Here is a 144,179-nt window from a genome sequence, read left to right on the forward strand (position 1 = left end):
CAGCTTTATGGCAAAGTTAGACAGACCTGTGGGAGTTGGGGGTCCATGAGCATTGGAGAGGGAGGGGCAAAGAAAGAAAAAAAGAAGAGGAGAAATCTGCGAGGTGAGGACATGCAAAGACAGACGTCAAAAAAGAAAAGGGCTTATAGAGAGACTTCCTCAACTCCCTGCAAGAGTTTCATGTCAGCCCCCCTCCTCTGAGCATGTGCTGACACACGGGCAGTCCCTCTCTTCCGCCGTGTCTGTCTCCTGAACAAAGTCTCTCCGAGGTAACCATAGCAACCACTGTCACACACCATGGCAACCAAGGTTAAAATTCGACAGTTTGTCTTGGGAATAGGTACAGTATCCTAATAGTCAAGACCTGGGATCGGATCTAATTAGTCCAACGTTCTCATAATATCCGCAACAACAGCAAATCATCGTTGGTGCTCGTTAACAATTTTGTGATCATATTTTGCTGTTAAGTCATATTAATTGGATCGCACCAAGGACCGGGGAGCATCCCGGAGCACGCACACACACACACACACACACACACACACACACACACACACACACACACACACACACACACACACACACACACACACACACACACACACACACACGTTCTCCTGCCTCCATACGAGCACAAACATGACACAAATCACACAAAAGAACACACACAGAGGTGCAATGCACTCACACCAAATAATTGAAGTGGGCCAATCAGACCAATCCACAGCCTTAATCACTTATCTGGCTCTTTTATCATACAACCCCAGGATTTCAACTAACAGCAGCATTACATTCGTGTAATTTGGGAGCCCCCCCCCACCCCACCCCACCCCACCCACACACACACACACACACACACACACACACACACACACACACACACACACACACACACACACACACACACACACACCTACCCACCTCAACGTTCCCTCTTTTCTTTTTATCTCTGGTGATATCTTTCTCACCATCTATTTGTTGGTAGTCTCCTTCTCTCTCTCTGAATTTCATCTGTAGTACGTCTTTGTTTTGTAACCCGACCACCCAGCAACCCCTCATACCCTTTCCCCCTCATTTAAACAACTAATTTGAACTAAAAATTTGCCAAACTGGTCTAGACTTGCGCTGGTGAAACCTTATTTGCCAACTGCTGCGGACAGCTAATTAGAGACGGTGATTATGGGATTTGAATCTCACTAATTAGGCCCGTTAACGAGGCGAAATGTCCGCGGTGACAAGAACTGGTCCACTCGCATTTGGAAGTGGACCTCAAATTTGCCATGACAGACAAAGGACTTTCCCTTTTTAAGGGAATGGCCACAGGGGACGACTCCTCTCCGAGTGCACGCTGTGGACGGCTGTTGAGTAACTTTAACTTCAACGTAGAACGAGTAGGGACTTCTGGCGGCGTGATGAGTGGGTAGACGAAAGATTTTAGAGCTCGCCAATCGTTCAACAATTCGATAAAACAACGGTGAGTTGTGGGGTTTTTTGTTTTTTTTCACTACATCTTTTTGAATACTAGGTACATTATAACTACGCATAATGCCTACTACACGTGTTTAGGACACCGACCAAGTTAACTCCACCGCCTCGGACAATGCTGTTCTCAGTGCTGTCGAATCACTTCGAGCTGATATAACATCTGAGCTAATGCCACTGAAAGAGGACATTTGTGTTTCCATGGACGCTAAAATAGACACTTTGGCAACGTCTCTGAGGTCCGAAACTGCATCGATATGGACCGAAATGCATGGCGACTGAAAAGGAAGCCAATCACTGGTCGGATGAGTACAACGGCGTATTAGGGCCATTAATACTACATCCCTGGAGCGCAAGCTACAAACACATTAGATGGGTGGCTTTCCTGTCCGATAAGCGTGAGCATTTGTAGGGGAGGTCACGCGGGAACAATTTGAGAATTTTCGGTCCACGTGAAGGCGTTGAGGGACCACGTCCAACTGACATCATTGCTGGCCTGCTCAAAGATGTTCTGCAACTAGAAGAAAGACCACAACCTGACAGAGTACACCGCTCCCTACTGCTGTGTCCCCAGTCTGGAGAGAGGTCATAACCTTTCATTGTTCATGTGCACTATTTTGGTGTCAATGAGGACATTAGCCCTATGCAACGCGCAAGACAAGTGGGCCCACTTCTCTACAATAGCCAAAGATTTCTACTATTCCCGGACTACACCGCTGCTGTTGCTAAGAAGAGAGTGGCATCCGAAAAGACCAAGAAACTGCTCCAAAGTTGCCGGGGAGTAAAATATGGCCTGATTTTCCTTGAAAGATTTAGGATTACACATAATGGCAACCAGTCCGTGTTCAATACACCTGAAGAAGCGATATCCTGGTCACCTGGCTCAAGTTGGTTCGATGTTCTTAACCACATACGATAAAGTACTATGGCAATATATTGATGTTAGCTTCCCGGGCTAACAACTAGCTATGCTAGCTGACTGACTACCCAGCAAACAAAAGAATGTCCCCAGCACAACCCCTAAAGGTCCTCGAACGTCCGGGAAAAGGCATTGTGTATGGTTTTAATTACGTCATTTTCACGTTGTTTTCACAATGTGTCATTAACGTCGGCTAATAGACTTTCCCCTAACGTCCCTGTAATGTCCTTGGGACGTTACAGGGACGTACAAACACGTCCCGCGATAACGTCCCCGGGACGGTGCCTTAACGTCTAGAGGACTTTCCCCTAACGTCCCTGTAATGTCCTCGAGACGTTCCCTGAACGTCACGCAATAACATCCCCGGGACATCACGGGGATGTCAAGAGGACTTTCCCCTAACGTCCCTGTGTCCTCGGGACGTGCCCTGAACATTAGATTTGAATTTAGATTTAATATTGAGATATAGATTAACATTTAGATTTAGATTTAACATTTAGATAGACTTGACATTTAGATTTAACGTTTAGATTTAACATTTAACATTTAAGTTCAACATTTAATATTTAGATTTATATTTTTTTACAAGAAAATTAAATGTGACAAGATTTACGAATATTGCTGTAAATATGGCAAAAAGGGACTGAAAAATTAACACTTTTTTGTGTGCGCCACTTCACAATCGGCACCACATACATTTAAATTGTGCATGATCTGTACACTATGATGCATGACACCATTTGATCTATCTGTCTGTCTGTCTATCCATCTATCTATCTATCTATCTATCTATCTATCTATCTATCTATCTATCTATCTATCTATCTATCTATCTATCTATCTATCTATCTATCTATCTATCTATCTATCTATCTATCTATCTATCTATCTATCTATCTATCTATCTATCTATCTATCTATCTATCTATCTATCTGTCTGTCTGTCTAGCTATCTAGCTATCTAGCTATCTATCTGTCTGTCTGTGTGGCTGTCTGTCTGTCTGTCTGTTTATCTGTCTCTCTGTCTGTCCTTCCATCCATCTAGCTAGCTAGCTAGCTGGCTATCTATCCATCCGTCATTCTGCTGCCAGAAAGTGAGAGCCTTTCTCACACACACACGTATACACACACACGTATACACACACACGTATACACACACACGTATACACACACACACACACACACACACACACACACACACACACACACACACACACACACACACACACACACACACACACCTCCCTCTTCACCCTGCTTCACTACAGTCAATGATGATTGATCACTTCCTCACAATCCCATAACAGCACTCATTATTTCTACCGCCATCATTTTCTGGCATGGGACAATATCAGGCGTGCCTTTTCACAAGTAAGCATGGGAGAGTTACAGGAATGAGTAATAATCATCTCATCAAGGACATAAACAGAGGATGTTTTGATCAGCACACTGTGGAAATGAATCTGGGTACCGTATAATATATCCCAAGTTAATTTGGGCATATGAGCTACTTGTCTTCTGCTGTAATGAAACTTATTTTAAAAAAAACCAAAAAAAAACAAAGTGTGTCAAAAGATGGTCAGTGGGACTTCAGACATGATAATGAGCTCCGAGTTGTCTTGGGGGTCACGAGGCTGCCGGCGAGGTGGAACGGATGGGACTATCATCATTATGATCTCTTCTTCCTCACCGTAAGGGGAGACCCTGGGATAGGCCCGTGACAGTTTCCTCTACTGTTTGTGATACCTAGGGGAGTTCTTAAGCAATCATTTGCCAGCCAGCGGTAAATTACGACTTGGGATCCCAAAGTGGCTCATCGTCTTAAATTAGAGGGGCTGAATTTAAAGAAAGCTGATCAGCGGCTCAGAAGAAACTGCTTTTGTTGCCTTACGTTCAGAGAGAGGAGTAGATGAGCATATGGGAGCATGCACACATCCTCTCTCACACACACAGCAAGAGACAGACGGAGTTACGCACATTCAGGCATGCACACACACACACACACACACACAAACACACACACACACACACACACACACACACCCATACACACACACACACACACACACTCAGAAAGTTCTCTGACACAAATCAGCAAAGTATTTCACACATTCCACTTTCTCTTGCTTTATCTTTCATCCTTTTCTCTCTCTCTCTCTCTCCCACATAAATATTCTCTTACTTACACTCTCATAACTACTACTATTACTTTCGGCTGCTGCCATTAGGGGTCGCCACAGCGGATCATCCGTTTCCATTTCTTCCTGTCCTCTGCCTCTTCCTCTGTCACACAAGCCACCTGCATGTCCTCTCTCACCACATCCATAAACCTCCTCTTTGACCTTCCCCTTTTCCTCTTCCCTGTTAGCTCCTTATTCAGCATCCTTCTCCCAATATACCCAGCATCTCTCCTCCACACATGTCCAAGCCATCTCAATCTTGCCTCTCTTGCTTTGTCTCCAAACTGTCCAACCTGAGCTTTCCCTCTACTGTACTCATTCGTAAAACCTGTCCTTCTTCATCACTCCCAAAAAAATCTTAGCATCTTCAACTCTGCCACCTCCAGCTCCACCTCCTGTCTTTTCGTCAGTGCTACTGTCTCCAAACCATATAACATAGCTGGTCTCACAACCATCTTGTAAACCTTCCCTTTAACCCTTGCTGGTACCCTTCTGTCGCAAATCACTCCTGACACTCTTCTCCACCCACTCCAAACTGCCTGCACTCTCTTCTTCACCTCTCTTCTGCACTCCCCGTTATTTTGGACAGTTGACCCCAAGTATTTACACCTTCGTCACCTCAACTCCTTGCATCCTCACCATTCCACTGTCCTCCCTCTCATACACGGAAAGGTATTCCGTCTTCCTCCTACTGACTTTAATTCCTCTTCTCTCCAGTGCATACCTCCACCTCTCCAGGCTCTCCTCAACCCGCATCCTACTCTCGCTACAGATCACAATGTCATCTGCAAACATCATAGTCCATGGAGACTCCTGCCTGATCTCGTCCGTCAAACTGTCCATCACCATTGCAAACAAGAAAGGGCTCAGAGCCGATCCTTGATATAATCCCACCTCCACCTTGAACCCATCTGTCATTCCAACCACACACATCACCATTGGCACACTTCCCTCATAGTGCTGCACCACTCCTACATACTTCTCTCTACAACTCCTGACTTCCTCATTCGATACCACACCTCCTCTCCCGACACCCTGCCATATGCTTTCTCTAAATCCAAATGCATATATACAACAATCAGCCAAAATATTAAAACCACTGACAGTTAAGTGAATAATATGGATTATCTTGTTACAATGGCACCTGTCAAGGGGTGGGATGTATTGGGCAGCAAGTGAACAGTCAGTTCTTGAAGTTGATGTGTTGGAAGCAGGAAAAATTGGCAAGCATAAGGATCCTAGCCACTTTGACAAGGGCCAAATTGTGATGGCTATACGTCTGGGTGAGAGCATCTCCAAAACTGCAGGTCTTGCGGGGTGTTGCCAGTATGCAGTGGTCAGTATATACCAAAAGTGGTCCAAGCAAGGACAACCAGTGAACTGGCGACAGGGTCATGGGCACCCAAGGCTCATTGATGTGTGTGGGGAGCAAAGGCTAGCCCATCTGGTCCAATCCCACAGAAGAGCTACTGTAGCTCAAATTGCTGAAAAAGTTAATGCTGGCTATGATAGACAGGTGTCAGAACACACAATGCATCGCAGCTTGCTGCGTATGGGGCCGCATAGCTGCAGACTTGTCAGAGTGCCTATGAGGACCCCTGTCCACTGCCAAAAGCGCCCACAATGGGCATGTAAGCATGAGAACTGGACCATGGAGCAATGGAAGAAGGTGGTCTGGTCTGATGAGTTGAGTTTTCTTTTACATCATGCGGATGGCCAGGTGTGTGTGTGTGTGTGTCATTTACCTTGGGAAGAGATGGCACCAGGATGCATTATTGGAAGAAGGCAAGCCGGCAGAGGCAGCGTGATGCTCTGGGCAATGTTCTGCTGGGAAACCTTGGGTCCTAGCATTCATGTGGATGTTACTTTGACACGTACCACCTAAATCTCATTACAGACCAGGTACACCACTTCATGGCAATGGTATTCCCTGATGACAGTGGCCTCTTTCAGCAGGATAAGGCTCCCTGCTACATTACAAAAAAATTGTTCAGGAATGGTTCGAGAAACATGACAAAGAGTTCAAGGTGCTGCCTTGGCATCCAAATTCCCCCAGATGTCAAGTCTGATCAAGCATCTGTGGGATGTGCTGAAAAACCAAGTTCGATCCATGGAGGCCCCACCTCGCAATTTACAAGACTTAAAGGATCTGCCGGTAACGTCTTGGTGCCAGGAACCAGAGGACACCTTCAGGGATCTTGTGGAGTCCATGCCTCCACTGGTCAGATCTGTTTTCGCAGCACGAGGGGAACCTACACAACATTAGGCAGGTGATCATAATGTTTTGGCTAATCGTTGTACGCATATGCATATCTTACACTTGAAAACACTACCACTGTTCCGCTGTGCTAAACCCGCACGCAGCTGTTGCAGGTCGTAGCATCAGAGAGCGTAACAGTAATTACCTGTCTGGTAGAGGTGGTAGTGTGTGCTTGAAAGCCAGAAAATGGCACCGTCGAGGAATAGTGCAGGCTGGAGTGCACACGGTAGACTCAGAGATGCTTTACATAACCCTGTGCTGCAACTGTGCAGCTAAATAAGTTGCACAGTTGCTTAATTGATCAGTGGCCAAAACTGTCTGTCACACACTGACCTAATGTTTACTTTCCAAAAAGGTGTAGCTGCATGGAGGCTGCACACCATTACTGTGACTATTAGCATTTCAGCGCTTTTCCACGGAGGAAATGGTGATCTTTGCCCCATAAACACTTTTCCCTCATGTGAGAGATGCAACAGCTACTTTTAAACAAATGATTAAAGAAACAATAGTAAATCAAAGCGCATTGGCTTGTAGGCGGTGGACAACTTAAGCTATTGGCGGACTATCAGAGTCTGTTGAGTCCTTTAAAACCACACTTAAAACTCATGTTTTTGCCTTAACCTAAAATTAGTTGCCTTTACTTCGCGACATGTGCTGCATGGCGGGTTGGTTTCTGTCTTAATGAACTTATCAAGCACTGTTCTGCGAGCGAGATTATAGAGGATAAATTATTAATTATTGCAACCTGCTCTCTTCTCTCACACGTTTTTTCTCTCTCTCTCTCTCTCTCTCTCTCTCTCTCTTGCTCTCTGAATGATGTCTTCTCCTTTCTCTTCTTCTGTGTATGTGAATGGTGTAATGTGAGTTTCCCCCATGTGCACGTGTAGTCTGTCCTCCTCCCAGGTCTCCATGGTGATGGTGGTCACCACCTGGACACTGCTTGGCACCCCCCATCACATTCTTTATAGATCTTATAAATCCAAATAATTTTGTTATCCTGTTTCAGTGTTGGATCCTTCTCTCACTCTGGTGTGTGACTAATGCCTTCTCCTTTCTCTTCGCCCGTGTATGTGAATGGTGGGATGTGAGTCTCCCCTGTGTGCATGTGTCGTCTGTCGTCCTGTCAGGTCTACATGGTGATGCTGGGTGCGTGGCTCAGGTCCTGGGCTGCTCCGGTGGCATCTGGACCCTGCCTGGCATCCTCCTCGTCATATTCTCCATATATCTTATAATTCCACTATAATTCTGTTATCCTCTTTCAGTGTTGTATTCTGTAAATTGTGTTTTATTCTGTACACACAACATCCATTATAATACTGTTCATCTTGGGAGAGCAACCCCTCCTCTGTTGCTCTCCCTGAGGTTCCTTCCTATTTTTTCCTCCCTGTTAAAGTTTTTTTTTAATTTTTTTTAGGGGGTTGTTCCTTATCCGATGTGAGGGTCTAAGGACAGGATGCTGTGTAAAGCCCCCTGAGGCAAATTAGTAATTTGAGGTGGGTGTCCGGGTTGCATAGCTGTCTATTCCGTTGCCTACCAACATAGGGATCGCTGGTTCGCATCCCCATGTTACCTCCGGCTTGTACGGGCGTCCCTACAGACACAATTGGCCGTGTCTGCGGGTGGGAAGCCGGATGTGGGTATGTGTCCTGCTCGCTGCACTAGCGCGTCCTCTGGTTAGTCGGGGTGCCTGTTCGGGGGGCGGGGGGGTGAGGGAATAGCGTGATCCTCCCACGCGCCATGTCCCACTGGTGAAACTCCTCACTGTCAGGTGAAAAGAAGCAGCTGGCGACTCCACATGTATCGGAGGAGGCATGTGGTAGTCTGCAGCCCTCCCCGCATCGGCAGAGGGGGTGGAGCAGCGACCGGGACGGCTTGGAAGAGGGGGGTAATTGGACAGATACAATTGGGGAGAAAATGGCGGGGGGGGTTGTAATTTGTGATATTGGGCTATGCAAATAAAATTAACTTAACTAAAAGCCAACACATTTACGGACTGCTGTATATTTCGAACAACCTAAACCGTGACCTTTCAGGTATTGTCCTATTATTATTTTCTGTCATTCTATTTCTGAAAGGATTTATTCTAAAGAAGACATTAGGAAAAGCGATAGCAGTGCACCTCCGGAATAACAAAATATACAGAGAAAAATGGTAGATGTGGAGGAGCACAGGTGACTAGATGAGTCTCCTGGATGTCACGCCGGCGTACCGGTGTACTGACAGCGTGCCACGGCGCTCAACACCCCGCTGTGGGACTGCAGCGTCACACGGCTGCAGAGGCACCTGGGACTCTTGTCATTTCGGTCACGGCCCCGGTGAAGAGGGCCACGCTGAACTTAACACAGCGATCCCAGAGACATTTGTTTGTGGGTGTCAGCCAACCGTTGTGCAAAGGACACAATCTCACACGTCAACGTCAGAGGTGACAATTTCAAAATGTCGTTCGATAGGCAGCGGTGGACCTAGCTTCAGGAGTGAGAAAGAGGACTCGCTGTGAATTGTAAAGTCATACAGGACCAAAAACGTGCCTACAGGGATATTTTTCAGTGGAACCTGACGTAAACCCCCCCCCCCCCAAAGCATCAACAGATTTCCGTTAGGCTGGGCCACAAGATGGGAGACTGTTTTATTTCCTTTGAGTCCAGTAGTTTAAAGAGGTTAACCCCTGACACAAGGCACCGATAAAAACCTAAAAGCTCCTCGTGATCATAAAGAACCAGCCCGAGGCCAACTCTAATTTCGCTTTCATTTGTCCATCCATCCATTCCTCTCGTCCGCTGTTTGCAGCACTTGTCCACCGAGGCCTTGGCTGACGTCAAACAGGATCATCTAGCAATCATCCCGGGCCTTTCCTTCCAGTCGTCGCCGGCCACGCCATCACACCCAATTTGTTTCGTCAAGCTCTGCTGCCTCCTGTCTGCCCCAACTTACGGTTGGAGCCTGCCATTATTTTTTTTCTGATACCTCTCAGCTACAAGGACGACGGCAGGCTGACGGGGCTGGGTACAGTATCATATAATCTCCCAGACGAGGCCGGACAACGCGCCTCTTCGCTGAATGTCTGCTTTGGCGATCCATCCGAGCACGCGGCACTGCTCGGCCTAGACAATATTTGTTTACGGGGCCTGATAGAAAGAGCTATTTCTATTGTTAGTATGGCAGTGCTGGGAGTCATTTATCAAGCAGGACAAGCAAACTGCAGTGTTCCGGGACGGGGGGGGGGGGGGCACCTGGACTACGCCTGTAGTACGCCATTATACTTACATTAAGGCGATTTAGTTGCTACGCTAACAGTGGCAGATATCTGGCTCAGTCCGAGGGAGAATTCAACAACCAACAACAGACTGTACACAAGGTTAAAATGGATTTCAGCAGCAAAGTTACAATTTAGGAGAAATGCTGTTTGTGGGTGCTTCAGCAAGTCACGGGGAAGCGATGGGAACGATAGGCCTAAGTGGGAAAATGTGGCCTGCTAAAGGCCACGGTGGCGTGGGCCAAAGAGCAAGGACAGGAGCATCACTTTACGGATTGGGTTTGGAAAGAGAAAAAAAGAGGAATAATTGGTAGGGATTGTAAAGAGTATTCATTGCACGAAGAGTTTGACCTTAGGACTCAACACCAGCAGAGTACTCGAAAAGTGGTTGTTATCCAAAGCAGAGGTGGGAAGGCAAAATAGTATTACATAAAGTTGAGTGCCTCTCTCTCTCTCTCTCTCTCTCTCTCTCTCTCGCTCTCGCTCTCTCTACCTCTTTCTTTCTACCTCGCTCTCTCTCTTGTCCTCTCCCTCTCTCTCTCCCTCCCTCTCCCTCTTTCTCTCTTTTGCTCCCTCTCCCTCCCTTCCTCCCTCTCCTTCCCTCTCCCTCTCTTCTTCTCTCTCTCGCCCTCTCATATATATATATATATATATATATATATGTATATATGTGTGTGTGTGTGTGTCTGTGTGTGTGTGTGTGTATATATATATATATATATATATATATATATATATATATATATATAAAATAGGAGTGTACATCTGGGTGGATGGAAGGATGTACATGTATCTATGTAGACATGAGTTTTCTGTGAAATTGTTGTGTGAGCCGTATTTAATATGTGTAAACCACAATGTAGCTACTCCCCTCGGTGACTCGTTGTTCCTCTGTTATTTATTAAATAAAATTATTTCTTAATTTTTATAAAAAATAAAGTTAAATAAAGAGACTGCGCTTGTAAAAAGATACTTTTGTGTTAATGCTGACGCTACACTGAATTATAAAAAAGGGGTCACAAATGTAGACTGTGTTTATAAGCTGATGATGGTTCACCTGGGTTTCCCCCCTTTCAGGGAGGTGATGGGGGCTGTGAAGCCAGCTGTGCAGACGAATGGCAGAAGAATTTTGGGAACTGATATAGATGTAGTGTTACTGAAAGTCAGCTGTGACACAAAGAAACCATGCACAAGTCTCTGAAACAGCTCATTAAAAACACAAAAAACAATCGCTGAGGACGGGCGAGGGAGCGCAGACAAAAGTTGTTGTTTTTAGAAGTGCCCGTGTGTGTGTGTGTGTGTGTGTGTGTGTGTGTGTGTGTGTGTGTGTGTGTGTGTGTGTGTGTGTGTCGGCTCAGGGAAGACCCGTTGTAACGCTACCAATTAAATTTGATAGATGCGACCAGGAGTAACATACGGGATACACGCGCGCGCGCGGGGGTCGCGCTGACATGATACGTGCACGTTGTGCACGACTCTCCAAACCCCGCATTTATTCAGGTTCAATCAACAACAAATGCATGTCAGGGTAAGTTGCTGCAGCTACAACTTGTGAACAACTTGTAAAGTGTTTAACTGTGCGTTGTGTTGCGTTGTGTTGTGTTGTGATGCGTTGCGTTGTGTTGTGTTGGAGGGGTGAGCCCGGCTGTCGCTGTCCGAGGTGCTGATAACTGTGTCAGGAAACCAGCAGACGTTTCAAACACACCACACAAAACAAATATTGTGTAGAGTGAGTATGTAGCTTTATGCAACATGCGAGTATATAGTTTTGTACAGAAAAAAAATAAAAATATGAAAATGCAACATGCACTAAATGTTGATGCCATATATAAAAACCATCCACATGTTTACAGTGGAAATCTAAAGCGCTCCTACACACAATTCACTGTTTGCATTGTGCGCGCTCATTACAGATGTGTTTTAGGGAGAAGATAAAGATGAAGCAGCCCCAAAAATATGTGATGCCCACGAGACCTATAACTAGTATGGCAAGGATCGGAAGGTTTTCAAAAGAGGGAAGAGAAAAAAAAGAAGAAGAAGAAAAAAAAACTTACGAGTGCCGTCAAAGCGCGTGGCTATGGTGTCTAGAAACGTGTTCTGCGGCGCTAATAATCCCTTCATCACAGGCATCTTCTCTGTTTGTTGTCCAAGTCCCCATCAAAGTTACGGGAGAGAGGCTGCGAGTCGTCCAAACGCGTGAGGCGCGCCCATTAATACTACCAAACCATAGAGTATATGAAAGAAGAAGAGAAAAAAAAGAGGGGGGTAGGGGGTGGGGGGGTCCGGTTAACTCGGCGCCGCCAGATCCCAATCCACAGAAGAGTGCGTGCAATGCGCGCACCCGTGCGTCTGGCGCCAATGTTGCGTGTGGCCGTAACAAGCTAAAGATGACGCCCGCAGGTGCAATTCAGGTAATAGCCGGGGACGAGCGTGAAAGAGTGAGACTCTCTGTCAACAAAGCCATTGTTGCGCCACTGGATTCAAAGATCATCTTTCCACATGTGTGCAGTGGCGGGAGACATCAATCTCCTCCATCAGCTGCCACCCGACAGCGCATGTGGTCTCACATGCGACGCTGGAGGTGCAGGCACACGTCGTTGGTACACACAAGCAGAACTGCCGTTCATTTATTTCTTTGTTTGACTGATTGTTTTGTGAAGGCTGTCTTTTCTAACTTGTCGTGGTGATCGTGTTTTCATTTCTCTACAAATTCCCAACACCACAGTCATGCTTTTATGCTTTTGCTGCAAAAAAAGAAGAAAAACAAAGAGGGAAACATCACAGCGTTATCTTTATGACATGGTTTGATACCCATGTATTGATCTCAGGGACACAGCGGCGCAACATAACGTCCAAGAAATGGCTTTATCGACGAGAATAGAAGCAAGAGGGTGTGCGTGAGAAATGGATTTGCTTTTGACGCTTTGGATTACACGGTGCCGTGGGCCATCAGCAAATATTAAACCGTGTAGGTAATTGGATATAAAACAGAAAGTGATTGCGTAATAGGCGGACAATGAAATTTAGGGAGCTTGAATTTCAATTTGCCAAAGCGTGATCCTCGCGGCGTGATCAATTGAAATACTTGAGAAGACAATACCTAATACAAGGCGTGGAAAGAGACGCGTGTGTGCGCGTGCGTGCGTGTGTGACAGACAGACAGACAAATAGACAAACAAGGAAAGACGGACAGAAAGACAGAGCAGTACGCTCTTAAATTGGCCTCATAAATAGGACATACTCAAAGTGAGCGAGGGCACGATACAATGAGGGAATATAGAAGAGCTACACATTTAGAGTTCACCCCAGATTATCTGATCAGGTCTTTTAGAGACACATGCATTGGACGGACTATCTACAGGCCGGTTATGTGTTGGTTTCAAGGCTCTCAAAGCCAGTACCTGTGAGAGGGTACCTTAGCAGGCAGGCGGAGATAGCGTTTGTTGTTACCGCCCCCTGCTGGTAGAAGTAAGGCACGGCTCCACGGAGGTTGTGCAAGTCGAGACAGGCTCAAGAACGAATGGTAATATTAATCAAATTTATCAGCTACACCACAGCGTCCTCATGTGGACAGCAAGGGGTGGAGTTTGACACACGTGCGCGCACACGCACACGCACGCACCTATATTTTTGGGGACCCCTCTTTGACTACATTCATTCCCTTAACCCTAACCTTAACCGGCATAACTACATGGCTAACCTTAACCTAATCCACATTCTAACTTTAACCTTAAACCCAAGTCCTAACTTAAATACCTAACATAAAAACCTAACATAGACCTTTTCCATCATGGAGACCCATAAAATGTCCCCACAGGTAGGTGGTTCCAGGTTTTTCTATCCTAACAAGGACATTGGTCCCCATTAGGGTAGAAACACCTGGAAACACACACACACACACACACACACACACACACACACACACACACACACACACACACACACACATTGCCACTGTATATACTGGAAATGTATAGGAATCCTCACAGCAATAATTTAATGAGCGCACACATTGGTTATGAACATGTGTTTGATGGGTAAACTGTTAAATTGATGAACTATGGAACGATGAACTACAGATGATGATGGATAGAATTTTGAAAATAAAGTCCTCCGTTGAAATTTGATGGTCAATCCTTTAATGATAAGCAATAATAAACCTGCCGAGCACTGTATGGACCACGTTCAACTCAGCAGTATATCGACCGGCGCTGCCCATAGACTATAATACCCATAACCCCCCTGCTCAACCTCACAGGTGAGCTCTACCACCATCTCACCTTATACTGTAATAGGTTGGTTGCATATGACGTCAAGAACTACAGATGGTGGGCAGGAAGTGATTTTCTACATGAGAAGCACTATCACAAACTTTCGAAATGCCTATGTTTGGCGTCATTAACTGAGAAACCACAAGGAGCTTTTATTGGGTACCAAAGGTTGTTATTCATGAGGGGGGGGGGGAATGCAAGAAATTGACCGAAAACGCCGGGGGGGAAATGGCTTGCGAACCGTCGTCTGCGGTCGGGAGGAGCGGAGTCGGATAACGCGCGTGTGTGCAGTGACCACTTCGTCAAAAAAATCACTCTTTATAACATAAGGATCCTGTCCAACATATCTTACTTTCTGTTTATACCTTTCTCTCATAATATCATCTAAACTAGCACAGTTCGGGCTAAACTAGCTCCATCTCGTCCGTTCTGCTTTTCACTTCACTGCCCTCTATCTGAATCTCGCGCGTAATCAAAATCACGTGACTGCGAACAAGCTATAGTATTGGTTACAGCAACGCTGTATCCGGTGACACAATTGCCCCTTAAAATGGCGGTGGAATTGAAATTCATTCTCTCTCACTGTGTGGAAGCGTGCGCCGCAACGCATTCAGAGATACCCTGTCCTGCCGGAGAACAAAGGACCACGTGATTTCACATTGCTGCGGGCCCCGGGGTTATTGGAAGATAATCTAGTCTTGTTCATCCGCTAACCGGCTGTGATGACCGGCTCACTTTTCCTGCAAGCGACGCAGTTTTACGTCGACACCATTGTAACATAGACTACTTCAGGATCATCCGACGACCGACGGAGCATCGAGAATCTTCCAGCTGACGAGCCGTGAAAGAAATCATCCGTGATCTAGATACACACCGTGAGTCACGTAGGAAGTGTTACACAGGCCGATTGTACGTTTCTAAATGTTTTCCTTTGATTTTTCTTTTGTTTGAATCTTCTCTTGTTACTTGGGTATTCCTTCGTTATTCAGTTGTGCACACTGATCCACATAGAGTTTGCTAGACAGAGCGTCGACTTCCATTTTGTTCATTGAATACTTTGAATTTTGTTTCCATCCATCCATCCATTATCCAACCCGCTTATCCAGCTCTCAGGGTAGCGGGGATGCTGGAACCTATCCCAGAAGTCATTGGGCGGGGGCGGGGACACCCTGGACAGGCCGCCAGGCCATCACAGGGCTTTGTTTGCTAAATTGTTTCAGGGAGATCGCGGCCACGCACCGCCCTCTTCTAGGGGTGTAAATCACACGTGTTATCACGATATTATAACGATTCTTTGGACAACGATACGATATTTGTCGCCACAATACGATATAGATTCAAGTCAACTCAGGGGCCTGCAATCAATATGAGACGATGTCATATCCCCACTGAACACAGTCAGTTACATTTACATCAACTCACAAAAAGCAACTAAAATACGATTTGACCGTTTTATTACTGAGCTCTTCCAAAGATTTGAATGAAAACAATTTATTCTTTTAAAAAAAATAGACCCCCTGTTGCTCACCATCAAGTGCCACGTTTCTCATGTTTATGTGCAAGTGTTTTTTTTTTATCAGTTAACTTAAAAAGCCCTTGATGACCTTTCAGTTATGGACATAAACCATGCACATCTATGCGTCATCACCGTGGGTTTACGAGGTTCTGTGTGCTCAGCGGTTTGGAGATACTGAGCTTTAAAATGTTCACGTATCTTGGCGATGATGATATGGATTGATGTTTTCACTTTGCATCAATGATATTGGATTCTTGATCGGTGAATTGATGCATCGATCCAGATTGATGGATCATTACACCCCTACTGCCCCCCCCTCTCTCGCTCGCTCTCTCTAACTCCTCTTTGTCTTAACCTTATCATACTCCCATCACTGCGTGCCATCTCGCCTGTGCAGTCGCACGCATCCTTTCTCTCACAAACACCTCCTCCTTTCGCGTGCTTGTGCACACACACACACACACACACACACACATACATACACACACACACATCTCTTGTCTTCAGTGCGTGGCAGCACCCAGGCGCACACCCCCCTCCACACACACACATACACATACATACATACACACACACATACAAACACATACACTCCCATGTGCACTTCTTTCAGTGCACACACACACGCATACATACACTCACTCACTCGCACACACACACACATACACAATATTTGCACAGCCTCGCTACCTCATTTCATCTTTTAGTGCCTTGCTCATCACATTGCTGCTCAATTATTGATTGTAACTGATAAATCGATTTCCTTTTTTTTAATTGATTGTTCTAATAAATTATTTTTATTGAAGTAAGCCTGCCTTACTTCCTGCCTGTTTTGTGACAGTACTCTCACTGAAACCATCCTCTGCCAACTTAAGCACCCAAATTGGTGCAGCATTGATTATTCCATCAACTTGAATGGTTCAATTATAACTACTGAACACCAAAATTGATGCTTAATGATTTTATGAGACTGAGTTTATGAAACTGAATTTATTATTCCATCAATTTTACTAGTTTAATTACAAAATATTAAACACCAAAATCAATGGTTAATAAATGTATGAGACTGATTTCATGAAGCTGATTTGATAACCCTGTTGCCATCAGAGAAGACAGGACAATGCAAGGTCAGCCCCATCACTACCCGAACCACCACTCCCCCGCTCCATCTAATGTTCAGACGCCCAACAGAAGTCAAGGTATAGCGGTTATGTCATTTTGACAAAGCGACATCCTCAAGTGCCCTGAGAATGACCACTATGACTCATACTTCACTGGCCACACACACACACACACACACAAACATGTTTAAACACAACCACACACTTCCACACTCACTCTTATTCACATGCACACTTATATACACAAATCCACCTCAGGTCAGCCACAGTGAAGTAGTGAGGTATGGAGAGATACTCCCATAAACATGGTGGCAAATGAAATCAAAACAGACAGCCGACGCACCGTGATGCCTCATCAGAGTAATTAAGTGCTTAAGGAATCACTTAAACTTGATCTCAGCTGCAAATGTGAAACTCCCTCCCAACCCCCGCCCCTCCTTTTTACTCCCCAACTGTATGCGACCAATTACCCACTCTTCCGAGGCTTCCCAGTCGCTGCTCCACCCCCTCTGCTGATCCGAGGAGGGCTGCAGACTACCACATGCTTCCTGCAATACATGTGGAGTCGTCAGCCGCTTCTTTTCACCTGACAGTGAGGAGTTTCGCCAGGGGGGTGTAGCGCGTGGGAGGATCACGCTATCCCCCCCCTCCCCAAACAGGCACCCCAACCGACCAGAGGAGGCGCTAGTGCAGCAACCAGGACACATACCCGCAGACACGGCCAATTGTGTCTATAGGGACGCCCGACTAAGCCGGATGCAACACGGGGATTCGAACTGGGATCCCCGTGTTGGTAGCCAACGGAATAGACTGCTATACTCGGACGCCTGCAAATGTGAAACGTTTGTGTTTGCTTATTCGTTTGTGTGTGTGTGTGTGTGTGTGTGTTTGCCAAAGTGGCATGTAAATCTGTAAAAATTAAGAAATACCTCTAACCTGAGGGAGAGGGAGGTTGTGCTGTACTTAAGTTTCGAGTAACGATGCCGATGAGCAGTAATGAGTCATTGTAGACCAAGGGGTTTTCCTCAGTAAAGCCACTTATCAAACCTGTACAAATAAAGTCACTTCAGGCAAAAGCTTTTTACCAACACCGGCCCCTGTCAGATTCAGGGACTCATCAATCAATTATTCAACACAGTCAACCAAAGACCATAGAAGCTTGAGCTGTACAGCCTCAAACAGTTGCAGAGTCATTGAGTTGAGGAGTCATTAATGACCTAATCTGAGCAACCCAGTCCAAGGTTACTGGAAAAACAGGCCCAAATTGGGTTCGATTGTAAACTATGAAAACAGGCAGAGGTTACAGAGAACTAGGGCTGAGAGACAGTAAAAGGAAAGAAGAGTTTAGGAGTAGCACAGGACACTGATTTAGGTTTTAAAACAGCAAAGAACCCTATCTAGACTTCTGAAGCAGTTGAAGACAATTACAAGGTAGAGAGAAGTAGGTCTTGGGGGCTGTTAGGACTCTCCTGCTATTAGGAGGAAGTGTAGCACACTAACTAGGGGTTTAAAGGTGACGTTAAAACCACCCCAGTTAGGATGTATAGGAAATAGCTAAATGCTTATGCGACTGAAACTCAATCTGAGATTTGCAAATTCACAGCCACCTCAAATATCAAACACATAAGGACCTCTTCCAAAACATCATGCATGGTCCAATTTACAGTTCACATGGTTTTAACCTCAACAAGGTCTCATTTGGTCCAGTTTGAATGCAGTACTTTTTATATACTTGAATGAAAAAATGACCACACCCCTGTATATCTGCAAGCTTTTACATTTACTCTTAACTGTTCTGGCTGAAATCTCAATGAATCTGGTTTATGCATCTAGATTTCAAGTCTCCATTACTAAATCGGAGAGGCAAGACTGTGCCAGCACCTGAACATAATGGTTTTGAAGACATCCTGTGGTGCACGGGAAGTGGCCATGACTCTCTGACCCATCGAGGCATGGACTCTACAAGTTAAGTCAACGTCAAGTCAATTTTATTTGTGTAGCCCAAATATCCCAAATTACACATTTGCCTCAAAGGGCTTCACAGCAACACAACATCCTGTCCTTAGACCCTCACACCGGTTAAGGAACAACTCCCAAAAAACCATTTAACAGGGAGGAAACAATACCTCTGAAGGTGTCCTCTGGTATCTGACACCAAGACGTTAGCAGCAGATCCTTTTAAGTCCGGTATGTTTTGAGGTGGGGCCTCCATGGATGGGACTTGTTTTTCCAGCACATCCCACAGATGCTCAATCAGATTGAGATCTAGGAAATTTGGAGGCCAAGGTAACACTTTAAACTCTTTGTCATGTTCCTCAAACCATTCCTGAACATTTTTGCAGTGTGGCAGATGCACTATCCTGCTGAAAGAGGCCACCGCCATCAGGGAATCAGGGAATACCGTTGCCATGAAGGGGTGTACCTGGTCTACAACAATATTTAGGTAGGTAGTACGTGTCACAGTAACATCCACATGAATGCCAAGACCCAAGGTTTCTCAGCAGAACATTGTTCAGAGCATCACACTGCCTCCACCAGCTTGCCTTCTTGCCATATGAATCATGGTGCCATCTCTTCCCCAGGTAAACAAACTATGTGCGCCTGGCCATCCACATGATGTAAAAGAACACGTGATTCATCAGACCAGACCACCTTCTTCCATTGCTCCGTGATCAAATTCTGACATTCACATGCCCATTGTTGGAACTTTGGTGGTGGAAAGGGGTCATCATAGGCACTCTGACCAGTCTGCGGCTATGCAGCCCCATACACAGCAACCTGTGATGCACTGTGTGTTCTGACACCTGTCTATCATAGCCAGCATTAACTTTTTCAGCAATTTGAGCTACAGTAGCTCTTCTGTGGGGTCGGACCAGACAGGCTAACCTTCACTCCCAATGCACATCAATGAGCCTTGGGCATCCATGACCCTGTCACCGGTTATCCTTCCTTGGTCCACTTTTTGTAGGTACTGACCACTGCATACTGGGAGCATCCCACAAGACCTGCCGTTTTGGAGTTGCTCTGACCCAGTCATCTAGCCATCACAATTTGGCCCTTGTCAAAGTCACTTGGATCCTTAACGCTTGCCAATTTTTCCTGCTTCCAACACATCAACTTCAAGAACCGACTGTTTACTTGTTGCCTAATATATCCCACCCCTTGACAGGTGCCACTGTAATGAGATAATCAGTGTTATTCACTTATCTGTCAGTGGTTTTAATGCTTTGGCTGAGCAGTGTACATATAATCACTTTGCTGACGAGTGCCACGTATGCACACGTGTGATGTACATACAAACACAAACACATTCACGCGTACATAGTACTTACTCATAGAACTGCACTTACCTCTGGATTTACAAGATGGCAGACAAATGACGCATAAGGCGTCATGACTGATGCTGCCTACTGATCATCTATATCTTGCCCTTTAGCTCACTCACGTCTTACTCATTCGTTCATTATTCAAACTGTTTCATCATCCACATCAAAGCTTTACACTCTGGACACTCCTTTTCCTTGTCCTCATAAACCAACCTCATCAGTATTTAATGGCAGTGGGTTAGCAGGACTTCTGATCCTGAGCACACTAAACAATCTCATCTAAAGTCTATCAAGGAGTGCAGATACCTATTATCCCATATGAATCCACGTTGACCTGGGGGTATGGTTGTCCCGGCCAATAGCTGATACCTGTGTACTATTACAAGGCCAAAGAGCCCATCCACACCCTAGATTAGAGGGAACCTGAGGAGAGCGAACTGTCTTTGAGCCCGGTTCTGGCACAATGTCAGTGATGAGCAATATAGATATGTAAAACTACGGCAGAGAGGGGTTTCTGGGTTGAGATCTTTCAGATTAGAGTCATGACAAGGAGGTGTGTGTTTGAGGGCGGACTGAGGGGGAGTGAATGAGTGTGTTAATGTGCGTGGTGTGTATGCATGTGTTTGTCAAAATGCATTCATTGTTTACATATGTTCATTTCTTTTCTTTTTTGGGGGGGATGTTTCCCCCTTTTTCTCCCCAATTGTATACGGCCAATTACCCTACTCTTCTGAGCCATCCCGGTCACTGCTCCACCTCCTCTGCCAATCCGGGGAGGACTGCAGACTACCACATGCCTCCTCCGATACATGTGGAGTCGCCAGGCGCTTCTTTTCACCTGACAGTGAGGAGTTTCGCCAGGGGGACATAGCGTGTGGGAGGATCACGCTATTCCCCCCAGTTCCCCCCTCCCTCCCATACAGGCACCCCGACCGACCAGAGGAGGCGCTATTGCAGCAATCAGGAGACATACCCACATCCGGCTTCCCACCCGCAGACACGGCCAATTGTGTCTGTAGAGACGCCCGACCAAGGCGGAGGTAACATGGGGATTCGATCTGGCGATCCCTGTGTTTATATATGTGCATTTCTGAGTGTCCTTGTGTTTTTGTGCATCCTTGTGTTTATCTGTGTATGTATGTGTTAACATGCAAGTGTATGCCCACAAAACAGTGTGTTTTTGGTGCATGTGTGTGTGTGTGTTTATGCAAATGCAATCTTTTGAATTGTATGTATTTATCTGCCAGAGAAACTGAGGTCTGGATGACAAGGCGGTGTACGCTGGACGTTCCTCTCTCCTTTTCAAATGCCAGCATGGCGCCTCCCTCCATTCCTCGGCTGCGGGCCCAGTAACCATATCACGACTTTATAATAACCACAGCATATCCATGGCGAATGAGGTGAAATGAAAATCTAACCTAATTTGGAGAGATACACGACTCTTGGAGTAGTAGGGAGTCCCCAGAGATAAGCCACTTATTGGGGGAGCTGTGTGTTGTGCCGGTAGTATGCTTCCTGAGCATGTAATGGTCTTAATTTTCATTTAGCATGCCAGCCTCATTGATGAGGTATCAAGCCAGTGAAAGAACAGGAAGGAGCTGGGAGTGTGTGTGTGTGTGCGCACGCGTGTGTGTGAATGGAGAGAGAGGGAGAGAGGGAGAGAGAGTGGGGGTTGCAAGTTAAGCACATACAGTAAAGTAATAAACGGAGCAAAAGGCCATATTTTTCAACTATACTTAAATAGCATAACTAAAAGAACAAATGCACTGTTGGCTTTAAGCATAGACATACATATACAAACACACTTATGCAAATATGCACACACACACATACACACACAACCTGCATGCTGACTGAAATCTCTTAGTCACTAGGAATTATCGGACTCGTTCTGGCTGGGAACAGAGTTCATTCACTTTGTCTAGTTAGCCAAAAGTAGTAAAGCATCCTCCCTCTCTCTCTCTCTCTCTCTCTCTCTCTCTCTCTCTCTCTTTGTCTGTCTGTCTGTCTGTCTGTCTGTCTGTCTCTCTCATCCTCAGCATCTATCTTGCACTTAATCCGCCCCTCTATGTCGTTCCCTCTTTCTGTATAAGTCTAAAAACATAGCGTGCCAACATGTCACCATCTAACATGCTATGAGGTAAGTCACTCCCCTTTCAGTCTTACAGTGCACCCTACTTAAGGGATATAATTATGTTCTGCTATGTTCCTCTCTGTCTCTCTACCTGTCTGTCCGTCCGTCTCTCTGTCATACACGCACATACCACACCCCCTGCCTTGTGATGTGTTCGGTAAGGAATGAGCATCCTGTGTGCGTTGTGTATTTCAGAGAGACTTCAGGCGCCAGCAGGGGCCAGCTCCAGAGGTGATCTGTGTCTTATCTCCGGTGGTGTGCAATGGTGCAAGTCTACTAACTGTGACTGGAATCTCTGGTTTTCACAGCTCTCACTCCTCCACCTTTTGACTGATCTGTTGATCTGTTGTCTTTGGAGAGTGAGCAAATCTCCCATATCCAAACTTCAAGGTAGAGTAGTTTTTTTATGCGTTTTCTTGTTGTGTCTCTATTGGACCCCCGGTGATTCTGTGACTTGTAGCCTGCAGCTATGGGGGCAACGACGTGATTCAAACTAAGCAGGGAGTCATTTGGGCATGCCTGAAAGTCAAGTGATTGTAGTGCGCACATCCACAAATGGTTAGAAAATATAACTCTATAGATCAAAATAGCAACCCCCCATCACAAGCATGTCTGCGATTATCCACGGTCTATTAAACGTGAACCAAGGATAGTCGCGGGGAGAGAAAAAAAATAAAATCAGTTTCTAAAACTTAACGACAGCCTGACAGGAAGGCATCGTCCCACTCCACTTTGTTCCCATGGAGAATGTGAATACCCCAAAGACAATAACAAGTGCCTGCACAGCATGCAGCAGAAAATAATAAATACATTTATGCGCAATTGTCACATTTAATACATTTACAGAGCGCGGCAGTGAATTCATTATTACACCATATGCTAATGCAGCTGAGTCCCGGTTTTTATGTCTCTCTCGCTCTCGCTCTCTCTCTCTCTCTCTCTCTCTCTCTCTCTCTCTCTCTCTCTCTCTCTCTCTCTCTCTCTCTCTCTCTCTCTCTCTCTCTCTCTCTCTCTCTCTCTCTCTCGCTCCCCCGTTCTCTGTCTGTGTTGAGAGGCTGCCTCCCGAGTCACCGATGGAATAAATGATAGGGAATACAGCAGCCACGGTGTGCAGAGGCTCCGCGTCGCGCATTGTTCTCAAAGTAGCGACATGTCACATTGCTCTGGATGGGAGGTCGCTCTGAACTTGCGGTCGGGCCAATATTTCCGCTCACACGGAGAGCATAGCGCGACCGGCGCCGGGCGGCCGGAGAGGATGTGGCAAACTACTAATGCTAGAAACGCGTGAGAACACCGATGAAAAAAACACGACAAATAGCGATAGCGAGAGGATCGAGTCTGTTTTTTACTGCCCCCCTCCCTCCCCTTTCGCTTTCTTTTTCTTGTGTTTTTTTCTTCTTCTTCTTCTTCTTCTTCCTATTATTCGATACTCACCCCGGGGAGATGAGAGGCTAAACTGCATTTGCGAGGCTGCATGTGGATGCAGCCGATAGCTATCTCCGGTCTCCTGGAAATGGGTTATTCGGACGTTGTCGGCTCTAACACCCACGTCGCGCGCAGGTAAATCGCGCTGGTTTTGCTCTTTTCAAACTTCAACCGAGCGGATATGGGACGAGATGCGCGCCCGAGTCCAGAGATAAGCTGCATTACTGTTGTCGCGTGACGGCGGACGGCGGCGTCTGTTGTGTGCGTGTGGTGGTGAGGGGGGAAACACGACTGCAGCACTCCGTCGACTTTGCCTGTCGGGAGGAGGGTAAGGCACCGCTTTCTGTGTGAAGGTCATCACAGACTCCTGACCCAGGTATCTGTCCAGGTGGGAGTTGTGTACACCGCAACCACCGAAGCAACGTCCGTGCGTGTCATGGATTTGTGTGGAACGTTTTCTTGCTGGGCGCATTTTTATCTCTCACGCATCTGTGTTAACACTTACGATTAATATTTCAGTCACTCCAAACTAATTTTGGAGGAATGGATTCTGAAGTGGGGGTTTTCCCCCCCAAAGCCCTCGTCTCTCTTTGATCCTTAGGTTCGTGTGTGTGTCTGTGTGTGTGTCTGTGTGTGTGTGGGGGGGATTTGAAGTTTTAGTGTGTGCAGCCCCAGATGGACCACCAGCGCAATGGAGCCAAGCCACCTGAAGGTAGTGAACCCGTGGCAGACCCCCGGCCCCCTCCTGCCAAGCTGGCCCGGCTGGAGCAAAACGTAGGTGGGGGCACCCCAGTCCAGGAGAGGAGCAGGCAGGGGAGCCCAGGGGCTCTTAAACCGACCACACAGAAGCCACAGGTCAAGAGCTGGCACAAGAAAGGTACACACCCAGAGAGTGGGCCATGGAGGAGAGAAAGTGTATTGTTGTTTCTGAAAGACTTTCATGCTCATGTGTGGCTGCACTGTTAGTGTAATTTGATAGTAGGGAGGAACTATAAATGACAGTGTTTGAGTTGGGTTGCTTCCTGTTAGCTTATTTGTAAACCAACCAGTTGTCCAGTTGTGACAGTACATTTTACACGGTTGTTATCATTTTATTATCCTATATTCATATTCCATATTTATATCCCATTCCAGTTCCATTTATAAAAAAAATTTGCCAAACACAATACTGCTAAACTGTACTTCAAAAAAAATATTTGGCTTGGACACCCTAAAGTACAGTGGAACAACAATGTGGTGAGAAAGAACTTCACTGTATCAATAATTAAATCAGTAAACTGACTAGACTATGAGATTACTGAATTTCTGCAGTCGTTGGGCGGCTCTTGGAGACCGCTAAGAAACAGCATAGTTTCCATGTTGTCGTACACTCCCTGCTCACGCATGTGGTGTCCGTCCCCACAGGGAGCCTGCTGCCCGTGTTCTGTGTGGTGGAGCACAGGGAGAGCCCGGCGGAGGGAGAGAGGAGGGAGGAGCACGCCGAGTTTGTGCTGGTCAGGAAAGACCTGCTGTTTAACCAGTTGATAGAGATGGCCCTGCTGTCACTGGGCTACTCACACAGCTCTGCTGCACAGGCTAAAGGTAATGCACCAACCAACCCATCCAACCACCGACGGTGCGTGCCTGCACACACACACACACACACACACACACACACACACACACACACACACAGACGCACATGCACACAAACAGCAGTCAAAGCATACATGTAAACATCTACAAATTGCATTATCACCTGCATTGGAGTGTAAGTTTGATATCTGTGAGTGTGTGTGTGTGTTCGTCCACCCACATGCATGCATCCATGTGTGTTGCTCAGGTCTGATCCAGGTGGGGAGGTGGAACCCTGTCCCATTGTCCTGTGTGACTGATGCTCCTGATGCCACAGTGGCTGACATGTTGCAGGACGTTCACCATGTCATCACCCTTAAAATACAGCTGCACAGGTAGGGGGCAGATCTTTTATGTCCGTATGTAAGAGCCATAACAGCCATTGGGTTCATGACCCAAATTTGTCCTTTTCTCAACCAAAACCAATATGATTTCCTACCTGGGCTATTGGATCACCCTGTGAATGATTTTGAAACAATGCACTTTTTCTGTCCATCCATCCATCCGTCCGTCCATCCATTATCTATACCCACTTATCCTAGTCAGAGTCCCAGCATGCATTAGGTGCAAGGCAGGATCATCTTCTGGACTGGTTGACACTGTGCTTTTTGCACTACACACTCTGCAAACTTCTTAATTACCTAATAAGATGTTTTCTGCATTCATAATTACTGTGATATTTTTCAGCAATCGGTGAATCACTGTTCCCTTGCACCTTTTATGGTCTCTGAGTCCATATTCTGTGTAATATTTTGGCCTTTGGGGTATTCCCATCAGGTAATGTGCCCTCATTGTGAGGGACCGGCTGTTGGGGGTCGGCAGATACTGAAAGATCGTAAAGCAAACAATCATTTGCTTGTGGATTAGACCCCGGCCCTGAGATTGGTTGCCAAATCAATCAGAACTGGGATGTTATGACCCCAGCTAAATGTGTTTTTTTTTTTACGAGTGTAACTTTAAAGCCATTTGCTCTGTGTTCAGCTGTCCCAAGCTGGAAGACCTGCCGGCTGAGCAGTGGAGTCACTCCACAGTGAGGAACGCTCTGAAGGAACTCCTGAGGGATATGAACCAGAGCTCTCTGGCCAAGGAGTGTCCTCTGTCTCAGGTACATCACACACACACACACACACACACACACATGCACAAAGAAGCAGGAATTACCCTATACAGATGACAGACAGACAAATTGGCCTTAAGTTGAGGATGCGAAGGTAAATGTGTTTGTCCTTGGTGCTCTAACGTCCTCTGTGTGTACGTGTGTTTATGCTTACCTTAGCGTGTGAGCGTGGATGAGCATGTGGTCCAATAACTAGATAGGAAGTCCAGATTGCAAAGAGAGATAAGGTGTGGGGGCAGAGAGCGAGAGAGGGAGAGAGAGATAAAGAGAGAGAGATGGTTATCTCTTAAAGAGCCCTACCCTGCTGCCTTGACTGCTGCTTATATCCGTCCCTGTTCTTGCCGTTACCAGTCTGTCTGTCTGTCTGTCTGCCTGTCAGACCTCCGTCTATCTGCCCACCTCTCCGCCTGTCAGCCTGTCTGTCTCTCTGTCAGCCTCCGTCTGTGTGACTCAGTCAGTCCAGCTGTCCGTCACTCCCACTCCTCAGCTTTGTTTTGTCTTTTTATTTAATCCTGGGTGATGAGGCAGAAATTCACAACCTACTTTGGTTTGAAGGCCACCTCAGTCTTCACGTGTTTTACGGACATATGCACACAAACACACACAAGCATTGATAGTAGGCACACATGCTCATGGGTGTGTGGCGATGCATGGCTGCACAATTGATCCCACAGTGTGTGTGTGTGTGTGTGTGTGTGTGGTGTATCTGATATTGCTGTGTTGGTGTTGTTCCCGTGACATCATAATTAATGTTGCCCCAGGACCATCATTGCAATGAACCAATCATGTTGTTGTGAGGTCATGCCTTTGTGACTCGGGGACAAAGACGGCTGTGGGTTAGCGTGTGTTAGCTATATCGGTTAAGGTTAGGGGTTAGGTTGAGGTTATGTTAGGCTAGCTTTCATGTTTTTCCAGTCTTTTTCTCCCCCGAGTCTCAAAGGCAGGACATCACAACAACGTGATGGCGTCTGTTTCAACAATGTCATGGGAACAACACCAACAAGGTGATATCAGATATCAGATTGTGTGTGTGTGTGTGTGTGTGTGTGTGTATTTTTTCTATTTATTTATTTATTTTTATACACAGTCTATATATTATGTAATACTGAGGTATATGATGATTGTGTCTGAACACCGATAATGCCCAAAATCTTTCTGCCTTTTTGTTCCCGGGGGTACATGGGACACATCCAGTTTAATAATGAAAAATTGCTTACTATCTCTCTCTTGTGGTTCCTTTCCTCTCTACTGTAGGATCCACCATTATATCTCTCCTCCCCCCACCTCTCTTTCTCTCTCCCTCTCTCCCTCTCTCTCTCTCCTCTTCTCCCTCCGTTTCCCTCTCTTGTTTGTGAGAAGATTAAAATAAATATGAGAAGATGAAAGGTGTAATCAGATGTAAAGATTGCACAGGATGGTCTTAGGGGAAAAACTGTGTGTGTGTGTGTGTGTGTGTGTGTGTGTGTGTGAGGGCGAGAGAAAGAGAGGGCGAGAGAGAGAGGGTGAGAGAGTGTTGGACATATTTCTCTGACTACTGACTAGACTTATGTTTGATTTCTCACACACAAGCACCCACAGCACCCTTTCTCACACTCTCTCTCTCTCTCACACACACACACATGCACGCACACAGACACACACACACACACACATACACACAAACACAAATACACCACACACATGCACTGATACACTCATCTGTCTTTATTATCCTATTTACCTGGGGGTCTTTTTAATAACACAGATCTGAGTTCATTAATATCACATGTGAGAACAGCTGAGACACCCAGGCAGCCAGTAGCAGCAGCCTCTTGGAGTATGTAATGGATTGCTATTGTCTTTTTATTCTCTGTTTCAGAGTATGATATCCTCTATTGTAAACAGCACTTACTATGCAAACGTCTCGGCTGGCAAGTGTCACGAATTCGGCCGATGGTACAAGCACTTCAAGAAGAACCAGTCGTTCAGGGGTGAGGGACGTCAATCATGCTTTTCAGCAACGGCTGAGCTGTGATACCTGCTGTGTTTTTACATCTCTGTATATGCCTCTTTCTTGTCCTTTTTTTCCCAACCCTTGCCCTCTCTCTTCACCATACCTCCACTTCAGAGATCGACGGTTTCTCTGACCAGCCGTCTCACGTCACCATCAGTCAGCAGCCCATCCCCGGTAGCACAGCCGAGCAGGGCTCCACCTTGATTTTCCCTCACAGGGGAGTGGGCAATGTTTGTGGGCGCGCAAACCTAAGCCTGCGTCCCCCCAGTCTGGTAGCTGCACCGCTCAGCCCACAGCTGGTCAGCCAGCAGTTGGTGATGGCCCAGTTTCTCAACCAGCAGTATGCCGTTAGCCGCATGCTAGCTGGCCAGGGTCTCTCCCCCTCCCCACAGCAGTATCTAAACCACCCCCCTGTCGGGAGGGCTCCCGCTGTCTTGCTTTCAAAGGGCCCTGATTCCCAGGCCCAACAGCAGGCCCAGTGTGTCCCAGGTGGAGGTCCGGGGCCCGGGGCCCAAACCCAGGCATTGGCTGGCTCCTCTGGAGGACCATCGGACGTGTCCAGTGATATCTACCAGAGTGTGAGGGAGGAGCTGAAGAGAGCAGGAATCTCACAGGCCGTGTTTGCTCGCGTGGCCTTCAACAGAACCCAGGTATGGAGGAGAGGTTGAAAAGTTGGTGGGGTTGGGGGTGGGGTTTGGAGAGATAGATGGATGGTGGCACAATGGAGGGGTGAGGTCTGAATTAGAGGCTTTCAGATTCAGATGACTGTAGGGTGGTGATTATCTTTTGGAATTGTTTTCTGTTATGATGACAGTAAATGTTTTTTTCCCTGTGCAGGTGCATGCTGGTAGGTTGGCTCATTGGCATGAACTTTGTCGCAGTGCCCCCTACCCATGTGCCTTTGTGGGCATGTGAGTGCTTGTGCGTGCATGGTCTGGGTCTTTCAGTCTACCCAGTGCAGTGTGTGTTTGCCAGCGGGCGTGTGTGTGTGTGTGTGTGTGTGTGTGTGTGTGTGTGTGTTTGTGCCAGATCTCTGCAGCATGGAGATGGTGCCAGCAATGAAGCAGCTGCTGGGCCAACTAATCACACCCCCTTAGAGAGATGCTGTCTCCCTTCCTACCTCTTCCTCCAGCTCGCTGGTCCTCCATCTTTCCACCTCTCCCTCTGGCAGCCTGTCCATCCATTTAAACTCCCCCTCTCATTGTCCATCCATCGTTTTTCTTTTTTAATCTCTCCCTTCCTCTGTCTGTTGTTCTTCTGTCATTTCCTTATTCAAATCTCCCTCTGCCCGTCACTGTTTACACTAAAATCCAAACCCGTTCTGTGTCTATCATCTAACGTACGCTGTCAAGCTCATAGAAACAGGGATAGTCTTGGCCCACTCATAGTATTTTTACTATTATCGTCATCTTTCTGACTAGAAGCAGTGCCAGTTATTATCCGCCCCCACGCCCCCCCCCTTGCCAAATCCAAGGTGTTGTGGTCCCAGTTGGGCATGATGCCAAGATGCCAGCTAGATGTGGAAAATGCATTTGTCATTTGGAGAGCCTTGTTAAGTCTCCATTGAATAGATGGAGAGGAGGGGGTTTGGGTCTGGATCCGTAGGATTGTTATGATCCAATTTCGAAGGCTTGAATTTTTCTCGTGCTCTCTCTCTCTGCCAGGAAATGCATAAAATCTGCAGATAATATTGGAAGACCTTACTGAAGAGACAGACACACCCAGAATGAATAGTTTTAGTCACACAGGTGACTAATGTGCCTTAATAGAGGACCTTTGGAAACTGTGTCCCTGTAGTGGCATGTCAAGGTGTACTTTAATAGGACAAAGCATTGTTTTAGAGGAACCTTCCCCTTATGCACAATGCTGATTTTGATACCAACACGGGGATCGCCGGTTCAAATCCCCATGTTACCTCTGGCTCGGTCAGGTGTCCCTACAGACAAAATCAAACCGTGTCTGTGGGTGGGAAGCCAGATGTGGGTATGTGTCCTGGTCGCTGCACTAGCTCCTCCTCTGGTCGGTTGGGGTGCCTGTCTAGGGGGGAGGGGGAACTGGGGGGAATAGCATGATCCTCCCACGTGCTACGTCCCCCTGGTGAAACTCCTCACTGTCAGGTGAAAAGAAGCAACTAGAGACTCCACATGTATCGGAGGAGGCATGTGGTAGTCTGCAGCCCTCCCCGGCTCAGCAGAGGGGGTGAAGCAGCAACCGGGATGGCTCGGAAGAGTGGGGTAATTGGCCAAGTACAATTGGGGAGAAAAATGGGGGGGGCCAAAAAAAGAAACAGTGGCTGAAGTGGGGTCGCCAGCCGCTGCATGCATCAATTGCGGATTGTACCTTTAAAATAATGTCTCTCCCTGTTGGCTCACTGGCATGTATTTTATAAGGAAACTTAATATCCGCATGGTAAGATATATGTTAACATCCTGTGGGTGAGGAGCCATGCTAACGTCAAGAAAGTTTAACCTATCATGTGATGATATCTGGAGCCAACATGTCTGAATGAACACAACATGATTGCACATGTGCACACTTATTCAATTGTGTGTATGTACTGTACTTGTGTGTGTGTGTGTTTGTACCAGGGTCTGCTATCAGAGATCCTACGCAAGGAGGAGGACCCCAAGCATGCCTCCCAGTCCCTGCTGGTCAATCTGCGTGCCATGCACAGCTTCCTCCAGCTCCCTGAGGCTGAGAGGGAGCGAATCTACCAGGAGGAGAAAGAGAGGAGCTTGTCTGGAATCACACCAAGCTGCAACAACACCCCGCCGAGACCCTCACAGGTCAGTGAGAGAGAGACACAGAGAGGGGGGGGGGGGGGTGAAAAAAAGGAAAATATGAAACAGAAACACCTCTCATATGTCTCAAGACGTGAAATTTTATTTTTAATCCTCCAGGCCAGGAAGGATGACATAAACTGTATCAAGGTGGAAGAAAGGTGCTGCCGGCTCCCCCTAGCCACCTCCTCAGTGAGTTCTTTAAATCTGAATCGCTTCCTCTCTCACTTAACCTTACCTTCCTGCGACACTCATCTGTTACTTTGTCTTTGATCAAACTTTAACCATCCATCCATCCATCCATTATCCAAACCACTTATCCTGCTCTCAGGGTCGCCGGGATGCTGGAACCTATCCCAGCAGTCATTGGGCGGCAGGCGGGGGTACACCCTGGACAGGCCGCCAGGCCATCACATCAAACTTTAACCTAATCTCCCTTTTCTCTCTGTGTATCTCTGTCTGTATCTCACTCTGTCCGCCTTACTGCGTCTGTCTGTCTGTCTGTCTGTCTGTCTGTCTGTCTGTCTGTCTGTCTGTCTGTCTGTCTGTCTGTCTGTCTGTCTGTCTGTCTGTCTCTCTTTCTCCTGTGTCTCTCTCTTGTGTCTTGTACAAGGCGAAGCTGTCTCCGGCGACAGGAGACAGGGGGCTGGGGGCAGACGGCTGTGTTCTCAACGTCTGCTCTTCAATCTACGAGGAGATTCAGCAGGAAATGAAGAGAGCCAAGGTGTCTCAGGCCATGTTCGCTAAGGTGGCTGCATCCAAGAGCCAGGTACACAACATTGCACTACTCATACACACACACACACACACATGCATGCATGCATACACTCACACACATAGACACACACTTAATGCAATTGTTTGCAGTGCTTTATTGTGGAAATCTTGTGTCCACGATGAATCCATTAATGCAGCTCCTCAGTGAAACAAGGGGCTGTAAGTGTGTGTGGAGGAAAGCCCAGATAATCAACCAGCAGCTGTACTCTACAGAGGACTATCGCCTGTGCATCAAACCGCTATTGTGTCCTAAATTACCAGTTTAATCGCCACATGCAAACACACACAAACACACACACAAACACACACACACACACACACACACACATACACACACACTTGCATGGATGGAATCATGCACACAGGCACACATGCGCCTACACGCTCAGAGATGATTTGAGTGTTTATTGTTCTCATTTTTATGGCAGCGCCATAAGCTTGTTATTGCCTTTTGTTTTGAGGATAATTTCCCTCCATAGAATGGAGGGATTTCAGCTGTCTCATTTTCTCCTCTCTCCTCTCTCTTCCTCTCATTTTTTCCCCAATTCCCTTTCTTTTTTTTCTTTCTTTCTTTCTTTCTTTCTTTCTTTCTTTCTTTCTTTCTTTCTTTCTTTCTTTCTTTCTTTCTTTCTTTCTTTCTTTCTTCCTTTCTTTCCTTCCTTTGTTCTCTTTTCCCCATATACACCCCCCCCCCACCATCAGGCTGTTTAGAGGTCATTCGGCGGTCATGCCTCTACAGACAGGTGGTCCAAAACCCCCAAGATTATTTTGCTATTGACCTCTCTTTACCTGCCTCTGTTTTTTTACATGACTGCATTCTCTCTCTCTCTCTCTCTCTCTCTCTCTCTCTCTCTCTCTCTCTCTCTCTCTCTCTCTCTGACACTTTTACCTCCCTTATGCCCCCCTCTCTGTATTACCCCCTCAGTAACTGTGCAGGGCTGTTTGGCAGGCAGAACCATGTTGGATCTCTCTGTTGTATCTGCACTGTGCATCTGGATGGCATTGTGTGCTAGAGCTGGGCTACAGCCAGGTGTGTGTGTGTGTGTGTGTGTGTGTGTGTGTGTGTGTGTGTGTGTGTGTGTGTGTGTGTGTGTGTGTGTGTGTGTGTGTGTGTGTATCTGCCTGCTCATTCACATGCTTATGCTCCAGTTCATAAATCCAAAACTAGCTTGGCTTTACTTTCCTCAATCTGCCACTCACAGGCCTCTCTCCTCTTGATGCAGAGTGAATTCAGCCTAGCGGGAGAATCTTACTATGATCTGCAGCTTGACCGTTTTCTTCTTCTTCTTCCTTGTCTCCTGCCTCCCTTTTTATGAGTTTTACTGAAGATGGACAGAGAATTGATGAGAAACCTGACATCTGATTTGAACAGATGCAGTAAAAGATTTTAAACAAACAAAAAAAAAAAATCATTATAAACCCAGTGATGGCCGACCGAACATGCATGCTCTTCAGAAACATGTACTTCATGCAGTTACACACATGCACATTGCTGGGTACGGTGCAGTGTATCGTTGTGATAATTATAGACCAGCACAGCAATTAATTTTCATTCATTAATTAACATATGAATATTAAGAGTATATATAAATACACAAAACGACGCAGTGAAATTGACATTCAAATGAGGCAATTAGTCAAACAATGAACGGACCTGGAATTCAGTGACTTAATTAAAATAATTTTCTCATAAATCCTTCTTCAGTCAATGAATAACTTCCAGAATTTATAAACTGAAGTAGTTTTGAAATAGAAATTTAGATTGTGCTCTATTTTTTTTTAATATACATTAACTGATACATTAACTGTTTTCAGTCAATTTACCATCTCACTTTTCATCTTTCTGATGCTTAATCCCCCACTGGGTGACACGTAGATTAGATTAGATTAGATTAGATTATGATTTTACCATAGGACAAACACCAACAGCACCACGTTAATAATACCAACAGGGAGTCGACCACAGGAGTTGTCGATGGCTGTCTGTCATCCTCCGGACTGTCCTCTGTGCCTGATATCATCTATTAAAAGGGCCCATATTGTACAAAACATTGCCCCCCTCCTTGCCCTTCACATGTACACATGTTGTGATTGCATCGAATAGCTGAGGAAATGTGAATTCTGCAAGTTCCCCTGTTGTGTGACTTGGTTCTCTAGTCAACAAAAACAACAACAACATGTGATTGATTGTACAAGTCATTTTTTTTTAGTCGTAGCCCTTTGGGACATCACACCAGGATAATGATTATGGGATAGTGAAATAATGAATGTTAATTTATCGCTGAAATAGTCAGTTATTATTGCAGCGGCTGACATCAGGCTGCATCCATTACCATGGAGGGCCAGGCCTGTCATTTTAGGAAATCAGTCAACAAATGAATAACTAAATACAAGCATGAGAAACAGCTGAGTAAATAAACTCCGATAAATAAATAAATCAGTAAGAAGTTTGAAAAGAAATTAGGGAATTAGTAAATCATTTGCCCTAAAGTAATCTAGGGAATTAGTAAATCATTTGCCCTAAAGTAATCAATTAATAAACGTACTTACAAAATTACTAAGGGTAAATAAAACGACATGCAAATGTCTAATGTTCTTTTTTCTTTTCTTTTTTTGGGAATACCCCCCCTTTTTTTCTTTCCCCCCAATTGTATCTGGCCAACTACCCCACTCTTCCGAGCTGTCCCGGTCGCTGCTCCACCCCCTCTGCTGAGCCGGGGAGGGCTGCAGACTACCACATGCCTCCTCCGATACATGTGGAGTCTCTAGTTGCTTCTTTTCACCTGACAGTGAGGAGTTTCACCAGGGGGACGTAGCGCGTGGGAGGATCACGCTATTCCCCCCAGTTACCCCTCCTCCCCCGAACAGGCGGCTCGACCAACCAGAGGAGGCACTAGTGCAGCGACCGGGACACATACCCACATACCCACATCCGGTTTATAAGTGTAGTACACTTATATTCCTTCTACTTTTGGTTCTTTTAACCGTTTTGAAATCTTACCTTTTAAAGTTGTTGTGACAACCCAATTTGCTGTGTAATCACTTATCGGCCCCCCAATTCATCTGTAGGTTTCTCAATGAATTCTCTGAAGTGTTTTCCGCTGTTGTTCTTCAATTTGATAGGGCCATTGTATTTGGTGATTTTAACGTTCATATTGATACTCCTTTTAACTCATTTTCCATTCAAACATTTCTAAATATTTTAGCCTTGTGCAGCATGTCACTGGCCCCACACATAATCATGGGCACACCCTTGATTTAGTTTTCACCCTGAACATGTCTCTTAATTCCCTCAATAAGATTGATTTTGTCTCTGACCATAAATGTATTACCTTTGACGCTTCTTTACCACCTACTACAATACATCAGAAACTTATAATTAACTCTCGCATCTTTAATAAGCAGTCAGCAGCCATGTTTTCTAGTCACTTTTCCAGTCTAGCCAGCTGCTCTCCTCATTTCGCCAACATTAATGACCAAGTTATAATAATAATAATATTAAAAGTGCTTTTCTAGACACCCAAAGCACTTCACATTGAAGGGGGAAGCTAACTTCAACCACCACCAATGTGTAGCACCCACCTAGGTGATACACGGCAGCCATTTTGCCCCGGAATGCTCACCGCACATCAGCTTGAGGTGGAGAGGGAGGAATCATTGAGCCAATTACATGGGGGGATGATTAGGTGACCAGATGGAGAGAGCCACGTTGGGAATTGTGCCAGGACACCAAGGAGCCCCCTACTCTTTACGATAAGTGCCATGGGATCTTTAATGACCACAGTGAGTCAGGACCTCAGTTTAACGTCTCATCCGAAGGACGTTATCTCCTACAGCACAGTGTCCCTGTCACTGCACTGGGGCATTGGGATTTGATATTTGTTGTTTTTATTAGGACCAGAGGGAAGACTGCCCCCTACTGGCCAACCAACACCACTTCCAGCAGCAACTCAGTTTTTCTCAGGAGGTATCCCATCCAAGTACTAGCCAAGGCCATACCTACTTAGCTTCTGTCATTTGGCAGAGCCAGGGTACATGTTGGTACGGCTGCTGGCAGGTTAGTTGCTTTAATGATTTGTGTACAGCTGCCCTTGATTTTTTGGCTCCATATACTTCCAGGGCTGTCCCAGTTATTAACACAACCCCTTGGATCAATGAAAACATCTGTCAAAAAAGAAGTGAATATAGGAAGGCTGAACGCAGATGGGGGAAAAAATCTACTCTTGAAGTTCACCAACTCCATATGAAGGCGTTATTATCAAATTTGAATCAAACTATTAAAGATTCAAGAGCTGCTCACTTCTCTGACTTGATTGATTGTAATAAACATAACCCTAGGTTTCTGTTTAGTACTACCAATCAGCTAGTGATTCCCTCTCTTCCTACCATTTCCACCTGTTCTGCTAATGACTGTGAAAATTTCTTGTTTTTGTTTGTTGACAAGATCAATCGTCTAAGGTTTAATTTTACCCCCACTGTCCCCCCCCCCCCCCCACACACCTTTCAGCCATCCAATTTTAATGTCGGAATTTGCTCCCATTTCTCTGCAGTTCCTTGTAAATACTGTAGCCCTTATGTGTCCCTCCTCCAGTCCCTGTGATATATTTCTGACAATTTTTTTAAAATCCATCCTCCCTGGCTTAGGTCCCAGCCTGCTTTCTATCATCACCTGCGCACTTACATCCGGGTCCGTACCTGACTATTTTATTCAGCCCCTCCTCAAAAAAAACCCTCTCTCAATCCGGCAAAGGTAGAGAATTATAGACCAATTTCCAAATTTTATTTTTTATCCAAAATCCTTGAAAAAAATTGTGGACTAAATCCTGTAGCTGACAGGGTCATAACATTTTCAATAAATTTCCATCTAGTTTTTGTCACAAGCATTGTTACTGAGACTGCATTACTAAGAGTGTCCAATGACATTCTTATGCATGCTGATTAAGGTGAAAATTCTTATTCTTCTAGATTTAACCGCTGCCTTTGGTACCATCGATCATGCCATCTTACTTGATAGGTTGAAGAACTGGGTTGGCATTTCTGGTACAGTGTTAAATTGGTTTCACTCTTATCTGACTAATAGATATGTTAATGTTTGTATTAACAATCTTGTATCCTCGTCAGCTCCCCTACAGTGTGGAGTCCCTCAGGGGGCTGTCCTTTGACCAATCCTCTTCTCTTTATACATGCTTACTCTGGGTCATTTGTTTAGGCACTTTCAAAACATGTCATACCACTGTTATGCCGATAATTCTTAGATCTATTTCTCTGCCAGACCCAATAACCTGAATCAACTGTCCTCCCTCTGTGATGTTCAGTATTAGGGGAATACACCTTTAAGGACACAGGGAGTTATGGGATAGTAAACAGAGCAGCCACGGGAGCGGGAAGGTAGATGAGAGTCAGTCGGATTATGTGCACGTTATGTTCCACGGCTGATTCAGAAACGGTGTTATCATCTGTGAGAGTGAAAAGTAGGTCATTACACCCTCCATGATTGTTTAGCTGTCACCAAAGACTAGATGTCCCTGAATTTCCTTCATCTAAACCCCTGACAAAACTGAAATTCTCTTAATTGGTCCTGAGAACTTTGCCACTGCAGTTAATCAGTTTATTGGTCCACTTCATTCAAACATCAAACCTACCGCTAAAAATCTTGGTATCATCTTTGACCAGAATATGTCTTTTGATCACCATGTTACTAAGCTTGTCCAATCCTGTTTTCTTCAGCTAAGAAATATTGCAAAAATAAAAAATAGTTTGTCTTTCAAATTTTCATTTTCTCCTGTCTAGATTACTGTAACTCCCTCTATGATTGCCTCAACCAAGCTCCTTTAAATCAGTTGGTTGGTTGGTTCAGCAGTTGGTTCAGAATGCAGCTGCTAGACTTCTAACTAGAACTAGCCGTAGGTCCCATATTACCCCTATTCCTCCATTGGCTTCCTTTAAAATTCAGAATAATCTATAAGATCTTATTGATTACATTTAAAGCACTGAATGACCTTGCCCCCAGTTACATTTCTGATCTTCTCATTCCTCATTTGATTTCACAACCACTCCGATCCTCAAACCTCAGTCTTTTATCCATCCCCCACTCTAACTGCAAAACAAAAGGTGACTGCACCTCTGCAGTTTTAGCCCCAAGCCTCTGGAATAATCTTCCCCAACCCATTACATTTGCTGAATCTTTGAACTATTTTAAGCTGCTTCTAAACCCCATCTTTTCAGGCAAGCCTTTTTATAGATCTCCATCCCTGCCTTCTGTTTTGGTTCGTTTTTAGCTTGGTCGGTTACTCCTTATCCCATGTTTTATATTCATTCAATCTATTTCCAAGTGGGTGCTACACATTGGTGGTGGTTGAAGTGCGTTACCCCCTTCACTGTGAAGTGCTTTAGGTGTCTAGAAAAGCGCTATATAAATAATAATAATAATTATTATTATTTTATGTATTAACACACATTTTCTGTATTGAGTGTAAAGCACTTTGTAAAACTGTGTGTTTTTAAGAGTGCTATATAAATACAATTTTACTTATTTACTTATTTATTTACGTAATTCCCCCTGAGCCCATTGAGGATTGACTGCTGGCAACATTGCAGGTTTATCTGGAGTTATTTTGACATTATTTGGGTGCCCCGGCATAATTTAAGAAGAGGTTGTTGAAGTGGAACACATTTTTCAGCTTTTGTTAATTTGCTAAACTGGTTAAAGAACAACTAAAGCTACCTTTGTGAGCTTGTGAAAAACCAAAGGTGAAAAACCATTTATAAGTGCTACGGTGATCTTGGGAACAAATGATGTAAACATTGCAGGATTTTCACAGATGAATCTAATAACATTAAAGATGGGTCCATAAAGCCAGATTTACTTTGTAGCTGTCTTCGTTGGCATAATACCATGGTACTGTTTTGCTATGATAGCATGTTGCTATCATTCCTTGGTCAGTGCCACAGTCTAATACTGTAAAATTGTATCATTGCCTTCAGTCGTATTGGCCAGACATGCCGAATGTTGAGCTATCAATTACTACCATGTGTGGTTGCTGAGATTTCCACCCACCAGCGCTCGAGATTTTCCATGTTGCCGCTACAAAACCACAGGCCCATTTTATAAGCCTCTGGACTTCCACTATTTTCACAACCATCCCATTCATTCATTCATTTCTCCACCAAATGTCATACAGTTGAGAGTGGTAGGAAATAAAAGGGGGAGAGAGAAAAGAGATGAGGCACTATAAATGTTATGCACTGGTTTTGAGTGTACAGTATTCACCCACAACACCGCAGGGATCGATGAATGATCATATTTCTTTAATACTTTATTGGTCCCAGTAGGGAATTTCACTTTTGACTTGAATGCCTCTGCACAAAAGACACAGAAATGGATCAGCTACAGAATAACTGCTGAGGCCGGAAGGGCTTTGGGACACTTGAGCAAGCAGGACGAGTGCTTGCCAATGTGTGGGTTTGACCCTGAGTCCAACTGCTGAAAGATGGACTTTCTAACCACCAGGCGACTCAGTCTCTCTTAACTCCTCCATGACTTTTGTTCCTGACGCGGATTTGTTGTGCAATTTGTAGGGATGGTTGTGTGAACTGCTGCGTTGGAAGGAAGATCCAAGCCCAGAGAACCGGACCCTGTGGGAGAACCTGAGTATGATTCGCCGTTTCCTCAGCCTTTCCCAGACTGAACGGGATGCCATCTACGAACAGGAGAGTAACACCATTACAGCACAGCAGCACTGCACTGACAGACTCACACTGCTCACCAATGACAACGCACTGGTGAGGCTCCATAAGAAACAGTTCACACACATACATACATACACACACACACACACACACACACACACACACACACACACACACACACACACAAACACTAACACATATACATTACCAACTTCCATCCATCCATCCATCTATTCATTTTCAGTTCAGGCTCACCGGTATGATAAGACTCCACTGGTAAACAAGAACACTTCTCAGATTTAAAAGTTGTTTCTATTAAAAACAACTCAAAGTTGGGCTTCCAGATGGCATGGCAGTCTACGTATCCCATTGCCTACCAACATAGGTATCGCTGGTTTGAATCCCCGTGTTACCTCTGGCTTGGTCGGGCATCCCTACAGACACAATTGGCCATGTCTGCAGGTGGGAAGCTGGTTGTGTGTATGTGTCCTGGTCACTGAACTAGCGCCTCCTCTGGTCAGTCGGGGTGCCTGTTCAGGGGGGAGGGGGAACTCAGAGGAATAGCGTGAAGTGCTTTGAGTGGCTATTGCAGCGAGAAAAGCGCTATATAAAATGCAACTTGATTGATTGATTGATCGATTGATCCTCCCACGCGCTACGTCCCCCTGGCGAAACTCCTCACTGTCAGGTGAAAAGAAGCGGCTGGCGACTCCACATGTATCGGAGGAGACATGTGGTAGTCTGCAGCCCTCCCCTGATCGGCAGAGGGGGTGGAGCAGTGACCGGGATGGCTCAGAAGAGTAGGGTAATTGGCCAAGTGTTACTGAATATCATCTGTGACATATCCTAGGAAGATTGATATGTCAAATTTCATGGTTTGGGCATTTTAATCATTGGAGTTTGCAGTATGTTTAACAGTTGTGAAAATGTTATCTGCTCCCACATCGCTTGGCTCACAAAGTTTGTGATTTAGTACGGAAGACTCCTCTGTGATGTCCTGATGGATATCTTTTATATACATCCCTTTCCATTTTGTCTTCACTGGCATCTTGTTTATAGTAAAATATGAGCAATGTTTCATTTCTGCAACTGTTATTTGGAAAATTCTAGTGGATAATGTCACCCCTATGTTGAGGATGGGAAAGACTGTGACATTATCATAAAGGAGGCACGCTGACGATATATTTCCAAGATTTCAGTTTTGAAAAAAATCGCGATCAAGGCGTCAGGATTAGGACAACAAGATTTACACGTCACAAATTAACTCCATCACATCCAATCAAGCTTTGTTGTTCTTGCTTCGGGTGTTGAGGTAGACTACAAGAAGCTTTGTTCATCACATTCATCATATCAACGCTGATAACATCAATTTTAAAAAACATTAGGGAGAATAACGGAAGAAATATGTTTCGTGATGCTTTCCATTTCATTATTCAATTGACCTGTTGAAGTTTACATCCCTGTCTCTTCCGTGAGGCCTGGTGGAAATGTTATCCACATGGCAGCTGAGAATCAAGCAGAGCCATCTCTGCACGACCACACTGCTGCCATGCTGCACCCCCCCCCCCCCCCCACACACACACACACACACACATCCCCAGGGCTTCTGCAGTGTTTGTCAAGTGCTAACCAGATCTGACAAAGACCTCGTCAGGTTGAGGCCGTGAAGACCAGCAGCAGCTCTTCGTTAATATGCTGGAGAAAGGTGTTAAGCAGCTGTTGTGCACAGCGAAAGGGAAAATGAGCAGTTTTCATACTATGAATACATATTAAATGGTACAGGTCAACCTTTTGCTTTTCGCCTCCTTGACAGCCTCGGAGAAGAGGCGCTAACTGTGACCAGACCTTCAGGGCCTGTGCCAATGCTGCTAGTCCCCCACTGCCATCCTCCCATCTTCTACCCAGTAGGGCGGGAGGGTCACAGCCTCCATGGTGAACACCCCATATAGGCCGTGAGGTGCAAAAGTATGAATATAGCTTGTTGAATGAGAAAGAGGAAGCCCTAGTTTAGGTTCCAGGGGTCAATATGTGCCCTGTGGATGTCGAATGTGACCTATACCCTGATGTCTCCTGATGGGTCAGCTGTAGTAGGGATAGATACCAAATAAAGGACAGGAATGCCACCTAATATTAGTATGTGGAGGATATTTGGTATGGATATGAATGTGGAAATGATAGGTGGCTAGTGGAAGCTTGGCTCCTCAAGGCCTGAGGAAAACATTGGAAACAGGGTTAAACTTAAAAAACGAATTAATTTAGTAAAGTCAGGTCTGGGTGGCGTAGTGGTCTATTCCGTTGCCTACCTACACGGGGATCAGCGGTTCGAATCCCCGTGTTACCTCCGGCTTGGTCAGGCGTCCCTACAGACTCAATTGGCCGCGTCTGCAGGTCGGAAGCCAGATGTGGGTATGTGTCCTGGTCGCTGCACTAGCGCCTCCTCTGGTCGGTTGGGGCGCCTGTTCGGGGGGGAGGGGGAACTGGGGGAATAGTGTGATCCCCCCACACGCAATGTCCCCCTGCGAAACTCCTCGCTGTCAGCTGAAAAAAGCGGCTGGCGACTCCACATGTATCAGAGGAAGCATGTGGTAATCTGCAGCCCTCCCCGGATCGGCAGAGGGGATGGAGCAGTGACCGGGACAGCTCAGAAGAGTGGGGTAATTGGCCAGATACACTTGGGGAGAAAAAGGTGGAAAAAATCCAAAAAAAAATTTTTTTTTTTCAATTAAGTCAGATGGTTTCACTAATGGATTCAGCTCAAGTCTAACATCCAGGTGATGCAATATTAATATTTTTTAAACTCCCAAACTTAGGGGGAATTTTTACTTCCCACGCTTGCTTTGCCATTTGGAAAATATTCAAGGCTTCACTTTCATTTATATGTCTATATGATTATATTCATTAAACAATACAGCAAATTCTTTTCTGTTTAACATTTTCACACAACATTTGCTATTTTACTATAGCATCCAAACATAATCAATTGATTTTCTTTGTAAAGGGCCCATAAATTACAATGGTACATTTTTTGATACCCTTTTAAATAGATAAACTCGTGGTTTGACTGACTTAAATGAACACAAAGTACTGTCACACATCTACTGTAGCACATCTAAGTATCACGTAAAGTACAATAAAAAGGTTAATACAAGTTAAATTGTAAATGCAACATGAAGTAAATGAATACAAAGTGCCGCAATTTGTTTAGATTTATTATAGCCCCTTTTTCCCCATCTCTCATGTTCTCTTTCAGTACCAACACCACTCTCCGCTGTTACAGCAGCACCACATGCAACTGCCGACCCCTCTGGCCTATCAGCCCCTGCAGCCGGAGGCAGGACCTCACCCATCCCCAAACCAGCCATCCACGGCTTCACCCGCTGAGTCAGAAGGAGGCTGGGGCCAACAAAGAGCGCGCTCGCGGAGCAGGGGTATGAATGGAGAGAGAGGAGACAGTAAGGACTGGAGTGAGGGGGACAAAGGAGACAGGGCGAGTTTGAGTGGGGTTTGGGCTTGTTGCGATACGACCAGGGAGAAGAGTCTGGAAAACAGTGAGCAGGAGAAGGATGAAGGCGTGGACATTAAAATCACTGATACGGTTAATGGAGATGGCAGAGACGGCTGGGATGGCAAGGGTGCTGTTAAGTTTGAGGATCAATGTATGGTTGGGGTCCACGTGGAGGGAGAGGACTCGATGGGGGACAGGGACGAGGTCAGCAGTGAGGGGCTGAGAGTGTCCCACGAGGCACTGGGGATCTTGCAGAGTTTCATCCAGGATGTGGGCCTCAACCCGGATGAGGAGGCGGTCCACACCCTGTCAGCGCAGTTGGGCCTGCCCAAACACACCATCCTCAGCTTCTTCCACAGCCAGGACCATGGAGAGAGTCAACATTTTAACCAGTGTCAACACCACAATCACAACCAACATCACAAGCAGAACAACAACTGCAGTCCAAACAACCAGAACAGTTGTCTGGGTCCAGGCCCGGACCTGACCCACGCAGACAGAACCACTGAGGAACAAGAGGACCTCGTTAACAAAGATGATTCACATCAAAATGTTGAGACAGAGGATGGGGAGAGGTTCATGGAAATGGAAACAGAAGGAAGAAGCGAGACAATTATTTTGAAAGAAATGAACATGGGAACTCAAACCCTCAGCACCATGAAGGAGGAGCAACAGAACTATATTTAACTGGTACCTATCCGATGAGTCATTCAGATGAGCCATATTCCCTATGAGCTAGTGAGATGCTTTGCTCCTATCATACAGTGCACCACGTCCTTGGTCCACATGCAACTTCGCCTCTGTTACATACCCGTATCAACACAACCTTCTCTCCTGCCATCCTGCTATGTTTTGTAAACGTGTGTTGCTCTTTCCTCACAAAAGGTCATGAAATTAATAAAAAGCTAATAGTTTACATATTTCTTTATACAATGGCCTGGACTGGAAAGGATGTGCATTAATTCACTGGCTACATTGTATTGGTTTGACAGTATGTAAGCATAGCCAAATAGATTCAAAGTAGACTAGCAAACTGTTCTGTGATTGAAGGATCCATAAATCCATCTGAAAAATAAATTACTATATAATTATATATATATAATTATATATATAATTATATATATATGAGACTGTGACATTATTGAAATGTCATAATTGCACTTGGTGTCCGTGAGGATATGTGACTGTATTCGCGGGGCCGAACTCAACGAGTATCAGATTACATGTCGTTGTGTACAGAGAGAAATTCTAGTGGGTCAAATCAGATTTTAGAAAAATGTTATGCCAGAAAATGCCTTGTAGAAGTGGCACTGCCAGTCTGCTTTCCTGCTCTCATCTTATTTCCCTTCTGGTTATTTTTACTGTGCTTCATGTCTGCTTGATGTCTTAAATTAGTTCTTGTTTTAATCGCAAGAAGACCAGATCATGAATTCCCTTCAGGAGTCTTACTACCATTGTTTCCATTGTCCTTGTTCGTGATTTTCACATTGCTGTACAAACTATACGTACATGTCATTTTTACATTTTGTGTTATGGATTGCATTTACTGAGACAAACAAAATGCTTTTTAGATTGAGATGTTGCATTTCAAAATAAAATGTGCACCATCTGCTCTTACAAAATAATGGGTCAAAATAAAGACCATTGTGGGTTATTCATACATTTCTGAGTCATGATAAGAGCTGTACACACAAAAGTTATGGCTCCAAAAACACAATTACCATTGCTTGCAAAATATCAATGGATAATTTTCAGGCCGTGACATTTCTCCAAAAAGGCCAAGTAATATTGTGGAATGGAATCCTTTATCTGCTATGTTGAACAACAACAACTGTTTTAACTCCAAAAGAGATCATTTACCAACCTCATAAACATAAGACAATCCAAAATGTGTCTATTTTAAATGGTCCTGTTTGTCAAGTCAAGTCAATAATATTTGTATAGCCCAATATTACAAATTACAAATTTGCCTCAGGGGGCTTTACAGCAACACAACATCCTGTCATTAGACCCTTGCATCAGATAAGGAACAACTCCCTTAAAAAAGAAAAAAAAAACCTTTAACGGAGAGAAAAAATAGGAAGAAACCTCACGGAGAGCAACAGAGGACAGATCTCTCTCCTAATACAGACAACGTCTAATGGATGTTGCGTTTACACAGTTTACAGAATACAACATTTGTGTGTGTGTGTGTGTGTGTTTTGTGATCCTTTGTTCGCTATTGGTTAATTCTTATCTAACAGAAATTGTTTGTTTGCAATCCCATAATTGTCCCTTTTTCCATGGATGCATGAATTTGTAAAGACTGTTGCACCAAATCTGTCTGAAAGGACGTCATGTGCTAAAGTGAGCTATTTATCTCATGGGTATGGGGTTTTACTGATGTTATGTCATGTAAAGCAATGATAGACGTGTGCAGGATAGATGATTGTACAATCATCTATCCTGCACATTTCTGCACATGGGCTTGCAACCTCCGAGCGATTATTAAATGTTTGACAACAGGACCAGGGTGATGCCTTCTAACTGTGTCACTAGACTTCATGATTTGCGATATCAAATGGACAGAGAAAATGATGAGCAGTCATTCCATTTTCCATTCAGTTGGCATAATGTGCATGGGCATGTTTCTGAAAACGTGCTTATGTTCAAAATGGAATAGCAACAGTGTTTCACTTAACAGACACCGTTTTATAGTATTTAGTATTTTTCCTGCAAGAAAACCGCATCTTAAATCGCATGTTACTTGGAGGTGATAGAATCTGTGTGAGCACACAGAGGTTTAGATAAATCTGAAGGATGCTGTGCATTTGCTGCTTCGTTAATGTTATCAATATGGTTATTTTCTTCCTTTCAACAGCTAAGCTTTGAAACTGGGTGCTGGGTGGCATGACATGACCAGATAAATATTTTTTTTTAATCAAGCTATTTAAGCAAAGTACAAAGTTTGACTAAGGGTGTCTGCAGGGTACATTAGAGTAAACAGGCTCAGAGACACCCATAAAGCACTGGGAGGGAAGATAGAGTTTACTTCTCAGACTTGTTTTAAGACAAACTAAAGCCTGTTTTGTCTTACAGCTTCATAAAAAGATATATATTTTTGACTGCTTTCTCTATTGGTGCTACAGTGCAAGTACTGATGATTTATTTCAATATGCTTAGCTCTATTTGTGTGAAATGTGGTTATTGTGTCAGTCGTGACAGTATTTCACTGTGCTGATCAATAGGCCTCTATATTAGTTACACGACTCTACAGTTACATGCCTCAATCCTTCTGTGTATTCTGTTTTCTTTTTGTATTCTTTCTTTGTTTGGTTCCCTCGTCCCTTCTTTTGTTTCCATTTGTGTTTCTCTCCCCCTATTACACTCTATTTCTCTCCTTTTTGCCTCTCTTCTACTTAGCATCTCTCTTCCCTGACTTTGCTCTTTGATGCTCTTCCAGTGATGCTCCGACATTCAAGCCCCATTTGGTCAGGATAGCTCTGTAGAGTGATTCAATAAAGCGGTTTTCTTTACTATCATCTGTTACCATGACGATAACTCAGTCGGGGCCAATGAGAGATCACGGAGGCCACATACTCAGTAATATTAGCTTTGATAATGATAATGATAATGGTGTTCTTGAAATGCCATGCTTGTGATGATGATGGCAATGATGATGATGATGGTGATTGCTGCTTTTTTGTCATGATGTGATGTGCTTGTTCTAACCCAGTTTTTCTTAAACTGTCCTTTTATACTCTGTGTGTGTGCGCGCGCGTGCGTGCGTGTTGTCACGGTGACAACTGTGCTTGTCTAGAATTCACTATAAATACATTCAACTTGAACTGTTTCAACAGCTGCTGTTATTAAAGCTTAAGATTTTCATAACGTTTGTTTTTGTATAGACGGATTCGATATCTTTTTTTTAGACCGCATTAACATCCTGTACTCCAGCGGCCACCCCGTTTGCTCTCTCAATGATCTGAACCTTGTTCCTTAGACTGTGATGCTTTCACTATGGTTGGTCGGTCGACGCAGCACTTCCCGCATCATACGGTTCAGGCAAATTATTCATTTTACCGTTTTAGGGAAGCGGGAAGTATCGCTACAAACGCTATAAAGGCTATAGGGGGGGTTGGGTGCTGGATTACCTGGACGCAGCGCCTGTTTCACCTCCCTGATCACATGACCGGTCAGCTGCGCTTCACAGCATCCGCCTGACTCGCGACTGTTTACAAACCAGCGGTCGGACCGAGCAGGCAGAATGGGGGAGCCCTGCGTTAACTGAACAGGTAGCTAAAACTACGCCGAAGCTGACATTTATAAATGAATTGTTTTGTGTGTCGCACGGGTGCAACGGTCCCAGTCTTAGCCTGTGCGGATTTGGTCACATTTACTTGTTGGACGGCAGCGACATGTCGGAAGTAGGCCTGCGCTGCAGCTCGTGTCCAAGTTGCTAACGCTAACCTAGCTTGCCACCTTCTTCATAATTCAGTATGGTCGAGCCGTGCCGTGTGAAATTCCGCCGGTTTGGCCGACTAAGACTTGCCGTTGCGCTTGTTCAGCAGTTGGTGTGTTTCATGTTGGCTGTCGGGCTGTCAAACGAAATTTAATGATAGTTGTTTGGCGTCGTTCCCGCCTGGCTGTGTCCAAGGAGACCTCGTTAATCCCGCGTTTGTCTCCACCCATTCTGCATGTAACATAACATTGTGTACAATGACTGAGTAAATATGCCTTCACTGCCATTTGTGATCAATTCTGATAAGACTCACGGTGTGAAAAGAACAACAAACAAATGGCTTCGTTGCCTGCCAGGATTGCCAAAGGCACAGTTCAGGCAGGCTGACTGACTGGTTAGATGCTGTTTTGGACAAGGTGAGATAACTAGACCACGTCCCACAAGGACTGTACTCTCAACCCTTTGAACTGGAACCCGAGTTGTCGTAAGAAATTAGATTCCGCTTGACCACACTGCACTATGCAATAACTGGCTCATACTTTACTACTCTGGCAGTGGGTTACCAACGTTATACCCAAATGCAGTGATTTAGACAGAAGTGAAATTTGGTTTTTGGTGCCTAACTTTCCTGTGGCGTTGAGCTAACTGTTTATCATATCCTATTCAATACCATACAGTAGTTTACACACATACTTGCTGTATAGTTACATAAGCCAGTGTGCTTTTGCCTTGCCTCCTAGAACTTTTTTTTTCCTTTGGTCATCTGTGTGAGTGTCCATGCTGAAATCTATCAAGTGTAGCCTATTCAGTGCATACCAAGCAGTCAGAATCCAGCCTGCATAGAATTAGCCTACTGTGAATCATGTGACTCTGAAGACTGTTACATAGTATTTTTAAGACTGAGCACATGAGTATTCATAGGAGTGATGTTTCTCTCTTTGATTCTGTCTTACACTTTGCTGTCACCTAGTTGCCAGAACCAGTTCCTCTTTTTCACATTTGATAACTAACATTTGACACCATGCAAGATTTGACACTCATGTTACATCAATAGTTCTTTTCTTCTGTTATGTAACTGACAGTGGACACAGTTGAGATGAAGGCTATGTGACCTTATCAGTTAATGATGTTTAATTATTTTTAAGCTTAGAGACTTCTTTGACCAAAGACATGCATTTTTAGAGTATTCCAATAATGCCAACCTCCGTTCAGAGTTGAGCCACTATAGATGCCATACAGTTCTCTCTGAATTGAACCCAGAGGTCTCATTAGCAAAACATTTAATACAATTTTACAGTTGGCTTTAGTTTCAGTGTAGGTTAGCATTTCCTGCTGCTAGGCTTATGAGCTTGAAGTTGAGGTATTGGAACAAATCCATTACCAAAGTCTGACCATTTTTTTTTTTGGTTTGTTTTGTTTTTTTAATGATAAGCCTAGTGTTGAGCTGCTAGCCTAATGTGTGTGATTGTTCTGTGCCTCACAGTCCTTAGGTTGTCTTGTTTGAAGTGATGGAAGAAGGAACTGTAATTGCCTCTAGTGCTCTCAGCTGATCTGCAGTTATTAAATACTCAGATGACATCAAAGAATCTTGGGCTGGCTGACACTGAAAGTCGAAAAAATCAAAGGATGGGAGTAAGGTTCTTGGTCGTAATCCAGTGACAATTTGCCATTTCTGGCCCTCTCAGTCTGGGTTTCTGTTGGAAACTGTTACGTTTTTGTAGGCCCCTCAGTAAGTTGCTTAAGAGGGATTTGAGTATGTTCATACACTTAAAAGGAACCATGTCAAGTCACACCCTGTCACATTCTGTAACTTTACCTTTATTTAGCAGGCTAGAATTATTGAGCCATATACATTTACAGTAAGGGGATGTGAGCAGTTTGGTCATGTTCATTATGGCTGTTTAAAGGAAGAAACTAGGGGCAAAATTAACTGACTTGAGTTTTTTTATGCTCTCAGTAAGCCATTTTACAATCCAAAAACACCAGTATTAGCCCTTTTTAGATACAGGTTGAGGTTTTATTAACACCAAAAAGTATCAACCGTGCAAATGGCCAGTGGTTGTACCTTATGCAACAACATAGTATTGGGACCAGATTCAAGCTACAAAGTTTAGATTTGTCTTTGTAGGCTTTCAGAGATAAATCCCTGGAACAGATTTTCCACCTCAACCTAACAGATGGATGCTCTCTGCAGCATTATTTGTCTATTGATTTATGTATGCCTTTCATTATGTATTGATTTGATTATTTCATGAAAGATGCATACACTGAATTATTGAGGTGTCTCCAGGTAATAGAAAGTAAATTATGCAATAGTTAATTTGTGTATGTTATTGTGTTGGAAAGTTCGGACCTTGCTTTGGCATACAAGAGGCTCCACTCTGGGATGGAACTAATGAAGGCAGCAGAAGGCTAAAGAGAAACTTGCTTCAGGCAAAATTGTGCTAATGCGGTGAGGCCTACAGCCTTTGATCCATAGCATCGATCAAAAACACACAAGCACTTGTAAAAACACATAGTCATGCATACACCAGACATTCTTCATCATAGCTTAACGAGTAGTGAGTGATCTGAGGAAGTAAAAGTCTCTACTGAAATGCTGAGATGGACTTTCTGTCAAGGACAGACGTGAGGGGCTAGGAATCCCCAAGATTTATAGCCAGAACTGGGAAACGTACGTACAATAGCTCTATTTGGAGGTTCTCCATGGTGCATGTTTTTGACTGGTCTTTAGTCTTAACTGATATAGACTGCTAGAGGATACTAGATGCTGTGTGTGAGATGACAATTATGTTTGTAGTCGCACAGGAACTTTAAACCCTCTTTCTTGAAAGCCTTTTTTCCCCCTGGAAAGCCAAGAAGAAAACATTCCAATAATAAGTCAACTCATTCACAACATCTCCCTCCTTTTCCCTATACAGTAGTCATAGATTAGTTATGATTATTTAATGGGATAATGTCCTTTTCATAGTGGGGGAGACCTCTTACTTAAGCCATGTATTAGTCTCTGAGAGGAACAGATGTAGCCTAAGAAAACAGCTGCATACATTATGCATGTAAAATTATTTCTATTTTGATGGCATGAGTAGGTGATTTATCGTGTGTTGCTCCATTTGTTTGGTTAATAGGTTTAAGAGATGCCTTTGTTGTGTTATTTCCATAATTAATAAAGGAGGGGGGGAAAAACAATGCTTGATGGAAGCGTGCTATCCTGTAGGCCTATGTATTAGGCTAACCATATTCAGCTCATGGAAAAATCCCAAGGCTGGATAAAAAAATGGAGGCGAGAGTTAGTTAACCTACATTGCTGGTGTATTCACAGGAGAACATTTCTCCAGCTCAAAATGTTGATTCCCAAGTGTAGAGGAGTCGGCCAAAGTTTACCTGATGAGGCGCTGATTATTTGGTAATTCCTAGCAATCCCCCACAATAGCATGCCACTGATGCAGGCCTATGCATGTTTTTAATAGATCATGCTTTGGGTACAGAGTTTCATCCTAAATTCAGGATTGTATTTGCACCTCCGGTTTTCCCTTTTTGTTCTGTCATGTAGCAGTTGGTCAAAAGTTACTCAGTGGAACCATGTGATACTGATTTATTTTAAGGAGCCTTTTATCTCCTGTGGTCAGCCATTATTAAAGTATTTTTTTTAATGTTTTTGTAGGTCTGTGTTGGCCCACAGGAAGACTGGTGTGTAGCTGAAGTTGGTGCAAAATCATGACATTATCTGTGTAGCATTTTCAAAAACAAAGTTAGGTACAACGTGCTTTACTCCAACCAAAATGGGATCAGGAAGAAAACAAGGAAGAAGCCTAGGGTGTCAGAAATATTAGTAGTAACTAAACCAATGGCAAATGTGGAAAAGAAAGTGGTTTAAAGGTAGAACGAGTAAGATTTTCCTAAAAATTAGTGTATTGACTCATACAAAAATAATCCCTCTCAATCATCACTTTTGACCCACTAGACATGTTTGTCGGTGTCTGTATCATCAGAGACTGTCCTCTGCCTTTATTTTCTTATTTTGCTGTGTACAGAATGTTTCTAAGCGTTAAGCCTTTGGGCAACAGGACTCTGTAAAGCTGTAGCGACCAGGTGCCAGATCGAGATCGTAAGCACGCATCCAAGAGGAAGCTACAACAGTCGCGGACACAGCACTGAAAAGACGCAAATACAGCAAGGTGAAACGCCAAGCAGACAAAGCTCGTTCCAAAACGAGAGTGAGTCTGGGGTTGGCTTTCACCCGCTGGCGAGCACTGAAGGAGAGGATGGGGATGAAGAGTGACGCAGAGTTGGCCTGTACACTGGGATGTGTTCTGGCTACTGCGGTCAGGGGGCGTGTCCTAGACCATGGGAGGAGGGGCAAACTTTGAACATTGTGTTTACAAACTATGACCAACGAATTCTACTTGTGCTACCTTTAAGTGAGCTTCAAAAAATTTTTTATATATATATATATATATATCAGTCAAATGCAAATTAATAACAAAAAGCTTATATCTACATGTGGACTATCCTTTTGTTTAAGTTGCTCTGATTGCAAATGTTCAATTACCTATAGACTTCAGTCTGGTCAATCAGGACAGTCAAAGGTTTTGCAGATTTTGCTTTTATCCAGGCAGTTAATAACTCTATGACATGAGGTAAGATCAGCCAATTAGGCCTGTTGCTTAAAATCAATTCTAAAACTGATTGGAAGCTGCCATAATGGCTAAAAAGTAGCTACCTTGTTTTGGTAAAAAAGTTTAGCTTCTTTATTCTGATCCAATACCAAAAAGACAAACTTTAATGATATAAGCAATAGTTTAGGGCAGTGTTCCAAAACTAGTTTCCCCAAGGCTCAAATCACATTGTGCATGCCAAGTCAAGGGCTAAAATGTCTGAGGGTGTTTTTCCATTGCGCCAGCAAAAAAATTTTTCTGTGCAGATGTTGTTGTTGCTGCTATTACAATTATTATTATTATCATCATTATTATTATTATTAGTAGTAGTTGTAGTAATACTAGTAATTTAGGCCTGCGGTTCTTAAATGCCCAAGTTGAGGGTAACACAAGAAAAAAAAATGCATCGTTGAAACAAAATTAGCCCAAAACCAACCATTTAATTATGGACAAATGGACAAAAATAAATGGACATTCTTTCACTAACCAGTGAGAGAAGTGAAAACGACGGGATGAGGCAAGTCTTCTGATGTCAGGCCTGTATTCTGTTGTGGCAAGCCTGAGGCATTGACCAAGATGTTTATTGGCGAGTCTGTTTCTTTCCTGGTTCTTGGTCAAGTTCATTGAAGAAAATGATGACTCACATATTTACTGGGAGGGGGAAATTATGAGTAGGAGCATTGCAGTAGCTCTCAAGTTTTTGAATTGAGTTTGGGGAACCACGTTAAAGCAAAAGTCACTCACCCCAACGTCCTTGTGTTGTGCTTTGAGCAAATCAGATGTTCCCATCTCCAAGACCTCCATCTGAAGATTTGCCTCATCTACGGACGATACCAGGCTTTTGGCCTCGGCAGTCCGCTGTCCATCAGCCAAAACGGAGAACGGTTGTCTCAGGAAGAGGAGGATGTCACCTGAGAGTTTAGGGGAGCTTTCAAATTGTTCCTTGACGTTTTCTGCCAGGCTCATCACAAAATCCTTCATCACTGGATCTTCCTGCATTTTGTTCTTCTCGCAATGCTCCCACAGATGTGGAAAGTACAACTTTCTCCTACAAATCCAAAAGGTTCAGCTTTGACCGGAAAGCTTCAACCGCCTCGTACAAGTCCTCAACAGTATGGTTCTTGGCTTGTAATTTCAGATTAAGGTGATTTAGATGAGACATGATGTCACACAAAAAAAATAACATTGCCATCACCTTATTGTCATTTAAAAACCTGGGCTTTTTGGCTCCGCAGTCTGGATAAAAATTACACAAGCTCATCATGCAGGTCGTACACCCTCTCCAACACATGGCCTTTGCTCAGCCAGCGAACATCATTATGCATCAAAAGATCTTTGTGTTCCGCTGACATTTTCTCCAGCAATGCTCTGTAAAGGCGATGTTGCAGACTAGAACTCTCTTTACCAGTCTTGTCCCAGTATCCATCACTTTCATTTCCCCACACAGTGTAGCGCACAACACTGATTTGTGAATAATGCAATGAAATACTAAGAGCGCTGGGTTGACAGTGTCAAGTCAGCTTACCAAGTCCTTGTGTAGTCCCACCATTGACGGAGCCCCATTGGTGACAACGGACACAATTTTGCTCACATCCAAGCCATTCTTCTCTTCTGAGTTAATTAAAGATGATTTCCCCAGTTGTGCACCCAGGCAGAGGAAGCCAACAAAGTAGCTCTTCCCGAAAGGTCTTCCCATCAAAAAAATCTTGTGAACACAGATACTTGTTCCATATTGGCTCGGTCACAGGACGAGTCTATGGCTAGTGATATCGGTGTGTAGACTGGAAAAACATTCCTACACTAAAAGTTCTACTCGTCTTGCTGCCGTGTTAGCCAACAATGGCACCTGTTTTAATAGCTCCACACCGTTTTCTTGTTTTTCTCATCATGACTTAAAACTTCGCCAGCCATATCAATTGCACACGTTTTAATCAACTCAGCATCAGTGAATGGCTTATTAGCTTTAGTAAGTTTCAGTGAAACATGCCTCAACAGTCTTGTGATGATGTTGATTTACAGATAGTAGAAACAGAGTGCTTGTGTGATGTCATATTTACTTTTTTTTGTGGTGATCTGTATTTTTTAGGGTAGTTGGCATTAAACTGTGCAGCATGCATAATGTTGAAGTGCCGCTTGAGATTATCTGCTTTGCAGACAACGACGGTCTGCATGCATATCAAGCATGTCGGTTTGGCAGTGGCATGGTCCGATAAAATAAAACAAAACTGATCAGTCCAGTCAGATTTGAACTTATGGATATCCTGGTTGACTTTCCGCTTTTTCACGCTATGTTCTTAGTTTAGTTGTCAGGAAGGGCATCCAACGTAAAATTTTGCCAAATCATTATGCAGATCGACAAGACCGCTGTCTGCTGTGCCCTCACAGGGTACTGATGGAAACTGTCAAATCCTCTGTGGCGACCCCTGGGAAATGGGGAACAAGCTGAAAGGACTGTAGAGAGCGCGGAGTATTTCTACGCACGCTCTACAGCATAGATCAAGTGTACGGTGTAGGGTGAGGTCAAAATAAAGTACAGCAGCATGCAGTTCATTTCACATGTTGGTGCACTTTATTTCATGTTATGACAGGTGTGTTGGTGCCAATGGATCGGCGCGGGCCAGGCATTTGGCTCTCGTGGGCCGCTTATTGGGGTTCAGGGTTTTAGGGAGTCAACAACAGCCAGTTCAAGAAAAATATACTTAAAAACTTATTTCAAGACAATAAATAATTTATTGTCAATTTTTCAATGGTTCAATAATTATTGAATGAACTTGAGATATATTTCCAAACTGATTTAGCAAAACAGAACGTTTTGGTTTTGTTTCTCAACACTCAGATTAAACAAAATACCCCATAATGCCCGGTAAATGTTTAGATGTTAGTTGGAAGGTTGCCACAAATGTTGTAATTTGAAAGTTGCAATTGGTGGGCCAAATATTCCTACCTCATTTTTGGCTGGACCGGACCAGCGGGCCAGCCCTATAAACGCGAATGTCCCTGTGTGATCATGTTTAGAGTGACTGACTGAGTGATCATGTCGGAGTCACTGAGGAACAAGTTACATGATTGGGCTGCTGAATCAGGTGACCAATGATGTCACTGAAGTTACACGATTGATTGGCTGGTCAATGATGTCGGTGGTAAACACAAGTGGGAGTTTCCCTATTGACCGTAACTCTTTCAAAATTAATCAGCGCAGCGGTTCCAGCACATTCCATCCCTATAGCGTGCTAACAAACGGAATATTTTGCTGCTCTTTCCGTATCTGGTTATGCACTGTAACAGTCCAGCATAGAGCAGAGTAGGAGAGAGAACAGCTCTCCATGCGCCGAGTGGCATGAGGGAGAGCGCACAGTGCCCCAAATGAAATCACTCTGACAAAACACTCCATACAAAGTGAGTCTTGATAAAAACAGGAGAAATCCGCAGATAAACGAGGTGTGTTAACAGATGATTAGAATAATTATAATTACAATTAAGCTCTTTTTCAAATAAACATCCGAAGATGAAAGTAGGAAGTATTGTTCTTTCAACTGCATTCATAGCCTTTTTTTATTTATTTTTTTACTCTAGCACTTAATCATGTCATGTGATATGCTACTTCAGTACATTTTAACAGCAAATTTTACTTGGACCATTACAGCAAATTACAGATGAACATTTAATATCCAGGAATGCACATTATAGACACTACCACTGACACCCCCACCCTGTAACAAATTGGCCACAATTTCAAACATTGACCATACATGGTCCAGGCATATGCTAGGTTTTGACCCAGTTTTGTTAATGTTATTAAGCTAAAGAGCATTATGAGATGTCCAGCATTTAGTGTATGAAAGGTTGTGGTTAAGAGAAACATTGTCTCTTGTATTCAGTTGCTGCTGGTGAGTTGGTTAAGCAGGGGAATCCAGATGTGAATAAAAATAAATAAATAAATAAATAAATAAAAAACAGTGATAAAAAAAGAAATGCTGGATCTACAGATTATATGACTTAAGTGGGCTTGTGTGAATGTAAAACCGTGTAAAACCCATCCTGAGCACTTTAGGGAACTCTTAGAATTTTAAAGCGTGGCTGTTGAGTCAAAGCAACATTTAACCGTTTATCTTTTCCAGCCAAAGACAGTGTCTGTAAATCCTACACAATCATCAACACAATCAGTCAAGGTCAGCTGTATCAGAAGCAACACTAAAATCAAATTGCACTAGAATTGGAAATTTTTCCGAATTTTCTGCTAAAATTAGGTCTTTTTTTTTTTAAGATTTTCTTGGCATTTTTGCCTTTATTGGATAGAGGCTAGTGAAGTGTCAGAGAGGAAACCAGGGGAGAGAGACAGGTACGACATGCAACAAAGGTCTCTGGCTGGAATCGAACTAGGGATGTTGAGGTTATGTAGCATGCGCTGTAACCATTCAGCTACGAGGTATTTTTTAGCCTGTAGGCAAACCTGTCTGTGCTGTGGGATTTGTCTAATGGGTCATTTCTGCTCATATTAGTTAGTTGAACCTCAACAACTTTCTTAGGCTATTTTAACAGAAATGGTGCTCAATAAATATGTAATTCGTTAGGACGCAAAGGTCCAGTGCAGAGTTTTTAAGAAAGGCTCTGGACAAGCGCATCTTTTAAATAAAATGGTAAATAGCCAGTGGCCAATGAGCTATTTATAACTAAAATAATATGAGGAAACATTAGCGTTGCACTCTTTTACCAGACTGGTGGGTTGAAACGTGACATTTATGAATACAGGGTTTATGAATTACAGGGTTTATGAATACAGTGTCATCCACACCACAGTAGCTGCCCAAATGGAGTCGTGTTGTGAGGGAAGGACACCGACTAAAGTCGGTACCTGAACATAATGCTATTCAACCAAAACATCGGGGAAATACAAGTGCCATTGAAACAAGAGAGGAAAAAAGAACAGGCACAGACAGTGTGTTCTAACATCCAAGTAGTCAGTACTAAATTGTTGAGTACATTTGCGACTAAGTTTGCTCCACACCTGGAAGCTAACACTCTTAAGTGAGTATGTGAAAGAGAAACCAGGTCAAGTAGTCACATGGCAGAAGATTGAATTGGCACGAAACAGATTAAGCTCATTTCATCTCATTGCTGAATATAATGAAGTAGCAGAAATGTATGACCTGCAGCTGTGGCCAGTCGGGACTTTTGTCCAGTGCTATTATGAGCCAAGACGGCCCAGAGACACTTCAGCCAGTGGATTGCATGGTTTAGAGGGAAACCTCAGCATTCAAAATGCCGTGTCTGTTGGCGATAAGCCACACATGAACCATTCATCTGACAGTGCAAACGTCACTAGTAAATAACCAAATAGAATGATCCGGGTTGTGTCATATAACGCACGTGGCCTGCATGTAGGGCATAGCCAGTGCTGGAGATAAAATAAGTCATTTGGTAGTCGATAAAAGTTTAGAGGAATATGATATCCTGTGCCTTCAAGAGACTTGGCTAGCTAAACAAGATCATGAATGGAAAGGCTGAATACGCTACATAAGGACTCTCATGGAGTTGGGGAGTCCACTACGGATCTCAGTGATACTCTGGAATAGCAAATGCGATCCACTGGTGAAGGTGGTAAGACTGGATGTTGACTGAACTATTGGAATAGAGATTAAGTTTAATGACAGGGAATTCACAATTATAAATATTAAATAAATATAAATATACCTTATGAGTCGTATCAAAATGAAGATGAATAGCGCAATTAGCGTTTATCAATGCATCTTTATGTAGTTGGGGATATGAATGCTGACATTTCGGACAATAACTCTATTTGCAAAATATTTCATGAAGTTCTGCAATGGTAATAATCTTATTTTTTCTAGTAAATGCTGTTGCCTGAGGGAAGCTATACATGTTAGTGAAGCATGGCATACAATGTCATGGTTTGATCAATGTATATGCACAGCAGATGCACATGACTCTGGATAGCATGGAGATTTGCTATGGATTGGCCGCTACAGATCAAATACTAATAGTTGTGCCCTTAAATGTTGAGAATGTACCAGATCTATCTACTGTTGGCAATAATTCATATACAGGGAAGTATGGTTGGTCTTGCTTAACTAAGAATGATATTAACAATTATACTGCTCAAATTGACAAACTGCTAGATACTATTGAATTACCAAGACATACAATGTTGTGTTGTGACATGAACTGTAAAAATGAACAACATGGTAAAGACCTATGCTCTATGTATGATACTAATGCTGAATCTCTCAATGTCGCTTGTAAGCCTTTTTATAAATCTAAGAATAAGCATAATATTAAACCTGGTTGGAATGAATATGTGGCTGAAATACATGCTGCAGCTAGAGAAGCCTTTAAAATATGGGCAGAGTCAGGAAGGATGAGACAGGGGCCTTTGTATGAACACCAAAAAAACGTACTAATGCTAGATTTAAATATGCTCTCTGGTTCATTAAAAGTAATGAGGGTACTATGAGGGCTGATTCACTTGCTAGGAAGCTGTGAAACTAATATGACTCCCTGGAAAGAGGTCAGAGTTACAAACAACTGTAAAGCTTCTTTATGGTCTAGTATTGATGGAGTATGTGGCTCAGGTAATATTGCTGAATTGTGGCGACTGTACTATTATGATCTATGCAACTGTGTTAAAAGTGATACGTTTGTGGTTGATAATTTGACTCCACTGACAACATGGTACTTAGGCCGGAGGAAGTACACCATGCTATCATTAAGGTAGGTGACAGTAAGGCATGTGGTATGGATTATATCACTGCAGAACACTTAAAACATGCCAGTCAAAAGCTTGTTCCCCTTCTTACTGTACGTCTTTTGCATTTTTCATTCATGGTATGTTACCAGTTTCCGTGCTAGCGGTGTTTTTTGGTGCTGGTTATCAAAGATAAAGCTGGTAAAATAATTAACAAGGATAACTATAGACCTATTGCTCTAGCAAGCATCCTTTCTAAAGTGTTGGAGGGAATTTTGCTGAACAGGCTAGGAATGTACATTCTTAACAATGATAATCAGTTTGGTTTTAACCGTAAACATGGGACAGATATGTGTATTTTTGCCCAAAAGGAAATGGTAGCTAAATACAAAACCCAAAACTCTACCATGTTTGTGTTTTATAGACACCTCTAAGGCATTTGATAGAATTAATCATGAGAAATTCCATCCATTCATTCATTATTCAAACAGCTTATCTTGCTCTCAGGGTCACAATGATGCTGGACCCTATCCCAGCAACCATTGGGCAGGACACCCTGGACAGGCCACTAGTCCATCACAAGAAATTACATAACAAAATGTGCCAAAGAGGTGTACCCAAAGTTACACTCGGAATTGTAGTTTTCTGATATGCTCATCAGACTATGTAGGTTAAATGGGGCAACGCTGTATCCAGGGCTCGAAATTAATGATGTCCCGATGTCCCGGGGACCATTAAAAAATCCTACTGGGATGCAAATATATTTTGTCTGGGACAATTCCGGGACAGTGAAAAAAAATGTAAAAGTAAACTTCGAAATAGGTGTTATTTGCAAAGTCATTAATTATGAGTATCTAGACCTTACTTTGTCGTTTGAATAATTTAATAAAAACGTGTGAACGGCGAAACTACAAAAGGCTTACGTTCTTGCAGCACCTCACGATAGGGCAGTCAATTGCCTGTTCGTGCAAATCATAGAATGCATTCTACGTCATCCACTCTGCCAGTGGCTGCTGTTTGACTCGCGCCGATGCAACATTCATAGAGCCAGAGCGATAGACCATCATCAACGACAGTTAAAAGAAGAAGAAGAAGAAAGAAATGCTGAGGTGGTCGAATAAACAGCCCCCTGATGCAAGCCCCAATACTGCCGACTCCCGAAACGACTGCCGACTCCTGAAACTCCCGAAACTAATATTCATATGTTTAATAAAAGAATAAGTATTTTAAACTTATATGGTGGACCAGAGTCCATGGTGTGATGATTAAGTGACAAAAAATGATCAAATTATATGTATTCTGCATAATTGGGGGGGCGACGACAAGAATTAAAATTTGGGACACTGTTGGTTATATCCAGGACAATACAAAGTAGAATTCGGGACAGTTGTGGGACACTGAGGAAAAAAGTTAATTTCGAGCCCTGGCTGTATCTGCTTTTTGTATGTTAGCAATGGGGTTAGACAGGTGAGATTTTATCTCCTTTCCTGTTCAATGTGTACATGGATGACTTGTTGAAGCAGCTGAATGGGGTATAAAACTGACTGAGTTATCAGAAACACTGTTGTTAGCCATCTAATGTATGCAGATGATTTGGTTTTTTCTCCATATATTGCTGGATTGCAACAGTTATTGAAGATATTGTAATGACCGTAGGAGGCAGTTGCTCTAACTGGCGGTGGCTGTGCACTGGGGGAGCGCAGGGGCTCATAGGACTGTTAATGTTTGGGTTGAAATTGCTATAATTTGTGTGTTCAAATGTTTGGTTCACGTTGGGATGTGTTGTTGTTTGGGGGTTTGACTCGGGCTGGGTTGAGGACTGTGTACTGACTGACTGACCTTGGGACCGTGACTTAGACTGACGTCTCCACTTGCGACCTCGGGGAGAGGGGATCTTTGTGTTGTAGTTCTGGTCAGTGTGTAAATAAAATAGCACTCTCAGGGTCGTGCAGTGTATGAGACATGGGAGCTACCATTAAAAAGACGTATCTGCCTCTCAACTCCTTCTTCCACACCGGCCCACCACATTGGTGTCAGAAGTGGGATTTCGCTGAAAAATGGAGAGGGAGATCCAGAGACTGGAGCGGGACATTGAGCAGACTTGTTGGCGCTTGGAAAAACTGGTGTGGCAAAAGACGGAGCCTGCCAGAGATGAAGTTTTCCAACCCACCCTGATGGCTCCAGTGCACCAAGGCCCCAGCGCCCCCTAGAGGCCAGGAGGGCCAATACATAGGAACACCTGCTGCCCGCCACCGCCGCCATTGACCATCCCCTAACGACTGGGGGGGCTCCTGCACATAGACCACTAGCCAAGCTGCCCAAGTACAATGGGATGACACATCTAAAGCCACACCTCTCATAGGTCCAACTGGCGGCATGACACAGCAGAAGGAGCAACGAAGAAGCTGTCATCCACCTGGCTCTGGCGTTGGAGGGAAAGGCTTTGCAGGTGTTCCTCGACCTAGCCCCAGTGGAGCAGCGGGATGACCATGGTGCTGGAGAGGTGATTCAGGCAGCGACCCTTGACTGACCAGAGCAGGGAGCAGCTAGCCAGCAACCACCACCAAGAGGAAGAGAGCCTGGGACCTTCACTGCAGATGTGCAGCTGCACACCCAAAGTGGTTACTTGCAGTTCAACGCAGCTGCCCAAGTAGAGCTGGCCCTCCACGCTTTCCTGCAGGAGCTCATGCTGGAGCACTTGTACCAGCATGTCCACCTCGCCATGCCCCTAACCCTCAGTGGGGCTCTCTGCAAAGCTGAATGGGCTGAGGTGGTACTCTCCACATGGCTTACCCAGTAGAAGGCCCCCGCTTTCTGACGGCTTGTTGGGTTGGCCAAATACGATGAAGAGGAAGAAGTAGAAGAGGTCTACCAACTTTGGCTTCCACCACAGCAGTCTTGGCGATGGCCTCCAACATCCAGGCGACATCCATCCCAGCCGACTGACCGCTGGTACCAGTGTGATGAGCCTGGTTAAGTAGCCCACGACTGTTCAGCACCGGCACTGAAGGCCAAGAGTCACCTGGCCAGTGGGGAAATGATGGTGGAGTGGCCTAGTGAGGGGACCGCCACTCCAGTCTCCAGCCCCCTCTCAAGGCCGATGGACGCTGCTTGGCTGTCTAGGTCACACCAAAGGACTGTATTTGGACTGCCAACTCGACAGTCAATCCTGCTGCGCCCTGATAGACACGGGGTCTACCATTTCCCAGGTGTGACCTGGCATCCTCCCGGGCACCACTGGCCCACTCTCGGTGGCATGGTCACAAACCAACACCCAGCTGATAATGGTGGCAAGAGAAAAGGCTAGCATGAGAGGGAAGAAGTCACTGCAAGTCCGGGCAGGAGACCAGGAGCTAGTGCATGAATTCTGGTTTGCCAACATCCAGGACCCGTGCATCATCAATCTGGACCTGCTGACCCGCTGGGGAGCCTGTGTTAACGTGTCGGAGGCAACCAACACCCTTGTCATGAAGACCGTGGCGCTCCGGCCCGGCTGGGATAGGTGCAGGCTCAGGGACCGGCAAGCCTGTCGCTGAGTAGCCACCGTTCAGCAGGCACAGAGCCCTGATACGGCATTGGAGTGCTGCTGCTGCCAGCAGCAAGAGGAATGAGGCCAGATGACGCCGACAGTGGTGGCCATCCAGAACGCCAGCAACGAGAAGAGGTGGTTCTCGTTGCCCACGCAGAAACTGAGGCAGCAGTAAGAGGCAGACGTCACCCTGGCACTGGTGAGGGGTTGGCTGGCTGGAGACAGGGCGGCGCCCTGAGTGGACAGAGGTGTCAGCAGTGGGGCTGGAGGTAAAGACCTACCACTCTCAGTAGGGCAACTTCGAGCTCCACGACATGTTGGCGTACCAGAGGTGGCAAGTTCCCAGACGAAGGAACAACCTCCTGCAGCTATTAGTGCCCTGTGTGCTCCATCCCCAGGTTCTCCAGGTGGTCCATGGCTCGGTGGGGGTGGGGCACTATGGGAACACCAAGATCCTCCACCACCTCAGGGGCGGTTCTACTGGCCAGGCTGTCGACGAAATGTGGACGTGCACTGCTGCGACTCTTGTAGCCACCGGGCCCAGGTCAGCTCCGGAGTCCGGCAGAAGAGGCCTATGACACACGGTGCCTTGGGTAGGCCTTCATGTCAGGGGACACAGTATAGGTGTATTGTCCCATTTGCAAGAAAGGGATTTCCCCCACGCTTTGCAGCCACTGGCAGGGGCCCAGTGAGGTCGTATGCCGGCTGTCTTGAGGTGATGTACTGGGTGCGCATGCCCGGCTGGAGGCGCATGGTAGTGCTGCACCAGGACAGAGTCTGCCCATACCGCCCCCTTGCTCTGCTTGTTGTTGGGGAGGGGGGTGACTGTAGCACCCCATGTGCCGATCAATGTGCCTCTCCCCCAGTTGCACTTCCTGTGAGCCCCAGGCGATCTGTTTGCCAGCAACGGCAGCCTGGACATTTGAGGGACTATGTTTGATTGATGGGTCATCGAGGACGACTGACCCCTCAGGTGGGGCTAGCGACCGAAGGAGGTGGCTCTGCGCTGGGGGAGCACAGGGGCTCATGGGATTGTTTATGTTTGGGTTGAAATTGTTATAATGTATGTGTTCAAATGTTTGGTTCAGGTTGGGATGTGTTGTTTGGGGTTTTGACTCGGACTGGGTAGAGTACTGTTGACTGACTGACTGACCTCAGGACCGTGACTTATTAGACTGAGGTCTCCAGTTGTGTCGATTGTGTTGTAGTTCTGGTCGGTGTGTAAATAAAAGAGCACTCCCAGGGTCGTGCAGTGTATGGGACACGGGAGCTGCCATTGAAAATAGATCTCTGCCTCTCGACTCCTTCTTCCACACCGACTTGCCACAATATGTTCCCAGTATGGCGCCGAATTTGACATCCACATGAATTAAAGTTCTCCATCGCTACAACAGATTTCCATCAATTGGATTCCCGAGAGGCCATGTAGGAGATCAGTGCAAGGTTTACAAATAGCCCTTTCAGACACAACAAGATTTGAGCTCAAATCTGACTGGGTGTTCGGGGAAGTTGTGGAGGACAGGGCAAAATACGCGGAGTTTTCAAAACTTCTTGCAGGACAAGGTCATCATTATCTTTATCTTTTATTTTCATATTTTATTCTATGTTATTCATATTATTCTTTTTTCTTATATTTTATATTTTCCTGCTGGTTGCCTTGTTTCTTCTATTGGTTGCGTTTTGCTCAACACAGCGAAAAGCTGTCATGGCTCTGCGCAAGCCATTAGAAATGATGGGTTTCAGAGAGCAGCGGTGCTGCTGTTGCGTTGTCTGAAAGCCTGTGCAGCGTCTAAACCAAATGAACGGGGAACTATGCTGAGAGTTCTCTATGCTCTGTAGAGAAAGGATTGGCCCTAATATAAGATGTTTTGTTTTGTTTTGGTTTGGTTTGGGTTTTTTTTTCCTGAAATTTTGTTTAAAAAAAGTGGGGGTTTTATACTTAGGACTAGACAATTGCATGTTCATTCATTACAACAGATATTCTTCTTGAATGAAGAGAGTACCAGAGCGTTTATGGTATTTTACAGAGTGCTGCATTATGGTTTGTTTGTAGCCTTAATGTTGCTAGGCTAGCGAGTGTTTTTAGTCCGTTTATAGTGAGTCTTTCAGAGGCAGTCTGCACTGAAAGTGTTTCATTAGTATGATTTAACCTGCAGGAGTTTCTGAAGGCTGCTGTAACGTGTTTTGCTGCCACAGAGGAAATAATTTCATAAAAGGTGAAAACGAGTTCTTAGCGTCTCCCGATATCTTTACTGCAGAAATGAACCAGGAAGAAAATCTGTCAAACAGCCTGCCATCACAGATGATGAGCTCAAAAATAGTCTGAAAAATGCCAACTGTCAGAAAATAATTATGCGAGAGGAATGAGCGTGAGAGGAATGGACTCTCCACAGTAACTGTCAGCTGACTAGTGGCTTCTGGGAAAGTGAGCTGTCTACAGACATCCAACCGAAAAGAAACTTCGGTAAGCAGCCAAACGCTGTTATAAAGTGTAATGGCTATGGGAGGATGAGAAAATTGCGGTTCAAATCCATTCACTGTAAGTCTTGTTTTACCAGTTATTTTGTATGGCATACTGTGCGATCACTGACAAAAATGTGAAGGAATACTTCAGGACAGGACATTTCATTTGTCGCGCTTCTTGCTGATGTCTGAGTGTGCTGTGAAAAACAATCTGTGGTTTTATAAATATTATAATGTAATGGTCCAAGATGAATGATCACTATGCCCGACCACCTCCTCCCCAAATAAAAAGCCACCACAGTGCCTAAGCCCTCCAAAAGCTGGTGCTGTTAATTTTTCTTTCCGTTAAGTGATAGAGGCTCACTTAAAACAAAAACATTGTTTTGTTTGGTATTATAATAAGATACATTAAAAACATGCATGGAATATGAATATGGCTTGGCCTGAATCCACGCTTATCAGGATGATGATAGAGACCATAAAAAGGGACCAGTCTGGGATCATTTTTGGAATTATTACATTGTTTGACGATCCTGAAAAATAATTCCAGTCTGTTTGCCTGGGTGGCTTCCTTTTCTTGGGATTCTGACTAGTGCTGTATCTTCTCTTGTACAGATCTCTCTATTTTATAGCCATTTTATTTCTACCTGTGGCAGCACCAGTGAAATGTCTCATCTGATATGTTAACTTGTCACGTAACAACCAATCAATAAAAAATTTGAATTCCAAAAAAAAAAGAAAAAAAGAATATGACTGGCCTGAAAAAAACTTTTCAGTCAGAGGGTTTTATTTTGTTGTTGCTTTAATCCCTGCATCCAATACAATGCCAAAAAGAGCAATGTTATGATCGTAAAATGTAAAGAGGATAGAAAATTAGTTGTCCTGATTTTTTTTTTTTATCTGGGTAATAAGGCTCTTAATGTGTGTAATTAGATGAAATACCTTGGTTATTATATTACAGAAGATCTAACTGATGACAGAGATATCCATAGACAGTGTTGCAAATTGTATGCCTTGGCTAACATGTTGATACATAAGTTTTATATCTGCACTATCAATGTCAAAGCCTCATTGTTCAGAGCTTTTTGTATGCCTCTGTATACTGCTCACTTATGGGGTAGTTACAGAAAAGGTAGTATACAGAGACAAAGTGGCATATAATGATGATATGCGATTATTGCTTCGCGTACAAAGATATCACAGTGCTAGCCAGATGTTTAATATTGATATACCTACATGTCAAGCACTGTTAAGAAACATTATGTATAAATTTGTGCCGTCTAGACAAGTTGGAGAATGTCATTTCTACAAAGGCCGAAAAAAGTTAGGAGGTATGGCCAGGCCTCACTTTCTTCACTATTATTGGGCTAGCAATTATCAAAAGCATTATAATGTAGGTCAAGGGGTGGTGCAGAAGCTCCACTTTGGGTCAAATTGGAATCTTTTAAATCAAAACTCCTGTCCTTAATCTCGGCTCCTTTACCACTTAATGCTGGCTTTTTTGAAAATGCTGTAGTTAACCATACGTCAAAGAGCTTGGTACAGTTTTGCAAACATTTTGGGTTGCAGAATGCTTCACTTCAGACTCCTATTTTTGCAAATCATCTTTTCAGTCCCTCTATGTCAGACCTGACTTTTCGGGCCTGACATGGGAATGGCATTAGTTGTTAATGATTTATATATAAATGGAGTATTAGCCCTGTGATGGTCTGGCGGCCTGTCCAGGGTGTCTCCCCGCCTGCCGCGCAATGACTGCTGGGATAGGCTCCAGCATCCGCGCCACCCTGAAAGCAGGATAAGCGGTCTGGATAACGGATGGGTGGAATGGGTTTTAACCAACCCTGTAAAGAGTTATACTCGTTTCTCATCAAATATGTTGAGACATTGGCGCAACACCCTTTACGTAAACTGTTGGCTGGACAAATATTTTTGCCCCTGTAATATTATGTTCTATGTATATAGCCTCATCTTGTGCTCTTTATTTTATTTTTGATATGAACCTCTATTAAGATGAGTCTGAAAGAAAATTTGAATTGAATATGAGAAACTCATGAATAAAATGTTTGTGTTGATTAAAAAAAAATAGGGAAGTGCTCGCTTTGAGATAGACCATTGACAGGAGGAGATGGAGTTCATAAAACTTGATTTTACCCATTTATGAACAACAGAATTTTCTCATTCAAAAGAAGTGATTTATATGTAAAAGTACTGATGACACGATTGTATGGAGTAGAACAGCTTTTTGTTCTGACTTTGGAAAGTTAGGCTGCATGTTTTTCCAGCAACCTTCCACAGCAGTATTCAATTCTAGCACTGGTACCTTTTAACCGCATGTGGAAAACACGTGGTCCACTAAGCTTTTGCCATTTTCCTGTTTAATTTTTTTTTCCCGAATAACCCAGATGTCCCTATTCTTCAGTGGAACACTTGTTTAAATTGTTCACTTGGTTTTGCTTCGTTTGTTTGTTTTTTTGGGGTTTTTTTTTTAGGGAGTTGTTCCTTATCTGATGCAATGGTCTTAATGTCAGGATGTTGTGTTGTTGGAAAGCCCCCTGAGGCAAATTTGTGATATTGGGCTATACAAATAAAATTAACTTGACTTGAAGTCACTATGCAAACTAGACTGAAAGCGCACACCAGTTTTTTTTTTTCGTTTTTTTTTTTTTCCAGAACTATTAAAAACCCACTTTTTACTCTTGCTTGTAGTCTTGTTTTTGCTTTGACTTCTTTTTTTTCTCCAAATCAGCGATGCCGGCTTCTGTCTTACAGCATCATTATAATACCGAACTTGTCCCCCATGCCCATTCTTGAGCTTGTGTTCTTTGTTCTCCTTGTTCTGAAGGTCTCCATTATTCCCTGTTCGGCCTGCCATCAAATCCTATTCTTGCCTGAGTTTGGGCTGTGGAGAATCGTGAGGCTGTGACAGTAAGTAGTGAGATGAAACCGCTGCTCAAGCCTGTTTATTAAAGTAGAAGTTGTCATAGCAGTTATGATAATGTAGTGGATAACGCTGCATAATGTAGTGTGGTGGTGTTGACACTTTTGATCCCCATAGGGAAACTCTCCATTTGTTTGGTTCCTTTTATACTGAGGTCAGTGCAAGATAAGCTACAAAACAGGATCCCTTGAGCTGATGATAATTCTGTGTCTTGTTCAACAACATGTCGGCATGTTGGATACTTGCCAACTCAAGGGCTGTTAACAGGGTTTCTCTACTCGCTTCACCATACTCCTATTCACTAGTGGCAGTGGTTGTAGTACTGCTAGAGTTGTTATAGTCGATATTAATAGTAAAAAGTGTGGTAGTTTGGTTCTGCTTGGTCTTCTCTATTGCAAGCTAAGGCCAAGCACTTGTTTTTCCCATGCACAGTCATGTGCCATAGAGACAAAAAGATGAGAACTAAATGGCTCATATTTCTGTTTGTCTTGGGCTCAACTGCCAAACTTGTGATGGTGATTCCAGTTTCTCTTTCTCTCCCCCCGCAGATCCGGCTGGGTCGCAGTCATGCAGCACCCCAACTTCGAGACCCGCCACCCACTCCAGACAGAGGAGCAGCAGGAGACGGCCTATGACCTGCCACACAACTTCAACAGGAATCGCAGTAGTACGTTAGCTTCCAGCGATGGCTAGACAGCAGCTGTAGCTCAGATCAGGCCTGAACTCTCCTTACAGGGTGCACATAAGACATCTGGTCTCTCATCCTGAGACTTGGACTCATTAAAACACATTTGTGCTTCTGCCATGTGGGAACCCACCTAATTGGGCCGCCGACCGAGTTTTCAGTCACTCACAGTTTGAGAAACCAGCCTGTGGATGCTTGATGACACCATCAATAATGCTTATTTAACATCCTTTGTTGTCAGTAGTCCCCTGTCAGAGCCCAGGTTGCAAAAAAAACCCGTTTTGCACAGAATGAAGTGCTGTGCACTCTTATCGAAAGTATGGCCAGCAGGCCAGGAGGACGACAGAGAGAGAAAGGGACATAGAGAAAGAGACATGTATTGAGCTGATTGTGTCACATCTGAGTCGTGGACATAGCTAGTGTTGCCTATGGGTTGAAGGGTTAGGTGTGTGTTTGTGCATTTGAGTGAGAGAGCAAGTGAGCAAGCAGGAGACAAACAAACAGGCAGGGTTGGTTGGCATGTTGTTGAACTGATGAATATTCATACTGAGTGTCCCTGTGGAGTGATCCACTCCTGTAAGTAATGTTGATAGACAGCTCTCTGACTAGTGTGTGGTCACCTGCCGGCCAGATTAATCTTATTACCGGTAATGACAACAATGAGGAAGATGATGCTTTACTTTCTGTTGTCATGAGCCTGCCACCTACTCTGTCCGAACATGTACATAGTACGAACTGGAGGCCCCTTAAATAGGTCACCCAGCATCCAGTAGGTGCTTTGCTGCTTGTGTCTTTCTGTCAGAGAAGGTCCTATTAGCTCTGATAATCTGTGCTGAATTTATTACAGCAACAGCCACATCCCTTTTTTAAGTACTTTGAAAAACATTGCTTGGTACACAATAGATTTACTCCTCAGCTTTGTTGTTACATTGCCCCCTTGTGGCTTGGACTGTTTTAACTGTGTGTGTGTGTGTGTGTGTGTGTGTGTGTCACAGGAGGCTCCCTTGACAGCAACAGTTACTCACAATCTCAGTCTACTTTCCTGTCATACAGGTAGATTTCACCAGTTTACAGTGAAGTAAATTAAATAATTTTCTGTGTTCAGTTCAGCCTTTATACTTGTGTAATATCAAACGAATTTTCAAGTTAATATGAATTGAGTTACACCCTAAAACTTAATGCCCACCACCTCACCAATTCCTTTTCGCCTTTCTGTCTCTTTCTCATGCTCTCTCTCCATCCCTTCCTTCCTTCCTTTAGGAAAGAATGGGATGACTTGTTCCTCAACAGTAATTACCTGGCCAGGATCCGGCAGGCAGGCATCAACGGTCGACTTAGGAGCAGCCGCTTTCGCAGCGTGTGTTGGAAGGTAAATACCAAATGGATCAAACCATCTCATCCAGTTTGATTAGTGTGACTTGGGTAATTTCCCTCTACAGAGGAGATCATGTCTCTTCCAGTTTGTGGATGTTTAGCAGTGCTGATGAAGCTAGCTCTGGTTTGGAAATGCAACACTTTTTTATGGATGTTAAGTTTCTGCACTGCATGTAAGAGACTTCTGATAAAGGAAACCTTCTTTAGTGGTCCTGAATGTGCTTGTGATAACCCTTTTGGGTCTGCTGTCTAACAGTTGTACTTGGACGTTCTCCCAGAAGATAAGAGTCAGTGGATTAACAAGACCAAGGAGGTCCGAGCCCAGTATGAGAAGATCAAAAAGACGGTGAGAGCTTGCCATGACCACATTTCCACTCTGATGGGATGATGATGTTTGCTTAGACACCCAATGAAATCATGTAGTATTTTCATTCCCTTTGTGATAGTTAGTTGTAATCCTGGAAACAGCCTTAAAGTCACAATCCTGAAGATTACAAACAAATGTAAGACAATGGCTAACACATGAATACCCAAATCTTGCTGACTTTAATGGTTACTGTTGGATAAGGCAGCACATGGGAAAATGATATGGCGCATAAAGTTTTATGTCTTCAAGCAGCAAAATGCAGAAGAAGAAGGCAGTTAGCAGTGAGTTTGAAGGAACAAAGTGGTTGTGGCTAGCAAGCAGATATGGCAGAGGAAGATGGTAAAAGATTATTGCGAACGCATATCAAGTTCAACTTTATTGTCATGTGTATTTAGAATACAATGAAATTCTTGTGCTCTGGCTCTCTCTGCCGTACTTAACACGAGGGACACAAGGACAACACAAGAATCAGAATCAGAATACTTTATTCATCCCCGAGGGGAAATTAGGTCCTATTGCAGACACACACACTCTAGTAAAGAAAAACTAACAAGATACAAGATAACAAGAAAAGAGAAATAAGAAAATAGGCTCCAGCATCCTGCGACCCCAATTGGGATAAGCGGCTTGGATAGCGGATGGATGGAAATAAATAGAAATAGAAGATAAAATAAAAATAAAATATAATATGTAAACATATGTGCACCATGCTCCAGCATATAACACCCTATCTATACTGTATTACTGCAGCATGAAACAAACAAACACCCAACAGGGTAAAATAAGTCAAAGGGCCAGTCTAATGACTATCGACTCAGTGTCTGACACTCTGAGGGAGGAGTTGTAAATTTTGATGGCCACAGGCAGGAATGACCTCCTGTGGCACTGTAGTGCATTTCTGCAGAATGAGTCTATCACTAAAAGTACTCCTATGCCTGACCAGCATGTCATGGAGTGGGTGGGAGACATTGTCCATGATGGCTATATAAAATGCAGCTTGATTGATTGATAACTTCAACAGCATCCTCCTCTCAGAAACCACTGCCAGAGAGTCCAGCTCCACCCCCAAAACATCACCTGCCTTGCGGATCAGTTTATTGAGCCTGTTTACATCCACTACCCTCAACCTGCTGCCCCAATACACAACAGCAAACAGGAGAGCACTGGCCACCACAGACTCATACCACATCCTAAGCATTGTCTGGCAGATGTCGAAGGACCTCAGCCTCCTCAAAAAGTAGAGACGGCTCTGTCCCTTCATGTAGAGGGCATCAGTGTTCTTAGCCCAGTCCAGTTTATTGTCTATATACACCCCCAGGTACTTGTAGTATTCCACAGTGTCCACACTAACCCCTGGATGGAAACAGGGTTACTGGTGTCATGCCCCTCCTCAGATCAACAACCAGCTCCTTTGTTTTAGTCACGTTGAGCTGCAAATGGTTCCATTCACACCATGTGACAGAGTTTCCCACCACAGCCCTGGACTCAGCCTCCTCGCCCTTGCTGATGCATCCGACTATAGCAGAATCATTAGAGAACTTCTGAAGATGGCAGGACTCTTGTGTGGTAGTTGAAGTCCGTGGTGTAGAGGTGAAAAGGAAGGGAGACAGGACTGTCCCCTGCGGAGCCCCAGTATTGCTAACCACTCTGTCTGACACAGTGTTGCAAGCACACATACTGTGGTCTACCAGTAAGGTAGTCAACAATCCAGGACACAAGGGAGGCATCTACCTGCCTGCATGCCATCTGCAAGGACATGCCATCCCAAAAAAAAAAACTATGTACACAGTGAATTCATATATTATATACACAATATACAGTACACGATATAACAACAATGTAAGTTGTTAACGTGATTTAATGCTCCAGTAACGTTTTTTAGATGGAAAGAGCAAGAACAGAACATGAGCGGGTTGGCTTGTGTCCTTAATGATGTTTTGGGCTTTCTTTTTGGAGAGAATGGTGTAAATATTATCAAGTTGTGGTAGTTCCATGCCAATGATTATTGCTGCTGTCTTTACAGTCCTTTGAAGTAGTCTGCAGTCCTGAGTTGTCAGGTTGTTAAATCACACTGTGATACAGCCTGTCAACACACTCTCCATGGTACATGATAGTGGTAGTTCATAAAGAGTTTTGGTATTCATACCAAAACTCTTGAGACACCTCAGAAAATAGTCTCTGCTGTGCCCTTTTTTGGGGGGGGGTTTCCCCCTTTTCTCCCCAATTGTACATGGCCAATTACCCTACTCTTCTGAGCCGTCCTGGTCGCTGCTCCACCCCCTCTGCCAATCCAGGGAGGGCTGCAGACTATCACATGCCTCCTCCAATACATGTGGAGTCGCCAGCCGCTTCTTTTCACCTGACAGTGAGGAGTTTCACCAGGGGGATGTAGTGCGTGAGAGGATCACGCTATTCCCCCCAGTTCCCCCTCCTCCCTGAACAGGTGCCCCGACCAACCAGAGGAGGCACTAGAGCAGCGACACATACCCACATCTAGCTTCCCACCCGCAGACATGGCCAATTTTGTCTGTAGGGACGCCCGACCAAGCCGGAGGTAACACGGGGATTCGAACCGGCGAGCCCCGTGTTGGTAGGCAACGGAATAGACCACCACGCCACCCAAACGCCCTTTGCTGTGCCTTCTTGTGCATGCAATTGGTGTTGAGAGACCATGTGAGGGTGTCTGTGATGTATAAACCGAGGAATCTAAAACTGTCCACAATTTCAACAGGTGAACCACTGATGGACATAGGTGTTTGATTTCCTCTGAACTTTCTAAAGTCAACATGATTTCATTTGTCTTATTGACATTTAGTGAGAGGTTGTTATCATGGCACCATATGGTTAAATCTTTGGCTTCCCTCCTATAGGCCCTCTCATCACTGTCGCTTATTAGTCCAATCACTGTGGTGTCATCTGTGAATTTAATGACGCTGTTGTCATATTTGGCAACACAGTCATGTGTTAACAAACTGTACAATAGGGGACTGATATAGCAGCCCTGAGGTACACCAGTCCTAAGAATTAATGTGGATGAGTATGTTTTACCTATTCTCACAGTCTGGGGACATGTCTGTCAGGAAATCAAATGGCCGAGTGGCCCAGACCAAGACCTCTGAGTTTCCACGCCAGTTTGGACGGTACAATTATATTCAAAGTAGAGCTGTAACCAATAAACAACATTCTGACACAGGTATTTTTCTTTTCAAGGTGTACTAAACATCAAAAGTTAGATAGCGTCATCTACAGATCTATTGGAACAGTAGACAAACTGTAATGGGTCAAGGGTTCCAGGAGTGTTACATTTTATAGATGATACAACCAATCTTTCCAGAAACTTCATCATAATAAAGGTCAAAGAAACAGTTCGATAATCATTAAGGCAAGAGACTGGAGACTGGTACAGGCACAATGGTGGTTTTCTTAAAACACAGTGGAACCACATACAGTGACAGGGACAGGTTAAAAATGCCAGTAAAAACCTGAGATAGCTGATTGTAATATCCCTTGAGGGCACGGGAAGGGATGCCATCTGGGCCAGCAGCTTTATGAGCATTAACCCTTTTAAAAGTTTTACTTACATCAGCCTCTGTCACCCATAGATCGACCTCATCGGGTGGGCACTATGCTGCTGTCACTGGGTCCAAGTTGTGCGCTTCAAAGCAGGCATAAAAGTTGTTAAGCTCATCCAAGAGAAAAGCAGGGTGTTTATAGCTATACTGGTTTTAGATTTATAGTCCGTAATCACCTGCAGCCCCCTCCGCATGCACCACGAGTCACAGCCACTGTAGTAATTTTCCACTGACAGGTGTCGGATGCACTGTGATGGCCTGGCGGCCTGTCCAGGGTGTCGCCCCGCCTCCTGCCCAGTGACTGTTGGGATAGGCTCCAGCATCCTGCGACCCTGATTGGGATAAGCAGTTTGGATAATGGAACGGAGGTGGTCGGATTTCCCAAAGTGAGGTTGTGGGATAGAACTGTAAGCTGCCTTGACCATGGAGTAACAGTGGTCGAGAGTCTTATTGCTTCTGGTTGGGTAGGTGACATGTTGGTAGAATTTTGGTCAACAGATTTCAGGTTACATAGGTTAAAGTTCTCCGCCACAATTGAAATGGCCCCAGGGTGCAAGTTCTCCTGCCTGCTAATGGCTCCATACAGTTCGTCTAGTGCCACTGCAGCAGTAACTTGCGGTGGTACGTAGACAGCAGTTAACACGCAGGGGAATTCCCTTGAGAGATGGAATGGTCTGCACCTTATTGTTAGTTGGTCCAACACTGGCAAACAGGACTGAGAGACTATTTCCATGTCAGTGCACCAAGAATTGTTAACAAAGAAGCAGACACCACATCCCTTTACCTTGCCAATAGTCGTCATGGAACGGTCAATGTGGTGCACAGAAAAACCCTCCGGTTGTATAGCCTTTTCAGGTGTATGAGGGCCCAGCCAAGTCTCTGTAAAGTAGAGCACACAACAGGCCTTCGTGTCCCTTTGAGAGCTTACTCGGCAGTGAAGTTCGTCCAGCTTGTTGTCGAAGGACTAGACATTAGACACCAGTATCCTGGGAATCGGCCCAGGTAGGGTGCCGTCGTAGCCTCACCAAGGCGCCACCTCGTTTACCTTGCCTCCAGCAGCGCTGTCCGTGGCCATTGTTCCATGGTGGTACCTGTTAGCACCAAAGTATCAAATGCAGAACTCGGGTTCAATCCCTATTTTTGTTTTATTGTTTTTTGGGGGGGGGGGTTTATTTTATTTTTTTAATTGCGGTCGGGAATGTACTGACAGTACTGCACTGGCAAATGTGTTTCATTTTGAATGGATCTTTGATTTAGCGTCCTCAAACAATACCATGTGTTTCCATAGGTGTCCTCAAACACTCCCATGTGTTCCTATAGCTGTCCTCAAACACTACCATGTGTTCCTATAGGTGTGAGTAAGTCAAACAAAAAGGATGATCTTCAGGATTGTAATAGTAAGGCTAAAATGATGGTGCTGGTTATTTTGCAGGAAATTAAAATGAGTAATCACAGTTTCAAGTCTTATGATTTGAGGAAAAAAATTATCTACTTTTGTGGTATCCTACATCAACTTCTACTAGTCTTAGCTACATTAGACGTCCTTAATCAAAAGGAAGGTTTCTTTGTTCCCAGTGTGTTAACATTTAATGAAAATCCAAAATTGTGACGCACAATTACTTGCAGTCAAAGCTGCAGTACTGGAGATAATTGGCAGCGATTGATGAATGGCTGTTGGTGACCGCTTTGTGGTCTTTTTTCTCCCAGCACATAACCAATCCACGCAAGGCTGCAGGCCAGCAGGACTTGGTGGTCAACAACCCACTCTCCCAAGACGAGGGGGTGAGTGTGGGTGTGATGTTTGCTTACCGTCTGTCTTTTAGCCAGTTAGTCATGAACATTTTCGTTGTTACATGCTAGACACCAACTGGCCCTGCATTTACTACCTTTTTTTTTCCCCCCCACGGTTTGGTCTCACTCTGTCGCTGTCTGTCCCTCTTCTGTCCAGAGTCTGTGGAACAAGTTCTTCCAAGATAAGGAACTGAGGGGGATGATCAAACAAGACGTGATGAGAACGTAAGCCATGCTATCAACATCTCTGTTGCTGCGGATTTATGCAAATGCTGCATTGCATTGACACAATAATAATTATAATAATAATAATAATTTTATTTATATAGCACTTTTCTAAAACAAAGTTACAAAGTGCTTCACACAAAAAAAAGATAAAACCAGACAAGGCAAAAATAAGAGTAAGATCAAATAAGAGTAAAAATAAAAACGGTACAAATAAAAACAAATATCAAACATTTGTAAAAGCTTTCATAAAAAGAAAAGTTTTAAGATGAATTTTAAAAGAAGCTAAAGACTTAGTTTGTCTTAGCTCAGCAGGAAGAGAGTTCCATAGTGTGGGGGCTGTAACAGCCAAAGCCCGATCACCCTTTGTAACAAACCGAGACCTGGGAATAACTAGCAGGGCTCCATCTGCAGAACTTAATGGTCGAGGGGGACATACCAAGTCAATAAATCACAAATGTGTGAAGGAGCAAGACCATTTAAAGCCTTAAAAGTGAGCCGTAAAATTTTAAAATCAATTCAAAATCTAACAGGGAGCCAGTGTAGGGAGGCAAGCACAGGAGTGATATGGTCATGCCTCCTTGTCCTGGTGATGAGCTGAGCAGCGGCATTTTGTACCAACTGCAGATGGTGGAGGGAGCCCTTGCTGATACCAGAATAAAGTGCATTACAGTAGTCAAGCTGAGAATAGATAAAAGCATGTACAACTTTTTGCAGATGGGCAGTTGATAAAAATGACCTAATTTTGGAGATTAGCTTGAGCTGGAAAAGCATGACTGAACAACATATTTAATTTGGTTATCAGAACTGAGGTTGGCATCAAATATTACCCCAAGATTCCTAGCAGCCTGCTTAAGACTACCTGACAGACCACCAAGATTAGTAGCAAACAGACTGATGGAATTTTTGGGACCAAACCGAATGACCTCAGACTTATCATCATTAAATTTAAGAACATTTTTGGACATCCAGGATTTAATGTCAGAGAGACAAGTTGTGAGATTTGCTAGGGTGCTAGGATCTGCTGGTTTTAGTGGCATGTATAACTGAGTCGTCAGCATAAAAATGGTAGAGCACATTGTGATTTTGAATGACCTGGCCAAGGGCAACATGTATATAGAAAAGAGAAGGGGGGCAAGAACTGAGCCTTGAGGGGACACCATAACTCAACTGAGCCATCGAAGTGGTAGAGTTACTCAGAACAACAGAAAAAGTTCTGTTGGTGAGGTAAGAGCATAATATGTTAAGAGCAGAGCCCTTGATGCCAACCCAAGTCTCTAAGCGATATAAGAGGATGTTGTGATCAGCCGTGTCAAAGGCAGCACTTAAATCTAAAAGAACTAAAATTGAGCAGTCACCTGTGTCTGCATTCAGCAGTAGATCATTAGTGGCCTTAACTAGAGCTGTCTCAGTACTATGACATGCTCTAAAACCAGACTGGAAACTATTAAAAGTAGTATTAGTGTTCATAAACTGAGAAGAAATTACTCTCCAGAACCTTAGATAAAAAAGACAATTTGGAGATTGGCCTGTAGTTACTTAGGGACAGGGGGTCTCCAGGGACACAAACTGACCACCTCCTTTTTTTTTTTCCTCTGTCCGCAAACAAAAAGGTTCCCTGAGATGCGGTACTTCCAGGAGGAGGATGTGAGGACCAAGCTAACAGATATCCTATTCTGTTATGCCAGAGAGAATGAGCAGTTACTTTACAAACAGGTATTGTCCATATGCCAGCCCAGCAGCTGGCTCACATGAAAGTCAACAGTCGGGTTTTAAATTATTCATTTATTTATTTATTTGTATTTCTTATAGAGTTCTTTTTAAAATGGTCATTTTGATGGGCTTTGGGTGTGTTTTCTTGCTAATCCATGTTAAAATTAACATCTTGACTGTTTTTTTTTTTTGTTTTTTTTTTTACAGGCTGGTTAAATTTGTGTGTATGTGTGGGGGTTTTTTTGAGGGGGGGGTTGTCTTTTTTTTTCATCCAGTGCCTAGTGAGCTCAGGCAGAAAGAACAAAATACCTTTGTAACCTAACCATTAATAGTCTCTGTAGCAGGTGCCAGCAAATAAATGGAAGAATTGTACAGTACCTCCACTGCAAACTGGAAGTGACACATGGCTGGGCAGTGGCTAACCATATCTAAATGAAGGCTGTCATTATTGATTACAGACCTCGTGCATCACTGTTAAATAACAAATGACCATAACCGAAGCATATATTCTCTCTCCTGATGACCTTTCCCTATCTACCCCTCGTACACACATACACACACACCTTTCTTTGCCCCCCCCCCCCATCCACTCTCTCTCTTTCCGCTCTCTGTCTCCCTCTTTTCTTCATGTCCATAGGGAATGCACGAGTTGCTGGCTCCCATAGTGTTCGTGCTACACTGTGACCACCAGGCCTTTCAGCACGCAAGCGAGACGGCCAATCCCAGGTCAGTCCCCCCTGACTTCTTAACCAAAGCCTTCATCTCCAGTCTCCCTGCATCCCCTACAACCTGCGCCCCCCCTCCCAGTCGGTGTTCTCTTCTTAAGCCAAAAAATTCCTGCAATCGATGGTGCTCGAGTTTTGATGCAGTTTTTTTTTATCTGTCTGCCTCTCTTCCTCTCTGCACAGCGAGGAGATGAAATGTCTGCTGAATCCAAAGTACCATGAACACGATGCCTAGTGAGTACAATCCGCTATCTGATATATACTGTGATGAAAAGTTCCCAGACTGAAAACTTCCTTGATTCCGAAATTAAATTTCAATTCAAATACTCTGAATACTTTAACATTTTTCTCTCGCACCCCTCTGTTATTCCCCCTCTTTCTCTGTCACTATCTTGTTCTGTTTCTCACTGCCACACACACACACACACACACTGCCTCTCTTATTCTCCCCCTTTCATGCTCTCTCTCTCTTGCTCTCTCGCTCATATTCTGTTTAGTGCCATGTTCTCTCAGCTGATGGAGACAGCAGAGCCTTGGTTCTCCAATTTTGAAAGGGAAGTCAGAAAGGTCAGTCTTGTTCGACAACAGATAAATGAATCATGCCCCTCCTCATAGATTGCTGTCAAATGCTGCACTGTAAGAACACAGTGCAATATTATTAGCTTGTTGAAGACATGAACTTGTTCTAGTCATGATGTCATACAAATGTGCCAGTGCTCAGCTATATTGTACTTCTTTTCTACATGCACTTGCAAAATAAAAAATGAAGTCACAGTAGTGACTGTTGTAACTTGAGATTTAAGTGTCAAATCTTGAGAATTCAGTTTTTTTCTCCTCGTATAGGAAAAGGTGTTCTAGCCTCCTTCCTAAACACATTCAGTTTCTCTGCAATCACTAGCCAACAAATTGTTCTTGTAAAATGGTAAACGGACTGCATTTATATAGTGCTTTTTTTAGTCCACCGACCACTCAAAGCGCTTTACAATATGTGGCTCACATTCACACACATTCATACAGTGATGGCGGAGGCTGCCATGCAAAGCGCCAACCTGCTCATCAGGAGCAGTTAGGAGTTCAGTGTCTTGCTCAAGGACACTCCGACATGCTCTCTGGAGGAGCCAGGGATCGAACCAGGAAACTTGGATTACTAGACGACCTGCTGTACCGCTAATAGAACTGAGAAAATTACAAGCATTATGGATTGGGTTTTTTTGAGCCACTGAAAAATGTACCTACGTAGAAATAATATACATTTTAATCCCATGGTCCTGCAATTGTACATTTTGGTAAGCAAATTGCAATACGAATGCACAGTAAATGTACAAATTATGAGCAAGATATCTGTTGGATATTTCATGGATGCCAACACTTCTGTGAAAGTGTCCATGGTGAATGATTTTTTTTTTTCGCCACGTTCACCTCAACTCGTGGTACATGCATAGTGAGCAAACATGGAGATAGTATCATGTTACAAGGGACAACTTTGATAATTATCTTTATATTCTCATTAAGTTTTGGTTATGTTTACCCCAGGGGAAGGAGGAGATGCTGACTAGCATCCCGTTTGCTCGGCCCCAGGACTCAGGCCCATCAGTTGCCATAGTGACCAAAGTCAACCGCATCCAGGACCAGCTGGTGAAGAAGCATGACGTTGAACTGCATATGCACCTCAACCGCCTGGAGATCGCCCCTCAGATCTATGGCATGTGAGTGGAAACACAATGTGTTGAGCTGCATTTGTCTATTTACTTTTGTCACCGTGTGTGTGTGTGCGTGTGCGTGTGTTTTTAGAATTACAGCCAAAATGATAATGCAGATTATATTGCTAGATTTTTGCTATTTCTGTCATTAATCTTAATTATTCATCTAAATGGTTAAAATACATTTTACTGTCTTTTCAGATCTTACATCATTGTCTTGACTATATTCAGCTATTGACTGGATTTTGGCTTGAATTGATTTAATTTTTGATTCCTGTGTCTATTTCTTTCGGTGTTTCATTTTGCGGCTGTGTTTCTTTTCTTGACCACATTATCATAATGTGTGTGTTTGTGTGTGTGTGTGTGTGTGTGTGTGTGTGTGTGTGTGTGTGTGTGTGTGTGTGCGCGCGCACATACTTCATGACCCGTTCCAGCCGATGGGTGCGTCTGTTGTTTGGACGCGAGTTCCCTCTCCAGGACCTGTTAGTGGTGTGGGACGCCTTGTTTGCAGACAGTATCACTTTGGACTTGGTGGACTACATCTTCGTGGCTATGCTGCTTTACATCCGAGACGCATGTATGCTTCATTTGACATTCCTGGATGCAATTATATAAAAATATTTGGTGGGGTGGAAGGGTGGCATGTGTCTTCTATATGAAGCTTTTAAAACTGTAGGTAATTGACTGCGACTGACTTATCCAGATGGGCTCATTCTTATATAAAGCAGAGTGTCAATATTATTTGTATAGCCCATTATCACACATTAAAAATTTGCCTCAGTGGGCTTTACAGCAATACAACATCCTGTCCTTAGACCTTTGCATCAGATAAGGAACAACTCCCTAAAAAAAAACTTTTAACAGGAAGACAAAATAGGAAGAAACCTCAGGGAGAGCAACAAGGGATCTCTCTCCCAAGATGGACAGATAGGCAATGGATGTTGTGACCAATTGGAAATTATAAGTGGCAGGGCTGCCTAATTGTTAGAGAGATGGACCTTAGTGATATATGTACAGTCTAACAAGCAGACACTGGTAAACTGTGAATTTGATTTGTTGCAATCCAAATACAGAGCATTTCAGTTCTACATTTCACTTATAATGCACCTTTTTGTTTGTTTGTTTTTTCAGTAATAGCTAGTAACTTTCAGACCTGCCTGGGCCTGCTAATGCACTATCCTCCAATAGGAGACATCCACGCTCTGCTACACAAGGCACTGTTCCTCCGAGATCCAAAGGTAACGAAAGACTCAACACCTCATTTTCTCTCATACCTGTGCGCAAACTCCCTTACTCTTTTATTTTTCCATTCACTCTTACGTGCCCTTGCACTTTGTCACAGATTGACTCTCACACACTCACCCTTTGTGTCCCACACTCTGTCATTACATTTCACCCTCACTTACACTCTTTTTCACATACACACGCCAACACGCCACAGGCGGCACCATACTCAACTCCCTCCTGGTGCCTTGACCTGACCCAACCTGACAACGTTGCTCACTTCTGGTATGAGCCACGTTCTGTTCCCTCTCCATGGCCATTGACCCACACAGCAAACACAACAACAACACGCCACGCTCCTGTCCACCACTGATCTCAGGGATGGAGATGCAGGATGTGGGGGGGCCTGATACAGTGTGACAGCACTGCCGCTGGGTGTGTCACTGTGTCACACCATTTCCCCATCACAGTCACACCTGGGGGGAGGGAGGGGATTGTTTGTGTCAGGAAGAGGCTGCCTTTAATACCGGGGATGGGGGAGCGGGAGAAAGGCTCGTTGACTCAGAAAACCACACACACACACACACACACACACACACAGATTTCAGGTTGACTGGCTTTACACGGATAAACCCCCTGGTTTTTTGCACAGTCATGACACACATGAAAGTTTTTTTTCTTCTGACTAGCAAAGGCAACAATGCAAGAAATTATTATTCCTCCTCTCTTCTAGAACAACCCGCGACCCGTCAACTACCAGTTCCAGCAAAACCTGGACTACTACAAGACCAGAGGAGCTGACCTGGTGAACAAGACCCGGTAACATCCCCACACACGCAGACGCACATAGGCAGTAGGCTTCTCTTTCTATAATTTAGGCTAACCTACTCCTCCTTTGCTCCAGCACAAGTGCCAAAACGGCCCCGCTGAACATCAACAAGGTGTCCAGCAGCTTGCTCAACTTCGGCAGGAAGCTCATCGCTCCAGCCATGTCGGGAGGCTCCGGTGGCATCTCACCAATCAACAGCGAAGTGCTCTCCACCCCCAACCCTGCCCCAACAGCCCTGCAGAGGCCATCAGTCGAACTCCCATCAAGCAACACTCCCCCGCAGACCCAGAGCCTAGCTCAGTCCCAACACTACCGACTGCTGAAGTCTGAGAGCATGCCTGTCCATCTCAGCAAAGGTAAGCACAGGGATACTCACACAAACACACACATGCAAGCACACACGTATACACTAAACTGCTTGTTCATCAAAACCTGGTTACGTTTTAAAGTCCTACCTAGATAACCCATTACAAATAACCAATTCCTGCAGAAATATTGACAGTCATATAGTACCTTGTGAATTAACTGCATGTACAAATTAACTGAAGCATGGGATTGTGTCTGTGGGAAGATGTGGAACTCTTGGTCTGTCAGAGAATTGTTAGTGTGTGTGTGTGTGTGTGTGTGTGTGTGTGTGTGTGTGTGCGTGCGCGTGCACACATGCATAGTAGCATCAGCCTGACTTTCAAATGTGTTAGATGTAGTTTCAGACGGCGTGTCACAGGTCTCAGACAGAGCCCAGACTGACACACAAGGTAACTTCTACCATGGCAACTGCTTGTGTATATACCTGGCCTCACTAGCATAATGTGTAATCGTCGCATGTCTAACCGACACATGTGCATCGTTAAATCTACTGACTAGTGCTCTTATCCTTTTCCTTGGCAAATCCAATACTAACCAGTTTCCAAAAACACATCGTCTAACACCAAACCCAGCCTCCATACTACCTTAGTATTACTGTAGTGAATCCATATTTGCATGTAACTCTGACCAAAACCACACTAATCAATGGGATGGAAACTCATAAGCATTCAGTCTATCATCTTTTGTCAAATACACCATTTTGATTGAAGTGTTTGTCGCATTTATGTTTCTGTGTTGCGGTGACGGTAAATCCGGTTCTCTGTGTGGTGCCATCGCTGTAGTTGAAAAGGTTCGCTGAGTTGTGGCTTAATAAAATGGCATTGTAATGACTGCTGGATATTACATAATCAGTTTTTACAAGTCTATTTTCTTTGTATTGAAGTGAATCTAGACTTCCAGTTGCCGACCTTTCGTCTCTGCCTATTTACCCCTGGTCTGCACCGGTCATGCAGAGTAAAAACACGTCAGAGATGAATAACCATTATCTGTTATCCACACTTGTTCTGATGTGCTCAAGGACTCAAACACATGAAATTATGCACATGCACAAAGTTCTCCATAATGCCTATTTTTGTGCAGTTTTCCCACAAAATATTCATGGATGCTATCAAAACTGAAAAATGGTTGAATACCTAATTTACATATGAACCAGATGGCGAGGAAGTGGCAACTGTAGGTCTACCAACTTGCTGTTTTCTCCTCTTGAGAGCTTTGCTTCTATTCTGATAGTCATTGATAAAATTGCATTCCTGAATAGATTTTCCACTGTAGCAATTAACAGGGGATCAAACTTTGAAACGCTGATCATGTCAGTGGATTGAAACTCTTTGTAATAGGAAACAATGATGTGTTTATGTACAAAAAAACAGACTGAAAGTTAAAAAAAAACAGGTCAGGTCGGAGTGATGGAGCTGTTATTAAGATTTTCAGATATCGAGAGAATTTACCAGCAGCGCAGACTTGAAATAAATTCCTGATCTTACCAGGCAAAACTTAAGTTCAGCTAGAGGCTGTTCAGGTCATCAATTGCGAGTTCTGTTTTGCAGGTTGTAATGTTTAGTCTTTCTTTTGAGGTGTTGTCTTCTCTCTTTCTCTTTCATTTTATTCAGGCCAAACCTCTAGGACGGTAAGCTCCTCTCCCAGCATAGAGAGCCTTTCCGGTGTGCAGAGCCATGCCACTGCCTCCCCGCCCCTTCCCCCCTCCAGAGGAAGTGATGTCAGCACTTCGTCCCCTCCCCTGTCCGCCACCAAGAAGGAGTCTTTCTTCAACATCACCCGTTCACGCTCCCACAGCAGGACTATGGGCAAGAAAGAGACTGTGAGCAAGACCTCCGTATCATTATTTACCTGTTCTCTACCCCTGTCTGTGTCTTGCCTGCCTGTCTCTATCTGCTTGTAAATTCCTGTCTGTTTTTCTTTCTCCTGGTCTGTTATATTCTTTGTGTGACTCAGTCAATCTTTTCTCTCTGATACTTCAACCCCCATCCATGTCCATTATCTCCTGTGAAGCTCCATCTCTTTATGTATTTGTTTGTGTGTGTGTGTGTGTGTGTTGTTTTATTTCAGGAGGAAGACTTGGAAGCCCAGGTGTCCTTCCTGCAGGGCCAGATCAATGACCTGGAGGCCATGAGCAAGTACTGTGCCAAGATGATGAACATGCACATCTGTGAGTTCAGTGGTTCACATGAACACCAGGAATTAATGAGTGAATTGTTCAAGGATCACCATTCAGGTCACTGTGACTGCCCAAAACGTTACTATGACTTGAAGGAGTAGTTCAGAATTTTTGGAGACTGTCCCTATTGTGTACTCGCCACTCATGTAGAATGTACATTGGTAGGTTTGATTTTCACAGTCATCCATTATTTCCTCCATACTGGACACGTAGCTCCAGCTGGCCGTCCACAGCTCAATGCAATTAATGGGGGACATATCCAGAATCCTTGTTCACTGCAAACAGCACGCCACATTTTAAGCAAAGCTAACATGATGTGAATTTGAGAGGTCATTTTAAAAATGTACAGTGGTTTTTACAATTGGTTTAACAGTTGTTTCTTACCATGCTACTTCCTACTAACACACCCTACAAGCAAATTAACAGCAGGATGATGACAAGCTGGAGCTGCATGTCCAGTATGAAGAAAAGGATGGCTGACTGAGAAAATTAAACCTATATGCGTAGTACATGAACAGGGATTATAAGACATTATAAAAAAGCTTCAAGAACCTGAATTATTCCTTTAAAGGTCCATTCTAACAGAAGTAGCCCTACCAGTGAAAATTAAACTCTTAAGACACTGGGATTATTTCCGATTTTTGTTTTGTGTTCCACTAAGGTCTTACATGTAAGGACTAAGACAATAACTAAAATAATTTTAAAATATACCTTTTAAGCTTATAGTTTGGAGTCTGGCGTGTGCCACTGCTATAATTCTAGACTAATTTAGTGCTCAACTATTATTTGTAGTAAATAAAATAACGTGGACAAGAACTGATGTTTGAATTAATATTTTCTGCATAGCAGTTAAAAAGTGGAATCCATTAGATACTAAATCAGTTGTGTCCTTAATTAATGATAATTATTGAATAAATCAATTTTCCAAAAAAAAATTTTTTTTTTTCCCCATTGTGATTTTTCCCTTTTTCTCCCAATTTAGTGGCCAATTGATCCCTATTTTAGTTCAAACACCCACCCTCATACTGCATGCGTTTGCCAACTGCATCTCTCCGGCCGGCAGTCTCGAAGGAGACGCCTCCCCACTTCCGTGACAAGGCGAATCCAGGCCGAACCACTGCCTTTTTCCGACACACAGAGACGCATTCATGTGACGAACACAAGCTGACTCTGCCCCCCTCCCGAAGACAGCGTTGCCAATTATTGCTGCTTCACCGAGTCCGGCCATAGTCGGATCTGACGAGACTGGGGCACGAACCTCAATCCCCAGTGGGCAACAGCATCAAAATTATTTTTAAAGAGACATTCAACAAATGGGTTTTCTTTGGCTTATGGATTTACCATTTACACTTGTTGACATGAGGACACTTAATCATTAGACGGCTCCAGAGTGACATTATCCTAAAAAAGACTGCAAACCCCAGGAGCCCATCACCTGTTGGTCTGTTGACTTTTTCTCACAACCTACCCTGCTACAGAATGTTCACAGGTGTGTCTCTCCACAGGTAAAATTCAGGAAGTGATCCTTCAGGAAAACCTGGAGAAAGAAGACGAGGTCCTTGTGTCCCTGGCAGGACTCAAACAGGTATGCTTGTTTCAGGTGTGTTAACTGTGGTTGGGGGCAACGAGGAGGGCCCCAGGTGTCATCAGTATTCCGAGACGTGTTTGGCTTTTGTTCGCCGGCCAGCCGATGGGTCCTTTATCAAATGACCGAGTCCTCTCTCTGCTACTGTGGTTATTGAGTTTAGACTGCAAAAATTATCCTCAGACATGGAGAGGATTGTAAAGTGTTTACACCTTGGTATCCCTCCCTCTACACGCAGCCGTGGACACAATAGGTCACTCAATTCTTTTAGATAGACTTCATAGTCTAATTGGCCTCTTTGGTACTGTTCTTAATTGATTCACATCTTATTGACAGAATTTTTTGTAAGCATAGATGAAAGTTCATCTAAAATCTTTAAAATTAACTGTGGTGTTCCTCAAGGATCAATTTTAGGTCCTATAATTTTTAACCTTTACATGCTGCCACTTGGAAAAGTCATCAGGAGGCATGGCATAAATTTTCATAGCTTGCCGATGATCCAGTTTTACATCACCATGTAACCTGATGACATGGGGCCAATAGATGCCCTTTTAACTGTATTTTAGAGACCAAGTTATGGATGGCAGAGAATTTTCTACAGCACAATTAGGACAAAACTGAAGTCTTGGTTATTGGTACTGAAGCTCAGAGAGACAAACTTAATGTGAAACTGTAAGCACTGCCATTAAATCCCTTTCAACAAGCAAAAAACCTAGGAGTTATTTTTGATTCAGATCCTAGTTTTTAACCTCTTAATAGTAACATAACTAAGAATGCATTTTATCATCTGAAAAACATTGTCAAAGTGCAACCATTTCTCGAGCCAATACAGAGATACACACTTTTATTACCTGCAGGATTGACTATTGCAATACAGTCCTTTCTGTTCTCCCTAAAAAGAATATAGCTCAGTTACTGTTACTGCAAAACTCAGCTGCTCATGTGTTGACCAAGAGCAGGAAGAGAGCACACATTACACTAATTTTAAAGTCTCTGCGTTGGCTGCCTATTCACTTCAGAATTGATTTTAAGATCCTTTTGTTGGTTTATAAATCGGTTTATATTATTACTTTTTTGTGGGGAGGATTTTATTTTGTTGTGTGAAGCCCTTTGTTACATTTGTTTGTGTGAAAAGTGCTCTACAGATAGTCGGAATGGTTGATTGCTGTAAAACACCTACATTGCGATTGTCAAGGATGTATTAATTGCAGTTTGCATGCATTGATTATTGTTTGGGGGATAATTTTCTGCTATTACCCCATATAATCTTTTTTATATAGTGTTTATCATGATGTCAAAAATTAAGAATTTCCAACTGCAACACATTGTCTGGTTATAAAGGGGGTTGTCCATTGCTTTACTCTATTCTACAATGTGGCTCCTCCGGTCAGATCAAAGACATCCTGAAGGGGGCGCTGCGTTTCAACCAGAGTCAGCTGGAGGCTGAGGAGAATGAGGAGATCACCATCGCGGATGACCATTACACATCCACAGCAGCCGCACTGCATGCCAACAGTCAGCTTGATGACCTGCAGCAAGACAGCAAAAGCCAGCAGCACCGAGACTCTGACCATGAAGGGAGCATGAGTGTGGAGGAGAAAGAGGAGGAGGAGCAGGTGGCCACACCAGAACAACAGGTCAACAGCCTCGCTAATGCTAATGGTCCTCCTGCACAACACCGTAACTTTAGTATGCTCTCACACAAAGGCCACAACTATTGGAGACCACTACTGCTACGACTTTTCCTGGCAGTAGTGGTAGTTTTCAAAGTAACAAAAATCATTTCTGGCAGATTTTCAGTCCACTTCAGCGTTTCAGGTCTTTTTCTCAACTTCACTGCTTATAACATTTCGGCTTTGTGAAACATTACAGTTATAGACTGCTCTTAAGAGTTGGACAGGGGAATAAATTAATAAGTTGACAGATGTCTTTTGTCAGGATTGTTCATTTTTAAACATATTACCACTTACTGTAGTGCTGACATCCATAGTGGATGTGTAGTTAAGGCTGGAGATAATAACTGATGTTGCTTGAAATAAAAGTAAGAGCTCTTGTTTCGGCTCATGCCTCTAGGTGGTGTCTTCCATTGGTTCAGAGGGCAAGAACTGGGATGACTACATTCTAGTCTCCCAGGATGGAGATCTGCAAGCTCCTGAGGGAGCAGGAGGGGGAAGAGGAGGCGGGTCAGAGCGCACCCCTCCCACCAGAAAAGAGCGTGGCTCGGTGCGCATGGAGCCAGAGGGCATGATGGGGACCTTCCACGACCCCCTGATGGTGGGCGCCACATCAGGCACATCCAGCCCGGATGAGGGCTCCACCCACAGCAAAGACTCTGACTTCACAATTGTCAACCCCAACGACCTGTGAACCGACAGGCTCTCTCTCTCTGCCTCTTTTTCTCAGTGTGGGGCACCATTTACTCTCACCGTGTACTTAGAGGTTGGAATGTGGGATACTGACCTGAGATCAGAGAGAAGAACCTGAAGTTTTAGTGGTGAGCCAGTGCATTCACACCTGGCTTAAAAACTTGCACATGTGGACTGAGTTACATAGCTGGCTTGCTAAGGACAGCCAGACAGAGTCACAAGTACCTTATATTCTGTCGCTCAATCCTGGCATCTGTGTCGCCTCTCAGATGCTTTGTCCCCTACCCGATGCCTGTCTTCTCGTTATACCTGTATTTTAATAGCAGTATCCTCTTCCACCAGAAGAGGGAGCCATTGGACTGACTACTTTGTGACCACACCAACACTCTCAAGAACTGGATTTAGTTCTGCATTTATCAGTGGGGGGAAAACCGCACCCCTCCGACCAATTTCACTGGACTAACCGGAGTGTAATGCTCTGCTTCTTCTGAATATGGACACCCTTGCCATACCTCTGTCTGTAATGTCTGTCCATGTCCTTTCAAAGGATGATCTCTTACCTCCATTCATCCTCTCAGACAGAGGAAGACATTGCCCTTCTGCCGGTCTGTGGTGAAGGGCAATAATCCCCCCCGTCATCTTCTTTCAGTGCCTCAAGCTATTTTTTTTCCCAACGACCAGACAAACCCTGATTCTTCCTTCTTGTCTTTGTTAGCCTTTTTTATTTTCCAGAAAATATTTTAACTTGTAGATCTGCATTTCCTAGGTAAAAATGATTAAATTATGGAGTAAGGTCTTTTTCTTTTCTTTTTCTTTTTTTCTTTTTTTTTTTGCTTTATTTTTTAAATCAATTCCAATGTGAACATTTTTATGCGATTACTATTCATTTCTCATGCCATCTGTTCCTGCTTCCTGTGGTAGCCATGTAAAGCGTTGCTCACTCAGAATGTCCTTCTAGCTGACCATCCAATAGAATTAACTCTAGACCAATAAAAGAACATTGCACTTGCTACAGAATAAAGTTGATGTGTTTGGGGTTCCCGTTCATACGTTCAAGGTGTGCATGTGTGTGTTTGCGTGTGTGTGCGCACGCCCGCTTGTGTGTAAGCAATGAGGCTGCAGTATTCAGCATGCATAATTGTTTTCAAAATGTTTGTATTCAGTATGCATCACTGCAAACACTATAGCCTTAAATAGTCTAGATGTTGACTGTACAATGCAAAGTATGCATTTACAGTTTTGCTAGTAAAATTGCTGAAACTTTGATAACTGACTAATGCCGCTGCAGTTCTTAAAAAAACAATAATAGTTTCGGTAATATTGCAGCCCATTGAAAGTAGTCATTGGTTAGTTACAGAAATTGCTTATGACGGAGGCTTACAGCCAAAGTATTTCACAGCATCATACACAAGGATGGTTCTACTATTAGACCCATACCATGACCGTACTAGTGTCTGATATACTAAGTGTCCAAGCACTATTCATGAGCTTCACAGTAACACCCAAAGATGTTGTAGTAACAGGTCTTATAGGGCTAGGAACCTTAATGTATGGGAAGGGTCCCCGGGGTGTCAATAAGGGTTGGACCCGTCAGCCAGCGGTCAACGTGTCTACTTATCCATGCACGTTACACTACCCCCCTCCTTCGGGAAGCGTGTCCCCCCACTCCGCAAGGGACAACATTAACCAGTCAACTAAAGGGTCCGACCCTTATTGACACCCCCGGGGACCCTTCCCATACATTAAGGTTCCTAGCCCTATAAGACCTGATACTACAATGTCCCGTGTTTGAGCCTAAACAAACGGCACTAATCTAATTTCAGTTCATTCCAGGGAGAGGGACTTGTTAAAAACTAGTTTATTTCCATCCTGACCGACCAATTGGTGATGAGCTGCAACATTTCAGAAAGCAGCTGCATCCACAGACTCATCTACTGCACAAATACATTGAAATATTACTATCTGGTATGTTTTCAGGATGACTCGTGTACAATATTTTCTCATTGTACAGGGAATTGTTAGAAACAGATAAAATACCGTGCAGTCCTTTTTCAGATAATTTAAGCACGTGCAAGCATATTTCTTCTCCAGAGTCGGGCGTTCAGGAATTTTAATATAATGGTGGTTTATAATCGGCATAGAGGCTTATTCAGGTACTCAAGACTGAAGAACGTCTCAGACCAGTAACGATTAAGACGGCTGTGTGGACAAGATGCAAATACAGCAGAGTGCCCATCAAGATGGGCCGCAGCTGGTTTGCAGGGTAGTCCCTGAGGGCCGTGGATCAAGAGGAGCTGTCCATGGATAGTAAACCCTGGTGAGTGATGGATCTGAGCTGGGTCCACTGGGCCCTGGGGGGGGGGTTCTGATGTCTCGAGAACCACAACACCCAGTAACCCAAGGTCACATGACCAATCGTGCGTCAGCGGATGAACGTATAAATCTATCTGAATGGTTATCGGGCATTTGTTTCCATTTTCAGCACTTCTGTAGGACACAGCAAGTCGGTGTCGAGCCTTTTTTGAATTCTTCCAGAAAAAAAAAATTATCCTCTCATACGTTCATCTGTTCCTTTGGGATTGCTGAAAATGTTTACAGTCACTGGTCATTAATCGCTGCTGGGGTTTTTACTGTGTTTCGGTTCAGGTTCCTCATAAAGTGCATTTTTACCACTGTCCTTAAATTCCTTAACTGAGACTTCCTGGCAAAATGAATCCCATCTAATAAGGTCTGAATGGTACCAGACTCCCCCAGGTGAGCTCCCCAGTTTGACTCAATGACCAAAAAAAAAAAAAAAAAAAAAAGTTGAAATGTTTTGAAATACTTCCAAGTGTCCTTTGACAAAGGTTTGAGTCATCCCAGGAATTTCTGGGACGAAGGACAATCTCTCCACACTCCCCCACAACAAAGCACACAAAAACATGGCAGGAAATAAATTGCACGTCAAAAGAAGGATATAAACATTTGCTGTATTTACACTCCATTGCCAAAATGTTTCTTATGTCTCTCGGGCTTTTACTCTGTCTACATTCATTTCCCCAGCATCCCCATGACCCCACCCCCACCCCCCGGCAGTACTTTGACTGCTATGACAGGGAGCTGTACTTGGGGTGGATGGATGGAGGCACATCGCTTCACTGTGACTCTTCACCATTCATCAACTGCCTTTTCCTTTTCCTCTGAGAAATGGGCAAATGCCCGGGCGCCCCGATAAATAGCAAGCTCCAAGGCTGCCACGGTGGCTTCTACACCTAAACCCTCACACACCGAATCGTCCCATAGATTACATGCTGAAATGCCTCGAAGATGCTCTGTCACAGGAGAGTTACTGAAGCAGTTCAGCGGTGTCTTCATCCCCGTAATCTGACCTCCCACCCACCCCCCAGGACAATATGGCTGGGTCTTAATATGGCAGTGCTATCTGCTAGTGACATACTACTCTATTAACCGCCACCGGGCACTGATCAGCGGACTATTTTGTGTCTCAGCGTATACCAATTTGTGTGTTTAACAAAGCTTGATTGGCACTATGCTGATGGCCCCCCTCCAATGGTGGTGGGTTTCTCCTGACTGGCGGATAGCTCCTGGCTGTGTCGCAGTTGAGAGCTGCTCCTCCCTCCGATCCCTCCTCCACCTGATCCCTCTTTGGTCAGGTTGGCGGTCAGGGCGGCATAGTGGACCTGCTTCATGTTCTCCTGCACCTCAGCCTTGGCAAGCTTCAGCAGGTCAGCCTGGCCCTGGAAAGGGGGGAGGGCGGTGTGGGTGTGTGTGTGTGTGTGTGTGTGTGTGTGTGTGTGTGTGTGTGTGTGTGTGTGTGTTTGCATTGAGGGGTTATGAGAGCAGAGGAGAGAGACCAGAGAGAGGATTGGTTAGGTGAAAAGGATGGCGGGAGCAGAGAGGGGAGGAGAAGAGAAAGAGGAGACAGATGACTAACAAGCTGAAGGCCAAATCACAGTTCAGCACTCCAGCCCTGAAGACGTGCGGTGCGTGCGAGTGTGCGCCCATGTTGCGTGTGCATCAGGTGCTGCTGACCTTAAGGATGGTGATGTTCCAGCTGAAGCTCTCCAGCGCTCGAGTGACCTTGCGACCTTTCAGGCCCTCCCTCTCGGCCAGACTCTGCAGCCTCTCATGGAACTCCATGGCTAAAGGCAGAACACACAGACAACCAACCAGCGTGTGTGTGAAGCCCACGCTTTTGTCCTTTTTGTAACAGAATTAAAAGATCAAGTTTTAATCTGGCTTTGACGTGATTAGCCATATTGCTGGGAGTGCAATTCTGAACAAAGGGGGAGGGAGAGAGGGAACAAGAACAAACAAAGAAAAAAAAAAAGGGCCGACAAACAGTGGGCGGATAAACAGAACATATGAATGCAGACACTCAGGGGAAGAGAGAGAGAGAGAGAGAGAGAGAGAGAGAGAGAGGAGAGAGAGTTTGTGTGACAGACAGGGGAAGCAGAGAGAGTGAGAGAGAGAGTGACAGACAGGGAGCAGAGAGAGCGAGAGAGAGACAGCAGAGAGAGAAAGCAGAGAGAGTGTGTGTGACAGACAGGGGGAGCAGAGAGAGAGAGAGAGAGAGAGAGGAGTGAGAGAGAGAGTGATAGACGGGGAGCAGAGCGAGCGAGAGAGACAGCGTGAGAGAGAGTATGTGACGGGGGAGCAGAGAGAGCGAGAGAGAGAGAGAGGAGCGAGAGAGAGAGTGACAGACAGGGGGAGCAGAGAACCAGCATCATATAAGCCAGGCCGCTGGCTAGTTGGAGCACATGCTGCGAGTTGTGTTGTGCATGTCTGGCTTCTTCTGAGCGCCCCGGGCCACTATCCCACTGTTACCATGGAAACCCGGAAGGGGCGCAAATCGCTGTGAGCCATCACTATAGGAGCACAGACGCAAAACGTGGCAAGTTGAGGACCGTCAGAGGCGTGCAAGCGTGCCAACACTCCTGCAGCACGAGAATGAAAAGATTGTCTTACGAGCAGGACGGTGCATCTTTCTCAACAGACGCACAAACCTGCACACACATACTTTTGCACTGCTCTTTAACACCTGCTCACACCCACAGAAGTTGCCTGGATAACAACCATCGTGGCCGTTGCTAGGCAACCCGAGTCCTTCGAGCAAGTATGGCATTTGCGTGTGTTTAATGTGAGCCATTTGCCTGGTTTTGTATGTGTGTGTGTATGTGTGTGAGTGTAACATGCTATTTCCCTGTCAAACCAAGCGAAGCCGATGGAGGGAATATTACGTCTGCGCTGAGAAAGGCAATGTGCATACGCATGCATACGTGCACACCAACACGCCCACACACACCCACACATATTTATATATACACACGCACACACACACACACACACACACACACACACATAGGGTCCTGACTGAGAAGCCAAAATAATATTAATGGCCGTTGAATTTGATCTTGAGTATAAGGAACTGCCTTCACTTTCTGCATCACTGCTCCCTCTCTCTCTCTCTCTCTCTCTCCCTCTTTCTTTCTGAAGGGAGGCCCTGTGGTGTTGGTGAAACAACAAATCTGCCCCCCAGTTAGATTTCAGGGAGGAATGTCATTTTTTATTTTAAATGAAACTTCCATTCTTCCTGCACCCCACACCCCTCAATCTACCTTCAGCACTCAAGGCGAGTCATTTAGCATCTTCTGTGTCATCCGTCACCGGCACAGCGACAAGAGACAGCTGCAGGAGAGCCATTGCCTTTCCGCAGTGACTGGGCTCCCATCTGCACGTACGGACACCCTGTTGCTGTTGTAAGCTTCTGCGGGAGAAGGCATCTGGATGTGTGTGTGTGGGGGGGGCTCACTAGTGATTAACTGGTTGATATACACAAGTGCAAACGTTATCCCCCCCCCAATGGAGAGACTGGCGCCAACCTTAGGGCTAAGATCATCCGATAACAGTCTTTAACCTGCGCTCACAAGAGGAGCTTTGTTCGCGGGACCGGGCCCTGAGCAAACTCTTCATCGGGTAAAAATTCGGGCATCAAGCCACATAACATTATCGCATCCCTATATCTCCCTGCATCAAACTAAAAAAGACTCATGTGATTGCTTGTAAAATAGGGGGCAGATGGAGACTACGCCTTGTGATCTACGCCTGGAGACGGCTGAGTAATTCAGGGTAAATCTTATGTGACTAATACTGCTCTGCTGATGTGTGTGGCCTCGCATACATACACACACGCAAACAATATTTAAATTTAACGGGTGAGGGGCATCTGGGTAGAATAGTAGTCTATTCCATTGCATACCGACACAGGGATCGCCAGTTCGAATCCCTGTGTTACCTCCGGTTTAGTCGGCCATCCCTACAGACATAATTGGCTGTGTCTGCAGGTGGGAAGCCAGATGTGGAAATGTGTCCTGGTCGCTGCACTAGCGCCTCCTCTGGTCAGTCGGGGTGCCTGAATGGGGGGGATGGGGGAACTGGGGGGAATAGTGTGATCCTCCCACACACTATATCCCCCTGGCGAAACTCCTCACTGTCAGGGGAAAAGAAACAGCTGGAGACGCCACATGTATCGGAGGAGACATGTGGTAGTCTGCAGCCCCCCCCCAGATCGGCAGAGGGGATGCAGCAGTGACCGGGGCAGCTCAGAAGAGTAGGGTAATTGGCCAAGTACAATTGGGGAGAAAAAGGGGGGAAAAAAACAAAAAACTTAACGGGTGACTACCAAACGATGCCGGGCAGATGTGGTGTGAGACAGAGGAGAAGTCCACCAGAGGCGGAGCAGAACGGTCCTAAAAATCAACCGTCATCTCCATCCTATAGTCTGCCCACAATGTCTGCAGTCTCTCAATATCTCCATTCAACAAATTCTTATCTTCATTATTCCATTACCAATTTCTCTAATCATATGACCCTCAACTTGTACGACGCGCCTTCCCATGAATCCCGGGAATGAAACAAAAAAAAATCTACGGATATCAGCAGACATCTGAATCTACCAGAAATGGTTTCATTTTTTCCTCTTCAGTAGCAGATGACGTTTCTAACTCTGCACCAACTTCCTGCATGAATGTGTTTATTTTCTTTTCATTTTTCAAAGCTTCTGAATGTCTATGACAATGTGTGTGGGGGGAGGGGGGGTCAGTGCTGATGTTTGTGATGACGTCAGCCCGACTTGCGCCCGCTGACCCAGGAGGCTTGGGCGACCTCTAACTGCTGAGGTAAACAGACCCCGCTGGATGCTACCGCATGCCAAAGATCACAGAAACTAAAATCAGCTAAAAGAAAAAATATTAAAATCCCTGATCCCTGACTGAGGCCAGGGGTCGTGACTTGGTGAACAGGAGCTGATCTGACGGCCGGATCTGTGCCAACTGAAACCCGCGGCCTTCCAGATCAAGAAGGTCACCGCCGATTAGAGCCATGCCAACACAGAGATATGAGCAGATCTCCGTGCACAGCGGGACCAGAGGAGAGACACGGTGGGAAAGGAGATGAGATGAGAGGAGTTAGTGAATATGAAGGCTACTGCTGCCGTGTGGAAAACACAGCTCGACCCGGGAGGCTGTGTGGGAGATATTACCAGTGGATATTGGCTTTGGCTGCTTACCACTCTTAAGTCACACAAATAACATCACTCTGTAGGGAAACAGTATCTCATACACACACACACACATACACACATACCTGTTGACTGTATGTGCAGGATCCTGTCGTAGATCCCGTCTGAGAACTCTATTACAGCTCTGCTCTCCTGAATCATCTGTGGACGAAACACAGGTCAATCAAATAAAAACCAGTCACCATACAACACACACACATACCCTACACCCCAAAGTCCACCGTACCTTACTTCTGACAATCAACCCTCTTCGTAAGATCATGTCTAGTCTTCCCACCGTATACTGTAAAGCAGCACCATACTGACGATGCAAGTTAAATGAAAATAGCTCTTTTATGACAAAACTGAAGATAAATGAAGACCGTTCTGAACAGAAATGTTTATATTCGTGGTGGAATTGGTTTTTTGACCTAAACGCCATCAGCAAATGGAGCCGATAGTGGAGGGATGTGTTTAACACAGCATCAATGCACACGTGCACGCGCACACACGTACACACAAGGATGCAAAATGTCCAGACAGACAATTGTGACAGCTTTTCTAAAAATAACCACACACACACACAAACACAAACACACACACACACACACAAACAGACCATTAATGACAAGAGGAGCTTCTGCCTGATAAGTTCTACACGGCTTCTGGCAAGGTCTGCTGGGACGTGACCCCCTTCATAGAATAAAAAATAATTGTTCAACAAATGAGAATTAACTACTGTACACACACACACACACACACACACACACACACACACACACACACACACACACACACAAACACACACACAAGCACACATAGAAACACACACATACTTGTTCCCATTTCCTCTGTTCTTTCCCTTTTCCAGCAGGCATCAGGGTTGAGGCGTGGAATCCGTTTAGCCAAATGACATTCAAATCTATGCTAATGGTATTCAGCGCTCCCAACTTTGCTTCCTGTGGCTGAGAATGGAAGTGCCTGCCACACATACACACAGCCCACCCACCCCCTACCCCCCCCACACACACACACACACATACACACATATGGACACACTCATATAGAGTCATGCAAATTCTCAGTCACAAATTTTCAATAAATCTATAAACACAGTCCAAGGACCATGACAATGCGTAACGGGGGAAACAGAGCTCTGGTGAAATTAAACTGTCACGGTTTATAAACCCAGATCTTAATCATAACTTAATAGGACTACAGGGAGCTCCATTTATCTCCACCACTGCAGCCTGTATCTGGCCGCTCCCATTAACAGAAACTGGAGTTTCTCTCTCTGTCTCTCTCTCTCTCTCTCTCTCTCTCTGTCTATCGCTCTCTCGGTCTATCTCTGTCTGTCTCTCTCTGTGTAGCTCTGTCTCTGTCTCTCTCCCTCTCTCTCTCTGTCTCGCTCTCTGTCTGTCTGTCTAGTTCTGTCCCCCTCTCCCTCTCTCTCTGTCTAGCTCACTGTCTCTGTCTCTCTCTTTTCTCTTTCTGCTCCTTTCTCTCAATCCTTATCTCTCTCTCTATCTGCACACAACAACACACAACCAAACCACATACCACACTACTGTTCCCCAGACAATATCACCAAATTGCCCTTTCATTCTGACAGTCCATCATCCTACCGAGCCGTGTCAAAAACATCTTTCCTACAGGGCCACATATCTCTTACGTCAAACAGCAGAGTGGCAAATGTGCAACATTAATCATTTAAAAAGTGTTGCGCCAGCCGACCAGATGACAAAAATAGGGGAGTGATGTTGTCGTGGAAAGGCAGAGCCACCGTCAGCCCAGCACAAAGAGCACGGCTCTATCGACACCACTTTGGCTGGGCAGCCACAATCAATGGCTGAGCCCAGAGGGAATGAGGTGGGGAGGGAAGAGAGGAAGGGGGAGCGAGTGAATGAATGGACGAGGGAAGGAAAGCACGAGGCAGGCCAGAAGAGAAAACAAAAGCAAGCAAGGTGCAAGGTGCAGATGACGCGCAAGAGAAAAAGGGACGGAGGGGGAGGGGGAGAGAGAGAGAGAGAGAGGAGGAGGAGGAGGGTGTGGAAAAAAAGAACATATACGCTAGTTATAACATCGACTTAATCCAATTTATCAACACACACACACACACACACACACACACACACACACACACACACACACACCCCGAAGTGACCGATATGAGCCTGCTGATTGGCCCGTGAGTTGACTGGTTGCTTTTCCTCTCCTCACCATTTCATAGGTGGCGACTGCCCTGCGCAGGACATCAGGCAGTGGTCCCTGCGGCTCCAGGACGGGGTAGTGGTCCCGAAGTTCAAACAGTAGCAAGGGGGTCCCGTCTGAACCTGCAACACGCGAGCCCAAGGCCAGCACGCACTGCATCAGATTAGCCACCGCCGACACCCCGCACAGCTCCCTGAACAACGCCACCGAGTTCTGGAGACCCGATGAGACAGACAGACAAGACAGATGACGAATTTAAAGATTCAACGATGTGCCCAAGTTGGTTTCTCTCACACATAACACGCACACACACACATACACACATGCACGCACGCACGCACACACACACACACACACACACACACACACACACACACACACACACACACACACACACACACACACACACACACACACACACACACACATATAACTCCAACAGCACTGCTGTTTGTTTTTCACTTGGATTATTGATTCACTCTCTCGTCGTTCTCCCAGTTGTTTTGTTTCAGCAGTTTGGGTTGAAATGAACAGATGAAAAGACATGGAGGCTTTCCAAGTACACCGTGAGCAAGAACATTTGATTATAGTTGTACTGCAAAAAGTTAAAGGCACAGACCGAATCGTGAGAGTTATTCTTTTGAAATAAAACAAGAGAACAAAAAGTAATCAGCCGATTAGTTCTCCAATGCCACTAAAGAAATTACACAAAAACATAACAAATGCATGACATTTTTTTTATGGTTGGATAAAGGTGCTGCCAAACACCGAGTTTCTTCAAATTTGCTGAAGATTCACCGTCATTTCACAGAACCGTACCAATATCAGAATGGTTTTTCAAAGTCCTAATGTGCATGGTTATATAAATATTTAAAATGAAGACTCAGCAGTATTTATTCTTTACGTGTCCTCCGTCTTCCTCACCTGCATGTTCTCCCTTAGGTCTGTGGCTTCTCTCAGTGGAGTGGCGGCCATCTTGAAAACCTCATCCACAACTCGGACCCCCAGGTCCCTCAGAGCAGTGTAGTCCCTTCCCTTCCTGGCCTTCCGCACAGACAGGCCCCTTTTATGAGGCTTACCCCCTCCTCTGCGGTTGGTAAGGGCCACGTGAACAAATAGCCTGGCGTATGGGAGGTCCTCCCCCGTCAAGGACTGGAGTGGTACGTACCGATAGCCCGGCTGGAGACACTCCAGAGGAATGGTGTACTGACCTGTGGGTTCGCATTTCAAAACACAGCGCACAAAATTGACTAACAAAGAATATGAAGCACAAAGCAAAGAAAGTTGTTCGTGTTTATCTTTTCTGAAATAACGCTAGCTCATGCAGCCTTCAGAATGACCTCTGACCCTTATACTGACCTATGAACTCATCCCCTATGAAATCATCATCCAGTACCACAAAGCGAACCATGGCTAGCTCTGGCAGGTTGATCTGAAACTCGAAGCTCTCGTCGAAGATGGGGTTGTCCCCGTTCTGGGTCACGGTCCTTGTCCGGCGCTCGGAGCAGTCGGCCGGGATGCCGTGAATCTCCACGTACACGTAAGGGTCCACGATGTCTCCTTTGGCCCCCGACCCTCTGGGCTTTGGCAGGTTCTGACCACTGATCACCTGGGATGAGAAAGTGACACGTGGACTGTTTTGGTGTTCATTTCTTTCTTTTTCTTTTTTTGCAATCCCCCCCCCCCTTTTTTTTCCTCCCCAATTGTACCTGACCAATTACCCCACCCTTCCGAGCCATCCCGGTCACTGCTCCGCCCCTTCTGCCGATCTGGGGAGGGCTGCAGACTACCACATGCCTCCTCCAATACATGTCGAGTCGCCAGCTGCTTCTTTTCACCTGACAGTGAGGAGTTTCACCAGGGGGACATAGCGCGTGAGAGGATCACGCTATTCCCCCCAGTTCCCCCTCCCTCTGAACAGGTACCCCAACCGACCAGAGGAGGCGCTAGTGCAGCGACCAGGACACACACCCACATCTGGCTTCCCACCCACAGACACGGCCAATTGTGTATATGGACACCCAACCAAGCAGGAGGTTGTTCATTTCTTAATGTGTATAATTTATAAGATCATTCTAGATGGTAAGTCAGATGGGAAAACCACAGTTAGGTATTAAACATGTATAATTTGTATATCAGGGAAGTGCTATAAATGTTTGACTAAAGTTCCCATACACATTAGTTTTAAGCAAAATAAAAAAAGTAAATGCTACCTAAACTTGTTGATTATTTTGAAATTAAAGCATTATTTGTAGGGTTTTTTGTTGTTGTTTTGTTGAAGCTCTGGAATAAATTCAAAATTCATCCATTATCCAAACCGCTTGTCCTGCTCTCAGGGTTGCGGGGATGCTGGAGACTATCCAAAATCATCTCTGTAAATAATTAGAGAGACACTCTGGGCAAATTGAAAGACAAAAATTATGACGAAGTGCCCAGTTAACCCTATTTTGGTCCCATGGTCAAAACCAGACAACTAAATTCATTTTAATGATCGAGCTATTCTCTCACCACACCTTGACATGGAGCAACTGTGGAGACACACCAGGCACTGTGTCCCTGGTGTCGGCACTGAAATATGACACCTCCTGGCGCATTATGGCTGGCCGTAGAATGTAGCCACAGTTCCCATTTTGTCGAAACCAGGCGGTGTTCAGGTCCATCATCAGGCCAGCTGTCTGGTAGTTCATGGCCACGATCTGACAACCGCACTTCCATAGGTCCTGAGGGTTCATGTTGCTGGAGTCTATACGCATGGGGCTGGGGTAAACACGCGACAGAAAACGCTTGTTGTGGTTGACAAAGTCACCCGGGCTGTCCCCAGCGAGACATTCAGCCAGGGACTCGTGGAAGGAACACAGTTCCCAGGGCTTTTGGCTCTTGGATGACGTCTGGAAGTCAATGAAGCGGATGGACTGGCAGAGAGTTACGAGGTCAGAGAGCCCCTTCAGTAGTTGGAGCCGTTTGGGGTGAGAAGGGGGGTTGGAGTTGGAAACTGCTGTGTTAGAGAGACTTTTCTGCTCCATCTCCCTCTCGGCTCCACTGGGGCCAGCCCCCACCCGCTCACCGCTGTTGGTTAGCTTCACCCGCTGGCACATTTCTGCCCCTTCATCCTCCTCACTCACCTCGTCCTCTTCTCCTTCCCATTCTGACCCCAACTTCTTTCCCTTGAGAAGGATCCGACCTCTCAGGGAGTGAGGTGCTGGGAGGTACCATTCCCCCTCGACAGGGGGGTCCATGTATAACTTTTCTCCGAGTATCCTCACCAGATGCTGCAGCACTGCTTTCTGCTGTTGAAGTGAACAGTGGTTCTCGATGCACAGAATCAACGGATACTCAGACGCCACAAACGCAAATTTTCCAATTGCTTCCAGCACACAAGCAAGCACCAGGGGTGAAGTGAGGGAGTGTCCGGTGTAAACCACTGGCTCCTCGTCTGGGCCATCCCAAAGGTCCAGCTCCACGCACCGACAGCCCATCTTGAGAGCGCGAATGTAGCCAGAGATGTCAGAGGGACCGCGAAATTGGTCCTCTATGAGGTAGGTGTTGTGGGACGAGTTGATGTAGTAGTGAGACAGCGGCTGGCGCATGTCCTGGCACACGGTGTCGTGTTCCCTGTCAAAGAGATGGCACTCTGATGAGGTGAGGTAGCTGGTGAAGCCGTCTAATGACAGGCAGCCCTGCTGGCGACCCTCCTCTGAGGGCTCATGCAATCTGATGAGCTCCAGGCTGGTCTCCTCGCTCACCTGGGTCAAGATGGGGCAGCAGGAGAGAGAAAGAGCAAAGGCTGACACAAAAACTGGTTGTGAGCAGTATGCTTGACATCTACATTAAACTTTGGCATTACATTACTGTTGATGTGTTCCTTAAAGGGATACAATCACAATTCTCAACATTATATATGTGTGTGTGTGTGTGGCAGGGATAATACTCCATTAGGAGCCATAATATTGAGCAGTCACCTGTGTCTTTCAAACGCCATCGAAATTGTGTGTCCTCACATGGCATTCAGTGGCATTCGCTACAACAGCTGTTTGTAAGCGTTGTTATTTGCATTTTCTTATACAATGCAGCCAAGGCTCGGCGTTTTTACCGATTTTCACCGAAAAATACCCAGATTTTTTCAAAGGAGCAGATCGGTTTAAACTGATTTTCACCCGGATTTTATGTTTCCACGGATCCAAAAGTTGTTCCTGTTCCTGTGATGTTATGTAATAGTGTCCTCTTGTGGCAAAATTCGGCATGCTGGCTAGCTTTGAAAAATAAAAACCGAAAACACTGAGCCTTGAATGTAGCCTATTTCTATGTGTGGCCACCAAAGGTAGCAGCAAACCAAAAAGTAAGAGCTGTAGGATGTTACTGGCGGACATCTTCCTGCACATTTTCGGTGGCATTTGAGACACAAAGAAGACTGCTCAGCAGTATGGCTGCTAATGGAGAGTTAACCCTACAACAGGTATACAGAGAGAATGAAAATTGTGATTGTTCCCTTTAACAAGTCCATTTCTGCCCCACGATTTTAGGTGCATTTGTGTGTGTGCATATTTGTGTGTGCATGACAGCAGTGGTTCTCAATCAGGTCCTCAAGTAAGACTGGTCCTGCTAGTCTTCTATTCTACCAGGTAGTTAGTTCCCTGGCAGGTGAAATTCACCTGCTGAGTCAGGGTTCCTAGCCATCTAATCACAACAGGTGATGGTGGTTAAATACCTGGTAGAAAAGAAAACCAGCAGCGCTGGTGGTGCCTGAGGACCTGATTGAGAACCAGTGCATGGGAGGAATGCATGGATACCCACTTGAGCAACACCTTGCTCCGCCTCCAGGAACCTCATCAGGTCTTTGGTGTCTAAGAACTCCTTGTTGCTAGAGAACTGCACCAACAGGAAGTAGATCTCTGGGCGGGTGCAGAGGTCATGGAAAACTTCGGCAAACTCCTGCTTGGTCACGCGCTCGTTTCTCCCTCCCCGTCTTTTGTTTTCATTGTGGTCTTTAACCGCTGATTCGCTGTTCTGCATCGCGCTGCCGGCCCTAGCACAGCAGGTCCTATCCCTGACTCTTTGAAGCTCTTTAAACCTGTGCTCCACTTTGCCACTGCTCAGCCCAGGGTTCACACTCTGTATCAGCGCCACAGCGGATCGTAAACTAATCCCGTCCTCCAGGTTCACCTGTCCATTGGGTTCAGCCACAGAGGAATACAACTCTTCCAACCAGCTGAGACGAAGGCTGTCCTGACTGCTGGCGATCATGTCCAAGGCATGCTTCCCATACTGCATTAGATACCTGGAGCCAGAACAGAGAGGAGAGGAAGAGATGCCATACTATAGACATTAAGAGCAACATAATGCATTCTAATAGTTTTACCCAATTCTTCCAATACTGAATGAAATACATTATCAATATGAGTGTCAGTGCAACAACAGAATGAAAATCCATTCTAGGGGCGTCCAGGTGTCGTGGCCGTCTATTCTGTTGCCTACCAACATGGGGATTGCCGGCTCGAATTCACGTGTTACCTCCGGCTCGGTCAGGCCTCCCTACAGACACAATTGGCCAATTGGGAAGCTGGATGTGGGTATCTGTCCTGGTCGCTGCACCAGTGCCTCCTCTGGTCAGTCGGGGTCCTTGTTTGGGGGGGGGGGGGGGGCTGAGTGGAATAGTGTGATCCTCCCACACACACTGCGTCCCCCTGGCGAAACTCCTCACTTTCAGGTGAAAAGAAGCGGGTGGCGATCCCACATGTATCAGAGGAGGCATGTGGTAGTCTGCAGCCCACCCCAGATCGGCAGAGGGGGTGGAGCAGTGACCAGGATGGCTTGGAAGAGCGGGGTAATTGGCCAAATATAATTAGGGAGAAAAAGAGGGAAAAAATTTTTCGAAAAAAGAAAAGAAAACCCGATCTTGGATCTCTAAAAATTAAAAGGCTCCTTGAATTCTAATTCTGTAACAGCAAGGGAAGAGCCTTTGAATCTGGTCCTACTACTTTCTAGGGCACTGACTCTTCTGTTGGAATGGGATGCCTAAAAGATGACTCATTATCTAAAAGATAAAAGAACTTTCAAGTCTGACACAGTCGAAGATTTACAAATGTAAAGTATGACTCCACTGTCCAGCCATACCTGAGGCCAGTTACCCAGATGTTGGCCACTTCAGCAGAGTTGGCCAACAGGTCTAAACTCTCATACATTTCCCCGTAGATGATGGAGAATGCACAGTCCTCTGAGATCTGATCATACACCCCACTGGTGCGGAAGGTTTCCGTGTTGCGGCCCGTCCGCACCTGGAATGGGACCGTGAAAAATTAAATAAAGGCCCCACATCACTGGAAAAACTATAAAAGATGTGCTGCTTATTAAGCCAGTTCTTGTTTTTGCACATTTGTGCTTTTGAAAATGTTCCTCACCCTATCTTATAACGAAGCAATGGAGCCCCCAAGAATAGCTCAACTAAAAAGTTAATGAGCCAGACAGGCTAAATCAAGCGGTATAAAGTCAGACTGAGATTGAAACACTGCTATTTTGTAACATCACTTGGAATTTTAATCATCAAATCATTTAATCATCAAAATGCATTTTGTACCGTCTCTTTCTACCGAAAAAAAGATATGAGTGTAAAACATGGGTCTCAAACTCGCAGCCCCGCGGGACATTATTTTGTGGCCCCCTACTTGACATCAAAGTTTAGTGTTAGTGCGGCCCGCGCTTGCCCTGGGCTTTTATTTTTCACTTATGAGCTACCATAGCGCAGGCTCATGACAGCTTCCGGTGTCGCGTTTGTTGTCAAGTCATGGTGCATTCCCGTTACGTTGGAAGTTGTAAATTGGAACGACTCGGATTTCAGACTTCCAGTTGAAATGTCCAACTCGGAGCTCAGAAAGTCCGACTTCCGAGCACAACTTGAACGCACCATAATGGGCAGCGCAAATTAGCAACGGTTGAAACTTGGTTGAAACTTGATTCCGGAGCAACACCAAGTGGAAGGAAGATATATCCTGTCAGCAAGCCCCAGTTATGTCTTTCTCAAAACCTGCCGTGAAGAGAAAAGTTGGTGACGAGCACAGACAATTTCAGGAAAAGTGGGAGACGGCATATGTTTTTGTTGAGCACAGAGGAAGCAGCCCGACGTGTCTTACATGCACCGAGAAAGTTACGGTGCACAAGGAATACAACATCAGACGTCATTACTCGACTAGACATGCTGATGAGTATACAAAATACCAGGGAGATGAGAGAGAGAAACGGGTCGCCAATCTTAAAACATGTTTACTGAAGCGACAAGATTTCTTCAAGAAAGCTAGCAAAGATAATGATGCAGCAGTCGAAGCTAGCTACGTGGTGAGTGAGATGATTGGTAAGTCGGGAAAGCCATTCAAAGAAGGGGAGTTTGTTAAAAAGTGCATGTTACAGGCTGCAAGTATAGTCTGTCCGGAAAAGAAGGGTCAGTTTAGCAACATCAGCCTTTCAGCCAACACAGTGGCAGAGCGCATTTCTGACCTGTCAGGTAACATATATGATCAACTGCGTGAGAAAGCCAAACGTTTCTGTGCATACTCAGTCGCTCTTGATGAGAGCACAGACATCATTGACACTGCGCAGCTCGCAATCTATGTCCGTGGTGTTGACGACAGTTTTGAAGTGATGGAGGAGTTGCTCACAGTGATTCCAATGCATGGCCAGACCACCTCTCAGGAGATATTCCGCCAGCTGTGTGATGCCATTGTGGATGCGGGTTTGCCATGGAAGAGGTTTGCTGGAATAACAACCGACGGAGCGCCATCAATGACAGGGAGGAGAAATGGAGTGGTGGCACTTGTTCAAAAAAACTGGAAGAGGAGGGTGTGGAGGAGGCCATTGCTCTGCACTGCATTATCCATCAGCAGGCCCTTTGCAGCAAATGCCTGAAGTTTGACAATGTGATGTCTGTCGTTGTGAAATGCATCAACCATATCAGATCCAGGGGTTTAAAGCACCGGGAGTTCCGTGCCTTTTTGGAGGAAATAGAGTCAGCATATGAGGATGTGCTCTACTTCACTGAGGTACGTTGGCTCAGCAGGGAAAATGTCTTGAAGAGGTTTTTTGAGTTGAGAGCAGAAGTGAAAGCCTTCATGGAGAAGGCTGGGATGGCTGTTCCTGTGCTAAGTGATCCCAAATGGCTCATGAACTTAGCTTTCCTTGTTGACATCACACATGAGCTGAATGTACTGAACAAGAAATTACAAAACCAGGGGCAGCTTGTCAGTGCTGCCTATGACAACGTGAGATCATTCTCCACAAAACTTGTGTTATGGAAAGCCCAGCTCTCAGACAAACCTCTGCCATTTCCCAGCATGCAAGGCACTCATGGATGCAGGCACACCATTCAGTGATGAGAAGTATGCTGATGCCATTGTGAAGCTACAGGAGCAATTTGATCACAGGTTTGCAGAGTTCAAGACACACAGAGCCACTTTTCAAATTTTTGCTGACCCCTTCTCCTTTGATGTGCAAGATGTCCCTCCTGTGCTTCAAATGGAGCTCATTGACCTGCAGTGCAGGTCAATGAGCTTATTTGATAGCTTGTTTGTTTTTGTTGTTTTGTTTTGTTTTGTTTTTTTAGCTTATTAGCTTATTAGTATTCCATCTTGTCATAACAGAACCTGGTGTCCCCTTTTTGTCTCACACTGTTCGTTTTTGTTCCTGCACTTGTACTGTTACCTGTCTTGTTATGATCACCTGTATATATAAATAAAATTTTTTTAAAAAAGATTGAGAACATTGGATCGGTTGTACTTTTTTTTTTTGGAATACTTGCGGCCCAGCCTCACCCAAACTCTACCTCCAGCAGCCCCCAGGTAAGTTGAGTTTGAGACCCGTGGTGTAAAAGGTAAAATCTAGTTTTTCAATTTACTTCTTTTTTTAAAACAGTTCCCCCTCATTCCCCCTCGGCTGATTTTTTTTTCCCTGATACTCATGATATCATCAGACACACTCATTAACGTACAGCCAATTGGATCAAATCAAAATATGAAACCCCGCCCACCCATACTACCAACCCTTGCTTGCACTTGTCAGTCAAAGGTCAGCTCATGAATATTAATGAGGACTAGACCACCACCACCACCCCCACACAGTACTTGAAACATTTGATAACAGTTATGGACAAAGGTATAAAAAACACAATATTAGTCATGTTGCTGACATGTTTTGTTAACCCACATTAAAGCTTTTAGGACATGTTATATCTGATTATGGATTTCAGTCTGACTTTAAATGCTTTTTCTTATCCGAGCTGACACTGACCTCTCGTATGGATGGGAGGGCGATGCGGGCTTTGTCCGATTCCTTCTTGGAGGGCTCCCAGCACAGAGCCTGTAACCCCGCATCTAGCAGGTAGTAACGTTGGTAGACCCGTGAATTGGGACGCACCTTCCTGAGTTCACTGCCCTCGACCTGAAATCGACAAAATGTTTACAAGCAGGACAACTGAATCAGTTCAGGAGCGCTACGACGAGGAGACGTTCAATCTCTAAACTACAGCGTAACTCCGGTGAGTCTGCATTTCAACTTCAAAACCTTGTTAGCTAGAACCTACCAGACAAGAAAGGTGTGCAAGTGTGGGAAAGGATCAAAATCCCATGTTCTCCAACAAACACCTGGTGCATGTATTATATATGTCATGTATGTGAGCACTACACATGTATGAAGGTAGACCACATCCACTCACCATGGAGTGGATGCAATCTGCAGCGCTGCTGATCTTCCTCTCTGACAGACTGCTGCTGAAGGACACCGTCTTCTTCCTTTCCCGACCCGCACGGGAGCCATCCTTGGAGTGGGAATGTTGGGGTCGTGGAGACAAAGAGATTTGGAAAGACATGACAAAGGAGTGAGGGGAAAAAACAGAAGATGAGAGAGAGAGGAAGTAAAAGAAATAACAAGCAGATGTGACCAGAGAGAGAGGGAGGGCAGGAGACGAGAGAGAGAGAGAGAGAGAGAGAGAGAGAGAGTGAGAGAGAGAGAGAGAGAGAGAGAGAGAGAGAGAGAGAGAGAGAGAGACTGGTGATTTTATTATTATTCGCAGTGTGGGGCTACAGTTGCTTGGGCATGACAAACAAACTTTTGTTCCAGCTCGAAGTCATTCACACAGAGATACACACAACAGATGTCAGAAGATTAAAAAAAGAACTTCATCTTCCATTTCTTTATATGAATACAAACCACAGAGTCTGCCAGAGTGCAGCCTCCTACCAAACTGTCATTGTTCTTTTTTTTTTCCTGATATCAAGTAAATAGCTTCTGCCGGTACTTGCACTTGAACAATGCACCATTACACAAACCAGACCAGACAGAGCTGAGGCGGGGGATTCTAATTTTGCCCCTCCTCAATAACACTGACACGCCCAGACCAGTGGTTATCTGGGCCACTGATCGCATTAACCAATCAGATGTTAAACCGGATGTTACTGAGACTGATAAGACCACATATATGGGAGTGAGATTATTCAATTACTCACATTCGGGGTCCCTGAAGACATTAAATCAAAGACTTGATGAAGATAATCTGAGACAGGATTGGTCATTAACTCAGTATGGGTCGATTCAGTCCAAAGCAGATCAGCCCAAGATACTATCAACACTCACACACAAACGTGCTCACGTAATCATATTCTCTTGCACACATATATCTCACCATCTGCATAGTATTAGCGCTTAATTAGTATTAGCAATTTAGCCCCCGCCAACAATCTTTCATGATAAAACTGTCAGATACCTTATGGTATGTTACTCGTTTTCAGCAAGAAATTTTAATTGTGCATTTGCTTACCTTTACAGGATTGTTTTTGTTAATTGTGTAACTGAAACTGGAAAAAAAAAGCCAGATCACCTTGAACTGGTTTGTGAACATTAAAAAAAGATCCTGAGTTATACACGGCAGAGAAAGAGTTATACATTTTTCAAGTGGTAGATGAAATGTGGTGCAACATGCTGCTTTGAGCCTTGCAGATTCAAAGAACTTACAGTTTTTGGCTTCACAGAGAGATGTGAGGGCAGCTGGTACGCATTCAGTAAAACCTTTTGTGCTAGTTTCAGCCTTGCTTTTACATAATGGCTGGGGTTTGTTTTTTTTTGTTTTTTTTTTTACTTTTTATTTCACTTTTTATTTCATTTTGAATTTTCTGTCACGTAATCCAGCTCCGATATCATTTTGTTTTAATCTATTTTATTTTCATTATTTCTTCAACTGTTTTGCCTACCCCCCCTTTAATTTGTTTGTATTTCTACATTGCTTACATGCAATGTAGAAATACATTGCATTTTTCATGGAAGCAGGACTCAGGTTTGACGGAGAGCACAAGGTGAAAGTCAATCGAACACCACCAGGATTAATCCTTTGATATTCAGCGTGAACATTTGTGATCACCAATTATTGGCTGATTGATTTAAGTGTCCCTACCCATCAGGCAACACAAGAGCTGTATGAATCTGAAAAGATGCAATGAGCTAAGTACACTGAACCCGAGCAGTGTTATGAGTGATGAAACCAGAAAACCCCATGCATGCAAGACATATCAAAGGAAAACATGAAGAGGTGAGAGAGTAACTGAGAGAGAGAGAGAGAGAGCAAGAGCCAGAGAGAGCGACAGAGAGAGGGAACCAAAAACACAGGAATCCAGACAGCCGAGAGCTCCACCTTAGTTACTGTGAGACTCTAAAACAATATAAAAACACACTGAGAGCAACAACAAAAAAAGAACAACATCTACAAAACAAATTACAATTAATTGAAGAGTCTCTGGGGTCAAATAAATTCTGGGAAAATTGGAACTTATTTACCAAGAAGTGTTTCAACGAACAGACCGTTCAAAATGGAGATACACGGAAAATCATTTTGAAGATCTCGATAGAAAACCAGACCCCACTGGATTACCCTATCACAGAATTAGAACTGGAAGACAAACTGATCCTTTTGCAGCCCAGAAAAGCATGCAGGCCTGGTGGCATGAATGAAAAGTTAAAATATAACAACAGAAAATACAAGGTGGCCATCCTAAAAATATTCAACTTGGTACTGTGTGGGTAATTTCCCTGAAAGCTGGAGTGAGGCGCTGATCACACCCATCTTCAAGAATGGAGACAAATTTGACCCTGGAGAAATTATTTGGCAGTATTCTAAATACAAGAATTACAGACTTCCTCATCGAACACAGTGTTTTAAGCAGAAGTCAGATTGAATTCCTTCCAAACTGCAGAACAGCTAACCACATTTTTGCACTCAAGTCTTTTGATGCATTTAAATCAATATATAAAAAAAACAAATTGGCTGTTAAAACTGGAGATGAACACACAGACTTCTTCTCACAGGGTAGAGGGGTGAAGCAAGGTTGGAAACTCACCCCCAACCTTTTCAATATTTATATTAATGAACTAGCATCGTTATTAGAACAATCACCCGCCCCTTGTCTCACTCTTCAAGACACAGAAATCCAACTTGTGTTTTATGCAGATGACCTGCTTATACTAAAGACATGCTAAAGAAGGTCTTCAGCACACCTGGACCTTCTCCATCAGTATCTCAGACCTGGGACCTGACAGTTAACATGAAGAAGACCAAAATTATCACCTTCCAAAAAAGATCAAGGTTACAGAGAACTGCCCCAACATTTAAAATAGGTGGGACCCATACAGAACAAACAAATACCTATACTTACCTAGATTTACAAATTAATTCTACAGGAAACCTCTGCTCTGCTGTGAAGGAACTCAAAGCGAGGGCAAAAAGGGCTTTCTATGCCAACAAGCATTCAGTTCAGTTCAAATCCAAATTCCAACCAGGACATGGCTCAAGATATTTAAATCAGTTATAGAATCGTTTGCATTGTATGGCAGTGAGTTATGGGGCCCCTTACTACAAAATGATCGATCAAAATTGGACAAATATCAAATTGAATCCCTGCATGCAGAGTTCTGCAAAAGTATTCTCCGGCCCCGGGTACAAAGAAAAACCATAAACACTGCATGCAGGGCTGAATTAGGCTAATATCCTTTACTTCTAAGTATTCAAAAAAGATCTCTCAAATTTTGGAGCGATATTAAAAAGAGCAACCCTGCCTGTTAACATTATAAAGCCCTTGCCTACCAAGTGTCTTGATGCATGCTCAATAATCCCGGAAAGAAAGTTGAATCAGTTGCTTTCAAACCCCAAAACACGCTGTGCCAGAATTGGTCCACCCCAACGACGGATCCCCTGGCACAAATAGAACAATATAGTGTACGCTGTTGAGTGTGCCGGGAGGATTGCCGTGACTTGTACATCAGGGAAACCAAACAGACACTGGTCAAGAGGATGGCACAACACAGGAGAACTAATGCGTCAGGCCAGGACTCCACAGTCTACACCCATCTACAGGCCAGTGGCCACTCTTTCAAGGATGAGAATGTGCACATCCTTGATAGGAAGGAATGTTGGTTTAAACAGGGAGTCAAAGAGGCCGTCTATGTGAAGAGGGAATGACAGTCCCTGAACCGGGGGGGGGGTCACCATTTTACAATGCTGTGATTATAACTATTCCCCAATCCTCTGAATAATACACATAGTCATTGTAACTCTAGTTAATGGTCATGGTAATTTGCATATGAAACTGATCACTGATTTTGGTTTTGGTGCAACTGTGCTGTTTATAAGGGTGGGGATACCTGCTAGATGAGTGATGAAACGTTTCTCTCAATAAGCGTTATGTCTAGATGAACTGATCCAACTTCCTGGGACCTTGCCTACCAAGAGTTGAACATAGAAAGGAGTCCCCTCAGCCAACTGGTCCTGAGGCTGGCTGACCTTTCACCTTCTGACATCACAAACCCAAGCCAGCCTCAGGGCAGTTACACTATCACTCAGAAAAATAACCCTAAGGCAAGGCAAGGCAATGCAAATTTACTATATAGCACATTTCAGCAGCAAGGCAATTCAAAGTGCTTCACATGAAACATAAAAGGCATTAAGAGAAGCAACATAAAGCAATAAAAAAAATGTTGCGGTATGGACAGGGTTGAGCATTTGTGCAGACCGAGAGAGTACTCTAAGTTCCTTTGCCTATAGTCGGGATTGGACCTGACACAAATATCTAACCAAATTATAACTAAAAAAAGGGAAATATACATCACTTATTGGAATGATACTACATGCTCACAATACAACCTAGAACCTAGAAACATATTTGGCCCTAAACAGACAGTAAGTATACTGTGGCAGACTACCTCACCACAGTAACTGATAAGAATCTGAGAAAGTCATTGACAATGTACAGACTCAGTGATCATAGTCTGGCAATAGAGCAGCGCAGACACAGGCCGATCTGGCTGCCCAGGGAGGGCAGGCTGTGCTGTCATTGTGATGAAGGAGCTATAGAGACAGAATTACACTTTCTAATAGAATGTCAAAACTACAGAAATATTAGGGAGGAATTCTTTCCAAAATCTGTAAAAAAAAACTGCCCTGATTCTGACCAGAAAGGGAGAAATTAACCCTCATTCTGTGGGAAAAGAAAAAATGTGCAATGTTGGCCACTAAATATGTCACTTCCTGTCACAACAAGAGAAACAACCAGTAGGACACAGACATCCATCCAGCCATCCATTATCTAAACCGTTTGTTCTGCTCTCTCAGGGTCGCGGGGATGCTGGCGCCTATCCCAGTAGTCACTGGCGAGGAGACACCCTGATCAGGCCGCCAGGCCATCACAGGGCCCACACACGCACACGCGCACACACACACGCGCGCACACACACGCGCGCGCACACACACACACACACACACACACACACATTCACACCTAGGAACAATTTAGTATGGCCAATTCACCTGACCTACATGTCTTTGGACTGTGGGAGGAAACCAGAGCACCTGGAAGAAACCCACGCAGACACAGGGAGAACATGCGAACTCCACACAGAGGACGACCCATGACAACCTCCAAGGTTGGACTACCCCGGGGTTCAAACCCAGGACCCTTACTGTGAGGCGACTGCGCTAACCACTGCGCCACCATGAATGTGAGGTGTTGGCAACTAAATATGTTACTTCCTGTCACAACAAGAGAAACAACCAGTAGGACACAGACATATAGATATAAACATTAATAAATATAATTATACTTATTCTACTTACCGCCACCATCTCCTTTTGTCTCCCTTAACATCCCTCTATTTTATTATCATATTTTCTTTTGTTAACTATTGTAGCGAATTCGGGAGGCAACCACAGGAACTGCCACGGTGCGAACCTGTATCGCCCGCATCGCGGGAGACATCGCCTACCGCTCGACTAAAGGGTCAGACCCGTCAGCCAGCAACCAACGTGTCTACTTATCCATGCACGTTACACTATTGAATAGTGGATATCTTGCAAAGACACATCTCTATTTTATCATCAGTAAATTAACACTTTCATCTGAAATTGTACCAATACTAATGTAATTACTTCATATATACATATATATATATATATATATATATATATATATATATATATATATATATATATATAAATAAAAATTCATTCCTTAAAATTGTCTTTTATAATCATGATTGTGCTTTAGCAACACATGTCAAATGTCATGCCAATAAAGCCTATTGAAATTGACATTGAATTGAGAACTGGTCTGCGTTCCAGCTCAGGGACATGAATGGACATGTGAAAGAGGGGAGGAGGCATCATTCATTGGAGATAAAAGGGTTTCCCCTGGTGTGAGGGCTGGATGCCCAATAATCACGGATGCTCCAGCAATCACCTCATTAAAATATGGAAGTGTTGCCAAAAGAGACGAGCTTTCGGAGCATCTGTACAGTGAGACAGGCAGGCGGTACTCCAAAAATACCCTAACTTGTGCCTTAGGGGTATGAAAAGAAGTCAGAGAGAGAAAGAGTGAGAGCGAGAGAATGTAAGCTGGTCTGCCGTGCATCCTCCCTCAGCAAAATGCATGACGAGAATGCAGTCATGAGCAAAGATGTGAGACTCCACCCAGCTCCCATTTTACTTCACACCTTTTAAGAGGGGGATAAAAGAGGAAGGACAGTCCATTAGAGGATCACATAAAGACTTGGAATTGAACTAATTGCGTTTGCAGATGATCGTCCTTCACTGGCCTGCCCCTGTAGCACGGCCCGTCAGGAGGGAGAAATGATGTCATGATCAGAGATTCTCCTTCGAAAGGGAAGGACAGACAGGACGGGGATATTTCGTTTCTTGGCGCCTCGAAACTGCCACTGGGAACGCACTGACCGGGAATAAGGCACAGAGCCAGCAGTCATTGACTGAACACACGAATGCACCATGAAAACACATGAACGCCACACACACATGCACGCCACCCTGTCGTCTAAAACTGGAAACATCGTCCTCTCCTTTCATGCAGACACACAAAACAAAATCAATGTTGCCCTTCCATCTATGTGCACAACATTAGCAGAAATATTTTCTCTTTGGTCACGTCGGTGCAGATCCCAGTGCACGGCTGGCGTGCACTCCTCAGCTTTTTCCACATACAGTAGATTGCCTCAGTGGACGTTCATGTATCAAATATGCGGCCAGCGCAATGTCATTAATCTCTGAATGGCAGATGGGTGGTAGACATAAAACGGTGTTGAATCAATGAGCACTTTCCCCAACAGACTCACTAATGAATGTGCCAGGCTCACATCAGGGCCACCGGAGAGTCACTTTAGTTTACAGCAGAGGACTTCAGGGGAGGCCAGGATCCTCCACCTGACCTATTTACACAGATGGGATTCCGTTCTGCCATGCACTGAGCCTGTGCTAGCCATTCAATTCGGTCAGCCTTTCTGTCAATACCTGATAGAAAGCGTATTTCAACCCCGCAGCCGTGTAGCGCTGATGTCAGTGAAGACCCCCGAATGAATTACCTCAATACGATAAAATCACAACATGCACGTGGACTCACAAATACACCCACGGGCACTTAAACAACAGCACAAAGAACAAATCGAAACATACTGATTTGTTGATGTAAGACAACCAACAAAAAAAAGCTCACACAAATTGCACAAACACAAGATGGGCACACGTACGCGCGCGCACACACACACAGGCAAACAATCTATCGCTTTGAATCCCACTCACTCTCTCTCTCTCTCACACACACACACACACACACACACATCATCTATATCATATGAGTTACTTTCAGCTAATCGCTTCTAGAATGTGCATTCTGTGTTCCAGGAAACAGACTGTTTCTCTCAAACAAGCCAAACATTCATTGAGAATCAACTCGAGCCACCAGCGTGTTTTTGAAAACAGGAAGTGGCCTGTCAGCCAGTCAGTCACATAGTACTTCCTGTGGCTCCGCGGGCATCTCAGGAAGAGCTGACTTAAAGCGACAAAGCGGAGCGGAGGGAGAGGAGTGCGGATGGCGGCGGAGAACAGTGTTCCCAAATTCCATCTGCCCTCATCCGTGCAAAGAGAACGGAGATCATCGAGTTTCACGTGTAAGGCACGTGACTAAAAACAATATGGCTGCTTATTTGTTCGAGTCTTGGAGCTCCACGTATAGTTGTTTGTTTGGCGTCTAAAAGTTCATTCAAATTTCTTCGTCTGGTCAAACTGAAGGTAAATTAAACACATGGATATTTCAAGACTGTGAAAACAATGAAACTTGTTTAAAAAAACTATAAATAAGGCCAATACCAGTTAATGAACTTCTAACAGTGTGCACTTGCACGATTTGGTGAAAAAGTCATATTGCGATTATTGTGAGTAATATTGCAATTTGCGATTGCGATATAATAAATAAATTTATACATAACCAAAAATACAAATCTGTCGTGTTGTCGCGACATGTAGCGACTTTCATTTTGCACGTTTTACACAGTACCTCTTTCTGCTCAATGTCGCTGAGCTTGAATCCAAAATATCGCCATGTAAGAGACGTCGCTTCCCCCCGTTCATCAGCGTTAACCTGCTCGTTGTCATCGGTATCCATTTTTTTCCTTCTTTCTGGTCTGCACACAGCACACCAGATAGTCATGTGACCGTAGACTGCACATGCTACTACTACTACTACTTTCGGCTGCTCCCGTTAGGGGTTGGGACAGCGGATCATCCGTTTCCATTTCTTCCTGTCTTCTGCATCTTCCTCTGTCATACCAGCCACCTGCATGTCCTCCCTCACCACAGCCATAAACCTCCTCTTTGGCCTTCCTCGTTTCCTCTTCCCTGGCAGCTCCATATTCAGCATCCTTCTCCCAATATACCCAGCATCTCTCCTCCACACATGTCCAAGCCATCTCAATCTTGCCTCTCTTGCTTTGTCTCCAAACCGTCCAACTTGAGCGGTCCCTCTAATATAATCGTACCCTAATCCTGTCCTTCTTCGTCACTCCCAGTGAAAATCTTAGCATCTTCAACTCTGCCACCTCCAGCTCTGCCTCCTGTCTTTTCGCCAGTGCCACTGTCTCCAAACCATATAACATAGCTGGTCTCAAAACCATCTTGTAAACCTTCTCTTTAACACTTGCTGGTACCCTTCTGTCACAAATCACTCCTGACACTCTTCTCCACCCACTCCACCCTGCCTGCACTCTCTTCTTCACCTCTCTCCTGCACTACCCGTTACTTTGGACAGTTGACCCCAAGTATTTAAACTCATATGCCTTTGTCACCTCCACTCCTTGCATCCTGACCATTCCACTGTCCTCCCTCTCATTCACGCATAGGTATTCCATCTTGCTCCTACTGACTTTCATTCCTCTTCTCTCCAGTGCATACCTCCACCTCTCCAGGCTCTCCGCAACCTGCACCCTTCTCTCGCTACAGATCACAATGTCATCCGCGAACATCATCGTCCATGGAGACTCCTGCCTGCTCGTGTCCACCAACCTGTCCCATCACCATTGCAAACAGGAAAAGGCTCAGAGCCGATCCTTGATGTAATCCCACCTCCACCTTGAACCCATCTGTCATTCCAACCGCACATCTCACCATTGTCACACTTCCCTCATACATATCCTGCACCACTCCTACATACTTCTTTGCAACTTCCGACTTCCTCGTACAATACCACACCTCCTCTCTCGGCACCCTGTCGTATGCTTTCTCTAAATCTACAAAAACACAATGCAACTCCTTCTGGCCTTCTCTATACTTCGCAATCAACATTCTCAAAGCAAACATCGCATCAGTGGTGCTCTTTCGTGACATGAAACCATACTGCTGCTCGCTAATCGTCACCTCTCTTAACCTAGTTTCTATTACTCTTTCCCATATCTTCATGCTGTGGCTGATCAACTTTATACCTCTGTAGCTGCTACAGTTCTGCACATCGCCCTTGTTCTTGAAAATCGGTACCAGTATGCTTCTTCTCCACTCCTCGGGCATCCTCTCACTTTCTAAGATTGTGTTAAACAATCTAGCTAAAAACTCCACTGCCACTCCTTCTTCAACTTCCACCATTTGATCTTCAGCTCTGCCTTCACTTCGGCTCTGCCTTCACTTCACCGTAAACTGCACATGCCTAAACAGAGACTGATTGGTCATCTCTTAATTATGGGTGTAGATATGCAGACTGCACACAAACAGATGTTCACACACACACACACACACACATTGCACAGGCTGACATTGCAATTAGATTAATCATGCAGCAATAGTGTGCACCAATTTAGTGTGTGTGTGTGTGCGTGTGTGTATGTGTGTGTGTGTGTGTCTTCTCCTGGATCGCCACCTTGTTGTAGTAGAGAAACTTGCACGTACTAATGATCCCAAGAGCCATGCCGTCTGGAGCTTGACTCTTGGTAGTAGGGTCACGTAAGGCGGATAGGTCAAGGGGGAGGTTCCAGACAAAGCACGATCCAACAAAGCCCTCAATGGCGGAACTGGCAGAAGACAATGCCAGTGAAGGCAGATGAAGCTCCTTCCCTCTGGGAGGCACTACAGGTCACTGTCCACCAAGACTAAACCCTTCACAAACAGTTTTTTTCCTCTAGCTATCAGGACTCTGAATTCCTCCCTATAAGTCCCCTCACACACTATTGGCATGCATACTATTATTCTGCTAATCATGTGTAATATGTTTGTTTCTGTTATTGTGTAACTGTATTTTTCGTAATAATATGTGAAGTGTCTGCTGTTGTCCGTGTATGTATTGTGCTGCAGAGTTTAACGTGTACCGAAAACAAATTCCACCAGCCTTGGTCATGTGCCTAATAAAAACAATCTAATCTAATGAAGGCTACAACAGAGGGTGGTCCCCAACTGTCTTGGTTCTCTATGCCACTGGACTCTGGCCACCCCCTGCCAAGGACCATGTGGTGGCTCCAGACGTATCAGCCACTCAAAAGCTGTCAGGCGCAGGGATCCTCCCATTGTCACACCACCATGGAGACTCTGAAAGCTCAGTTCAGCAGGCATGGCATTCCTGCCACTCTACAGACAAGACAACGATCCACAGTATTCCTCCGAGGAATGTAAAGACTTCTGTAAGAGTTATGGTATTTCACACAAGACATCTTCACCACACACGACACACTCACATGGTGAAGCAGAGCATGCAGTGCAAACTGTGAAGAGGCTTTGGTGTAAAGCACCAGACAAACACATTGCACTGTTGGACTATAGAACTACTCCACTTGAGTCAGTAGGCCTGTTGCCGGCTAAACTGCTAATGGGTAGGAGGTCACGTAATAAGCTGCCTACTACTCCTCTGCTACTTGCACCAACAGCCTATGACCCTCTCAAAGTAAAGCATCTGCTGGACAAAAGTAAGGACAACCAAAAGTTCTACTATGACCACAAGGGAGTAGCCAAACCTCATGTTGCCCTCAAGCCTGGGGATGAGGTTAGGATGCAACCCTATCTTGGCAACCACATATGGTCCCCGGGAGTTGTAGTTAAACCACACAGTGCTCCGCGGTCCTATGTTGTGGACTGTGGAAACAAGGAGTACCGCCGCAACCGCCCATACCTCCGCAAAAGCACCGCAGCCGCCAGCCGTCCACGCCCTGGGTTCGGGATGAACCTTGGACTGAAGCATCAGATCCACCAACTGAGAAGGAGCCAGCTCTTCCTGAACTGCCTCACTCGCCACCTAAAATACCTTTGAGCCCCACGCAAGCCCGGCCAGCTGAACAGCTTACTACTAGGTGGGGAAGTGTTGTGAAGCCTCCTGATAGACTGAATCTATAAGTGTTTGAGTTGAGTTTGATGTTTGAGTTGTTTTTCTCACCTTGAGAAAGTGAAGTGCTGGTAAACACTCCTTCCAAGTTATTGTGTATAGAATCAGGTTTAGATTTCCCCAGGTATTTTGTCTGTTTACACAGGTAAAGTTCAAGTCATATTTATTTTTGCTTAAGAGGGGAGATGTAACATATTGTGTTTGCCTTCCATAGCTGCAGTCTGTTGTGTCCCTACACAGCACCCGTAGCTCTGCTCTCATTGAGGAAGAAACAAGCTGGCTCCCAACAGAGACACGTGTCCCGTTTTACATACATAACACCCATTATGCGGCTCCAGGATCGGCCTCTATGCCCACCTGAAGACCCAGAAGGACCCAGAGGGAGGACGGTCATACTCGACCCCGAGTGACCGCCGATGATGATGATGATGGTGGTGTGTGTGTGGGTGTGGGTGTGTGTGAGTGTGAGTGTGGGTGAGTGAGTTCTGGTGTTGTGATATTTTCAAAAAACACACATTACATATCTCCCTCTTATCCTCTTACATATTACTTTTGGTAAGCAAGATTCTCAACATAGCCAGTGATTCACTTTTCAAATATTTCACACTAATCTGATAATTGTTCAGTCAGACAGGGTGCCACATTTTTCCGTAATGTATATCTAAACTTTGTAATTAATTATATGGATATCAACTGAAAAAATATAGATTGAACACCCCCCAACCTCCCACCCCCATTGATAAGCTGAGGCTTTTTCTTTAAGTTGAAATTTCCATTTCCAAGCAAATACAAAAGCATTTGGCCCCACTGTGTAAATTTATATTGATTATAGACAGCATCACACCTATTGATCCTGAGAAGAAAACCGAGTCTGGACTTATTACATTGTGACGGTAGATGGACAAAAGTGAAGATGGATGGATGGATGGATGGGTGGACCACCGTACGGAAGAGGAGGTCAAAATATCAGGAAGGCATAGGGAACACGAGAGAGGTTGACGGAGAAATGCAGTTGCACAGCTGGAAGCCGAGAAGAGAAAATGGATAAAAACAAAAAAGAAAAACTCGCGTGGAAACGGAGGGAAAGAAGTAAAGAGGTTCTTCGGCAGATTACTTTTCTGTCGGCACACAGACAGACACAAAGGCTGGCACTTGATATTTTCAGTGGAGGCACCGACGTGGACTTGCACTTTCATTAGGAAGCGTACCATACATGGGTGATGTATGAGAGCGTGTGTAGCGTGTGCACTTGAAACAAGACAGCATTACTAATTACGGAACCTCCGAGTCAGCGGACTGGGAATGTAGGTCATTAGTGGGCGTCTTCTTTGATCCACTAATTAAGACGGATAGAAAAAGAGAGCGAGACAGCGCAACCCGTGGGGGGGGGGGGGAGAGAGAGAGAGAAAGGGCAATATGAAGAGAGAATGAGTGGCAAAGAATGGAGGAATTGACTTGGCATGTGGCCCTTTCCTTTTACAGTATATTAACAGTACAGCCTGTAGCTGAAGGATGCTGCCCTTGTGATGGATGGCATACCTTGTATTTACTGGGGGCTGGGGGGGAATAGCAAGTGGATTTATCTGGGGGGGGGGATTTTGAAGGTTGATAAATGCCCTTTTCTTGTAAAAAAAAATAAATAAAAAGGAAATACTTGCAGTGTCAATCCTCCTTACAGTAAATAACCTGGTAAAATAAGTTGTAAAGAGAAAATTAGAAGTCATCTGGTGTCAAAGCTCTAAGGGAGGCCAAAAAGGCGGAGAACTACCACTGTTGTACACCTAAGCACCCACTGGTACGTGGCTGTCCGTGAACACAATGTGTGTGTGTGTGTGTGTGTGAGAGAGAGAGAGAGAGAGAGAGAGAGAGAGAGAGAGAGAGAGAGAGAGAGAGAGAGAGAGAGAGAGAGAGAGAAGTGCATGTGTGAAGGAAATTACTGCTAAATAAGAAACAGGAAGCCTTGGTGACAACTAGCGCAGCAGATGCTCTTTTCCACATCAAACCTTTGAAGTCTTATGTGTGCCCAAACACACACACACACACACACACACACACACACACACACACACACACACACACACACACACACACACACACACACACACACACACACACACACATTTGAGCATACACAAACAAAAACAAGTGAACGGTTGACTTTAAAAGGGCATCTTCTCTGCAAGCTCGCCACACTTTTGGCTTATAAACGTCACAGTTGTGCATTTTGGAGCTCTGAAGACCACCAACGCTGACTGTAGGAGACAGGAACTGTGAGGGCAGAGTGAGCTGCAAGCAACAGTGCAGTAATCAAAGTACAGGGTGTGTTTTTCACATGACTCACCGCTGACCTTGGTGAGGAACAACTCACAGACACAAACGCAGACAGCTGCTCGCTCATAAACATACCTTCACATGCGCACCTACACATGCACAAACACGCACACACCCAAATATTCTCAAGTGTGACCCCCTTCCCGCCACGAGAGGAATACGCGTGTGCATTTGTGTGCATACACATGCTTTGTGCATGGAAGGGAATGTCTCCACAGTCTGACGAACGTGTCGACCGTCATTATCAATTTGTTTCCTTGCGTGCACGGCTTATGATATTGCTGCATGTGTTGTTGCAGCTTAAAACTCAACTTTGTCCATGCAACTGCATCTTGTGTATATATTGAGGAGTATATGAGGGGTAATTCATCACCGGCATGATTTTTCATATAGTCTGCGTCGCTCACCCTGTCAGAGAGAAGGTTTATCCTCTGGTTTACTGCACTACACCAGTGTTAAACAGTCGGAAGTGGTTTAAAGATGGATAAAGATGTCGGTGTAAACTGTGGGAGGCGCTCAGGGCTGCTTCAACTCCAGCCATAAGTCTCCCCAGCTGTCTGCCACGGCCCCTGGCTGGAACTGTTCCCTGGGTCAAGACAAATGCACACAGAAAGACATCGGGCAGATCCGAAAAACACATGCAAACTGTGCTGACACACTCATGTGCATCCGTAAAGATGCGCTGTGTACAAAGGGCACACATGTGCATGTGCCCATGCATATATTTATGTGTGCTTATGTGTAGTATTGACACAGTGTATGCACATTAGCACACACAAACACAAACATTTTACATTTACATTTTCTCATTTAGCAGATGCTTTGAACACAGTGACTCACAAGTGAATCAGCAGTTAGCATATATATATATATATATATATGCGTGTCTAAACCCACAGACATCTTAGAGCACTAAATAGCAACCATATTATGCCCAAGAGTGCATGTCAAGTGCAATCTGTGTTAAGTGTGCAATAAACCAGAGCACCGTGCAACTAACACACAAATATAGCATTGAGAAGATGACAGACTATAAGTAATTGATTTGCAAACCTGACATGATTTAGGTAAAACTTAAAAGTGAATTATTACACATGCACGCACCCACGCAATCCCACAAACAGTCCTATGTCCAAAGAAGACAGGGCTGTGTGGATGGTGGAAGGAGAGAGAGGGAGAGACAGACAGACAGAGAGAGTGAGAGACAGATAGCTATCCATATGTCATACTCAAGCAAGCAAATTACGAAGAATGCAATGTGTTACTTCACATGACACAAGGGCACTAGAAAGGAGGTTGAAGGACAGGACCGCAAACAGAGGATGACAATGAGAAGTAGTCTTATCTAGGTAAACATGAGGGCTTGAATGTGACCTTTCCCCAGCAAACGGGCTAACAAGGCTCTAAATCCCCCTTACTGGTGTTAAACTGGCCTGGAATGTCATGTTTCCTGTTTATCTGTCTCCACGCCGCCTAGAGGATTCTCACATGGTGAGGAATTCTCAGATTAGCCACCGGGGTAGGCTGGCCCTGCAGAGCCAGGCGACAGCAAAGCAGACAATGTACACAACAAGGTTCCCAACGCCTTTCTTCCTTAGATGGGGTCAAAGCCATCCAAACCTTCCGGAGGTTATTATCAAGAGCCCTGACCTACTATAGTACCCGTGGGAAAATTGTGCGGATCAGGCAACTATTTCCATATCTAATAGGCCTCCTGAGCAATTATAGATGGTCACAGACATATTTTCCTAACAGCAGCGCATGCAAATTTCTTCTGCCTTGCATGGTATTTTCCCATGCAATAATATATTTCCAATCATGGAAGTGGTCTGGAGCCATTAAAGGTCATGTCATGAGTACTAGTAAGGTATCAGACAACGCACAGAGCGCCACCCTCACCGAGGAGTCTCTTAACATCACTTACAGCCCGACATGGCACACAGAATGTGGATATCACAGAGCTTTGCTTTTCAGTCCTCTCTGGCCGCCTGTGCCGCTGAAACCAGCCAAGGAAGAGGGAAAGGGGAGAGAAAGGGGACAGAGAAAGGGCGCCCATCGAGCTTGTGTACTGTGTGGGCATGCTGACGAGAAAAAGTTTGTGTGTGTGTGTGTGTGTGAGAGAGAGAGAGAGAGAGAGAGAGAGAGAGAGAGAGAGAGAGAGAGAGAGAGAGAGAGAGAGAGAGAGAGAGAGAGAGAGAGAGAGAGAGAGAGAGAGAGAGAGAGAGAGAGAGAGAGAGAGAGAGAGAGAGAGAGAGAGAGAGAGAGAGACGGGTATCATCATGACAACTGCTTGTGACTCAGTAGCAAGATTGCAACATGAAGTGTGTGGGGAAATTGGCCAACTAGACTGTTTCCTGACTGGCTGAGTGCTGTGAGCCAATCAGACACATGAAGCCAGCAACATGTTCAAATGGTCCCGTCTCTAAACACAGCAATCCCTGAAACAGGTAGCAACCAGGGCTCACTTTGAGACCACTCACAGTCAAAATTCACAGATGCAAAGACAACGTCAAAGATTTTCATTGATTGTACATACGAACATCATGATGCTTTTGAGTTCATTTGAGTGAAAAAACAACAACACAGGCAGCAAAGTTTATCACTCAAATGGAAACAGACTATTGAGAGGCACAGCATTCATTTGAATGGGATACCTGCTTGCTGATGCTCATATGGAGTCCTCTGTAAAATGTGGACAAAGTTTGAGATACGTCTTGAGGTTGATCTCAGATCTGCTTTTATTATGGGCAGCATCACGCCAGGTTGCAAGCTCATTATTATGATCAACAGTAGGACTTAATCCTGATAACCGGGGGATCCCGGATGTGCATCTTGAATTGCTTCTGTTTATAATCTAAATAGCCTTCATCTGCAGTGACCTGTAAAATGAGGTCATCGATAATCTGTCTGAGTTGAAAAGGTAGCCAAGGGAAAGCTGAAGGCCAGAGTTTAATGACAGATTATTTTCAGGCTTCAGGTTAATTGTAGTCATCACAGTTGTGAGGAGCAGGGCACTGGTGCGCGCGCGCGTGTGTGTGTGTGTGTGTGTGTGTGTGTGTGTGTGTGAACTTCATATTCTCATGCGAGTGAAAGAAAGTGTGCATCTCTGTGCTAAATGGGGATATTTTGCTCGTCCCCATGACTTATAATGGCCATTTTAAGGTAAGGACTTAGGTTTGTGTAGTTCTGATCATTAAGGTCGGGGGCAAGGGGGAATGAATGTTGGCAATGTGTCCCGTGTGTGTGTGTGTGTGTGTGTGTGTGTGTGTGTGTGTGTGTGTGTGTGTGTGTGTGTGTGAACTAGTTTTGTCTAAATAACAACTAATGGAAAGAATATGACCTTCTGTTGGAAACTGCAGAACAATAAAGTGAATAAATATATGCATCTTTGATTGGATATTACAAAAGCCCCCAAAGTAAGGCCTACCTTAATCAGACTGCTCCGTCGAGGGATGGATTTCGTCGCCGCCTCGGAACCAGGGCTTTCCGAGGTTGGGGACCCGGGGCCGGTATCGTTCCGGATCATCATCGCGGTATCTGACATGCTACAGTTTCCGTTCGAGACCGTTTCTCCTCGGTGCGTCGCCAGGCTCATTCCGGGTCTTGGCTCTGCTTCGCTGACAGCAACCGGTGGACTAACGGAGATCTCGTTCAGTCTAAATTCAACCATGAGACGCTAGTTTCGTATGTGATCGAAGCGAGGCTCCCAATGAGAGGACACTGACGTCTCATACTTCCTTTGATGGAGGGGTTTTTTTTCTTCTTCAATCAGCAATAGTGCGCGAAGAGCAACAGAAACTTCTCTGTCTCCATCGCTCTCTCTCTATCTCGCGCTCGTTCTCTCTCTCTCTCTCGCTCTGTCTGTCTCCACCAGCCGCGTCTCCTCCACCCAGAATAGGATGACAAATTGAAGCAACCGGGCTGACACACCTTAAGTGCGACTGTAGACAACGCACGCTATACTGGGGAGTGCGCTGGCCCTGACAGCAGCGTGGTTTGCGTTTCGGGAAAAATTCAGACGAGTCCGTACGCTGCGAAAGGAGCCTCCGCCTGACGTCGTTTCAATTCGGAAAAAATCGGCGTCTACAACGCCAAGACAGCACCCCTATTATTTGTCCCTTGAGGATGTCTCCCTCCTTCCTTCATTCATCGAGAGCTGCTGCTGCTGCTGTTGTTGTTGTTGTTGTTGTGTTAACGCTGTTCTGACTGCAGTAATAATGGCACCGTCCATCCAACCACTATTTAACGGCTGGATGATTTTGCCAGAGGCGCTCGGCCACTGGGTGTTTCATCAACACCCACTCCTGGGAAGTGTGTGTGTGTGTGTGTGTGTGTGTGTGTGTGTGTGTGTGTGTGTGTGCGTGCGTGCGCGTGCGTGCGTGCGTGCGTGTGTGTCTCTCTCTCGCTCACTAATATATAGGAAAATTATGAACATTTGCCCATACCACTGACTTCTACTGCTATAGTTTTGATCTTCTTGAGAGAAGTGACCTCTTCAGTCTCAACTGACTGCCCCCTTATAAACAGCGGCATAACGACCAAAAACAACGATCGGTTTCATATTACCGTGAGCATTAACTAGAGTTACAATGGCCATGTGTACTACTCACAGAGGATTGGGGAATAGGTGCAATCACAGCATTGTAAGATGGCGACAGATGCTATGCATGACATTAAAATAAAAAATAACCTAAACCTACAAGAGATGTAACACTCCGAGGACCGACTTTCCTACAATTCAATGTTATTTGCAATGTCAGTTGAAATGTTAGTCATTGCAGCCTGTTATGTGTCGTAACTTTGTCGTGCTGGGGTTGCACAGGCATGTAAGGTTCAGCCCTCTAGAAATTGCTCACTCCAGTTCTCTATTGAACAAGGTGTGACAATGACAACGCCAACGACTCTCTGAGCCCACCTGTGGTCACGCATCAGCCAAGTTTCAAGCTGGATATCAGAATAAGATAAAATGAGATTTCTCGATTTAATCTCTTTGTTTTCTTTTTTTCTTTTTTTTTTGGACCACACGTATGAGTATTTACATTAAAACCCTGTGCATTCCTCATACATTTCGCTAACAACATTAAAGACAAATTCGTTTTGCAGTCGGCTGATTGTTGTTGTAAACTATCAATATTAAAGTTAAATAGTACACGCTGTCGGTTAATCTATTCCGAAAGAGCAGGGTAATAAATGTTGCTTTCCCCTTTCTCTTTAACAAAACGGCGATTATAGCGATTTTGAAGCCACCCCGGTGCCCGTCTGTTCGTTTCCTCCATATTGGAATATTTTGCTTTGCTGCCATCTAGAGGTAGTCATGTGTATAACCACGACGTGCGGCGGGCAACTGTTCTGCTGCAAATTAGCCTGAAAATATCCACCCAAAAAAAAAAACACTCCTGTTTGTAAGTCCGACACTAACCAGAACGATTAATGTTTAACCTACCAAACAAATGCAATTCCCAAAATAAAGGTATTTTGTTTCGTTTAAGAGTAATAAGACCGTCAATTCTCTTTAACTCTCCATGCTGATTTGAATCTCGACGCCAATACTTTTTTCATTTAAAGTTTTTATTGTGTTTTGCAACAGTATAAAACAAAAACGAAAACAAGATAAAAATAAAAAACACATACAGATGGGTATCCATCCAGGCATAAACATAAGAAAGGCAGTTATTTGGTTACATTACAGTGATGAGCATTAGTCCAGTTACAGATGTAGTGTATCAGTCCACCGGGTCCTTGTCATGGTTAGGCTGTCCCCTCAGATATACTATACTTACTAAATCTGTCCCATTGTTCCTTAACCATATCGTTTCTCCCGTTCAGTCTTCCCATCATCTTTTCATATGCAACAGTTCCCATCGTTTGTTCCCTCCACATTTTCAGTGTAGGAGTTTGAGGTTCCTTCCATCAAGGAAGAATCATCCTGGCACATGTTATTAAGCCAGTTATTAAGTGCAGATTTATTCAACTGTGGTACTACATATTTATCCCCAAGGAGACATAATTCAAATATATTCCAGAACATTTCTCCATAAAGGGGACACTCCCACAATGCGTGCATATATGTACCTTGTTCCATGTTGCATTTCCAACATAAATGGTTTGATTGATTGATTGATTGATTGATTGATTGATTTTATTGAGTCTTTTTGATGTATAATAATATCTATTAAGTCATTTATATTGAATAAATTTGCCTCTGGCTTCTTTGATATATTTCCCATTGTTGGAAAGTATCCTCTCCCACCGTTCTTCATCAAATGTACAACCTAAATCTCTTTCCCATATCATCCTGAGGCTTTTATAACCATTGTTATTTACACACGGACATATCTCATATCATATTTAAACATTGTCGGTGATCATAGGTAGCCTATTGGGGTTTCTTCTGGGGTAACGTGAACATTATCTTTAATAGAGTCTGATTTGCAAATATTTCCAAAAATGGCCACGCCCCCCAGATTGAAATTTTCTCTCATTCTGTTATATGAAAGGAAAACGCCCTCTTCAAATAAGTCATTTAGTGTTCTAATACCGCCCCCCCTCCTTTTCTTCCCAATTGTACTTGGCCAGTTACCCCACTTTTCCGAGCCGTCCCGGTCGTTACTTCACCCCCGATCCAGAGAGGACAGCGTACTACCACATGCTTCCTCCGATACACGTGGAGTCGCCAGCCGCTTCTTTTCACCTGACAGCGAGGAGCTCCAGCAGTTTCGCCAGGCGCACGTAGCGCGTGGAAGGATCACGCTATTCCTCCGAGTTCGCCCCTCCCCTCGAACAGGCGCCCCGACTGACCAGAGTAAGCGCTAGTGCGGCGACCAGGACACACCCACATCCGGCTTCCTATCCGCAGACACGGCCTGTCTGTAGGGACGCCCGACCACGCCGGAGGTAACGCGGGGATTCGGTAGGCAACGGAATAGACTGCCACGCCACTCGGACCTGATACTTTTTCTTAACCATTGAGCCCAATAACTTGTCTGTTTATCTATCTTTATTTTGGGGTTTAGCCATATAGATGCATATTTTTATTACTATGAGAGGTTGTTGCGGACATGTGTCGATACTGAGTCTTTGGTGACACCTACTGGTGAAGTGTGTTAACCAGGTTGCCATGACAGTATATCCGGTATGTGGGAAGTTCCGGGAGGCCAAAAAAAAACAACAAAAAAAAACAGCTGAAACATGGTGTCAGACGCGGTTTAGCTACCAAATAAGCTAATAAAACCAAGTAATAACATTCCGGCGTCCGGGGGCATACACATGTCCGGGGATTTAGCAAAGAACTGGGAAGTTTTTCGAGCAGAGTTCGAGGATATTTTTGCTAGCAACGGGTCTACATGAGAAGCCGAAGGAAGTGCAGGCAGCCTCGCTGAGACGGCTAATGGGTAACGAGTGCCGTCATATTTACATGCACAACCTCACGTTGACCGAGGATCAAAAGAACGACCCAACTGCATAGGCGGAGTTTGACATTCGAGCGGGGGGGGGGGGCAAAAAAAAACAAAAACTCATTGTAACAGCTGAGACCTGGCCTACCACCCTGGGAACACAGCACGAGCAGATATGGACAAAACAAACATGTTCAATAAACATATATGTTTATTTTTAAAGCAGATTTGAAATTACATCGTAACAATTTAACAATTCGCCTTTATGAAATCCAATCACGGCACGGCTGTCTTGGAACGCAATAGGCACAAGGTGGCGGAATGCCCCTTCACTTCAAAATTAAACTAAACGCAACAGCCCCAACGTAAATAAAGTCCTAAATCAAAGGGGCATCTCCGGGAATAAGGAAGTGTTCGACTTACAGTCTGTTGAGATGCTTCTCCAAACGCAGAAACGAAGCGCAATCACCATAAAACGTTAAGATAAAAGATCCGTATTTTGCTGTAATCCAATGACACGAAAAAAAGTAATCCAGCGATCAGTAGATCCACAAAAAGGGTCATGGTGTATCCAGCAAGGCCTACGCGCGTCACATTCACAAGCCAGCTCCAAACAGGTGAACAAGGGTCCTATCCACTTTTCTTAAACAAAGAACAAAGTGCAACAAAAACTGCAAATGGCATTTAGGCCTTTTTTGCAACGTAGGCACGGTAAGCTGTCCAGACTAGTGTAACAGTAATTTTCGCTTTTTGCGTCCTGCATATGAGTCGACAATGGTCTCAGGTGAGAGCTTGGCCGTAATGTCGCTTTCGATGTGAAGGATCGCAAGAGAAGAAAACCTGGCTGCTCCCATCGTCACCCGCAGCCAGTTCCTTATCCTCCTTATCACAGAGAAGCTTCGCTCAGAGGTAGATGACCCAATCGGCAGAGTGAGAGCTAACTGTAAAACTTTATAGAGATTTGGGTAGGTTGTTTTTTTAACAGCTGTTTTAAGATACTCAATTGAAATCGGTGATAAAATATCTGGTCATGCCAAACGCAATTATTCCACTCATCTTTGAAACAATGCAATTACCCGTTCAGCCACCAGGGGGGGAAATGCTCCCCTGCCCCCCGCAAACTCCGCGCACGCCCAACTGCTATCTCGGATGCTTTGGGGGATTACTTCGAATATAATCTACGAGAGGTATGTGTTCGGGTGTTGCAATCAAGAAACGGATGAACCAATAGACAGTTTTCTAACGAGGCTAAGGGAAAGAGCAGCGTCATGCGAGTTCAGAGGTCTAAAGGACGAACTGACGAACAGGCTTGTGCTAGGTGTTGCAAGTGAGGACACCAGGAGGCGCTTGCTACGCGAACGAAACCTGACGCTAACTGCAGCAGTTGAAAAGAAACGCTTGAAAAATTATGGAGGGCCCACCAGTGCGCACAGACAGTGTGAATGCCGTGGACAAGCTGTGGTATCCTAGCATTTATACTGTTATTTTCTAACGATAAAAACTTAACTGCTAATGGCTAAGAAGAATATAATACATAATCATATTTACCTTGGTTAATCCTGTTGTAAAATAATGATATGGGTTATTACTGAAGAGTCCACTAGGCGTCCACTAGTCCACTAGAAGTGGCTAACGGGAGTGTGCTAACAAACCGCTTGTATTGCTGACCTTGCGTGATGTTTAAGTGTGCTGCATAAGGAGATAGGTGTTCTTCAAAGTTTGCAAGAGATGGATTTGAGGATCTACGAAATTTTGACAGATTTGTTAAGCTTCATGAAAAATCAAAGGAGCATGTCAGTGCAGCCATGCAATTAAGTCTTTTGGGAAATGTGAGGCTTGATACTCTGATCGATGAAGGCAAGCGTCTCCAATTGGCAAAGCATAACGACACAGTCCGGAAAAACCGTGACATTCCGAAAAGGTTGATTGATTCGGTGTCATTATTGGGTCATCAGGAGCAGCATTTAGGGGGCATGATGAGTGAAAAGTCTGATAATAAAGGAAACTACAGAGAGACGGTAGAAGTGTTTTCCCGCTATAACAATGTTATGGCTGCTCATTTGAAATCATCCACTGTGTTTTGTGATTCAAGATTCAAGAGTTTTATTTGTCACGTAGACACAAGTTCAAGTCCCGAGTGCAGCAAAATGAAAAAAGGTACGAGCTCCAAGATGTGCAAACAAGAAAGTACAACAGGTACACACGCATTCCAATTTGCAATATACAATTTACAATCAACAGTTAAGAACTGTCTGTAAAAAAGAAAACAGACAGCACAATATATACAGTAAAAGCACTTAAAAATAGAAATTTGAAGTATATGTACTGAAATATGAGGTATGTATGTATATAATATGAGTTATGTGTAGTCGGTTACCTTACTGTGTGTGTGTGTGTGTGTGTGTGTGTGCGTGCTTGAGCATGAGGGGGGCATTATGGGTCAGCAAGTGAGCCCCGGTAAGGTCAGAGTTCACAGTCCTGATGGCCTGAGGAAAGAAACTCCGTCTCAGTCTCTCTGTATTTGCAGCATGACTGCGGAGGCGCTTGCCTGACCGCAGCAGCTGGAACAGTCTGTTGTTGGGGTGGTGAGGGTCCTTCATAATCCTGTAGGCTCTGGTTCGGCACCTCTTGGTGTATAAGTCCTGCAGGGTGGGGAGTGATTTACCAATAGTGCGCTCAGCCGAACGTACTACCTTATGCAGAGCCTTCCTATCCTGGGCAGATCTGTTGCCAAACCAGGCAGAGATGCATCCTGTCAGGATGCTCTCCACTGCCCCAGAGTAGAAGGATTGGAGGATCTTCCGTGAGACTTTGAATTTCCTCAGCTGCCTGAGGTGATAGAGGCGCTGCCTTGCCTTTCTCACCAGAGTGTCTGTGTGTGAGTGCCATGTGAGATCCTCTGTGATCTGGACTCCCAGGTATTTATACCTGCTCACCCTCTCCACAGTAGTCCCATTAATCTTCAATGGTGAGTACGTCCTCTGTTGTTGTCAGAGCCGCCGCTCCCATAACGCGCATCACGCATTGTGCGTAGGGCACCAACTGCCGGAGGGGGCACCATGATTATTTATTTATTTATAATTTTAATAATTATTAATTATTTAAATTTATGATGAAGCACAGTTATAATTGGTATCATAAGACCATTATAGGTAATACAAAGATAAACATATTTCCTCTAAATAATAAAATGAAATATGGTGCCCCCCTCCTCCTCCTCCCTATGGTCTGTGCGATTGCGCCTAACAAACTCAAGCCTGGTGCTAACTTAAACGTTAGCTACACACTATGGCTTCAAAAAGGCAACAGGAGTCGGAAGCAGAGAAACGTAAAAAGAAGCAGCGGGATGACGCTTGTGCATCACTTGCAGGTATGTTTTAGAAATGTTAATTCTTAAAATACTTTTAAGTGCTTAAATGTTAGCCTTGAAATGCATAACATACATAGCCTAATGGTAGGAAACATCTGGAGGCAACCAGCTTGCTAAAGTTAGCAAGCTAAAGATTTTTTCCCTGGAGGGGTTTGTGGGGGTGTGGGTGTGGCTGGTAGTTCATGCACCACCACACAGCGGAGGGGGGCACCACAAAGCAATTACGCCTAGGGCCCCCAAATGGCTAGCAGCGGTCCTTTTTGTTGTTATGCCCTCCTGAAGTCCACAATCATCTCCTTAGTTTTGGAGACATTCAAGAGGAGGCTGTTGTCCTGGCACCAGAGTGATAGAGCAGCAACTTCCTCCCGGTAGGCTTTCTCATCGTCATTGGAGATCTGACCCACCACCACTGTGTCATCCGCAAACTTGATGATGGAGTTGGAGCTGAACCTGGCCACAGTTGTGTGTGTACAGGGTGTACAGTAGGGGGCTGAGGACGCAGCCCTGGGGGACCCTGTATTTAGAGTAAGAGAGCTGGAGGTGTGACTACCCACCCTTACCACCTGGGGCCTGGCGGTTAGGAAGTCCAAGATCCAGGCACACAGGGGGGTGTTCAGTCCCACTTCACTCAGCTTGTCAGCCAGCCTGGTGGGGACTGGTATGGAAAGCTGAACTATAGTCAATGAACAGCAGTCTCACCTAGCCCCCTTTCCGGTTGTCAAGATGAGAGAGTTTGGTGTGCAGTACCTGGGAGACAGTGTCATCTGTGGATCTGTTTGGACGATAAGCAAACTGCAGTGAGTCCATGGAGCAGGGGAAGAAGGTGCAGATGTGGTCTTTGACACTGCCTGCCATTGAAAAATTCACCTCATTGGTGGAATCCAAGTCACAGTTTACAAATGCAACGTACCATGTGCTACAAGGGAATAATGGCAGTTTACTTGGCTATGATACTGCTAGTCAACTGGGATTAATCAAAATTGCTAACGCACTTCACACGTCTCCACAACAGCCAGTGCAGCCCACAACAACCTCAAACCAGAGAGAAATAAATACAGTAAATGATCTCTTCACTGAGTATGCTGACCTTTTTCATGGGGTGGGCAAATTGAATGACATTTAAGTCAAGTTACATGTAAGGAAAGCTGTTCCTCCAGTCACACAACCACACAGAAGAGTACCATTTCATGTGAGGAAGCGAATTGAGGCTGAATTGCAACGTCTAGAGGACCTTGGCATCATCGAGAAAGTGAGTGGTCCCACTCCATGGGTCTCTCCAATCGTTCCTGTTCCAAAGTCAAAAGACCCAGAAGTTGTGCGCATTTGTGTGGACATGAGGATACCAAATCAGGCTATCGAACGAGAAAAACATCTCACACCTACGGTAGATGACAAGATACAATCACTCAATGGAGCCAGGTTCTTCTCAAAGCTGGATTTAAACCGTGGATATCATCAGCTAGAATTAGAGCCATCATCATGATATATCACAACCTTCTCCACTCATGTAGGACTGCAACGTTATAAAAGACTGAGTTTTGGAGTTTCCTCGGCTGCAGAGGTGTTCCAAAATGCCATTCAGCAAGCCCTGGATGGAATCCCATGAGTTATCAACCTAAGTGATGACATTTTGGTGTTTGGCAGAATGAGGGGTGCCCATGATCAAGCTCTCAGAGCAACATTTCAACGACTGAAGGAGAAGAACCTGACTCTCAATAAGGCCAAGTGCTCATATCCACAAACCACTTTGGACTTTTTTGGATACGTATTCTCAGATGGAGGATTTTCTGCTGATCCTAAGGAAGTTCAGGCACTTCATGATGCTGCTGCCCCAACCAATACTAGTGAGGTCCGCAGTCTTCTTGGCATGGCAAATTACAGTGCCCGTTTTATCAAGGATTTTGCCACAATAACTCAACCTTTGAGGGAACTTACCAAAAAAACTGCTTGTTGGACTTGGACAGAAGAGCACCAGAGGTCCCTTAATGAGATGAAAAAAAGTCTAACAATGATGCCATGATGACCTACTTTGAACCACACAAACTAACTGAACTGGTAGTTGATGCAAGTCCTGTAGGTCTTGGGGCTGCATTGGCACAAAGAAATGGCCCAAATGAACCAGCAAGAGTGATAAGCTATGCAAGTAGAGCACTGTCCCCCATTGAACAAAAATATTCACAAACAGAACCTGAAGCTCTTGCCATTGTGTGGGGCTGTGAGCACCCTTTACTCTTGTCAGTGATCACAAACCTTTGGAATGGATTTTCAACAACCTCAAACCCAAGCCACCTGCTCGCATAGAACGTTGGAGTCTACGCCTGCAGATTTACAACTACACATTCCATTACAAATCTGGTTAAGACCAACCGGCAGACTATATGTCACGCCACCCTGTACAAGTATCACAATTTTGTCAGGATGTTTCAAACACTGAAAGACAAGTGGACGAATACGTGAATTTATTACCGAAAATGCTGCCCCAAAAGCAAATGACACTGGCTGAAATTCAAGATGCAACCAAAGCTGACCCCACTCTATGCAAAAGTTTAATTTATTATTATTATTATTATTCGACTCATCAAAGAAGGTTCGTGGGGGTCGCTGTCTGAAAAGCAGGATTTTGCTTATGGAGTTGATGTTGCTGCTCTAATGTCATTCAAGAAAATCAAGGATGAACTGACAGTGACCGCTACTGATGACACTGTGTTACGGGGCACAAGGATTGTTGTACCCCATTCTTTACAAATCAGGGCAATATCACTTGCACATGAAGGCCACCAGGGGGTGGTCAAAATGAAGAAGTTGATCAGAGAGAAGGCCTGGTTCCCTGGCACTGACAAACAAGTAGAAACCATGGTAGCTGGCTGCATCCCATGTCAGGCTGTTGTGCCCAATCACACACAATAACCTCTCCCCATGTCTGAGCTGCCATCATCACCGTGGGAAAAAGTTAGTGTGGATTTCTGTGGTCCATTTCCCTCTGGTGTTTACCTTTTGGTGGTCATTGATGAATATTCCTGGTATCCAGAGGTAGAGATTCTACAGTCCACATCAGCCAGAGCCACAATTCCTAAACTTGACAAAATATTCTCGTCATTAGCAATTCCACTAGAGGTTAAAACAAACAATGGCCCACCTTTCCAAAGCTCAGAATATGCAGACTTTGCAATATACTTGGGTTTCAGACAGAAAGATAACTCCACTGTGGCCTTGGGCTAATGCAGAGGCTGAATGTTTTATGCATACCCTTGAAAAGACTATATGTGCTGTCCATGTTGAAGGTCGTCCATGGAAACAGACTGTATCCGTTCCTCCACAACTACCGTGCCACGCCTCGCTGCTCGACTGGAATAGCTCCTGCTGATGTGTTGTTTGGTGTGCCCCTCAAAATCAAGCTGCCTGAATCTCCTCTTCCCTTCCAGTCTGAGACTGATGCAAAGCTACGACAAGCAGATGCAGTGGCAAAGAACAGGATGAAACACAATGCTGACAGGCGGCGCTGTGTTGCTCCTATGGCTCTGAAAGTGGGCGACATGGTGCTATGTCGTCAAAAGAAGGAAGGGAAGCTATGCCCTGCTTACAATCCCCACCCATACCAGGTCATTGCTGTTAAAGGTTCCATGGTGATAGCTAAATGCAATGACCATGTCATCACCAGAAACTCAACTCACTTTAAGACTTTACCGGTGGTTAAAAATCATCACTTTCCGTCATATGGGTTGAAAGTCAAGGATGGTGAACAAGATGTCATGGACTGGGCTGAAATCCATCCTGAACAAACCCCAAAGCCCTTAGCCCCTGAACGTTTTGAGTCACAGTCACCTGTTCGTAGATACCCAGTCAGAGTAAACAGAGGACCCCTGTCATACCTCACTGATTTTGAGTTGTGAGCGGGCTGAACGGTATAATGCAAAGGAAAGATTTGAGTTGGACTGGCTAACACTTATTGTTTAAAAAAAAAGTAAGGAAAAGAGGGTTGTAATGTTTATGATTTATAATGCATGTGATGCTTCTTGTGTTGTAATTTGATGTTGTTTTATTTTATTCATTGAGGGGCGCTCTTGGTTCATTTTATTGTAAGTGGTTGTGGGTTGAAGGAGAGAAGGAAAAACCCCGGAAGTGTAGAATCATTTTAGATAGTTACAATTGCCAAGCATGGAAGCTAAATAAGTTAATAAAGGAATTTAAACATTACATTGCTGCCTTGGAATTAGATTTAATAACTTTGCACAGTTAAACTGGATTGCATTAAACAAAGAGGTGTTTTAGCCTACCATCACTGAAATGAATGGGGTGGACAAAATAATAGAAACAGCTGTCAGAATAACAATACAGTTCCCTAACAGCACAAACTACATCCTCAAAAATGATCACACAGTTCAATCAAAATCTCTCTAAAACAGTTTCATATTGCAGGATTGTTGGATTAGACTACATTAGTTTTAGTTAGGTGTACCTAATAAACTGGCAACTGAGTGTATACTGCATTGTGGTCTTGCCATAGACTCATTTGCACATTTAGTTAATACCTAAGTTCATAAAGCACACTCTGTTGATCTGAAATACACAACTTTATACTCATTCTGAAGCCCCTTTACAGCCCCTTTCATTCTACAGAATGAAAGGGGCTGTAATTGTGCCTTTAATTACTATCCAAGATAAACTGTAACATTAGATAAATGCTTTATTAATGTCTTTGTGTACTTTCTGCAAGAAATGCATAAGGTAAATGTGTTGAGAAATCCAGCTTGATTATAGTTTAGTTTAGTTTATTGTTTATTTGACAGGGACAACGCACAATTTTACAATTGCACCAGAGTTAGCCGGCAGCTAATTTGCATCTGCAGTCCCTGGGCAGGCAAACAAACAACAATTAATACAGAAATAAAAATATAATAATACATAAGATAACTATTGAACAGGTAGAGAAAGAACAATCAAGACAAAATAAAAACATGACAATACATCAGAATACCAATCTCAAAAGTTATAAGTACAATCTGTTCTATTTAAAACAGTGGGTATAAATAGCAATCTGGCCTATATGACAACAACATAATGAATATGGATTTCATCTATTCAGCAACAATAAATATAAATAGTAATCTGACCTGAAACATCAATAAATAACAATCTGACCTAAACTATGACAACAGCTATGAAAATCAATCTGGCCTATTCAATGGCAGGAAATATAAATTAAACACAGTCTACGGTCAGGTTGCACCTGGGCTAGTTCCATCCAGAACCCTAGGCTGCTCCTGACTAAGAAAAATATAGTAACTACTCAGAATAAAAAGTAAAACAAAAACCCTGAGTGAAATATAAAATATGTGCAGAATATTAAAGCCAGGACATTTATTTGTGATTACACGTTTGTGCTGATTTTAACCAAAGCTTAAGACGCTTTTTAAACACCGCAATGCTGGCTGACTCTCTGACATTAGGGGGAAGGGAATTCCACTTTTCCACCACTTTTAACTGAAAATGCTGATTGACCAAAAGTAGTCTTCCTAAACTGTGGTACCCAATCTCGCTTGAAGATGCTCTGGTCCTGACCCTTACAGTTCTGTCCCTGTCAGGAGAGACCAGGCATGCTCTGGGGGGGGGGGGGGGGGTCCATGAATAATCTTGAACATCAGGATATATACAGGACATTAAAAAAGGCAGTAAATCACTGCTCTGCTTCTGGTTATTTGTATTTCAAAAATATAGCCAGATGCATGTGATACTGAAAGTTTGATTATAATAGAAATTCCCATACTGATTCTACTGGCTGAAACAAATACTCTGTTCTTAACCAAGCTTCAAGGCTTGCATAATGGTTTCTGTGCACACATGTTGGCGGTATTTGTTATCCCAAAATAATGAGCAATGATCTGTACCCTCCAGTTGAAGATGTTGTAAGGAATTTCTACATTCTACATAACATTCTACATTAAGTAAGCTGGTAAATTTAACAGTGAAAACAATTACCTTCCTTGAGTAGCCATCCAAAGACCATGATATTGTACCTGTTCAAGATGGGGGAAAAACAATTTTACTAAGGCTGTTCTTGTGTGATAAGTAGGACCTTGAACTCATATTTTCTCAACTGCCACACTTGTCATGTACTTATGTATGTAATGTAAGAAGTCTCTTTCTGAGGGAATACTGAATATTATGCCTACATCAGAATGTGTGAAACTGGATATGGTTGATGACGCTAAACATTTCAGTTCTTTAGACAAGGCTATAAAAGTTTTCTGGAGCTCTTAGCAGATTGTTTTAGATTGACTTTTATGATGAAAAAGAACAAATTATCTTCTGTCATAACTAAGGGCTATTGTTATCAGTAGTATACATTGTCCACCAAGATATTTACTGTATATCAATCCATTCATCCATTATCCAAGCCGCTTATCCCCATCGGGGTTGCGGGGATGCTAGAGCCTATACTGGCAGTCATTGGGCGGCAAGCGGGGCAGGCCGCCAGTCCACCACAGTGTAAATTAATGCTCCAGGAATATTATCATTTACAATATTGCTGACATTGTTTAACATCTTGTAATCCATTTATTCATTGTTGCTCATATCTATAACTCAAACAAAAATATTGGGCAATAAAATTATTATGTTTGTCTGCAGGCCTTGTTTAAATTGGAGACACTTATCTACTTAATATATGATCAAATGACAGATACGATAAAGTTGATTAAAGTACTTTTAAAGACTGACATGCCCTCTACTATCCAATTTATTTTAGATAGTTGTATGAGCAAACTAATTTACCTTATTAGTTTGTGATTTGTATCAATATAGACTAGGGGCCGACCGATATATTTTTCAGGGCCGATACCGATAACGATTATTGGTAAGTTATGGGGCCGATGGCCGATATTTGGGCCGATATTCAGATGCAGTAAATGTAAAAAAAAAAGTGCTAAAATGTACAGCAACACAAACCCCAACACAAGGCTGCCTTTAAATGAACATAATGTTTAATTGAATTTTGTGTAAAACAGAAAATATTTGAAAAAATAAAAGTAAAGTGCATGATGTTCAAGGCACTAGCTAACAATCTTATGTTTTGTTGTAATAATGATGTCACGAGGAGGTTGATCACAATGTACGTTTTCCCCTTGGACGTATAGCCTCACAGTTGTTGTTTTTTCCAAAACTCAATAAAAAATATATTTAAAAAATGTATAGTCTAGGTTTTCTCCCTTCTCCTTTGTTTCAAAATGTATCATTGGGGCGATCAGTTCTGCCACCCTGAGCCCACGCCAACGTGTTTTCAGCTCATCAAAGGTTTTTCCCTATAGACCACTGCACTTCCGCGTTCGAACAATAGAGCGGGGGGAGCTAGAGGGGGATAGAAGCCTCAACCTGATTTGAATTTCCATGGTCTCATACAGGTATTTACAGGGCGAAGAAAATGAAAAATTACAAATCACTGGAGGCTCACAAGTTTTTTTCAAGTGGGTGGGTATCTGTTGTTGAACACTATAATCCATCGAAGGACATTACCATATTCAGGACCCAGGTGAAGTCATCGTATAGAGTCACAGAGAAACCCCACAATACATGGGTTGCTGCCAGGAGTACAGGAGCAATTCTGAGTGCTCACTGCGATTGCATGGCAGGGTAAGCCGACTAATAATACCAACACTACTATAAATAATAATAGCTACATTGTTTGAGGAAAGTAATGAGTTCTACATCTCAATATAACATATTGAATGAAATGACTGTAGTAAAAAAAATCACTTCCATTTCAGACTCGGAGAGACATGCTCTCATGTGGCTGCATTGCTATTCAAACTCGAGACATCAGTCTGTTTAGGCTACACAAGTGTGGCACACACCAGTATAGCCTGTGCGTGGAATAAAGTGTCGACTGAAAAGGTGGAGGCCGACAGAATCTGCAACCTCAAATTTTATTCAGAAAGCGCAAAAAGGAAGGAAGGCATGCCAAGGAAGAGGGCAATTCCAGATGCCACCCCACAGGAGCAGCAGCAGTTCCTTCAGCTGTTGGCTGGGACTGGAGAGCTCTCCGTAGGTCATAGCACATTTCAAGGGTTCTCTCTGCCATTCAGGCCAACACCCTGGTTCTCTGAACTGTTCATGACCGAGGAACAAGTGGAGGCCATAGAGGAGGCTACTTTAAATCAGTCAGAATGCGCTGCATGGCACCAAGAGAGGGTTGGGAGAATCACAGGAACATCGGCGCACAGAGTGCTACACACATGCCTCGACAAACCATCTACAGCACTATTGAGAGACATACTCCACAAAGGCTCAACCAAAGACAGGCTCATGGCCCCTGGAGTTGTCTGGGGTAGGGAGCATGAGCGTGATGCCTTGGAAATGTATAGATGTGCTATGTGTCTAGAAGTATCTACAGCCCAAACCTGTATCAAAACAACTGAGGGGTTCTTTGCATTACACCCTGAAATGATAAAAGGCAAAAATTAAATCACACATCATGACCTAGAGCAGCCATGGGGAAAAGACATAGGAACTAGGCTACATTTTCAACAAATGTTTGCATTTTATTCAATTATTACTTTTTACTGGATTATACATGACTGCATACAATGATGCATGATATACTACTCAATAAGGATGACAATAATAATGTGATAACAATGTTTGCATTTTAACTGGGTAAGGGAGACCGGGGTAGTTACCCCTTGTTTCTAGGAAAAATAAACAAAATTGAGCATGTGACCAAATATTCAGGGGGGAGGGACCATTTTATGATTTTTAATGGATAAAAATACATATGGGTTTGAAGAATGTGATCCCATTCAGACAGGTTTAGCTAACTGTGGAATACCATATAGCCACCGGCTCAACCTGTGCCAGACCAAACTGTTCAACTGTTAACAGTAGTCCACCACACAGCAACTTTTGGGCATCGTAGCTACGGCTAGGCTGCGTATCTAATACAGTGCGGCCTGGCGGCTTGGGTATTCTATCCCCCTCTCCTGGCGTCCTGTTGTCAAGGTACCCGGAAGTGTTCCGGTGGTCTATCGGGGCTGTGTGATTTGGGCGTGGCTACCCATCAGCGCTTGCGTTTTTATGTGTCCGACGGAAGGAGGCAGGCAATTGTGTAACGGTCTGATTAGCAAAAAAAAAAAATTTAAATATTGATTTTAGACATGGTAAGTGATCTAAGATTTCATAAGACACCACGCACGTGCTTTTTCCAAATACTGGTAGCGTTTGTTGTTCGATCGGCAAGAAATGGCGGGCTTGAAAGAACAATGGGACAACGTCCCAACGGACGTTCGGTACATGCCCAAGAGGCCCCGTTTATTGTAAAGAGAATTTGAGTGTTAGAAAAGCGCTATATAAGTTTAATTTATTATTATTGTTATTATTATTATTATTATTAAGTGTTAGCAGACTTCAATAATTAAGTTAAACGAGTGGGCGACGTCCAATTTAGGCTCCAGTAGCATTAGCTAGCTAGCGGGGCAATGCTGGTTAAACTGTGCCATTATCCCAATTCGATTTCCCCGAAGTTTACGGTCGTAAACTTTTAATACACGCTAGAAAAGAAATTTCATCAGTTATATGTAATATGCTGGCTACACATTTCGGAAAGGTCACTTGGCAAATCGATCGTTGGTCGAATAGACCTTTTTAAATTTCAATTTTGCCACGTGTTACTCTAGCGTGCGATGACTGATTAGCGGAAAAGCGGGGTCTGATTAGCGGAAGGCGGGCCCCCGCCCCCGGCGGCCCCCCCCGAAACCAAACCCCGCAGACTTCACGGAGACGAAATTCGGAGCGATTGTAAAATCGAGGGATTACATTTACTGTCAAAGAGTGGTTTGATAAGCCCTTTAGCAGAGCAGTAACGTGCAGTGAGGTCCATGGCCGGGCAGGCAGTGAACTATATTTATTCGTGCCAGAGAGAGGCACAAGCAGACTGCCTCAGCAGCCTGCATTCACGAATGCTAGCTTTGGGAGCAAGCCATCCTGAATAGGGCATGCCTTTTATTGCTAAAACAACAAGTTTTACGTGATTTTTTTTACAACAATCTTAACAAATTCAAGTTAAAATAATAAATATTTTCTAATTATCATGATATTTCTTTTTTTATTATTATTATTATTAGCCTGGGTGAGCACTGCCTACCCTGCCTCCCCTGACTGCACATCACTGTAGAAGAGGTTATTGAGTGCTCCCCACTCATAATAGTGTTACGGACCAATGTCAAATCTTGCATCACAACTCTGCAACCAATTTCAAAACTTCACCTCTGCTTCCAGAGCAGTATGCATGTTCTCCAGCATGGAGTTGCCTGAAGACATAATGATAATGCAATAAGTTAGAATCTGGTTGATAGTCCCAATTTTCATATTGTAGCGATCAGGGGAGGCCATTGCTCGATCCTGACTGTCGACGGCTCCGCGCTGGGGTAGTGCAAGGGCTCCATGGGACTATTAGTTTTAAAGAGTTTATGATTGATGTTTTTCAATGTTGTGTTCATGTTTTGGTTATTGTGTTGTCATTGTTTTTTTTTTTGTTTTTTTTCTTTTTTTTTCTTGAGAGGGGTTGGTTGACGTATATGTAAAAGAGCACTCCCGGGGTCTTGCGGTGTATGGGACATGGGAGTTGTGATTAAAGAGATCTCTGCCTCTCGACTCATTCTTCTACGCCGGCTCGCCACAAGCCTCTTGCTTGTTGTAATATATCGGTCTCTAGCTTTTAGTATTTGATTAGTAGTGCCCTCATGCTTGAAAATGTGAGTTGGATTTAGTATTGTGGATGAAAGACAAACTCAAGTATTGTTATTACCAAGGTTAATACCTCCAGTATTTGTATATTGTGTTATTAGGATAGCCAGAGACAGAAAGATGATCAGACTTCACCCTCCGATCAAGCTTCACCCTCCATGTCATTGTCTAATGGTTACGTACGTTCTACCTGAGGGCAAATTGACTCCCAACACTGTTTTTGTTCACCCTCTGATCAGGCTTCATCCTCCAATCAGACTTCACCCACCATTACGTCTAATTGGTACATTCTACATGAGGGCACATTGATTCCTAACACTGTTTTTGTTGGTGGGATTAACATGGAGGTGAGTTGGATCTAAGATATACATTTTGTATTTGTACTTAACTTTGCAGGGCTATATTTACTTTCCTCTTGAGTGTGCACGTTCAAGAATGTGAATTAATAGAGCTGACCTTAATTAATGCTTGATTTTCTTTTTCCTCGTGCTTGTTCTTCATGATGTCCTCAGATGGACGAAAGGGAAATCCGTGACGTCTTCACACAGTTTGGTTCCGTCAGGGAAGTGAAAATAATCACTTCTTGCGATGGGATCTGCAAGGGGTGAGGTTCACTGTAGAGGCACTATTATGT

The 144,179-nt window shown here is 44.4% G+C and overlaps 4 protein-coding genes across 4 annotated transcripts in view; 2 read left to right on the forward strand and 2 right to left on the reverse strand.

The window, feature by feature from the left end:
* Window positions 1-12,224, reverse strand: part of kcnh8 (potassium voltage-gated channel, subfamily H (eag-related), member 8) — an 82,529-nt gene extending 70,305 nt beyond the window's left edge. The window contains exon 1 of the mRNA XM_056297985.1: window positions 12,149-12,224. Coding sequence (XP_056153960.1) covers window positions 12,149-12,224 — 76 coding nt within the window. The remainder of the gene's footprint in view (window positions 1-12,148) is intronic.
* Window positions 12,225-24,166: 11,942 nt separating this feature from the next.
* Window positions 24,167-44,049, forward strand: satb1a (SATB homeobox 1a). The gene is made up of 11 exons (XM_056298643.1): window positions 24,167-24,215; window positions 24,542-24,764; window positions 25,292-25,468; window positions 25,710-25,836; window positions 26,483-26,606; window positions 28,477-28,588; window positions 28,726-29,261; window positions 31,200-31,397; window positions 32,005-32,160; window positions 39,747-39,950; window positions 43,108-44,049. The coding sequence occupies exons 2-11, from the start codon at window positions 24,563-24,565 to the stop codon at window positions 44,047-44,049; spliced, it is 2,778 nt and encodes a 925-aa protein (XP_056154618.1). The 5' UTR covers window positions 24,167-24,215; window positions 24,542-24,562.
* Window positions 44,050-47,541: 3,492 nt separating this feature from the next.
* tbc1d5 (TBC1 domain family, member 5) lies at window positions 47,542-89,804 on the forward strand. The gene is made up of 23 exons (XM_056298301.1): window positions 47,542-47,636; window positions 67,999-68,081; window positions 68,643-68,761; window positions 69,775-69,832; window positions 70,040-70,148; window positions 70,410-70,499; window positions 75,800-75,874; window positions 76,041-76,108; window positions 77,722-77,824; window positions 78,459-78,547; window positions 78,730-78,780; window positions 79,044-79,113; window positions 80,080-80,252; window positions 80,681-80,823; window positions 81,378-81,484; window positions 82,204-82,289; window positions 82,375-82,655; window positions 82,998-83,054; window positions 84,276-84,484; window positions 84,733-84,832; window positions 86,347-86,426; window positions 87,818-88,063; window positions 88,500-89,804. The coding sequence occupies exons 3-23, from the start codon at window positions 68,662-68,664 to the stop codon at window positions 88,791-88,793; spliced, it is 2,589 nt and encodes an 862-aa protein (XP_056154276.1). The 5' UTR covers window positions 47,542-47,636; window positions 67,999-68,081; window positions 68,643-68,661; the 3' UTR covers window positions 88,794-89,804.
* Window positions 89,805-91,896: 2,092 nt separating this feature from the next.
* Window positions 91,897-108,408, reverse strand: LOC130128365 (inactive phospholipase C-like protein 2). Its single transcript, XM_056297986.1, has 11 exons — window positions 108,256-108,408; window positions 107,832-107,981; window positions 104,673-104,833; window positions 103,353-103,836; window positions 101,075-102,304; window positions 99,921-100,170; window positions 99,486-99,772; window positions 98,571-98,774; window positions 96,437-96,512; window positions 92,825-92,934; window positions 91,897-92,529 (listed from the first exon to the last, which is right to left on the reverse strand). The coding sequence occupies exons 1-11, from the start codon at window positions 108,406-108,408 to the stop codon at window positions 92,320-92,322; spliced, it is 3,315 nt and encodes a 1,104-aa protein (XP_056153961.1). The 3' UTR covers window positions 91,897-92,319.
* Between the last annotated feature and the right edge of the window lie 35,771 nt (window positions 108,409-144,179).

The sequence above is a fragment of the Lampris incognitus genome, chromosome 18 (assembly GCF_029633865.1).
Source record: "Lampris incognitus isolate fLamInc1 chromosome 18, fLamInc1.hap2, whole genome shotgun sequence".
Taxonomy (NCBI): Eukaryota; Metazoa; Chordata; class Actinopteri; order Lampriformes; family Lampridae; genus Lampris; species Lampris incognitus.

What these genes read in the sequence shown, in the direction of transcription:
- tbc1d5 (XM_056298301.1), top strand. Translation starts at nt 68,662, where the DNA reads ATGCAGCACCCCAACTTCGAGACCCGCCACCCACTCCAGACAGAGGAG. An exon ending in AAACAAGACGTGATGAGAAC is followed by an intron (nt 76,109 to 77,721) that starts GTAAGCCATGCT and finishes GCAAACAAAAAG; the next exon opens with GTTCCCTGAGATGCGGTACT. An exon ending in AGCGAGACGGCCAATCCCAG is followed by an intron (nt 78,548 to 78,729) that starts GTCAGTCCCCCC and finishes CTCTCTGCACAG; the next exon opens with CGAGGAGATGAAATGTCTGC.
- satb1a (XM_056298643.1), top strand. Translation starts at nt 24,563, where the DNA reads ATGGACCACCAGCGCAATGGAGCCAAGCCACCTGAAGGTAGTGAACCC. An exon ending in CTTAAAATACAGCTGCACAG is followed by an intron (nt 25,837 to 26,482) that starts GTAGGGGGCAGA and finishes CTCTGTGTTCAG; the next exon opens with CTGTCCCAAGCTGGAAGACC. An exon ending in TGGCTGCATCCAAGAGCCAG is followed by an intron (nt 32,161 to 39,746) that starts GTACACAACATT and finishes TGCAATTTGTAG; the next exon opens with GGATGGTTGTGTGAACTGCT.
- LOC130128365 (XM_056297986.1), bottom strand. Translation starts at nt 108,408, where the DNA reads ATGTCTTTCCAAATCTCTTTGTCTCCACGACCCCAACATTCCCACTCC. An exon ending in CATAGGGGATGAGTTCATAG is followed by an intron (nt 99,773 to 99,920) that starts GTCAGTATAAGG and finishes GCGAACCCACAG; the next exon opens with GTCAGTACACCATTCCTCTG. An exon ending in CCTGCACATACAGTCAACAG is followed by an intron (nt 92,935 to 96,436) that starts GTATGTGTGTAT and finishes TTCTGCCTTTAG; the next exon opens with CCATGGAGTTCCATGAGAGG.